The sequence below is a fragment of the Oncorhynchus tshawytscha genome, linkage group LG19 (assembly GCF_018296145.1).
Source record: "Oncorhynchus tshawytscha isolate Ot180627B linkage group LG19, Otsh_v2.0, whole genome shotgun sequence".
NCBI lineage: Eukaryota > Metazoa > Chordata > Actinopteri > Salmoniformes > Salmonidae > Oncorhynchus > Oncorhynchus tshawytscha.
The window spans coordinates 28,596,962-28,720,862 of record NC_056447.1 but is presented as its reverse complement, the minus strand read 5'-3'; the positions used below and the strand labels follow the sequence as shown (position 1 = coordinate 28,720,862).

The 123,901-nt window shown below is 41.8% G+C and overlaps 6 protein-coding genes and 2 long non-coding RNA genes across 16 annotated transcripts; 4 read left to right on the top strand and 4 right to left on the bottom strand.

The window, feature by feature from the left end:
* Nucleotides 1-2,287: 2,287 nt before the first annotated feature.
* Nucleotides 2,288-6,910, bottom strand: isl2a (ISL LIM homeobox 2a). The gene is made up of 6 exons (XM_024379485.2): nt 6,765-6,910; nt 6,187-6,376; nt 5,465-5,724; nt 4,461-4,744; nt 4,114-4,281; nt 2,288-2,997 (listed from the first exon to the last, which is right to left on the bottom strand). The coding sequence occupies exons 1-6, from the start codon at nt 6,820-6,822 to the stop codon at nt 2,881-2,883; spliced, it is 1,077 nt and encodes a 358-aa protein (XP_024235253.1). The 5' UTR covers nt 6,823-6,910; the 3' UTR covers nt 2,288-2,880.
* A 5,974-nt stretch (nt 6,911-12,884) lies between these two features.
* Nucleotides 12,885-22,203, top strand: etfa (electron transfer flavoprotein subunit alpha). Its single transcript, XM_024379484.2, has 12 exons — nt 12,885-13,040; nt 14,848-14,997; nt 15,123-15,204; nt 15,372-15,454; nt 15,704-15,803; nt 16,403-16,513; nt 16,743-16,844; nt 16,948-17,016; nt 17,900-17,982; nt 20,558-20,623; nt 20,746-20,826; nt 21,841-22,203. The coding sequence occupies exons 1-12, from the start codon at nt 13,002-13,004 to the stop codon at nt 21,874-21,876; spliced, it is 1,002 nt and encodes a 333-aa protein (XP_024235252.1). The 5' UTR covers nt 12,885-13,001; the 3' UTR covers nt 21,877-22,203.
* On the bottom strand, nt 22,108-77,528 carry tmem266 (transmembrane protein 266). Its single transcript, XM_024379483.2, has 11 exons — nt 77,031-77,528; nt 75,079-75,178; nt 64,439-64,633; nt 37,040-37,194; nt 34,456-34,529; nt 33,278-33,334; nt 31,466-31,604; nt 30,842-30,957; nt 29,947-30,139; nt 24,013-24,075; nt 22,108-23,909 (listed from the first exon to the last, which is right to left on the bottom strand). Exons 2-11 carry the CDS (start codon nt 75,090-75,092, stop codon nt 23,257-23,259), a joined length of 1,659 nt encoding a protein of 552 aa, XP_024235251.1. The 5' UTR covers nt 75,093-75,178; nt 77,031-77,528; the 3' UTR covers nt 22,108-23,256.
* LOC121840070 lies at nt 44,366-47,967 on the top strand. The gene is made up of 3 exons (XR_006079362.1): nt 44,366-44,551; nt 44,695-44,883; nt 46,918-47,967. It is a non-coding gene; the product is annotated as an uncharacterized LOC121840070 (long non-coding RNA).
* Nucleotides 77,529-81,977: 4,449 nt separating the features above from the next.
* Nucleotides 81,978-84,069, top strand: LOC112218577 (pro-neuregulin-4, membrane-bound isoform). Of its 3 annotated transcripts, none has more exons than XM_024379479.2 (5): nt 81,978-82,093; nt 82,343-82,415; nt 82,534-82,627; nt 82,849-83,001; nt 83,120-84,069. In XM_024379479.2, the coding sequence occupies exons 2-5, from the start codon at nt 82,406-82,408 to the stop codon at nt 83,193-83,195; spliced, it is 333 nt and encodes a 110-aa protein (XP_024235247.1). In that variant the 5' UTR covers nt 81,978-82,093; nt 82,343-82,405; the 3' UTR covers nt 83,196-84,069. The 3 variants fall into 3 exon arrangements, with proteins under 3 accessions (XP_024235247.1, XP_024235250.1, XP_024235248.1); XM_024379482.2 differs by having other exon boundaries at nt 82,021-82,090; XM_024379480.2 differs by having other exon boundaries at nt 82,022-82,122.
* A 760-nt stretch (nt 84,070-84,829) lies between these two features.
* Nucleotides 84,830-89,340, bottom strand: lactb (lactamase, beta). Of its 3 annotated transcripts, none has more exons than XM_024379472.2 (6): nt 89,144-89,340; nt 86,702-86,768; nt 86,376-86,566; nt 85,924-86,230; nt 85,660-85,825; nt 84,830-85,538 (listed from the first exon to the last, which is right to left on the bottom strand). In XM_024379472.2, the coding sequence occupies exons 1-6, from the start codon at nt 89,159-89,161 to the stop codon at nt 85,016-85,018; spliced, it is 1,272 nt and encodes a 423-aa protein (XP_024235240.1). In that variant the 5' UTR covers nt 89,162-89,340; the 3' UTR covers nt 84,830-85,015. The 3 variants fall into 3 exon arrangements, with proteins under 3 accessions (XP_024235240.1, XP_024235237.1, XP_024235238.1); XM_024379469.2 differs by lacking the exon at nt 89,144-89,340 and adding an exon at nt 86,931-87,659; XM_024379470.2 differs by lacking the exon at nt 89,144-89,340 and adding an exon at nt 86,937-87,658.
* Nucleotides 89,341-90,418: 1,078 nt separating this feature from the next.
* On the bottom strand, nt 90,419-103,820 carry LOC112218576 (tropomyosin alpha-1 chain). Of its 5 annotated transcripts, none has more exons than XM_042301537.1 (10): nt 103,590-103,819; nt 103,013-103,138; nt 102,738-102,863; nt 98,772-98,905; nt 98,077-98,194; nt 97,838-97,908; nt 96,974-97,049; nt 96,500-96,562; nt 96,289-96,358; nt 90,419-92,008 (listed from the first exon to the last, which is right to left on the bottom strand). In XM_042301537.1, exons 1-10 carry the CDS (start codon nt 103,701-103,703, stop codon nt 91,926-91,928), a joined length of 981 nt encoding a protein of 326 aa, XP_042157471.1. In that variant the 5' UTR covers nt 103,704-103,819; the 3' UTR covers nt 90,419-91,925. The 5 variants fall into 5 exon arrangements, with proteins under 5 accessions (XP_042157471.1, XP_024235246.1, XP_024235243.1 ...); XM_024379473.2 differs by lacking the exons at nt 90,419-92,008; nt 103,013-103,138 and adding exons at nt 93,993-94,200; nt 95,378-95,456 and having other exon boundaries at nt 103,590-103,817; XM_024379478.2 differs by lacking the exon at nt 102,738-102,863 and having other exon boundaries at nt 103,590-103,820.
* Nucleotides 103,821-113,386: 9,566 nt separating this feature from the next.
* On the top strand, nt 113,387-122,161 carry LOC112219116. Its single transcript, XR_002948687.2, has 3 exons — nt 113,387-113,424; nt 121,307-121,411; nt 121,646-122,161. It is a non-coding gene; the product is annotated as an uncharacterized LOC112219116 (long non-coding RNA).
* Nucleotides 122,162-123,901: the final 1,740 nt, after the last annotated feature.

Below are 123,901 nucleotides of genomic sequence, written 5' to 3'. Positions count from 1 at the left end.
ACTTACCAGTGGATTGTTTTTAGAAACAAACCTTTCATATAAACAATGCACAATGTAATAATCATTTTCAGTGTTTGTATGCAAGCCTGTACAGGGCAGGGTATGTTCTCACAATGTTACCAAGTGTTCATTGTAACTGCTGTTGAGCATTTCTTACATGCCAAGCATCTCTTCAACTTTTATCTAAACTGAAGAGGTCTCTCATACTAAGGGATAGTACATCTGTTAAACTCTCAAAAACATTACTCATGCAGTTTGTATTCTGTGGTAAACGTATGCTCTCAGGCAAAGTTCTGAAATTCACCTGCAAGTGTTACTACGGTCAGTTGCGGACTTACCATTTAGTCAATTGCTTGCGGGCCTCACATCAGGGGGCCTCGTGAATAAAAACATTAGGAACTCAGTCGGGTCTCAATTTACCGTTGGGAGTTAGAATAGTAGAATACTTAAGGTTACAGTTTTCTCATATCATTCACTGACAGTCACTCAATTAGCCCATGTCAGCTAACATTTTATAGTTTGCTAGGTAAGTTGGTCTAGCCAGCGATCTAAACATTGTAATCATGGCTGAATTACTGACAGGGCACGAAGGGCGCATTTTGGGGAACCCCGACCTTCAATCTCTCTTAGGGTCCACAAATGCTTGAGGTGGCTCTGGGCGGGGGGGGCCTCACCACACTGGCATCTGCCTGGGTCTTCCAAATTACTTAATCTGCCCCTGTCTACAGTAGGTTGGGTGCCTACCAGGTGCTTAAAAAGTATACCCCAATTGTATATGCATCAACCTGTAGAGTAGCCTAATTAATTACACAGCATGTTATATGCTTTGAGTCCAGAGTTTAAGACAACTGGTGACTTTAGTATGGGAAATGTGTCCATTAAATTCCAATCATTTGTTATCCGCATGAGGAAATTACAGTAGGCTATCTATTTTCATTCTGCCGCTCATGGCGCATCGGTTGCACAACAGTGGATGAATGATGCTTTTGTTTGGGCTAATGATGTGTATCAGATACATCTAGCCTATTTAGATGGATGATTGTGGGCTGTAGATTTGTAAACTACCTATATAATTATCTGATAAAAGGAAAGCTATTTTCTGTGTGACTCCTTTTTTAAAAACTTTATTCTAGACATTGCCTTTTATACGCGAAATAAATAAATAAAATACGCAAAACATGTCTAAAGTCAATTATGAATGTGTATTAGGCCTAAATAATGTTTAAATTGCGATTAATTTGATTCGGCCTGTATCTCAAACACGCTACATGCTTTGTTTCTAAAATATCTGAGTTTTTATTCACGATGATGAAATATTTCCAGACGAATAATTAGGTGGAGTATAATGGCAGGAAACCTGGATTTATTGGTCAGTAGGCTACTGGATGCATAGCAATTATTGACATAATTGACATAGCAAGATAGAGTATAGACCTAATGGCTTTTTGATTTGATGCCAGACGTCACATAGAGAGGCCTACGATGTTTCTTTCAATTGCTGTTTCATGTCGTGATAAATAGATTAGACTGCTATTGCATCCTCTGTTCAGAAAGTTCATCCTCGACAATAAATTGTTTGATGTCTAGTTGGCTATATGTCAGTCGTAGGCAAGCTTGACGTACTCCATGTCCAGAGGCTATTCCTATCCGGGCTTCCGGCTGAAATTAAAATAAACCCAAGACACTCCAGAAAGCGTTATCAGGGTGAGAGTCCCCTTTAGCACTAACTCCAGCGACAGAGAAGTGGGTTTGTTGTGGTTCCGTTCAATGTATCGTTTGCAGGTGATGCCAAGCATAGATAAAGAGCCGCCTAGCCCTGTCTTCTGTCTAGACTTGTGACTTTACAAGTGAAACTGGAATGATCACATCGCAAATCCATATGTGGAGGCCCATTCAATGAACAATTTGTCCTCGGTAGTGATTAACAGGCCTCAAATGCTTGAATTTGACCCGCTATGATGCTGCTCCTTTATCCATTTTGAATAGCCAATACAATTAAATTGACAAGCCTACAAATTGTTTTGGTCTAACAACCCTAGCCATTTTCGGAAATAGTGTCCTCTAAACTGACATGAAATCATTTCTTTTGAGTGGTTCGAAATAAATTAGAGATTATATTGGCCTATTATAAATCTCAGACGTTTTTCATCCTAAAAGTGACCATTTAAATTAGGCCTAAACCTACCATAAAGTGCTGAAATAGCCGTTTCATAAATACATAAAGTGATTTATTTTGTCAATTGAAATTTCGGTGAATATTTTAATGAATTACTGCAGAGATTTCGCATGCAGTTCATTAAACATGGAACAATTAATATGGGTTTATTAAGATTACCTGTCTTTCCTCACAATAAATAATAACTTACTTTTTCTTAAAAGGCTGAAACAATTTGTATCTCATCCACTTAATTACAATATTTTACAAGACTTGATATTCATAATCTCCAGAAATCATGCACATCTATACAGATATGGGGCTCCATATGATCCCAACCCAGCATAGGAAATTTAGATGAAACTACAATGATGACCGTGTGGCCACTATGGATAACGTTCTGATATGTTCATTATAAATTAGCGGCTCATTATAAAGTGTAGATATAATCCTCACGTATGTCCAACCATGTAGGATCCGAGGCTCAGGCTGCTTTAGTTATAGGCCTTGGTTCGCACACTGGTACCTTGAAATTCATCTGATCCTGAACAATGCTGTGGACAGGTCCATCCGTGAAAAAAAATTGGTATCCTCGTAGACAATTCCAACGACATTGTTCGTTAGATAAGATAAAATCATTTTCCTATCCATGCTGTGAGCTGGCCAGTTCTCATGCAGGACACGCGGGAGCATGCTGGGGTTCGAAGCGACCTGTTGGGCTGGTCTCACGTGTCCACCGGACTCGCTACCATGCTGTTCGGTGTGTCCGGCAACTGCGACGACAGGGAGGTCACATCACTGCCAGAGGAGTTACCCATGGAGCCCGATTCAGAAAAAGACACCTGCGATGAAAACAGGTGTTTAATTAGCGTTGTTTCCTAACCGATATTGCAACAAAAAAATGTTTTGCATAGCCTATTAATATGGACCCTAAAGCCGATGCCACACGAAGCAATCTGGACGCAATGTATGTTGCTCTGTGTGTCTAAGTTGCATTGCATAACAAAACAGAAATCAATCATATTTCATGCAACTGATTGTATGCAATGTCCAGTGAGCAGAACTCATATCGTTCAGTTCCGGACTCCAACCAGTTGCCGTGTCAACACAGCTGTCAGTGTTGCTGAAAACCGAGACAGAAAATACATGCCAAATGGGGAATGTATAAAAAAATTCTAGACATAATGGCTATTCATGGGTTATGTACATGGTCTGGCAGACAATACATGTCATTTCAGAAGTGAACCCAGACCATTCTCCATCCAGTTTCAACTGAAATTGTTCAAAATGTACTGCACTGGCTAGTTAGCTAGCTTAGCTTATCCCTAGCTTGGTTAGCTAGCTAAATTAGCTATATTGTTAAAACATGGTTGGCAAATAGGCAACATTTTGGCTAGTTAGCCAAATTGTACAGATAGCAGTTTGTCTATATCGATGCTGTTATAATTACCAAACAAATAAATGAAACCGTGATGTATGAAAGGATTGGATGTAGCATGCCATTTCAATAGCGTTTGAATTGCTTAGTGTATCAGCAAAGTTGATCTAGAAGATGTCGCTTGCAGCTTGCATTGACTTGCTTAGTTAAATAAAATAAAAATTAAACCACATAAAAAAAGGAATTTACAACATAAAATGCGTCCAAATTGCTTCGTGTGAATCAAAGATTATTTAGGCCTATAATAATATGTATAGCCTATTACAGCCCATAATGTAAATCGATCAGCATTCGAATTTAATGAATAAAAGCATATATTTATTATTTAGAAATGTATTGAGTGAATAAAGCATCAGTGTATAATCTGAATTGAGATTCAGAGATCGAGTGGATGGTGTTCAGCTCCGTGAATAAACATTAATTTATTTAAAAAGGATTGTGTGTGTGTGTGTGTGTGTCTGTGTGTGTCTGTGTGCCTAGTGTGTGCAGCTCGCTTTTTCTTTTTAATGTGGGTGCCTACCAACTGCTGGAAGGCGGGCTGGTCCAGATCACTCTGCAAGGCGAACTCGCTCAGGGCCTTCCATGGGGGCTGGTAAGTCTGCACCTCTACTGGGTTCCCTTGGACCGTGTTGTCGTGTCGAATTGGACTGCCTGCCACCAGAGGCGTACCCGTCAATCCCTGAAGATTCTACAGAGAAAACGAAAATGTATCACAACAAACATCTCAACAGCATCTGGTTGTCTCAACATTTAAAGTGCAATATGCATGCATTGCATTCAACATTTTGGCACGCGCCATTAAATTACACCTTTATTTTTAGAAGACCGAAATGTTTATGTTGAATTGGAATGTCTCAATAAGCTCACCGTTTTATCGCTGTGATGCTGTTGTTGAAGTTGCTTCATGAATATCGATCTCTTCTTGTCTTTACAACGTTTGTTCTGGAACCAAACTCTGATGACCCTTGGGCTAAGACCGGTCATCTCAACCAATTGTTCTTTCATAAGTGCGTCTGGTCTTGGGTTGGCATTGTAACAGGTCCGAAGGGTATGAAGCTGCTTCTCGTTTAATACTGTTCGCACCCGAGTGGTCTTCTCAGACTGCTTGTGGACGTGGTTCCGATGAGGAAGCTGTCGAACAGACACAGGATCTGTGGGACAAATATTCAAAAGGAAATACCTTTGAAAATTGAATTTCCACTGACTGATTCAAATTTAGAAATTAATCGAAAGGAAACATGGCTGATGATAATCTTCTTCTCCCTATTCTGCTAATGATAGGCGAAGGTTGATACATGTCATTTCGTGATAGACCAATTAATAAGATGCTTTGTTAAACTTTTATTAAACCTATAGGCTATATAAGTTTGCATCTCCTTGCAAATAGGCTAGTAACTCCCCCAAAAAATGTATTACATTAAAAGAACATTAATTATTTTTATGTTGTAGAATTAGTCTTGTGTTTTGATCGAGGTCTTCTATTCTCTTCTTTTCTAACTTCACACCTACAAACTCTAAACGTTCAGTAGGCCTGTATTAGGCTAAATTACCACAAATATATCGACCATTGCAGAAAGTCTAAATGTTACCTTATTATTTAAAACAAATAAAGTCTAATAACTTAAACAACTTAATAGATACAAACATCACCCAATAGGCTGTACTTTGTTTAGTCTACCAATGAGTGTAATTTAATAAACTAATAGGCTTAAAAGTTTGAAAACTTGCTCAATAAAAGGACAATTTTACAGACAAGAATCATTATTATTATTATTATCCTAATATTATGTTATATATTTTAGTTGTTATTAACGTTGTTATTAATATTATACTCTCGCGATTATTATTACCACCAATATTATTTTACTGACCTGCAATATGAAGAGACCTGGAGTGAATAATTCCCGGACTGAGGGGACTTCCCGCTGAGGCCTGTTCCATCAGTAAACCATGATCAGCTCGACACAGCAGCTCCTCGTCCCGCAGAGAGAACTCATCCCCCGGCAGGAGATGCCTGCTGCACACCGAGCACCTAAAACACTCCATGTGGTACACGTTGTCACGAGCTCTCATCACTAGATCGCTGCTGCAGAAGCCAATGTTACAGTTTGCACATTTAATCCCAAATAATCTGAAAAGGACATAGGAATATGTCTTAATATGTTATAATGCATGGGCCTATAGCAGGAATGACTTCACGCATCCTTGCCTGGTTTTAATGTCTATGATCCTTGCTGAGTAACTCAAATGTATTTAGCCATCAGCAACAAAAAATCATCAATACAGTTTGGGAATTCATATTGTGCCTACTAGGCCTATATATTACACACGTTTCGTTCCAAGCATAAAACATTAGACTCAAATCATCATAAAAACATACTTACGATAATTTAATTTTTACAAAATAAACCAGAAACCTTGACTAGCCTGTATGCTATTGTCTCTCATATAGATATTTTTTTGCATTCATGTCAACAAGCTTCTCACACAGTTCCACTTTCTTGTACAGTAACTAAATCAAATCACAATTTTGGCATTTGGAAATTCCAAAGCTCTGAAATCATGTTAGTGAGGAAAGTTAGTCAACTCCTACCTTACATAATCTCTTTTGCAGTATGTCTTGCCATCTCGGACGAAGCAAGTGCACGTCTCATCCAGGTACTGACTGCATTCCGCGCACTTCAGACACGCAGCATGCCACTCCAGGTCCGGGGCGACCCGCAGGATGTACTGGTCGTGGATCTGACTCCCACAGCCCACACACATTGCGATTCCAGACTTCTCTGTGGAATGCACATTGTATATTTATGCTACCACCACGTACACCCATGTAATCCCCCTGACATACTCGCTAAATCCCCGCATGTGTTGTGTCTACTCTGTAGTCTGTCAATACATCTTGTCCTGTTCTGTCATCCTTGTCATTTCCAGAATGAAGGGCCGTAGCCTACGCTTAAAACTGATCATAGACCTCTACTAAGATGTATTCATATCACCATTAACACCGATAAAGGCCTTGCTTTCGATTCACTGGGTCGGTTTAACTCTAAACATATGCATAGGATTGTACGTACAATGTTCCAATAGTAGCCCAATATGATTTGATAATTAATCAATCTTAAATGTGCCTGGGTCAAAGTTTAAAAAAGAGAGACACAAATGTTTACTTACTTTTGGAATGATCCCCCATATCACCCAAGAAAGAAGAATTGAATATAATATCCACCATACAGGAGGGATAGTGCAGGCCGATAGCTGAAGAAATGGAGTGGGAGACTGCCCCGTCCCGTTCCAGGCTGACAACTTCTATTCCTCGAGTGAGAGGTGGGAAGAGAGCAATGTCCCACGCGTACAGTGACGTCACATGCAAACCTGGACCTCTGTGCGTTTGGGGAGGGGTAAATTATGCGTAGTCTTTGACTATGAAACAATACTAGATCAACATTGTTTTTGTCCAAGCCAGCGTTTGCTTTTTTGTTTGAAAAGAATGAAAGTGGAAGAAAGTTCTAAAGGTAATTAAAAGCCATTAGAAAATGAAATGTAATTTTGTATTTTTGAAAATACTATTTTTGCATGATAAGACACATTTTATTAAACTAAAAACATTTTATTTTCTAAACATACATTTAATTACACACATATGTTGAGTGGAAAGTGAAACTTTATTGTTATGATTATGCTTCTAAACTTATTATTGTGATAATGAATATGGTGATGACGATGATGATTATTTATAATATTCTTAATATTATTATTTGTATTATTATTATTTTTCCTGGTGATAATACATTATTAAAAAATATGCATTGCAAAAGCATATTGAAAGCCTTGGTTTCAAAGGGTAAGATAAGAATAGAGACCTCATAGAGAACTATGAGAGTGTTCTATGAGTGAGCCCTCTACTGGAAAATGAGCAGAAAGGTCCTTTTGGAGCAGAAAGGTCAATTTTGTTGTTTATGTTTTGAATAACAGCTACATTATTTCATCAATATTATTATGCAGTCAAATTGTGAAAAGCAAACAAAATCCATCCATAATAGTAAATGGCGAAGCTATTTTGACATGCATTTCCTGAACTAACTACTCAAATAAATGTTTCCATTCTGCAATATTGTATAATCCTAATTCAAATTCGATTAGTCATTTTCCGAATATATAAATCAATGAATCTTTAGATACCGTTTTCAGTACGTTTTACGACACGTTTTGAAATGGAAAATCCATCCATTTTTGTGCATGTGCAATAAATAAATACATTATCGCAAAGAAATGCATGATATCAGATTACCTACCGGTTTATTTGTTCAAGATGTCTTTATTCAAAAGGCCATGTGGCAACATCAACCTTCTCCTGAAAATCAAACTGCGACTGTGTCTCGAAACTCACCTTTGACATTGACCCTCACCCCAGATACAAATACAGATACAAATTATTTTAAGTTACAAATCGTAATTAGGATAATGGGATGTCGATGTCGTCCAGAAAACAATGAATCCAAAAAAAAGCTACTTTTTTTTTTATTTGAAGCATTCTTCAAGTTTGATTCCAAAGCTGTTTAAAGAAATAAACATTCAGAATAAAAGTTGCACGAGAAATGGATAGGCTATAAGCAAACGTTAACCAATCATTATGATTGCCCTAATCGAATAAATGCTTTATATTTCAACGCAATTGCATTTATAGACATATAGGCCAGTTAATCACTAAACAAAACTCAAAAATGGAATAGGCTAATATGGAATAAATTGCAATTCAAACCGCAAATCTGTCTAATTTGATTTGGCAATGCATAACTATTGTTTATGAAAATCATAATTTAGTTTTGTGAATGGCTACTTAATCTTTATTTGTTACATGTTCATGCATGACATCCATCCCACTCTGAGACGTTAAAATAAAACGTCTTCATAGGCTGCCTATTTTTTTTTAAATGTATCATTTATTTCGTTGTTCATTTGGCCTAGATAGTTTAAAAGTCTAATTCTTACAATCATTTATACATTTATTCATCACGATCTAGACATGTCCCAAGACTGCAATCAAACAATCAAGACACACAGCTCACTGGGCAGAGACATCAGTTGAAGGTCTAGTTTTGATTTACATTTGCTGAGTTGTCAACTAACGTGACTTCAACGTGAAATCAACAAAACAAATGTCACCATGTCGTTGGATTTAGGTTACAAGTTTGGTGAAAAAAATGCAAATCCAATCAGTTTTCAATGTTGACTCAACTTCATCACGTATATTTATTTGGTTTAAATTATGTGGAAACAACGTTTTTTTAATTTATGTTTTACCATTGGGCATGAAAAATAGCTTACAGTTTAAGATCTAAGATAAGACTAAGCGTTTGCCTGGGTGAAAATGTCTCCCTTATTGCACTTACCCAGTAAACATGTCCACATTGGCACGATGTGGGCTCAATGCGGGCTCAAATATTGGCCCCATGTAGGCTGCCAACATTGGCCTCTGCACCTTTGCTATTTAATAGGAATTTATTTATTTATTGTTTATTTCTGACACTTAATTCAATGCATAAACTGTATAATGTTCAATGGTTTAAGGTATTCAGGAAACATGATATACAGTGCCTTGCGAAAGTATTCGGTCCCCTTGACCTTTTGCCACATTTCAGGCTTCAAACATAAAGATATAAAACTGTATTTTTGTGAAGAATCAACAACAAGTGGGACACAATCATGAAGTGGAACGACATTTATTGGATATTTCAAACTTTTTTAACAAATCAAAAACTGAAAAATTGGGCGTGCAAAATTATTCAGCCCCCTTAAGTTAATACTTTGTAGCGCCACCTTTTGCTGCGATTACAGCCGTAAGTCGCTTGGGGTATGTCTCTATCAGTTTTGCACATCGAGAGACTGAAATTTTTTCCCATTCCTCCTTGCAAAACAGCTCGAGCTCAGTGAGGTTGGATGGAGAGCATTTGTGAACAGCAGTTTTCAGTTCTTTCCACAGATTCTCGATTGGATAAAGGTCTGGACTTTGACTTGGCCATTCTAACACCTGGATATGTTTATTTTTGAACCATTCCATTGTAGATTTTGCTTTATGTTTTGGATCATTGTCTTGTTGGAAGACAAATCTCCGTCCCAGTCTCAGATCTTTTGCAGACTCCATCAGGTTTTCTTCCAGAATGGTCCTGTATTTGGCTCCATCCATCTTCCCATCAATTTTAACCATCTTCCCTGTCCCTGCTGAAGAAAAGCAGGCCCAAACCATGATGCTGCCACCACCATGTTTGACAGTGGGGATGGTGTGTTCAGGGTGATGAGCTGTGTTGCTTTTATGCCACACATAACGTTTTGCATTGTTGCCAAAAAGTTCCATTTTGGTTTCATCTGACCAGAGCACCTTCTTCCACATGTTTGGTGTGTCTCCCAGGTGGCTTGTGGCAAACTTTAAATGACACTTTTTATGGATATCTTTAAGAAATGGCTTTCTTCTTGCCACTCTTCCATAAAGGCCAGATTTGTGCAATATACGACTGATTGTTGTCCTATGGACAGAGTCTCCCACCTCAGCTGTAGATCTCTGCAGTTCATCCAGAGTGATCATGGGCCTCTTGGCTGCATCTCTGATCAGTCTTTTCCTTGTATGAGCTGAAAGTTTAGAGGGACGGCCAGGTCTTGGTAGATTTGCAGTGGTCTGATACTCCTTCCATTTCAATATTATCGCTTGCACAGTGCTCCTTGGGATGTTTAAAGCTTGGGAAATCTTTTTGTATCCAAATCCGGCTTTAAACTTCTTCACAACAGTATCTCGGACCTGCCTGGTGTGTTCCTTGTTCTTCATGATGCTCTCTGCGCTTTTAACGGACCTCTGAGACTATCACAGTGCAGGTGCATTTATACGGAGACTTGATTACACACAGGTGGATTGTATTTATCATCAGTAGTCATTTAGGTCAACATTGGATCATTCAGAGATCCTCACTGAACTTCTGGAGAGAGTTTGCTGCACTGAAAGTAAAGGGGCTGAATAATTTTGCACGCCCAATTTTTCAGTTTTTGATTTGTTAAAAAAGTTTGAAATATCCAATAAATGTTGTTCCACTTCATGATTGTGTCCCACTTGTTGTTAATTCTTCACAAAAAAATACAGTTTTATATCTTTATGTTTGAAGCCTGAAATGTGGCAAAAGGTCGCAAAGTTCAAGGGGGCCGAATACTTTCGCAAGGCACTGTATTGTATCAGAAATACAGCCAAGTTGTTGCTGTCATGCATAGGCCTATAATTTATATACCATAAGTAATAGACCTACATAGTTTCTCATTTGTCACATGCACGTATTTAGGTATTTTTAAAGACTTCATCATTGTACAAGATTAAACAAAACTGGGCATCACACAACAGAACCCTTAAATTGGAAGTTGAATGACGCTCAGTAATGGTTGCAAAACAAGAACTATGTGCAAACCATGGCCCCCAAATATTCTAATGAGCCACCGCCTTCAGCTGGGCTTGGTGTGGGCTAGCCGGTGCTGCAGAGGAGGCTGGTGGGAGGAGCTACAAGAGGACGAGCTCATTGCAATGGCTGGACGGGTATAAATGGAATAGTGTCAAACATATCAAACATATGAAAACCACTTTTGACTCTGTTCCATTTATTCCATTCCAGCCATTACAATGAGCCCATCCTCCTATAGCTCCTCCCACCAGCCTCAACTGCCGTGCTGGGCTTGGTGTGGGTTAGCCTGTGTTGGGCTTGTTGTGGCTGGTGTGGGCTCGGTGTGACCTTGGTGTGGGCTAGCCAGTGCCCAACTTGCCCACTGAATAACCATAGGGGCCAATGGGGTAATGTTTGCTGGGTATGGTCTAGGGCAGGGTTTCCCAAACCTGGTCCTGGGGCCCAAACTGGGTGCACGTTTAGTTTTTTTCCCTAGCACTATCAAAGCTTGATGATGAGTTGGTTATTTAAATAAGCTGTGTAATGCTAGGGCAAAAAAACTAAATGTGTTTGGGAAACCCTGTTCTAGGGCAGCGATGGGCAACTTTGATGGGGATGGGGGCCACAAAAAATCTGAACTCATTATAAGGGTCTGCAGTACCTTGCCCCGAACCAGTTATCACATTTTATTTGGTGTGCATCGCCTTGTCCGGTTCCATGTCGGTCCCTTTACTCTTCTCATAGAACTCAGTAGCCACATTGGCTACTCATTGAAATTAGTATATTTACAGATCTGGATTAAATGGATATGTATAATGATTTTATTGGTGACAATAGAAGGCCTATCTAGTTTTCCCTGGGTTGTGCCGTGGCGGAGATCTTTGTGGGCTATACTTGGCCTTGTCTCATGATGGTAAGTTGGTGGTTGAAGATATCCCTCTAGTGGTGTGGGGGCTGTGCTTTGGCAAAGTGGGTGGGGTTATATCCTTCCTGTTTGGCCCTGTCCGGGGGTGTCATCGGATGGGGCCACAGTGTCTCCTGACCCCTCCTGTCTCAGCCTCCAGTATTTATGAGGCAGTAGTTTATGTGTCGGGGGGCTAGGGTCAGTTTGTTATATCTGGAGTACTTCTCCTGTCTTATCCGGTGTCCTGTGTGAATTTTTAAGTATGCTCTCTCTAATTCTCTCTTTCTTTCTCTCTCTCGGAGGACCTGAGCCCTAGGACCATGCCTCAGGACTACCTGGCATGATGACTCCTTGCTGTCCCCAGTCCACCTGGCCATGCTGCTGCTCCAGTTTCAACTGTTCTGCCTGTGATTATTATTATTTGACCATGCTGGTCATTTATGAATATTTGAACATCTTGGCCATGTTCTGTTATAATCTCCACCCGGCACAGCCAGAAGAGGACTGGCCACCCCACATAGCCTGGTTCCTCTCTAGGTTTCTTCCTAGGTTTTGGCCTTTCTAGGGAGTTTTTCCTAGCCACCGTGCTTCTACACCTGCATTGCTTGCTGTTTGGAGTTTTAGGCTGGGTTTCTGTACAGCACTTTGAAATATCAGCTGATGTAAGAAGGGCTATATAAATAAATTTGATTTGATTTTGTTCACACCCACCTACCCAGTCATCATGGACCCGAAGGCTACAGGGTGACAGGGTCTAGGACGGTCATCACTATCTTCTATAGATACAAAGTCATTTGTACAATTTATCTTCATAAAATGTGATTTTAAACCTAACCCTAACCTCACTAATAACTTTACGCCTAACCCTAACCTTAAATTAAGACCAAAAATAAGCTGTTGAATCTGACTTTGTTGCCATGGAAGCTACTTGTGGAGACCGTGGTCTCTGAAATAAAATTGTATTCTGCTCCCACCTAAAACGGAAGTGATTTTAGTCCATCCCATAGTTTTGTCTCGCGAGAACATTCTACCGCTGTCAGAGTTCGTTCGAAGTAAAGTAGCATTTGGCAACATCGAATAGCAGGGTTCAAGATGCTCAGAGCTGTCAACAAAACACATTTCAAACAGTTGGTAAGTACACGATAGACGCATATGATTATATTATATTAACTAGCTAAGTAACTTGCTATTCATTCGCAATGTGGCAAATGCAAATCAGCACAATGTCGCTGGTGCCTAATAGACAGTTAACGTTAGCTAGCAAGGAAGCTAGCCAGTCAACTGGCTAACTTAGCTTACTCGTTAGCTAGCTGTGCCCAGTGAACGAAATGGCATAGATTTTTTTTTCTATATTCATAAAAATGAAATAAATCGATTGCCACAGTTTGAACATCTGATCATAGTTGATGGCACAGCTAGCGTCCTTAGCTAGCTGAAAATAGCTAGCAGTTAGCTAGCTTACTTATGCAACCTCGTAAACAATCACTTAAGAAACTAACAAAAAATGGCCATGCAATGATTTTAAAGACATTGAAGCACCATTTCAATAACGACAATAATTTAATGTACACTAAATCTATTATACATGTATTGTGCTGTGACGTTGTCTAGACTGCTGTGAATGACCTCTACTCTAGAAACTGTCATTCAGACACAGGTTCAGATAGAGCAGCTGGTACTGTCATGTTTTAGCTTGGTGATAGGCTTGCTACTCCCTGTCAAAGGTTGTATAAGCCCATGTCTAGCTCTGATGTTATGTCAGATTGTTTACAGAAGGGTTTCACAGCTCCCTCCTCCCCTCAGGTGATGTTATGTACTAGTTCACACTTTCTGCTATAACTGACCTCCAATAAATAACCCACTAGATGTTGCTTTCCCCCAAAAGCTACATCTGAACAGAACCAGTAGTATCCTGTATGAACTCAATATTAATGTTGCCTTGCTCTTTATTGGACTACCCAAAATGCTGTCATATTATTCATTGCTATTAATCATGGGTGTTTAAGTTTGATAGGCATTAGAACCATGTAATCAAGGCCGGCTCATCCATTAGGCAGACACATAACACCTCACATAATTCTACCTAAATACAATGAAAACCTCTCTCACCCACTGGCATATGGGCTATTTAGGTGAGCGCTGATGCCGCCCCATGAGGAGCGCTGCCCACTTTGCCAAAGTCAGGGGCGCAAAATATGTATCTTATCCAGCATGCCTCTCCAGGGTGCTGTTGGAGAGACACAGCGCTGCGGCTCTCCACCAACGCTCAAATCATCTAACATAAATCATGTAGCCATAGTAGAAAGTGTACTAGCCTATGTGGTTTTTCTGTAGCTTAGACTGGAGATCTTATTTCTGACAATGTTAAGAGACACTTTTTATTTTTACATAATGCACGTCTCCTATCAAATAGCCTAAATGTCACCCTTTCAAATACAAACGCTCTTCGATTTGAATATGACTTTACCTAAAAACAGGCCAGGTCAAAATAAAATGGACATTATGGAATGAAATTAGCCTACTCACGACTGCTGTCCGGGAGTTTAACTCTGGGCTAAATTGTCATGAATTAGTGATTTCAATTGTACATTCATACATTTTTGACGAGCTGATCATAGCGAAGAAGAAAATACTTCCTCATTTCTCACTGTGTAAACACATCGATTCTCATTACAAATAGGCTCAGAATAACTCCTGGTAAACTTGGGTAGCTGATATGCAGATATTAAATAGCCATAATGATTAGGCCTAGTCTTAGGCCATGGATATGAATCAGACGGTACGACATGGATGGGCATTCATAAAATGGCATTACAGGCCGACACTGTAGGCTACACTATTCTAGTTTTGCGGGATAGGAGGAGGGAAGCAGAATGGCCAGGGCTGAGTGTTATGGTAATGTTATGTCCTATTTACTGAAAATATATTTTCCCCATAGTCTGGTCTCCTCCAGAGGTTTCAAAGCACCTTGGTGGTGGCAGAACACAACAATGACAAGCTGACCCCCATTACGCTGAATGCTATCACTGCAGCCAAGAAACTGGGAGGAGATGTGTCCTGTTTGGTTGCTGGAACAGACTGTACAAAGGTAAGTTAAAATCGTGGGTTTGATCATCAGACTAATAACCTGTTGAAAATGGATGATATCCAGACCTACACTGTTAGTGTTTTTCTTCAAGGGATTGATTTGCTGTATATTTATAATCTGTTCAGGTTGCACAGGAAATCAGCAAAGTCCTGGGTGTGAAGACAGTTTTGATTGCTCAAAATGATGCTTACAAAGGCTCTCTGCCAGGTATGTATATCCACAGTGTGAAGCAGATGCATCCGACAGATTCACTGAAGCTGTAAATGAGTTGGAAGTTTTACTTCTATGTGAAGTTAGTATGTTAAATTTGAGGGTAATTTTCTGTCAATATGCATGTGGTGTTAACTGCAACTTGCATGCATGTCTTTCCATAGAAGCGTTGACTCCACTTATCCTGGCAACCCAGAAGCAGTTCAACTTCACCCATATTTGTGCTGGAGCATCTGCCTTTGGGAAAGTAAGCTTATAACACCTTTATATACATAGCTTCAGTGAGGTCATTTGTTACTCCTCAGCAAGCTGTCTGCCAGCAGATGATTTCATATAATGGATTTAATTTCATAAGGCTAGTGTAAAAAAAACATAGCTGTTATCTGTATGCTGGGTTTTTCAATCATGGTTTCTGGAAGTTATTTGTGGGGTATCTTTGGCTGATTGTTACAGATTGCCTTGTATCCCTGCTTATTTACCATCCTGTCTTTTGTAGAACCTGCTGCCCAGACTGGCTGCCAAGTTGGATGTTGCTCCTATTTCAGACATTATCGAGATCAAATCCCCTGACACCTTTGTCAGAACCATCTATGCTGGTAACTAGCTTTTTGTGAACGTGTTACAGTATATTTGAACTTTTGAAACCTATTGTTTCCCCCCCAAGCCAACCTAAGATGGCGTTCATATTTATTGACCACATTATAAATCACCAATGCAGTTTAGACTGCTTTAGAATTCTTTTGGTACTCTATATGGATATTGTTTGAAATTATTTTGGGAAACCATGTCAATTTCTAACTGCGTTTGGGAGTGCTCTAACAAATTAGTCCAGTAACTCACCACTTCTCCATGTACACAGTACTTACATGTACCATAGAGAACAAGTTTGTTTATAAATCTAAAGCTAAATCAGCTTTTCGGCAATACCAGCTTTGATTAGATCCCAAAAGCCTAATTTTTCAATTGCACTAATGAGCTATGAATAAATCAAAATGATCCACTTCAACCTTTGCTGTTTGTCATGTCCAAATAGGTCTTATGGAAAACTCATGGTGTACCTTGAGCCCAGAAGATATTTTATCTTTTAGACTATTTGTGTGAAATTGATTTTCTATTTTAATTCCCAGTTGTCATCAAAAGAGTTGCATGTGGTAGTTACAAAACTGAACATCACTGTTGTTTGTCTCATTCACAGGAAATGCTCTCAGCACTGTCAAGTCTAATGACAATATCAAGGTTTTCACTGTCAGAGGGACATCCTTTGAGCCCGCTGAGGTGGAGGGAGGCAGTGCTACATCAGAGGAAGGTAGCTCCAGTACTAACCATGCACTGATACACACCCGAAAAGAACACATACAAAAGCCATTGTTCTTGTTTATCATTCTAAACTAAAACAAAACATTTCCTGGCTGGATAACATATTTTTCAGGGTATAGTTAAAAGCAAGGAGACATGAGACAGTTTGTCCTTGAGATGTAGTTTATTTAATATGATCCTCTGATGTTTCCTCATGTGTTGTTGTTTGTTTATTTCAGTTGCTGCGTCCGCTCCTGCTGGGATGTCCGAGTGGCTGGAAGCGTCCTTGACCAAGAGTGACCGTCCAGAGCTGACCAGTGCAAAGGTTGTGGTGTCCGGAGGTGAGAGACACCTAACTTCATGCTATTTGCTTTTACTTGACAAATGAATTGATGTGTATGCCAAATGTTTAAAGAAATCATTACTGTCTTGCCCTTCTTTTAGGAAGGGGCCTGAAGAGTGGAGACAACTTCAAGCTGCTGTATGACCTTGCTGACAAAATGAATGCCGCAGGTAAGTGTGTGATTCGAATGAGTCTTTGAATGTTGACCTGCATATACAAATGCAAGTTCTGCATTTGAATACGTAGCTAGGTCTTCATCCAATTGGTGACAGACTTTCATGCAAATACTCTCGAATCCGCATAAAGAAAACATGTGCATTTTCCCACCAGTGTTGTGTTTCCACCAAATATATTTTTTGTGGATAAAAATCAGTGCGTGATGATGTAGTGCGCACACATTTCATGTACCGAATAAAAATCTGAAGTTTAATATGTTTCCATCGCTTTTCCAATTCTACCGATAGTTTTGTCACAAACTGTTGCATTAAATAGCAAATGTGCCTACTCTGGTCTTAGCACGTGTACTCCAGCCAACAGCTGGCAGATAGTGTTGGTAGGCTGTGCTGCTAGGTTAGTCTACATGAGATTATTATGGATAACATATTATGGATAGAATATTTTTATTTGTCAAATGGCAGTCAAGCATCGATCATCATGTCACCAGAATAAGACCCTCAATATTTATTGGAAAGGAGTATCAAGATCACCATCCTGTGAAGTTCATCATCACTTATTTAATCTATAGCCTAATAAACTGTATGGTTTCCCGAGTCATAGTGGTAGGACCACACACCATATGATTGTTATTATATCAATATTTGCGCATAAAGGCACTGCCATTTCTCACATAATGAATTTTACCGACACAAAAAGATCCCACCATGTCAAACTAACAAATGATCTGTCGGCATTTATACAATTTTCCCGAAATGTCCTGTTACCATCATAGCTGTCGTGATTTTTTTTTTATACGGTATGACTTTACAATAAAAATATTGGTGAAGAAATTTGATTGACAGCAGTAAAGTAGGTTTGAATTGATTCTCCCCACAGTTGGTGCTTCCAGAGCTGCTGTGGATGCTGGATATGTCCCCAATGACATGCAGGTTGGACAGACTGGCAAGATCGTGGCCCCCGTAAGTGACAAACTCTAGATAATTTAACATTCATCCTATTCTTTGATAGGCAATGTTGTGCTCACAATGGTGGATTCTGTATTAATATTGCACAATTATTCAAGATAAACCTTTTGTGGAAACATGGGTGTATACTTACAACAAAATAAATCTGAAAATGCGTAGATATATTTTCTGAGTTACCCAGCCAGTATGGATTATTGTGCAAGTTGCCCGCAGCTTGACAAAGGCCTGTTACTTTAGATGCAAACACAATTCCTTGAATTCAGTGTTCTAAAGATGGATCCCTTAGCCCCTTTTAAAAAGGTTAAATTCCCATTATCCTGTTCAAATGGGATATCCCAGCTGTGATTATCCACACATTTGAAATGTAGTTAATGGCACATTTATGCACCTAAATGATTTAGCTGATCCATTAGAGAGCAGAGCACAGTGCAGTGGGTATCTGCTCAAAGCCACAGACCAGGCCATTCTGCCCAAATTGGATCTTGCTAATGTTTGGACAAGCTTGTCACATTTGGGCTTAAAGCCCATTTATTGTTTTTGTTTTGTTTATGAAACATACTCTGCTATACTATCGCTCGTGCAATGATATGCAATGATGTCTGAGGGGAAAAAACAGTGTTCGTTGTTTGAAGTAACACCATTGTCACAAACGGATGTGGCAGTTTCACCATTACGGATTCCAGCTTTAATGTATTAAATCAAATTTTAATGGCAGTATTTTTATCCTGCTCATATTTGTCAAGTCAGTTATTCATAGTCCTCATGCAAACCATTCAGAGGATTCAAGTATTAAATGGTCATTTGTGATCGCTACCTTCCGGCATTGTTAGGACAGAAGAACAATGTCATATAAGTATCATATAAGTGTTAATGTCTGTCTGACATCTTTTTTATTTGACAAATGTCCCCTTGAATAGCACAACTGTGTTCCTTCTTGTTATGTGTATTTGAATGATCCACTTTTGACAGGAGGAATATTTAGCTAATCAACTATTTGCAGGCTTTAAATAGTAGTTATATCCACTATTGAACTGCTCCAGTTCTAGTTTTTCTGAAATGAAATTTGACATTTAGTGTTTCTGTCAGTATGTATTCATAGCTTTTGCATATTTACAGTGGGGCAAAAAAGTATTTAGTCAGCCACCAATTGTGCAAGTTCTCCCACTTAAAAAGATGAGAGAGGCCTGTAATTTTCATCATAGGTACACTTCAACTATGACAGACAATGAGGGGAAAAAATCTAGAAAATCACATTGTAGGATTTTTAATGAATTTATTTGCAAATTATAATGGAAAATAAGTTGAAGTGTACCTATGATGAAAATTACAGGCCTCTCTCATCTTTTTAAGTGGGAGAACTTGCCCAATTTGTGGCTGACTAAATACTTTTTTGCCCCACTGTATGTATATCAAAGAATCGTCACACTAGCATTCAGTAGCCTAAAGTCTTTATAAGACTGTCTTCACCCTACTGTCCTGACGTTTACAGACAGTGTGCCGCTGTATTGTTTATGTAATCTAAGCTGTGGGGTGTCATGCCTGAGCAACGTTTCAGACGAGTACCACATTCGGATAACAGCTTGGCAACGGAGCAGCCAGGTTGTCATGTTGCGGTCTTTTGTTGTTTTTTATCGGCTAACAATAGCATCACCACAGTTGAACGACTAGCTACCAATACAATCATGTTCCTTGCAGGGAGTTGCTTTCACACCTGAGGGAATGCTGGGTGTGAAATAGTAGGCTGAAACAGTGCTTTATGCTATTTTTAGCAAAACCACTGCAGGTAGCCCTGTCTAGCCTTCTAATTGAAAATGCAAAGCTGCTAGAAGAGCTTAAAGAGACTAACTCTGAGAAGATTCTCCAAATAGGTTAGACATTGGACACTTGCTAGTACCTTTTTTGTTTTAATCTTTTTGTATGTACTCTGATCTTTCCATATAGTGATACTACAACATGTTTTGTGGTCATTCTATCTTTGCAAGGACAGTACACTTGCTGGATAGGACAGTGCCTCTCATGGTGAAATATTGGTCCTCACTTCCAGTCGTTGGCAGACTTGTGTTCATAAATTGATGTTCTGCTCCTCTGAGACTACTCCAATAACATTAAGTAGCACTGAAATATTCATATGGCAGTGCATTACGCTGAAAGCTTCTGATGTGTTTTCCCCATAGGTGAGGTGGATGCTTGGGAGGGTCCTACACTCTGCTACACCCCCCAGCACTCTCCCTCTGAGAGATTACACAGACCTGGTCAGGGTCAGCACTAGGACAGCTCTATACTCTAACCCAGGACTGTCCTGCAATCAGCTGCATCTGTACTAGGGTGCCAATGACGACCTTGGTGGTGTCGTGATGTTTTTCTGGAGATTGATGGAAAGTTATTCAATAAATATTGTAGGCCCACATATTATACTACTGGTATTGAGTCCGTTGCAGGCATTCCTACAGTAAGGTGTCTTACCTGTGTTCAGCAGCCTGAAACAACTGGGACTACATAGATGTGGCGGTGCACCAAGCACTTGTATTATGCTGATACAGCTTGTTTTGTCATCTTGTTGTCTCTGTAGGAGTTGTACATCGCTGTTGGCATCTCTGGAGCTATTCAGCATCTGGCTGGAATGAAGGACAGCAAGGTACAGTACAGTTACCATTCTTACTTGTTTCTTCCCTGTCCCTTTGTACCAGAACGTTCTGTCATGTATACAGAGTAGGCATGCTGCATTATTTATGAAACACATTCTGCTTTGCACTACAGACTATTGTGGCCATCAACAAGGACCCAGAGGCTCCCATCTTCCAGGTGGCTGACTATGGTCTGGTGGCTGATCTGTTCAAGGTGAGATAGTAGGCCGACTGTGTTGGAGGAATATTCACCCATGAGGAAACATTACCAAACACTCTTGCCATGACTGAAACTAACCCAACACTGGGTTAGCTTTCAGCACAGTGCTGACTAGATGATCAGCAAGACACCGGCATTTCAATAACCAAGAAATGACAACAGTGACAATCAGAATATTACATTCACTATTTCCCTGATCAGTGTTGCAAGAACCATTATTATTCCACCTAATGGAAATGTGTTGAATTATTGAGGTGCTGAATTAATCAGAGGTGAGTTGTGGCCAGAGCCTGCTGTTGTGTAGAGATACAACAGCGCTCCTTCAAACCATAAGTTCTCATGTATTATTTTCTCTTCCCTTGTGCCATTACTTTACATCCTCAGCTGCCCTCTAATGTCTGGCTGGCACATATGGCCAGTGTGTCAGAGGTTTGCCATACTCTTGAACAAGAGGGCCCGTGCTTTCGGTGAAAGTGTATTAGCATTTATTTTCATGTGTGTGTAATGTTGTTCATCTTTTATTTACTATGGCGGTGGTGGTGTGTGAGAGGCCCAGGTGTTATGGGGAAACTCCGTAAAAGTGATTGGTAATAATAGCTCGTGGCAGCAGAGTTGTGACCTGCTGGTTATCAGCTTACATGTGATCACTCCTCGGATAACTCATTCAAATGTATGGTCTTTCTCCTTCCTTCAATTGAAAACTGATCTGTGGGACATACTCGACTCGGGCTCTACTGATACCGATAAACTATATGTCATTCAGCAGGCAACCCCGCTCATGTCCCTTTGATCAGTTACTCTCAGAAAATGAAATAGTTTATCAATGACTTGATCTTAAATGGTGTCACCCCAAACTGTGAGATTCAACACTTACATTTATCTAAAAGTTCAACCTTCCATTTCCATGTCGCAAGCACACATTGTGTCTATTGTGTCAACCTTGCTAGATATGCCTGGTTAGGGGGTGCAACCATCTTAAACTACTCTGTTTTGTCTTTGTCTCACTAGGCTGTCCCTGAGATGACTGCAGCATTGAGCAAGTGAGCCAAAATTCAGCTCAGCAGCCATAATACCTTCACTACCTGGGTACCAAGACCACATGGTTACAGCTCTCCTACAATCTCTGCCTTAATGTTTCTGGAGCTACTTTTCTGGGAACACTAATAATGTTATCATCCTCCTTCCTAAATGGAAACAGAACAACACTGTTTATAAACCGGACATGTGTTTTTATGGACCTAGCTATGATAATGCCACAAATAATGTTTTGCTTACCTGGCGTAGGTGATATTTTTGTTCCCTGTTAATGCATATTTTGTAATATGTATTTAACGTAGCGTCAAAATAAAGGCAATCTTCAGGAAGTCTAAACCTGCCTCACTAATGCACTTTTATTAATGTGTAGTCCCCCGAAAGGTCTTGGTATCAATGATAAAACTGACTGTAAATGACTGTTATTTTACCACGTTTGCTTTTAATTGCTTTTACTCTGCACTGAATTCCCTTCATGATCAATTTACAAAATGCCTGTTGACATTTAAGTGCACGGGATTAGATTGCCATGTCTGAAAGCAGATATTTTTAAAGGTCCATGCTATAATACTTTTTCTTCTGACCAACACTTTACATAACATCTTCAATTACAAACCCCTTGAGATTTGGTAGCTGAAACATCCCTCAATCGCTCAATTGTCTGGCTTAAAAATATTTTGTCATATCATTTGAATACAAACTTTAGCATTGATAATGTAGAAAGACAAAGGTAAGAAATAAGCTGAGAACACAGCTCAACACAGTAGAACACAGATCAAATGTACCCTGCATTAGTCCGATCAGAGAGGACTGTACTTAATGTTGAGGTCGAGAGACTCCAGGTTGACTTTCAGTATGGTTTGTTTATAAAATGTCTGATTAGTGTGGCTCATGACATCATAATATGATTGCCAGTTAGTAGTTGTTTTGTGATCAGTCTAGTGTCTCCAATCCCTAAGTAAGTGTATCAGACAAACAAACCACCCAGTTCCACCCACACACACCCAGCCCCATCGCTAAATTATATCACATTCAAAAGCATCAGAGCCAGTCACATTTCTGCTGAGCCCTGCTACCTCAGAGCTTGGGCTAATGCCCTAATGCTGGTTCCTTTTGGTGACTCCATATACTCATTTATAGTGGCACTTCCTGATAGATGTTCAGTGCCTGCTCACTAAGGCATGTTTCCCTGTCCTCAATGGACGATGGGCTGTGCTGGCAGAGCTGCCATTCACAGTTCCAAGGTGCTTTTGGCAATGAGGAAGATGGCTGTATGCTAGTGGAGGATGCCTCTGAGTTCATGTCTTTAGTTTTAGTCAGTGAGTTTCAGGAGGGTATTTGAGGAGTGAGTCAGTGCTGGCTAGGAGATACAGTACCACCTGTAGCCCTTTCCTATGTCTCAGGCAGGCTGCTGATGGGGGCATCTGCCTGAGACAGCATGTACTTCTCCTCCATGAAAGGCTCCCTGGCCTGCAGGTGGATGAGAGGCTTGGTGTGGAAGCCTCTGCGGCTCTCCTTGTTCCTCTTGTTGTAGATGTTGAGCCTGTGCTCCAGCTCAGGGCTGGTCTTGGCGGAGCCAGCAGGGCTGGGCAGTTTGAGGTTGACAGGGTCCAAGCCCTTCTGTCCCAGACAGGAGTCCTCAGACAGGGAGGAGAGCAGCTCCTGCACCACGGCGCTGGGGTGTCCTCTGGGGCCAGGCTGTGTTCCCAAGCCCAGGGCCAGGGGGCTGCAGTAGGGCGGGGGGTAACAGCGCTGGCCGCTGTAGGAGTCTGTGGAGGTGGAGGCCTCACGGACTGTGGAGCTGCAGTCGGTGTTGGAGCCCAGGGTGTGGCTACTAATACTGTGCTGGTGGGCGCTGAAGCTGGAGCGAGAGCGGGACACGGTGGTGTTGGAGGCCTCGCTCACAGAGCTACCCGTCCGCTGCAGACAGCTGGACGCTGCATCCGCACTCACCAGAGACGAGGGCAGCTGGCTGGGGTTATTGGGCAGGTGCACGTCTATGGCTGCAGTGGTGATGACACGAGCTGGGTCTGGGATCCCAACATCTACAAGAATCACAAACAACTTGGACTCAACACATGATCCTGCTGACTGTCCGCAAAGTACACAAACAAACCTGTGAGGGTGTAGACAATTGTTTATTCTTACCACTGCTTGCCTCACTGTAGTACTGGCTGATGTAGTTGTTCATGTCATCTTGAACAACATGATCTGAAAGAAATAAGAAACAAAATAGGTATGTACTTTTTCTCAGAAACAATTAAATGAGTTAGATGTTTGGTACCCTTATCTAATAGAGCTTGTGACAATCTATTCCCATGTTTGTTCTGTAAAGATCTCCCAGAATGCATCAGTCAGATATTCCTGACCAGAAGGTTGAACCCATAGGAAGCAAGGTAAGGAATGTAAAAAGAGGTGAGGTGGTGGGTAGAAGGGCCTGTGGCTGGCATCTCTGACCTGTCACAGTTTACCTCTAAGTGCCATCCCCATTCCCTCAGGACCACTAGACAGATGGGTTTTATTTATGTTTCTTCTTCAAATATTCATTTTAAGACTGTTCCAAGAAGGCAGGGGATGCTCGGACTAAAATGTGGCGTCAGAGACAATCACTCTGCGATTAATAACACATGAGCATGTGAGGACCACTTAAAAGGCTGCAGTCTGACACAGCCTCTCTGTGAAACCTCAGATATATAGCAGAGAGAGGAGCAGGGTGATTTATGTCTTTACTAAAGGAAAGTGCTTTGTTTCTCCTGTCTCCTGCAACTTATGATCTGTCTCCCTTTGAAAGTTTTATGGCTCCTGTATTCATTGGAGTGTTTGTTCAGAATTTTAAAGACTTATGTTTTGATAATATTTCAGTACCCCCATGCAGTCACCCTGCCCTCCTTCTCCTGAGACATGAAAACAAACAGTAGGTTTAGGCGGATGTTCTCCTCATGATTAAATCCGATGGCGGGTTATAGGCGTTGCGGCTTTTAAAGGCAATGAAAAACAATTGGAAATTGCCATTAAAAGGTCCTGAAAAGTCACTCTGAAAAGTACTTTTTCTCTCATGGCTAACTACCAGGAAGTTTGAAGAGACAGGTTGAGTGTGCAGGGAGCTTATATTTAAGAGCTCACCTACACTGACAGCTCTTTGAAACTCCTATGTCAAGCAACTTAGATGCAGTGAGCAACTAATTTGTTGATACACAAAGCAACTCAAAAAACATTGAAATTGCTTCAATGATGCCAATTTGTTTTTTAATACATTTCCGTTTGATATGTCTCTTGTGATGCGGTTCACAGCAGTACTGACGAATGTGTTGTCATGACAACTGTGTCAGAGTTTTGAAAGACCCTCCCCCCTCCTTTGTTCCATGCTGGTTGAAGACCCAGCTAACCAGTAACTAGCTAACACCAGACACAGATGAAGACCTAGCTAACCAGTAACTAGCTAACACCAGACACAGATGAAGACCTAGCTAGCCAGTAACTAGCTAACACCAGACACAGATGAAGACCCAGCGAACCAGTAACTAGCTAACACCAGACACAGATGAAGACCTAGCTAGTCAGTAACTAGCGAACACCAGACACAGATGAAGACCTAGCTAGCCAGTAACTAGCTAACACCAGACACAGATGAAGACCCAGCTAACCAGTAACTAGCGAACACCAGACACAGATGAAGACCTAGCTAGCCAGTAACTAGCTAACACCAGACAGATGAAGACCCAGCTAACCAGTAACTAGCTAACACCAGACACAGATGAAGACCCAGCTAGCCAGTAACTAGCTAACACCAGACACAGATGAAAGGGGAAACATATAAGTATCTTTGCCATAGATCAATATGGTAAAAATAGAATTATATTTGCTGACACCCTACAGTCACATTTTGGCACCAGTAGAGTAGCTATCTAGCTATATAAACCACGCCCCTCTGCAAACACACCTTTCCCATGTTGGTTACTAGGCGGAATTTATTTAAATTAGACAAAATAATATAATTTTACCATTGGTGTATTAAAATGAGATTAAGGTGATGTTACCTTGTCCATGTATCCAAGTGTTTGTCATGGGGAGGGGACCAGTAACTTTATGATCAAACTTTATCAATGTAGAAGCAACAGTCATTAGTCGTCATACTTTGATCTGGTTTCCTTCAAATATCATCACATTTGATGAAAAACATGATTTTGACTGTTCATACATAACCTTTATAAGCAGCAATGCCCATAATCCACGATCGGATTGAATCCTGGCCTAGGTTAGATACAATGGTCATCATACAGAAGTGCGACATCTTTTTAAACCAATCTTTTGGTTCACAGATACACTCCCCTATGTATTTATTTGGACAGTGAAGCTAATTTGGCTCTATGCTCCAGCATTTTGCGACAGTATAGAATGTCACCTTTTATTTGAGGGTGTTTTCATAGATCTGTTTTACCATTTAGAAATGAAAGCACTATGCATCTAGTCCCCCCATTTGAAGGTGTCATAACTATTTGGAAAAATGTATTTATAGTGTATAAAATCTTGTCAACATTTTTGTATTTGTTCCCATATTCCTAGCATACAATGACTACATCCAGCTTGTGACTCTGCAAACTTGTTGGATGCATTTACAGTTTGTTTTGGTGCTGTTTCAGATTATGTTGCGCCCAATAGGAAATAATGTATTGTATCATTTTGGGGTCATTTTATTGTAAAAAGAATTGAATATGTTTCTTAACACTTCTATGTTAATGTGGATGCTACCATGATTACGGATAATAATGAATCAATTGTGATTAATGATGAGTGAGAAATTTACAGACGCATAAATATCATCCCGTTACTGGTAATGGTGAGAGGTTAGCATGATCTTTGTGCATCTGTACCTTTCTCCCTCCTCATTATTCACTATTCATTCATTATTATCCTTAATCATCGTAGCATCCACCATTCTTATTTACAATAAAAGTGACTCCAAAATGACTCAATACATTATTTACCATTCATTTATATTGGGCACAACGTAATCTAAAACACAACCAAAAAACTACAAATACATCCAACAACTTTGTCGAATCACAAGCTTGATGTAGTTATTACGGGCTAGGGATATGGGACCAAATACTACACTTTTGACTAAACACCTTCAATTTTTTTTATTTAACTAGGCAAGTCAGTGAAGAACAAATTCTTATTTACAATGATGGCCTACCCCGGCCAAACCCGGACGACACTGGGCCAATTGTGCGCCTCCCTATGGGACTCCCAATCACGGTCGGATGTGATTCAGCCTAGATTCGAACCAAATCAAATTTTATTAGTCACATGCGCCGAGTACAACAGGTGTAGACCTTACAGTGAAATGTTTACTTACAAGCCCCTAACCAACAATGCAGTTTAAAAAAACATGAATAAGAATTAAAAGTAACAAGTACTTAAAGAGCAGCAGTAAAATAACAATAGCGAGACTATATACATGGGGGTACCGGTATAGAGTCAATGTGTGGGGGCACCGGTTATTTGAGGTAATATGTACATGTAGTTATTAAAGTGACTATGCATAGATAACAGAGAGTAGTAGAAGTGTAAATGAGGGGGTGGAAATGCAAATAGTCTGATTAGCCATTTGATTAGATGTTCAGGAGTCTTATGGTTTGGGGGTAGAAGCTGTTTAGAAGCCTCTTGGACCTAGACTTGGCGCTCCGGTACCACTTGCCGTGCGGTAGCAGAGAGAACAGTCTATGACTAGGGTGGCTGGAGTCTGACAATTTTTCGGGCCATCTTTTGACACCACCTGGTATAGAGGTCCTGGATGGCAGGAAGCTTGGCCCCAGTGATGTACTGGGCCATACGCACTACCCTCTGTAGGGCCTTGCGGTCGGAGGCAGAGCAGTTGCCAAACCAGGCAGTGATGCAACCAGTCAGGATGCTCTCGATGCTGCAGCTGTAGAACCTTATGAGGATCTGAGGACCCATGACAAATCTTTTCAGTCTCCTGCGGGGGAATAGGTTTTGTCGTGCCCTCTTCAAGACTGTCTTGGTGTGCTTGGACAATGTTAATTTGTTTGTGATGTGGACACCAAGGAACTTGAAGCTCTCAACCTGCTTCACTACAGCCCTGTCAATCAAAATGGGGGCGTACTCGGTCCTCCTTTTCCTGTAGTCCACAATCTTCTCCTTTGTCTTGATCACGTTGAGGGAGAGGTTGTTGTTCTGGCATCACACGGCCAGGTCTCTGACCTCCTCCCTATAGGCTGTCTCGTTGTTGTCGGTGATCAAACATGCCACTGTTGTGTCATCGCAAACTTAATGATGGTGTTGGAGTCGTGCCTGGCCATGCAGTTATGAGTGAACAGGGAGTACAAGAGGGGACTGACCACGCACCCCTGAGGGGCCCCTGTTTTGAGGATCAGCATGGCGGATGTGTTGTTACCTACCCTTACCACCTGGGGGCGGCCCGTCAGGAAGTCCAGGATCCAGTTGCAGAAGGAGGTGTTTAGTCCCAGGGTCCTTAGCTTAGTGATGAGCTTTGAGGACACCATGGTGTTGAACGCTGAGCTATAGTCAATGAATAGCATTCTCACACAGGTGTTCCTTTGGTCCAGGTGGGAAAGGCCAGTGTGGAGTGAAATAGACATTGCATCATCTGTGGATCTGTTAGGGCGGTATGCAAATTGGAGTGGGTCTAGAGTTCCTGGGATAATGGTGTTGTGAGCCATGACCAGACTTTCAAAGCACTTCATGGATACAGACATGAGTGCTACTCATGTAGTCTTTTAGGCAGATTACCTTAGTGTGGCTCAGGGACTATGGTGGTCTGCTTAAATCATTTTGGTATTACAGACTTGGACAGGGAGAGGTTGAAAATGTCAGTGAAGACATTTGCCAGTTGGTCAGCGCATGCTTGCAGTACACTTCCTGATAATCCGCCTGGCCCTTTCGGCCTTGTGAATGTTGGCCTTACTCACATCGGCTGCGGAGAGTGTGATCACACAGTCGTCCGGAACAGCTGGTGCTCTCATGCATGGTTCAGTGTTATTTGCCTCGAAGCGAGCATAGAAGTAGTTTAGCTCGTCTGGTAGGCTTGTGTCACAGGGCAGCTCTTGGCTGTGCTTCCCTTTGTAGTCTGTAATGTTTTGCAAGCCCTGCCACATCCAACGAGCATCGGAGCCGGTGTAGTACGATTCAATCTTAGTCCTGTATTGATACTGCCTGTTTGATGGTTTGTCGGAGGGCATAGCAGGATTTCTTATAAGCTTCCGGGTTAGAGTCCCGCTCCTTAAAAGCGGCAGCTCTAGCCTTTAGCTCAGTGCGGATGTTGCCTGTAATCCATGGCTTCTGGTTGGGGCATATATGTACAGTCACTGTGGGGTCGACGTCATCGATGCACTTATTGATGAAGCCAATGACTGAGGAAGAATCCCGGAGCCAATGCCATAGGAAGAATCCCGGAACATATTCCAGTCTGTGCTAGGAAAACACTCCTGTCGCTTAGCATCTGCATCATCCAGGGACTGTAGTGACATCTCTTGCACTAAGATGTAGTGCCTTAGACCGGGAGCCCATTGGGGAGGGGACTAAACACATAAAGTGCTTCACTGTCCAAATAAACATGGAGGGGAGTGCATATTTACATAGAGGATCTTGTCCTCATTCAAACAGCACTCCCATAGCACTGAGGTCTCCGACTCAGAGGTCCCACACTGTAGGCATCCCATCAGGCTGCTGCTCTTGTGGAATTATTTTCCTTGTACAGTACTCTACTATTCTATCCTCCCTGGAATCTGGTGTGGTTTGTTAGATGTCTGTTGTGGTTTCCAGGTGAACGGAGAACTTCTTTTCGACCCAGCCAACCTCTGTTTAACAAACATGACCCAAAGCACAGAGCACTCTGTTCATTCGGCCACTTTGCCTGGAAAATCTGATCTGACTTGGCCAAGGCATCCCTCTATTCCCCTGGCTTCAAGAGGGACCCTCTGTGGTTAGAAACCACAGCCAGCAGGCAATCCCTAGAGATAAAACAATGTCGTAGGGTTCTATCTTGATGAGACAATCTGCAGTGTTCTGATGTAATGCTACAGGATCAGGGTGTGGTACCTCTAGGGGCCGCTGCCTCCCTGGCTTTAGCCTGGCCTCGCTGATCGGGGCCCCCAGGGGCCAGGCCGTCCACCTCCTGGAAGCTGCTGCTCTGCTTGCCCCACACATGGTGGATCTGCATGGCAGCCTCTCGCTCTGCTACCAGGTCCAAGTCCTGCTGAGCCAGGTGGGCCCGCAGCTGCCTGATCTCAAACTAATAGAGAGAGAGCGAGAAAGAGAGAGTGAGAGAAAGAAGGAAAGAGAGCGAGAAAGAAAGACAGAGAGCGAGAGAGAGAGAAAGAAAGAGCGAGAAAGAGAGAGAAAGAAGGGGGGGGGGGCAAAGGGAGAACATACATGTGTTATCCTTGCATACAAACACCTGAATACCCTTTAAGAGCTCTGGCCCTAACGTCCACACACTGTATCTCATCCACTAACTACATTACTGGTAGCTGTTGGCTATATTGCCAAACCCTGACTTGTGTCACACTGACCATTGCACACCTAAATAGATGACATATACGTATGTACATATTACAGATCCCTCTAATGGTTAGAACATAAACCTTTTCCTTCTTGGGTCAACAGGACCCAGCAGGGTTGTACAGCTTTACTATATTACATGGACAAATGTGACTGGATAATTTTCCTGAATGGAAATCACAGGAATGTTGTGAATCATTATGACTGAATACAGAACCTGATAGTATCTCCTATTAAGGATATGTGATCTATTTATGTATTCAAAGGGTCAGTGTGACACAATTCACTGTTTGTCAGATTAAAGGTTTGGTTATTCCACTAATTTGTGTGTGAATTTGAATGTGTCATTTTATCAATTATTTCTGGCACTGTGCTGCCCTCTACTGGTCAATGACAGGTAATGGTAACTAGTTAGACAGGTGTGTGAACATACTGCCTGCTCCTGGCAGATCTGGGTGAGTCTCTCCAGCTGCTCCTCCCTGACAACTTTGGCCTTCTCATACTGCTGGTTCTCCATCTCCATCTCCACCTTCACCTGCAGCACGTAGGCTGGGACAGAACACAGGGCAGACTGTTATAGAGACTGCTTTGTAGGGATAAACAGTCACACTGACATAACTTATTTTTTTAATATCAGTAGTAGGCCACATAAGAGGGATTATGATCAGTAAGAAAAATATGTTTCCTGTCTTAAATCAATCATTGTACGTGTGTGTGCATGTGAAACATGGAACTTCCACAAGAGGGCGTAACAATTAAAAACAGCTTAGAGTCAAGAAACAGGACAACGTGTGTGTATCTGTATCAGATTATGTATGTCTTTGTCATTGTGTTGTAAAGCAAGTATTGATTGTGGTTGGTAATATGCATGGTAAAAAAAAAATCCGTAAAGCTCAGTAAAAAGCCAGTTAGGATAATAACATCCATAAGGGTGGAGCTGCAGAAATATTGTTGTCGCATCTCTGCAACCTGACAGTTAAGGACATGACACAGAGGAGACTGTATTCATCCACCCTCTGCACCCCATACATCTACCCTCAGGCCCTCCCAGCCTCACCATCGATGATCCTCTTGACCCTCCAGATGCGCAGGGTGATGATGAGGCCGATGGCGTCCCAGGGGCTGCTAGGGCCGTTGGCCACCGTTGAGGCCACCATGGGGGCCAGGGACAGGACTATGACTGCACCGTCAAACACCTACACACACAAAGATATTAGCAAGAAGACAATATTTGAATGAAAAAACATGTACAACTATGACAGACAAAATGAGAAGAAAAATCCAGAAAATCACATTGTAGAATCTTTAATGAATTTATTTGCAAATTATGGTGGAAAATAAGTATTTGGTCACCTACAAACAAGCAAGATTTCTGGCTCTCACAGACCTGTAACTTCTTCTTTAAGAGGCTCCTCTGTCCTCCACTTGTTACCTGTATTAATGGCACCTGTTTGAACTTGTTATCAGTATAAAAGACACCTGTCCACAACCTCAAACAGTCACACTCCAAACTCCACTATGGCCAAGACCAAAGAGCTGTCAAAGGACACCAGAAACAAAATTGTAGACCTGCACCAGGCTGGGAAGACTGAATCTGCAATAGGTAAGCAGCTTGGTTTGAAGAAATCAACTGTGGGAGCAATTATTAGGAAATGGAAGACATACAAGACCACTGATAATCTCCCTCGATCTGGGGCTCCACGCAAGATCTCACCCCGTGGGGTCAAAATGACCACAAGAACGGTGAGCAAAAATCCCAGAACCACACGGGGGGACCTAGTGAATGACCTGCAGAGAGCTGGGACCAAAGTAACAAAGCCTACCATCAGTAACACACTACGCCACCAGGGACTCAAATCCTGCAGTGCCAGACGTGTCCCCCTGCTTAAGCCAGTACATGTCCAGGCCCGTCTGAAGTTTCCTAGAGAGCATTTGAATTTGTCATATGGTCAGATGAAACCAAAATATAACTTTTTGGTAAAAACTCAACTCGTCGTGTTTGGAGGACAAAGAATGCTGAGTTGCATCCAAAGAACACCATACCTACTGTGAAGCATGGGGGTGGAAACATCATGCTTTGGGGCTGTTTTTCTGCAAAGGGACCAGGACGACTGATCCGTGTAAAGGAAAGAATGAATGGGGCCATGTATCGTGAGATTTTGAGTTAAAACCTCCTTCCATCAGCAAGGGCATTGAAGATGAATCATGGCTGGGTCTTTCAGCATGACAATAATGATCCCAAACACACCACCCGGGCAACGAAGGAGTGGCTTCGTAAGAAGCATTTCAAGGTCCTGGAGTGGCCTAGCCAGTCTCCAGATCTCGACCCCATAGAAAATCTTTGGAGGGAGTTGAAAGTCCGTGTTGCCCAGTAACAGCCCCAAAACATGACTGCTCTAGAGGAGATCTGCATGGAGGAATGGGCTAAAACACCAGCAACAGTGTGTGAAGACTTACAGAAAACGTTTGACCTCTGTCATTGCCAACAAAGGGTATATAACAAAGTATTGAGAAAAACTTTTGTTATTGACCAAATACTTATTTTCCACCATAATTTGCAAATAAATTCATTAAAAATCCTACAATGTGATTTTCTGGATTTATTTTTCCCATTTTATCTGTCATAGTTGAAGTGTACCTATGATGAAAATTACAGGCCTCTCTCATCTTTTTATGTGGGAGAACTTGCACAATTGGTGGCTGACTAAATACTTTTTTGCCCCACTGTACATATCCAAGTTTCAGAACATTCCCTCCAGGCCTGTGGGTGGTTTCCAGTCTGAGGTCTGACATTTGGAGAATAATATTGCTGTGGAAGTGGTGGGCTGCTCTGAGCCCCACCTCAGGATGGGCCCCCCAGGGAGCTTACCTCCACTTTGTTCTCGATGTAATCCCAGATCCCCAGCACCACAATTCTGAACACCGTCTGAGAGAGCGGGAGGAGGGAGAGTGGGGGAGGGAAAGGGTAAAAAGGATTGGGGAAGAGAACCATAGCAATAGAATACATTTCCGTTAATTGTAAATACACCCCTAAAAATACTAATGTCTCAGCGAAAGTGAATTGCAGTTGTGATTCAGTTCTCTTTCATCTATCCACCGGCAATTCATCAATGACATACTGCCACAGCGGTCAGATTTCCTTCAAACAATTAGAGACACACACTGCACCAGCTGCAGCTGACTCATCAGGGGCTGCAGAAGGCCACTGCACTCCTCTCCTTTCTTTTTACATATTCAGGATTCCACCTGAGCAGAAGCTGTCCTGCCACAGCCAATACTTACATGAATCACTAAGGGTTAGCTTTCATTGATAACTAAAACACATATACACATGGTAGATGGTAGCAGATTGTGGTAAATTGCATCATTCTGGCAACAATGGCTGACACATAAATAACTTGTCATAGAATTCTGCGGCACCCCGCAAGCTGTGCTGCAGTACGCCGCAACTTTTAATGGCAGAACCACTGTACTGTTTCTCAACCAAATAGAGCAGCAGACCGGCGAACAGAGAACTACAAAGATCAACTGCTAGGCCTGAGGAAACGGTAATCAATAGGGTTTATCTGAGGCTCTGGTGCTAGTTAAAAGCTACGGTGCAACAGAAAAGCTCTATCTGCATTTTAGATAAAAGTGATTGTGTTGACTAAACGTAATACATCAAGAGCAATTAACAGTCACAGCAAGTTGTGAATGGAAATAGTATCAGAATGAATGAGATAGAGGAGGCTGTAACGCTGTGAACAAACATTAGGAGCAAATTAAATAGCTGTGTTTACGTTTAACAATATACTGTATGTGATGGACCAATAGAGTACATTGACCAACGCTCTAATAAGTCGATAAGTGTTGATAAAAGAAAGGCCAGGGCTTAATAGGACGTTGTAATCAGAATACATCACTGCACCTCTCAAGCTCACCTTTGTCTCAATCAACTATAGCACACTAGAGCATTAAATCAACCCTCCGCTACATCAGCTTTAAGTGAGCCTGCTGCCACTGTGGTGGTGGTGGTGGTGGTGGTGGGAGGGGGGGGGAGTGGCTCACCTCAGTGAAGAACACAGATAGAATGGCCAGGCTGATCCAGTGGATGATGCTGGCAAACTGGAACGCGTTGTTAACTGTGAAGACAGCACAGCAGAGACACCGTTTCAAGATGACTAGTTTACTCAGGGTTCAGATCATTTGGTAAATCCTGGAGACAGACCCAAGCACAGACACATAGCCCTCTGTAGCTCAGTGTGTAGAGCATGGCCATTGTTAATGCCAGGATAGTGGGTTTGATTCCCAGGACTGCTTATACATAAAATGTATACACACTTGACTGTAGTTTGCTTTGGATAAAATTGTCTGTTAAATGGCATATGCAGTGCATTCGGAAAGTATTCAGACCCCTTGACTTATTCCACATTTTGTTACATACCAGCCTTATTCTAAAATCGATTACAAAGTTTTTTTTCCGTCATCAATCTACACACAATACCCCATAATGATAAAGCAAAAACAGGTTTTTAGACATTTTTGCAAATTGCTCAGTTTGGCCGGGTGGCCAGCTCCAGGAAGAGTCTTTTGATGGTTCCAAACTTCTTCCATTTAAGAATGATGGAGGCCATTGTGTTCCTGGGGACCTTCAATGCTGCAGAAATGTTTATACCCTTCCCCAGATCTGTGCCTCGGCTCCCTGTTTCAGAGCTCTACGGACAATTGCTTCGACCTCATTGCTTGGTTTTTGCTCTGACATGCACTGTCAACTGTGGGACCTTATATAGAAACGTTTGTGCCTTTCCAAATCATGTCCAATCAATTGAATTTACCACAAGTGGACTCCAATCAAGTTGTAGAAACATCTCAAGGAGGATCAATGGAAACAGGATGTACCTGAGCTCAATTTCAAGTCTCTTAGGAAAGGTTCTGAATACTTATGTAAATAAGGTGTTTCTGTTTTTATTTTAATACATTTGCAAAAATGTCAACAACAATTTTTTTTTTCAAATGTCTAAAAACCTATATTTAATCCAATTTCGAATAAGGCTGTAACGTAACAAATTGTGTAAAAAGTCAAGGGGTCTGAATATTTTCCGAATGCACTGTATATATACTGTATATATTATATAGGCAAAGATGTGCATGCACAGGTTTGTCTGACTTCATGCCTATTCATCAGCCTAATTGTGGCCAGCATCGTACAGCATCGTAATCTTCCTCCATCCCTCCCTCTCTCTGTACATTCACCCAGCAGACAGACCATCTCTCTCTCCCCATTTATTTGTCTTACTTTACCTCCCAACCGTTCTGTCTCTTCAATCTGCCTCCAGGAACTTGTTAAGACTTGAAGACGTTAAGATACAGCCATATTGACCTGTAACCCATATCGCCCTAGCATCGTTCATAGAGCTTGTGACACCACAGAGATGGGGACTCCTGACTGTAACCCATGAAAGATGAGGACACCCACCTTCTTCTCCAGAGCAAGATGATGCAGATGAGGTCATCTCTATGTGCTATGGGTCACAGTGGCATTAGACCACCTGTCACTGTTTACTGAGGAATACTAATGATGCTGATATTATAGAGGAGAGGTCACAGCCCCAGGTCCTGGACCTGTCACTGTTTACTGAGGAATACTAATGATGCTGATATTATAGAGGAGAGGTCCCAGCCCCAGGTCCTGGACCTGTTACTGTTTACTGAGGAATACTAATGATGCTGCTATTATGGAGGAGAGGTCACAGCCCCAGTCCCTGGACCTGTCACTGTCACTGTTTACTGAGGAATACTAATGATGCTGATGTTATAGAGGAGAGGTCACAGCCCCAGGTCCTAGACCTGTCACTGTCACTGTTTACTGAGGAATACTAATGATGCTGATATTATAGAGGAGAGGTCACAGCCCCAGGTCCTGGACCTGTCACTTTCACTGTTTACTGTGGAATACTAATGATGCTGATATTATAGAGGAGAGGTCACAGCCCCAGTCCCTGGACCTGTCACTGTCACTGTCACTGTTTACTGAGGACTACTAATGATGCTGATGTTATAGAGGAGAGGTCACAGCCCCAGGTCCTGGACCTGTCACTGTCACTGTTTACTGAGGACTACTAATGATGCTGATATTATAGAGGAGAGGTCACAGCCCCAGGTCCTGGACGTGTCACTGTTTACTGAGGAATACTAATGATGCTGATATTATAGAGGAGAGATCACAGCCCCAGGTCCTGGACCTGTCACTGTTTACTGAGGAATACTAATGATGCTGATATTATAGAGGAGAGGTCACAGCCCCAGGTCCTGGACCTGTCACTGTTTACTGAGGAATACTAATGATGCTGATATTATAGAGGAGAGGTCACAGCCCCAGGTCCTGGACCTGTCACTGTCACTGTGTAATAATAGGTACTGTATTTATTGTACAACAGACCTAGTGCCAACATTAGCCACATTCCTAATAACAGATGTGCATTTTTGTAAATGACAAATTCCAACATAACACAAATTCCACAGCTGTTTTGTGTGTTTTAACTTCACTAAGGGTCGAATCACAATTGAAGATATGTGCAAGTAACTCAAATGTTCATGTATCTATAAGCCGAGATCCAGGTTCTAATACAGAGACAGGTCCAGGTTCACTCACACTGCAGAAGCTTGGTGTCGATGAGCAGCTCCAGACACAGCAGCACGACCACCAGGATGACACAAGCCACCAGGAAACAGTTGAAGCCTGCACTCAGCAGACATACCTGCCATAGGGCTGCCCTCCGCCCACAGCATGGCTTCAGCCAGTTAGACCTGACACCAGAAGGGGGGAGGAATGCAGAAACAAATCTGAATATCATGATATGCAAATCAGAGATGGAAATGTATTTACTTGTATTTACTCTTTGAAACCTCAATGGTGGAGTCGTTGAGAAGTGCTTTCTACCATGTGTTCGACTCCGTTTCAGCCAGCAGAAGGCAGCGTTCCAATCAGGCACAAATACATACAAAACACATCCACACACATTTTTTATTTTTTATTTCACCTTTATTTAACCAGGTAGGCCAGTTGAGAACAAGTTCTCATTTACAACTGCGATCTGCCCAAGATAAAGCAAAGCAGTGCCACACAAACAACAACACAGAGTTACACATGGAATAAACAAACAAACAGTCAATAACACAATAGGGGAAAAATCTACAGTGTATATACATTGTGTGCAAATGAAGTAAGATTAGGGAGGGAAGGCAATAAATAGGCCGTAATGGCGAAGTAATTACAATTTAGCATTTAAACACTGGAGTGATAGATGTGCAGAAGATGAATGTGCAAGTAGAGATACTGGGGTGCAAAGGAGCAATAAATAAATAACAATATGGGGATGAGGTAGTTAGATGAGCAATTTACAGATGGGCTACGTACAGATGCAGTGATCTGTGAGCTGCTCTGACTGCTGATGCTTAACGTTAGAGAGGGAGATATGAGTCTCCAGCTTCAGTGATTTTTGCAATTCATTCCAGTCATTGGCAGCAGAGAACTGGAAGGAAAGGCGGCCAAAGGAGGAATAGGCTTTGGGGGTGACCAGTGAAATATATCTGCTGGAGCATGTGCTACGGGCGAGTGCTGCTATGGTGACCAGTGAGCTGAGAAAAGGCGGAGCTTTACCTAGCAAAGACTATAGATGACCTGGAGCCAGTGGTTTTGGCGAGGAATATGAAGCGAGGGCCAGCCAACGAGAGCATACAGGTCGCAGTGGTGGTGACAAAACGGATGGCACTGTGATAGACTGCATCCAATTTGCTGAGTAGAGTGTTGGAGGCTATTTTATAAACGACATCGTCGAACTCAAGGATCGGTAGGATAGTCAGTTTTACGAGGGTATGTTTGGCAGCATGAGTGAAGGAAGCTTCGTTGCGAAATAGGAAGCAGATTCTAGATTTGATTTTGGATTGGAGATGTTTAATGTGAGTCTGGAACAAGAGTTTACAGTCTAACCAGACACATAGATTTTTGTAATTGTCCACATATTCTAAGTCTGTCACGTTCTGACCTTAGTTCTTTTAGTTATGTCTTTGTTTGAGTATGGTCAGGGCGTGAGTTGGGTGGGTTGTCTATGTTCCTTCTTCTATAATTTGGGATTTCTATGTTTGGCCTGGTATGGTTCTCAATCAGAGGCAGCTGTTTATCGTTGTCCCTGATTGAGAACCATATTTAGGTAGCCTGGTTTCACTTTTGAGTTGTGGGTGATTATTTCCTGTTTAGTGTTTTTGTCATTCACCTTACGGGACTGTTTTGTTGTTGTTTATTGTTTTTGTTCAGTGTTCATTTTGCTTTATTAAATTATGGACACTTACCACGCTGCGCATTGGTCTGACATTTCTTACTCCTCGCCAGAGGAGGACGAAGACGAACGCTACAAAGTCAGAACCATCCAGAGTACTGATGCTGGACAGGTGGGCAGGTGCGGGCAGCTAACGGTTGAAGAGCGTGCATTTAGTTTTACTTCCATTTAAGAGCAGTTGGAGGCCACGGAAGGAGTGTTGTATGGCATTGAGGCTCGTCTGGAGGTTAGTTAACACAGTGTCCAAAGAAGGGCCAGAAGTATACAGAATGGTGTCGTCTGCGTAGAGGTGGATCAGAGAATCACCAGCAGCAAGAGCGACATCATTGATGTATACAGAGAAAAGAGTCGGACTGAGAATTGAACCATGTGGCACCCCCATAGAGACTGCCAGAGGTCCGGACAACAGGCCCTCCGATTTCACACTGAACTCTGTCTGAGAAGTAGTTGGTGAACCAGGCGAGGCAGTCATTTGAGAAACCAAGGCTGTTGAGTCTGCCGATAAGAATGTGGTGATTGACAGAGTTGAAAGCCTTGGCCAGGTCGATGAATACGGCTGCACAGTATTGTCTTTTATCGATGGCGGTTATGATATCGTTTAGGACCTTGAGTGTGGCTGTGGTGCACCCATGACTAGCTCGGAAACCAGATTGCATAGCGGAGAAGGTATGGTGGGATTCGAAATGGTCGGTGATCTGTTTGTTAACTTGGCTTTCAAAGACCTTAGAAAGGCAGGGTAGAATTGATATAGGTCTGTAACAGTTTGGGTCTAGAGTGTCTCCCCCTTTGAAGAGGGGGATGACCGCGGCAGCTTTCCAATCTTTGGGGATCTCAGACGATACGAAAGAGGTTGAACAGGCTAGTAATAGGGGTTGCAACAATTTCAGCAGATAATTTTAGAAAGAGAGGGTCCGGGTTGTCAAGCCCAGCTGATTTGTAGGGGTCCAGATTTTGCAACTCTTTCAGAACATCAGCTATCTGGATTTGGGTGAAGGAGAAATGGGGGAGGTTTGGGCAAGTTGTTGTAGGGTGTGCAGGGCTGTTGACCGGGGTAGGGGTAGCCAGGTGGAAAGCATGGCCAGCCGTAGAAAAATGCTTATTGAAATTCTCAATTATCGTGGATTTATAAGTGGTGACAGTGTTTTCTAGCCTCAGTGCAGTGGGCAGCTGGGAGGAGGTGCTCTTATTCTCCATGGACTTTACAGTGTCCCAGAACTTTGTGGAGATGGTGCTACAGGATGCAAATTTCTGATTGAAAAAGCTAGCCTTTGCTTGCCTAACTGCCTGTGTATATTGGTTCCTAACTTCCCTGAAAAGTTGCATATCGCGGGGGCTATTCTATGCTAATGCAGTACGCCACAGGATGTTTTTGTGCTGGTCAAGGGCAGCCACACATACTACAGATACTACTGATTTGTGACAGGGTTTGTTGGCCAACACAGAGCTTGTGTTTGCCTTGTGGCACCACTCACCACATGGTCATATTTACTCAGCTTTACAAACAAAATGTATTGGCACTTTCGAGAGCCTATGCATTATGTTGCATTATGTTGAAGCTAAAGAACTCTAAACATGATGTTGATGTTCATGATCTCTTTATTTAGAGACATAAAGAGAGATATTACTCAGCCAGATCTCTGTGCTCAGTGTGCCTCATTCCTTTTGGAAGCAGACTCTGTTCTGTTGTGTTGTGTTCCAGCCATCACCATGCTGGCTGTGGAACTGTTTAGCAGAGAGTATTCTCTCTGCTACTCTCTGCTACCGCACAGCAAGCGATACTGGTGCACCAAGTCTGGAACCAACAGGACCCTGAACAGCTTCTACCTCCACGCCATAATACTGCTAAATAGATAGTTAAATAGTTAACCAAATAGCTATCCAGACTATCTGTATTGACCCTTTTTGCACAAATGTTTTTTACTCATCACATTGTTTATTATCTATCCTGTTGCCTAGTCACTTTATTCCTAGTTATATGTACATATCTACTTTATTTACCTTGTACTCCTGTACATCGACTCGGTACTGGTACCCTATGTAGGCTCCAGTGATCCTCCTCCCTGTACATCGCCATGCATTTTCATGTGTGGACATGAGTGGAATTTCCCAGGTGAGCTGGTCGCTTGTCTAGGTACATTGTGTCTGCCTTAAATCCAACCTGTCTCCCCTCTGTGTCCCTCCTACCAGACACTAGGCCTGAGAGAGGCTCCCAGGGATTTACGGTCAATAAATAATGACAGATCTGTGCGAGGCAGACAGGGCTTTACTTCCCTGTCACTACTCTGTCACCTTTCCCAGAGTGAAGAAATACCATGATCAACATCCGTCTCTAAGCACAAGAGAGGCAGAAAGATTCTACTTCCAGGCTTCAGGACAGAGCAGGCAAACAGACAGAGAGGCAGTTATTTTTGAAGCCACCGGGGCTATGCAAAGAGGGGTAGAGAGAGAAAAGAGAGAGAATGGGGAGGGAGAGAGAGGTTGGAGCCAGAGAGAGAGAGAGAGTAAGAGTGTCCCAGTGAGAGGAGCCATTTGCGGCTACAGCTGGACCTCCGGTGGAGGACTAGATATCCTGTCCACCTGGTGCCAAGGTCCGCAGAGGGGCTGGGGGCTGGAGCAGGGCCATGCTGTGTCAATGAGCACTCCCAGGGGCTAACTGGCACACTGCTGCCCACTGCACCCCTGCCAGTCACTCTGAGCCAAAATGTGCCAACATTTTAGGAGCACAACTCTGGAGGTGACAGGGAATTAGAGGAGGATTCCATGTGATAACAGAAAAGACTTTCATTCATTCTATTTATTGGCCAGTAGTTAAAACATTTCTGCCACAGCTATGTGACAGGGTAGCACAATGACAAAGCACTTTTTTTTTAGGAAACACCTCCGTAAAGTTTTGGATTAAAAAGGCTAATTTTAACGTATATGGTTTCATAATTAATTTACAGGTCTCCCTCCAGCAAAGAAGGAAAATGTATTAATTTAATACAATGGTCAAGATAAACCCTATCTGGAAGGAGTGTAAATGGCCACCGACCTCTCGAAGCTCAGAAATTACATTTTGTGGAAATAATTTTAAACCTGGAGCACTGAAGACTTGAATTGAAGTAGTATCAGTGGTAAAACTGGGTGAGAGTGGCTATAGAACAGGCAATACTTCAAGGAGCTCCACACACACACACACACACACACACACACGCACACGCACACACGCACACACACACACACGCACACACACACAGTATTTGCAAGGAGGAAATGAGAGCTGCAGAGGGGTATGGACCAGAAAGGTTTATAAAGGCATCAGGAGTAAGTTGCGGAAGGGAGTGAAAGTGGGAGCGAGGGGAGATTGAACTGTGGTAGACAGAGGAGGAGAAGTAAACTATGGGACTGATCAATACAGCCCAGGAGAGGAGAGTAGGTGAGCTGCTGGACACGACATCAGCTGATTACAGCCCTCACAACAGACAGAGAGGAGCGATGACAGAGTGGACAGAGATATCACTGTGTGTCAGGGAGAAGGTGTGTGACTGATCACACTCAGGCACACTGTTGGTGGCCCTTACTCCTGCTCCGCTCCACAGGCTGGGCTGGGCTTGGCTCAGGCCCCTGCTAGTCTTACTGAAAAGAACCTATCAGAAAAATACTGCTTTCATTTACAGTCAGTCCTAATCGAGCCAAGATTAAAGACAAAGTTAAGGCACCAGGCCTACTCATCCCATCTGCCACCATTGTAGCCTGGTCCCAGATCGGTTTAACTCCTATGGTCATTATCATGCCAAATGTACAATTTATAACTATTTCTTTGGTCGTTGTCATGCCAATTCCTATGCACACTCATATGTGACACGCCAGCGCAATGGGGGTGGATGACGCTAGTTCCTACTTCCCAGTAAGGCCGCTTTTGCAGACATGCCTTCTTAAACATGTAAACCTTCATGTGCCTTAATTACAAACTTGTATGTCAGTTGTAAATGTGAATGTTAAATTAGGAGCCTAGTTTAGCCTGAGCTACTGTACATAGGGAGAAAGACATAATCGCTCCTAGCTAGTCATGATTGGTTGAGATAATGGAGGGCTTAACCATGCTGACGGTTGGCCACGCGTTTCTTTACACGTTTTTTTAAAGAGATGGGTGGGGCTATGGCTTAAGAGGGTGTGAACAATGCTGAATTGGCGTAAACAAAAGAGGAGCTCTCCAGCTCTCAAAATCTTTCAGAGGCATTTTCCCTACTTGTCTCCTAAGTGGGATATTACATTTTTTTTCAATTGCTACTTTTCAATACCGAAGCAACTTTTTCAAAACTCTTCACACAGTCTGCATTACCAACATGCATCTTGGCCAAACAGTTAATCTCAAAATAAGCTCGTTCGACCAGAACACTGGCAACAATTCTCAGTCAGAAAGCATACAGTACATTGTCACCTGGCTTCCATCTCCATTACTCTCTAAAATACAATACATCCACAGTTTTACAGTACTTTACATTATGCATAGCTGTGTATGTACCCTGTTTGGTTATTGAACATACATCTAACCTGGATAGATTGATACCAGAGTTCTTTCACTTGTTCACCATTTCTCTCAAAGGGTACAGTGTACAACTGCTTCATCCTTATTTTATATAGGACTCTGGCCATTGTCGTTGTGCTGACCATATTCACATTTCCAAAAGTGATATTGTCTGCCAGCACTCAAATTTCCCACAAATTGCCCCTCCCTCCTGTGGGAGGCAACCTTTGGATCCTACTGAAAAACACAAAACAATCAATATATTTCAAAATGTCAGTATATGTAAAAATGTGAACATACTATATTGTACTGTAATATGTAGTTAAATTATCATTGAAGGATGTTTTTCTGGAAAATGTGTACTATTGAAACAACTGTTGAACGCTGCAGATTTGGTTGCACCCTTAAACCGGCCTCTCTCAAAGAGAGACCATGATTTACAACATGGTCAATAATTGTGGCCCTTATCTCATCAGAGACCACCGCTCTTGGTCTTCCTCTCCTTTGTCCTCCACGCATTCTCCCTCTCCCTGCCACTCTTCTTTCCATACCAACCTGTCTTCCTTGATCCATGTTTCCAAACAAAATCATTCTGAAGCCGTCCTCTTTTATCTGTTTGGTAACGAGACTAAAAACAGGACACTTGGGTATGCTTTCAGCTGAAATTGCAATCAGCTGTGTTTAGAATGATTACAGTTTTTCTCAATTGCTAAAACACTAAAACCCATTGGCTGAACAAAGTTCTCAGTTGCCTGGACTCATTTAGCTAATTATGCAGTCTGTTGTCAATACCTTAAACCATTTCACATGGTAAAACACAATTTGCAGGTCTCACTTAGACTTTTCAGCAAAACTCTAAACACATTCTCATTCTCAAAACACATTCTGCACTCTAATGCACATGTCATCCATACTGGTAAACACAAGTGGAAACAATCAAATACAAATAGAGAAGACATGTCATTGATTGAACACAACCACTCAAAATTGATTTAACCTGTTTCAAATGATGCGACACAACCAATATAAGCCAGTTCAGAGAGCAAATAGGTTGTTGAAGGTGGGAAGGAGAGAGTCTGAGAATGGATAGAAGAAACAATGTGAGAGGATGAGTGCGTATGCGAGGTGGGCGACAAGGAGGAGGAGGAGGAGGACGAAGAGGAAGACGAAGAGTGGAAATATCTGATGAAATTCGAGCAACAGTTATAGATCATGTTATTGTCCATGGACTGACAATGAGGGAAGCAGGACTTGGAGTGCAACCCAATTTGAGCTGATTTTCTGTGTCCACCATAGTAAGGACATTCAGAGAAGAGAACAGGTACAGGATACTACTGTGTTTTTGTAATTGCAAATTTACTGTACTACACTGTATGCAGCTGTTTCAATAGACATTTGTAAAGTTAATCACTATGTATTGTACTGCATGAATATGTTTTGTAACTGCACAACTACTTTTTGTAGAATTGCAAGGCTGCCACATGCAGAAACGAGTGATACAAGACAACACACACTTCCAGGGAATCGACAGTGAGCATTTCCACTATTGACTGTGTCCTCCATCGTAACAGGATGCGAATGAAACGAGTATACAGAGTACCTTTTGAGCGCAACTCACCAAGGGGGAAAGAACTGTGAGCTCAGTATGTGCAAGTAAGTGTACATTCAGAAACATTTACTGTAATCCAGATAGTATGTGTTAGTACTGTAGACGATGTGAATGACATTACTCTTCAGTACATACAATGTATGTGAATCAGAAGCCTAATTGTACTCTACAGTAGAGGACTGTCTCTGTACGACTTACAAAATCCTACATACAGTATATTGTATTTCTACACAAACAATATTTGACTTGGAATCCTTGGACAGACCCCATGAGTTCATCTTTGTTAGATTGAAGCAGGCTTCAATCTAACAAAGAGGAGAAGGAGAGGCCGAAACATGATTGGACAGCGGGCCATTGTTGAAGTCCCTGGTCAACGAGGTGGCAATGTCACAATCTGTGCTGCTATCAGCAACCATGGTGTTCTACATCCCCATGTTACACTCGGGCAATATAACACCCAGCACCTTCTAAGATGTATTGCCAATCTAAGAGATATTTTATTTGAGCAGCAGGGTCAAGAGCTACATGAGAATCCCATTCCCACCTATGTGATAGTGTGGGACAATGTCAGTTTCCACCGAGCTGCTCAGGTAAGGGAATGGTTTAACATCAATGGGCAGTTTCATCTCCTCTTGGAGATGGAAAGTGTGTGATTGACAACCCTACACCAGAGTAAATCTGCTGCAAGCCATGGATTTAGCCTGCGGTGATATAGGTGAGGAATCATGTCAGGGCTGGATACGGCACACGAGGCTTCTTCCCCCGTTGCCTCAGGAGGGACAATATTGCTTGTGATGTCGACAAAGTGCTCTGGCCTGACCCAGCCCAAAGACAAGAAGAAGCACATTGGTCACATGTTTACTCCTTTGATTTTTGTCCCTTTTAGTATTGTATACTGTAGTACAGTGCATTGCAGGCTGTATACTGTACAATGGACAAATTGTATGGCCCTGAACATTGTGCTTTCCATTTATTAACAGGACTGACTGCTCAATAGATTGACTGGTTGCAGGTTAATATCAACAAAGAACAAGAATGACAGTATCACAGAGACAAAGGACAAGTTTGTGAGATGCAGGGTACAGTACTGTAACAATGGGGGTACAAGGAGGAGGAAAAACAAAATTGCAAAAAGCAGAGTAGTAATTTCTGATCAATTTTGAGCTACTATGATAGAACATGTTTTCATTCATCAAAAGACAATGACGGAAAAATATGAATATTTTTTTAGATTAAAAATGTACTTCTCCCTGAGAATTGTATGTTTTGAACAATGTGTTTTCTATTTCCGGTGTATTGTTAACTGACTGCTTGAGAGTGTAAATCATTTTGATCACTTTGTTTATGATTTGAGAGCAGTGTTTGATTTTGAACACAGGTAAAACTGTTTTGAGACGAATGTTTCATTTTGCGAGATGAGTCAGGTTATGTAAATAGTGCTTGAAGATGAGGTTTTGTGTTGAATGTTTTCAGGAAATGGAGCAAGGTTTCAGATTGTGTTTTAGCAGTTGAGAAACTGTAAATATTCTGCTGAGATTTTCTACATGTTTCAGTCTGGTGACTGCAGAAATGCACGACATTTGCCATCATTCTGTTTTTGAATATGTTTTGGAAACGGTGTGTTAGCATTTCAAAAACGTGCTGCAAACATATAGTTTTGCAGGTGGTGGAGTATGAATGAAAAACGTTCATGGATTTCAGAGAATGTGGTCATTGAATACATTTTGTGTGAAAGCAATGAAAAATGATTCACAGTTTGGGCCACAAACACACTGACTGTGTGAAGAGTTTTGACAATGTGACTTCAGATTTGACCAATGCATGTTAGCAATTGAAAAAAACTGTACATTTATTAACTTTTAAAGCAGCATTTCCCCTCCAATTACAGTGTATGTTACACTGTAAAAAGCATTTAGGATTTTTCAACATAAGCCCCCGTTGGGACGGGATGTCACATACGGAGTTGTCATGACTTTTTGTGCAAAGGCCACCTCTTGGAATGACACCTTGCACTGACAGTGTGTAGCACAGTGAGTCTTCAAACTGTAATGTTTATTCAAATTGTATCTTGTTGGTAGGTTCAGATGTGACGCTCTTGCAGTCCCCATTGGAGGATGATATGGCTACGATAGTAACTCTGGAGAGGACAAACGAAGTGGGGACCATGAAGTGTCTCATCTGAATCATCAACTCAGCCAGAAGCCATGAATCTTCTATCAGCCTGTCAAGTCAAAGATGAGTGTTGGATGTGTGAGGTAAGACACATTTTCTTTTTATTTGCCATGTGTAATGAATACTGTAACAAATCAGATATTTTTATGATCACAAACTGCTCTCCCAACAAGAGTACACTTTTTTTGAGCCATTGGTCATGTTGGCTGTCCTTGGACACGATCGCTGCTCTCAGACATAGTCGCTGTCCTCGGACCTGATGACCAGGGTTTGAGTGCTGACGTTGCCATATAGCCCCTCTGAATTGCTGTTAGACTGCCACATGCAGTGGCTCATTTGGATGTGTTTGATGTCTTGAAGCTTGACTTCCCTACGTTTCTCCTACAACTGGGCCTGGAGCTCGTTTAAAGATTCTAGCAGGGGAGTGCAGCTACACGTCTACTAATGGGGAAGTATGGAGCGATGAGGGAGAAAGGGAACGCCTGCCCAGCCAGCCTAATCAACTCAATAAATGGTGTGACATGTTGCAGCCAGATTGCCCTCACATTTTAATCTGACGCTGAATCTGTCCGCCAACTGCTCTTCAAAGAGAGTCAATGTTTTTTCTGGCCAGCGGTTACAGTTGCTGCACTCGATCATGGTGACAGGGATTCACGTACCGGCAACAACATTAGCATTTAACCCCTCGTAATGTGTTTTTTTTTTTGTTGACATTTTTTACTCTTTTACAACAAGGGTGTGTGCATGTCTTGAATGGGCTGCCTTTTTCACTGTATTCCTTTTCTTGGAAGAGGAAGCATGTTCAAAGTTTTTCTATTTATTTTTACGGAGTGACTTAGGTTAGCACTGTCTACTATATTTTAAGCGTACAGCCTGAGGTTTCAGTATTGCTTTTGTTGTTCAGTCAGAATAGACTTTTCCCACATTTTGTTAAGTTACAGCCTTATTCTAAAATTGATAAATACATCATCCATCTACATACAATACCCCAGAATGACAAAGCAAAAACAGGTTTTGAGAAATGTTTTTCCATTTATTAACAATAAACTGAAATATTACATTTACATAAATATTCAGACCCTTTACTCAGTACTTGTCGAAGCACCTTTGGCAGCGATTACAGCCTCGAGTCTTCTTGGGTATAACGCTACAAGCTTGGCACACCTGTATTTGGGGAGTTTCTCCCATTCTTCTCTGCAGATCCACTCAAGCTCTGCCAGATTGGATGGGAAGTGTGGCTGCACAGCTATTTTCAGGTCTCTCCAGAGATGTTTGACTGAGTACATATCCGAGCTTAGTTGGACCACTCAAGGACATTCATAGACTTATCCTGAAGCCACTCCTGCGTTGTCTTGGCTGTGTACTTAGGGTCGTTGTCCTGTTGGAAGGTAAACCTTCGCCGCAGTCTGAGGTCCTGAGTGCACTGGAGCAGGTTTTCATCAAGGATCTCTGTTCTATGCTCCGTTCATCTTTCCCGCAATCCTGACTAGTCTCCCAGTCCATGATGCTGCTACCATCATGCTTCACTGTAGGGAGGGTGCCAGATTTCATCCAGATGTGATGCTTGGCATTCAGGCCAAAGAGTTCAATCTTGGTTTCATCAGACCAGAGAATCTTGTTTCTCATAGTCTGAGAGTCCTTTAGGTGCCTTTTGGCAAACACCAAGCGGGCTGCCATGTGCCTTTTACTAAGGAGTGGCTTCCATCTGGCCACTCTACCATAAAGGCCTGATCGGTAGAGTGCTGCAGAGATGGCTCTTCTGGAAGGTTCTCCCATCTCCACAGAGGAACTCTGGAGCTTTTTCAGAGTGAGCATCGGATTCTTGCTCATCTCCCTGACCAAGGCCCTTCTCCCCCGATTGCTCAGTTTGGCCAGGCTGCCAGCTCTAGGAGAGTCTGTGGTTCCAAACTTCTTCCATTAAAGAATAATCGAGGCCACTGTGTTCTTAGGGACCTTCATTGCTGTAGAATTGTTTTGGTACCCTTCCCCAGATCTATGCCTCAACACAATCCTGTCTCGGAGCTCTACGGACAATTACTTTGACCTCATGGCTTGGTTTTTGCTTTGACATGTACTGTCAACTGTGGGATCTTATATAGACAGGTGTGTGCCTTTCCAAATCATGTCCAGTCAGTTGAATTTACCACAGGTGGACTCTAATCAAGTTGTAGAAACATCTCAAGGATGATCAATGGAAACAGGATGCACCTGAGCTCAATTTCGAGTCTCATAGCAAATGGTCTAAATTCTTATGTAAATCAGGTATTTCTGTTTTTCATTTTTAATACATTTACAAACATTTCTAAACCTGTTTTCACTTTGTCATTATGGGGTATTCTGTGAACATAGATGAACATATTTTATTAATTTTAGAATAATACTGTAATGTAACAAAATGTGGAAAAAGTCAAGGGGTCTGGATACTTTCTGAATGCACTATATGTAGCAGCTGTCTTCTATTCTGTACTGCCTGTAGTCTCATGGTTATTGATGAGTATGATTGTTGGCCCCGTTGCCACTAACTCAATGTTACTCTTTTCTGATACATTCCCACTGTATGAGGGGCTCCGAGCCCCTCTAGGTAGCACCCACCTGCCTGATGACAACCCCTCCCTGCCTGGCTTGGTGCCTGGCCTGTCCAACCCCAGGCCCCCAGTCCTGCTCTGCCTGTGACCCTGCCCAGTTTCTGGATCTTTGCTGCCCCAATCGTACCTGCTTCTTGTCCAGTCTCCAAGATGTGTCTCCAGTACCAAGATGACATTTACCATGTACAGATGTAGGTTCTTAATTTGATCACACACGCTTTTGTTTCTGAGAATTCCCCTGTACAGTAGGAAATGTAAACTTGTAGTGTAATCGAGTTTTAAAAACGCTTCTAAAGTTTAACATCTCCACTTTCAAACGCCATGACTTGATTTGCCTTAACAAAAAATGTAGCAACCTCTACAAAGATGTCCATTACTTATAATTCAATTTTCTTGTTGCTGCAGGATTATTTACTAGCTGTAGCAAACTGGCTCAAATTAAGATCCTACACCTGTAAGAACTTTAAATGTTAAAACAATTATTTTATTTAGCTTTTCCATCATTGCTAAATGTTTACTATGAGGTACATTGCCTCTTATCTTTTGTGATAACTCACTTTGGTTTACAGGTATTTTAGCTCTGGGCCTATTGTCAGTGAACCTTAAAAGTAACATTTCAAGTAAATTATTAATTGATATATGTTGATAATTTGTGTATTTTCCAGGCACTTGCTCGATTGTCTTTTAAAAGAGATCAGGGAGAATTTTCCTGTTTACTCCATATGGTCTTAAATGAGTTTCTGTTTTTTTGCTTTCCTCTGAAAAACATTAACATTAAATATTGTAACATTAAATAAATACATTATTTCTGTTGTAATTTGTCATTATTGTACTTTTACTAAAGATGACACACATTAGCAGGTTTTTGCAATTGGAGATGTCCAAATGTAACATTGTATTATAATGCTGTGTAATCACCTTCTGGTGTAAAAAACAACAACTTGTAAATGAAACACAACTACATTTTAAGTGAGAAGTAGGCAGGTTTGATGGCAAAAAAAGAAATTGACAAGAGCAGCATTTGGCCTACTTCACCCATGAATGAGGCAACAGTAGACCAACATCCTCACACACTCAGTTTTAGGATTCAATGGAGCTTTTCTTAAGTATGAAAAGGGCTAAATTGGGAGCTCTGAACCGGGTCTGCTGTGCCAAGGTTCTGAAATTGATCAAAGCTCTTGATGTCTCAATTGCACATTTTCACCAGAACCAGTCTGCTCTCTCTGGCAAGGCATTAGGAACCAGACCAATGGCAGCAGTCAACATTACTGTCGATTCCAAAAAGTAAATCAGTTTGAAAATGGCTTGGGCCAGCCTTGTTGTTCTCTCAATTTTAAAACCTGTAAATATATGGTAATGAGGTAGATGTGAGATATTTCTACCAACAGAAGTGATTGTTAAACCTGTCCAAGCCTGTCCAATATTTCTCCCTCTGTTCTAATAACTTCATGGCTCTATGGGTTCTCCATGTAGAAACTCCAACCAATTCACACCAATCTGCTGAACTCAGCATGCATAGGCAGAGGAAAATGGACTAGCACTGTGAGCTTGCAGCTAACTTTAGTTTGGGGAAGTTCTTTCCTTGTCTGCAAAGGCTTCTTGCTGTCTTTTCCTGAAAAACCCACTACCTATCCAAGCACTTAAAAAAGGCATTGCTTTCCAATTGCACTCTATTGTTTTAAAATCATTACAAATGTCAATGTAACAACTGGCGGAATCCCTGAGACCACTGCTGAATCCTCTGTGTCATCATCACAGCCATTAGAATCAGTCCCTGAGAGAGGAAAACCAACAAAGTACTAAATATGCTGAATATGGCTTCTGCTGCTATCACAGGTAATCAATTGTACATCTGAGAGGTTCTGCATTTATTAACAATTCATCACACTAACACCAGGGGAATTGGTAAATACTTTGCAGGGATTTATACAATGAAAAGTCCAAGTCAATTTGGTAGTGTAACGATGTGCGCTGAGAGTCGGGAAGCAAGTTCAGGGAGTGAGTGTTTTAATAAATAAACAACTAAATCCAAAACAAGAACCCCAAACAACGCACAGAAGTGACACTGGAATAGAAACAGCAACAATGACGACTGGGGAAGAAACCAAAGGGAGTGACATATAAAGGGCAGGTAATCAAGGAGGTGATGGAGTCCAGGTGAGTGTCATTATGCCCGTACCGCTGGTGACAGGTGTGCACCATAACGAGCAGCCTGGTGACCTCGAGGCCAGAGAGGGAGCACACGTGACAGGTAGGAATATGTGGGATTTGAAATGTTTATCATCCATCTCTAATTGGACTTCTGTAAATATACAGTAACATGTGACTGCCAGTCATTCTGACACGTGCACCCGTTACAGGAAGCAAGCCTACACTCAATCTTAAACTCCTATGATGCTGAATGTTTTTGAAATGCCACATAACTTGGAGATTCTTTTTGCACACCTGTACCATGACATAGTGAGCTTAGTGCCAAAAGGGATTCAGCCTATTCTTTGCTGAAGAAATAGGCTTTTAATATAAGGTAAATGAAGATGGATCGGCCTACATCTGCAGGGCAGCAGACAGGCTATTTCCAAAGAAAGAGTTTTCACCAGGACACTTGAACTCTCTTGCTCTCAGCCCAAAAAGCAATCTAGCCCTTTGCATGTCTGTGAATATTAACAAACCCTCAAACCAAGGCCTTAAATGTAATCTATTGTGCTACCCGGCATGTGGTACCTGCTGCACAGCCAATTTGATGGAGAGGACTGTTCTTCTGTGTGTTTGACTCCCCTCTACTCTTTTCAGAAATCCATCTACCGATACCAGATAGGTAGAATATGACTCTGGCTTCTGCTGATATACACTGCTCAAAAAAATAAAGGGAACACTAAAATAACACATCCTAGATCTGAATGAATGAAATATTCTTATTAAATACTTTTTTCTTTACATAGTTGAATGTGCTGACAACAAAATCACACAAAAATGATCAATGGAAATCAAATTTATCAACGCATGGAGGTCTGGATTTGGAGTCACACTCAAAATGAAAGTGGAAAACCACACTACAGGCTGATCCAACTTTGATGTAATGTCCTTAAAACAAGTCAAAATGAGGCTCAGTAGTGTGTGTGGCCACCACGTGCCTGTATGACCTCCCTACAACGCCTGGGCATGCTCCTGATGAGGTGGCGGATGGTCTCCTGATGGATCTCCTCCCAGACCTGGACTAAAGCATCCGCCAACTTCTGGACAGTCTGTGGTGCAACGTGGTGTTGGTGGATGGAGCAAGACATGATGTACCTACCAGATGTGCTCAATTGGATTCAGGTCTGGGGAACGGGCGGTCCATAGCATCAATGCCTTCCTCTCGCAGGAAATGCTGACACACTCCAGCCACATGAGGTCTAGCATTGTCTTGCATTAGGAGGAACCCAGGGCCAACCGCACCAGCATATGGTCTCACAAGGGGTCTGAGGATCTCATCTCGGTACATAATGGCAGTCAGGCTACCTCTGGCGAGCACATGGAGGGCTGTGCGGCCCCCCCAAAGAAATGCCACCCCACACCATGACTGACCCACCGCCAAACCGGTCATGCTGGAGGATGTTTGATCATATTACTCCTGTGCTAGCCTCCCTACACTGGCTTCCTGTCAAGGCAAGGGCTGATTTCAAGGTTTTACTGCTAATCTACAAAGCATTACATGGGCTTGCTCCTACCTATCTCTCTGATTTGGTCCTGCCGTACATACCTACACGTACGCTATGATCACAAGACGCAGGCCTCCTAATTGTCCCTAGAATTTCTAAGCAAACAGCTGGAGGCAGGGCTTTCTCCTATAGAGCTCCATTTTTATGGAATGGTCTGCCTACCCATGTGAGAGACGCAAACTCGGTCTCAACCTTTAAGTCTTTACTGAAGACTCATCTCTTTAGTGGGTCATATGATTGAGTGTAGTCTGGCCCAGGAGTGTGAAGGTGAACGGAAAGGCTCTGGAGCAACGAACCGCCCTTGCTGTCTCTGCCTGGCCGGTTCCCCTCTTTCCACTGGGATTCTCTGCCTCTAACCCTATTACAGGGGCTGAGTCACTGGCTTACTAGAGCTCTTTCATACCGTCCCTAGGAGGGGTGCGTCACTTGAGTGGGTTGAGTCACTGATGTGATCTTCCTGTCTGGGTTGGCGCCCCCCCTTGGGTTGTGCCGTGGCGGAGATCTTTGTGGGCTATACTTGGCCTTGTCTCAGGATGGTAAGTTGGTGGTTGAAGATATCCCTCTAGTGGTGTGGGGGCTGTGCTTTGGCAAAGTGGGTGGGGTTATATCCTTCCTGTTTGGCCCTGTCCGGGGGTGTTATCGGTTGGGGCCACAGTGTCTCCTGACCCCTCCTGTCTCAGCCTCTAGTATTTATGCTGCAGTAGTTTATGTGTCGGGGGCTAGGGTCAATTTGTTATATCTGGAGTACTTCTCCTGTCCTATCCGGTGTCCTGTGTGAATTTAAGTATACTCTCTCTAATTCTCTCTTTCTTTCTCTCTCTCTCTCGGAGGAGCTGAGCCCTAGGACCATGCCTCAGGACTACCTGACAAGATGACTCCTGCTGTCCCCAGTCCACCTGGCCGTGCTGCTGCTCCAGTTTCAACTGTTCTGCCTGTGATTATTATTATTTGACCATGCTGGTCATTTATGAACATTTGAACATCTTGGCCATGTTCTGTTATAATCTCCACCTGGCACAGCCAGAAGAGGACTGGCCACCCCACATAGCCTGGTTCCTCTCAAGGTTTCTTCCTAGGTTTTGGCCTTTCTAGGGAATTTTTCCTAGCCACCGTGCTTCTACACCTGCATTGCTTGCTGTTTGGGGTTTAAGGCTGGGTTTCTGTACAGCACTTTGAGATATCAGCTGATGTACAAGGGGCTATATAAATAAATTTGATTTGATGTTGCAGGCAGCAGAACGTTCTCCACGGCGTTTCCAGACTCTGTCACGTCTGTCACATGTGCTCAGTGTGAACCTGCTTTCATCTGTGAAGAACACAGGGCGCCAGTGGTGAATTTGCCAATCTTGGTGTTCTCTGGCAAATGCCAAATGTCCTGCACGGTGTTGGGCTCTAAGCACAACCCCCACCTGTGGACGTCGGGCCCTCATACCACCCTCATGGAGTCTGTTTCTGACTGTTTGAGCAGACACATGCACATTTGTGGCCTGCTGGAGGTCATTTTGCAAGGCTCTGGCAGTGCTCCTCCTGCTCCTCCTTGCACAAAGGCGGAGGTAGCGGTCCTGCTGCTGGGTTATTGCCCTCCTACGGCCTCCTCCACGTCTCCTGATGTACTGGCCTGTCTGCTGGTAGCGCCTCCATGCTCTGGACACTACGCTGACAGACACAGCAAACCTTCTTGCCACAGCTCGCATTGATGTGCCATCCTGGATGAGCTGCACTACCTGAGCCACTTGTGTGGGTTGTAGACTCCGTCTCATGCTACCACTAGAGTGAAATCACCGCCAGCATTCAAAAGTGACCAAAACATCAGCCAGGAAGCATAGGAACTGAGAAGTGGTCTGTGGTCACCACCTGCAGAACCACTCCTTTATTGGGGGTGTCTTGCTAATTGCCTATAATTTCCACCTGTTGTCTATTCCATTTGCACAACAGCATGTGAAATTTATTGTCAATCAGTGTTGCTTCCTCAGTGGACAGTTTGATTTCACAGAAGTGTGATTGACTTGGAGTTACATTGTGTTGTTTAAGTGTTCCCTTTATTTTTTTGAGCAGTGTATATTACTCCTGCCAAGATTCAGTCCAAATTCATTCTGTACTGTATTCTTACATTCTGTGGTGTTCATATCACTTCAATCTTAATTCAACTGTCTGTTGAAATGTACAAGTGAGTGCATCATTAACTGCATCGTTTGTATCATTTTTGCTGAGCAACAGTCATGTCTCAACTGTTACAGGATAAGTAGCCGGAGGACTTGATGCCAGTAGGGCACTCAGAGCAAATTTGTAATCAATCTACCCTGCACTAGTCTGGCCATGTGTAAACTAATCTAATACCACACTTCTCACCATCATTGTATGTATCAGCCCTGTGCTTCTCACTGCAGATCCAGCACACCACAGAGTCAGTCATTCCACCTCCACCCAACATGGAGACCAGTCCACATTCATCAAATGGAGCCATTTCACACTAATCTTTGGCAGGCATCTTTGTGAATGAATGGGATGGTGGGAGCAGGGTGAGAGTCCCTCCTCTCTCGCTCTCCTCCAGTCACAATACCAGGTTGACCCACATGAACCATCTGCCATTGCTGCGGCTCATCACACTGGCCCGTTGAGATCAGTGGCATATGCTGCTGTTCCTACTGCTGGAAGCTTGGGACTATGGGTGGCATGCTGATCTTGACGATGATATACCCAGAGAGGGGTTGTGGGCCTGGGTTGGCAGCTCAGAAAGGAGCCCTGGCCCCACTGGTAGCTCTGGAGTGGTCTGGGGCCTCATTTATAACCGTTGCATGAATTTTACACTAAATAAATGCATGCCCCATTTCTGAAAATAATACGTATTTATAAAAATATTGAGATTTAAAAACTTGGCGCACGCCAAAATCAGACCCGTAGTAAAACTGTGTTAAACTGAATGCGGTCGGATCATCACATAATTGGCATATATATTACTCTTACAGAATTTCCTTGTGTGCGAGGATATTGGAAATTGAATCAAAGCCTTCTAGATGATAACTTGTTTAGAACTAGGACAGAATAATTTATAACTGACTTTTTCAGACATTGCATAGTTACAGCAGATCTCCTTAATGTATAGGACACTTTTAAATGTGCCTTTAGAGGCCATGCAATTCAGTACTATAAAACAAAAGCAATTTAGATCAACAGAGTCCATATTAACAAAGGAAATTGAAGGACTAACAGTAAGGTTAGATAGCAATAAAAACTGTACCATAGAGGCACAGAAAATGCACCAAATTACTTTTCAATCTTCAATATAGAAATGCTACCAAAAACATGTATTGAAACTTGTTACAAATGATGGGTTCACTCATGATTCACCGAATTATATTTTGAAAGAGGAAGTAAAGTACTTCAAGATTATGTTTTCGTTTCAGTCTCCTCCATCTCCACTAACCAAAGTTAATTGTATGGATTTTTTCCCTAATAATAATGTAAAATTAACATCTTTACAGAAAGAGAAATGTGACGGCCAAATTACAGAGTAGGAACTTCTTGATGCAGTTAAAGCTTTTAATGTTGGGAAAACTCCAGGGCTGGATGGCATACCTGTAGAAGTATACCAAACTTTTTTTGATATACTCAGAGGACCATTATTAGCATGTTTTAACCCCTCCTATATAAACAGTAGATTATCGGACACACAACAAGAAGGTCTAATATCATTATTACTGAAACAGGACCCAAGTGGTATATACAGTGCCTTGCGAAAGTATTCGGCCCCCTTGAACTTTGCGACCTTTTGCCACATTTCAGGCTTCAAACATAAAGATATAAAACTGTATTTTTTTTGTGAAGAATCAACAACAAGTGGGACACAATCATGAAGTGGAACGACATTTATTGGATATTTCAAACTTTTTTAACAAATCAAAAACTGAAAAATTGGGCGTGCAAAATTATTCAGCCCCCTTAAGTTAATACTTTGTAGCGCCACCTTTTGCTGCGATTACAGCTGTAAGTCGCTTGGGGTATGTCTCTATCAGTTTTGTACATCGAGAGACTGAAATTTTTTCCCATTCCTCCTTGCAAAACAGCTCGAGCTCAGTGAGGTTGGATGGAGAGCATTTGTGAACAGCAGTTTTCAGTTCTTTCCACAGATTCTCGATTGGATTCAGGTCTGGACTTTGACTTGGCCATTCTAACACCTGGATATGTTTATTTTTGAACCATTCCATTGTAGGTTTTGCTTTATGTTTTGGATCATTGTCTTGTTGGAAGACAAATCTCCGTCCCAGTCTCAGGTCTTTTGCAGACTCCATCAGGTTTTCTTCCAGAATGGTCCTGTATTTGGCTCCATCCATCTTCCCATCAATTTTAACCATCTTCCCTGTCCCTGCTGAAGAAAAGCAGGCCCAAACCATGATGCTGCTACCACCATGTTTGACAGTGGGGATGGTGTGGTCAGGGTGATGACCTGTGTTGCTTTTACGCCAAACATAACGTTTTGCATTGTTGCCAAAAAGGTCCATTTTGGTTTCATCTGACCAGAGCACCTTCTTCCACATGTTTGGTGTGTCTCCCAGGTGGCTTGTGGCAAACTTTAAACAACACTTTTTATGGATATCTTTAAGAAATGGCTTTCTTCTTGCCACTCTTCCATAAAGGCCAGATTTGTGCAATATACGACTGATTGTTGTCCTATGGACAGAGTCTCCCACCTCAGCTGTAGATCTCTGCAGTTCATCCAGAGTGATCATGGGCCTCTTGGCTGCATCTCTGATCAGTCTTCTCCTTGTATGAGCTGAAAGTTCAGAGGGACGGCCAGGTCTTGGTAGATTTGCAGTGGTCTGATACTCCTTCCATTTCAATATTATCGCTTGCACAGTGCTCCTTGGGATGTTTAAAGCTTGGGAAATCTTTTTGTATCCAAATCCGGCTTTAAACTTCTTCACAACAGTATCTCGGACCTGCCTGGTGTGTTCCTTGTTCTTCATGATGCTCTCTGTACTTTTAACGGACCTCTGAGACTATCATAGTGCAGGTGCATTTATACGGAGTCTTGATTACACACAGGTGGATTGTATTTATCATCATTAGTCATTTAGGTCAACATTGGATCATTCAGAGATCCTCACTGAACTTCTGGAGAGAGTTTGCTGCACTGAAAGTAAAGGGGCTGAATAATTTTGCACGCCCAATTTTTCAGTTTTTGATTTGTTAAAAAAGTTTGAAATATCCAATAAATGTCGTTCCACTTCATGATTGTGTCCCACTTGTTGTTGATTCTTCACAAAAAAATACAGTTTTATATCTTTATGTTTGAAGCCTGAAATGTGGCAAAAGGTCGCAAAGTTTAAGGGGGCCGAATACTTTCGCAAGGCACTGTATAAAGATCCAGTCCATTTTAAAAATTGGATGCCTCTTACACTTCAGTGTTGTGATGCAAAAATCCTAGCAAACTGCTTGGCGCATAGAATTTAAAAAGTATTGTCAGATATTATTCACCCTAATCAGACAGGTTTTTTACATGGACGGTACATTGGCAATAATATAAGACAAGTACTGGAAACAATAGAAATCTATGAAAGACACCAGGTCCCCGATAGTTTTCATAGCTGATTTTGAAAAGGCTTTTGATAAAGTATGACTGGAGTTTATATATAAATGCCTAGAATATTTCAATTTTGGGGAATCTCTTATAAAATGAGTTAAAGTTATGTATAGTAACCCTAGGTGTAAAATAGTAAATAATGGCTACATCTCAGAAAGTTTTAAACTATCTAGAGGAGTAAAACAAGGTTGTCCACTATCGGGCATATCTATTTATTATTGCCATCGACATGTTAACTGTTAAAATTATATACAACAGTAATATTAAGGGATTAGAAATCCGTGGCTTAAAAACGAAGGTGCCATTGTAGGCTGATGATTAATCTTTCTTTTAAAACCACAACTAAAATCCTTCCACGGCCTTATAGAGGATCTGGATACTTTTGCTATCCTCTCTGGATTAAAACCAAATTATGACGTGTACTTTTACGTAAGTGTATATTACGTATTGGATCACTAAATTTACCAATTAAATGGTCTGATGGAGATGCGGACATACTCAGTATACAAATCCCAAAAGAAATAAATGATCTCACTTCAATACATTTTTATAGAAAGTTAGCAAAAATAGATAAGATCTTGCTACCATGGAAATGAAAATACATGTCCATTTGTGGAAAAATCACCCTGATTAACTCGCTGATTAACTCTTTAGTCATATCACAGTTTACCTATTTGCTTATGGTTTTGCCTACAACAAAAAAATATAACATTTTACTTGGAATGGAAAGCCAGACAAAATTAAAAGGGCTTATTTATATAACGAATATGAATTCAGAGGGCAGAAATGATTAAATATTAAAGCATTAGACCTCTCACGAAAGGCATCAGTCATACAAAAGTTATACCTCAATCCAAACTGGTTCTCTAGTAAATTGGTAGGAAAGTCTCATCCTATGTTCAAGAATGGCCCTTTTCCCTCTATTCAGATTACACCTGCTCACTTTTGGTTGTTTGAAAAGGAAATAATCTCCAAAATATTGTTATTTTTTAAACAAGCCTTAGAAAGTTGGTTGCAATTTCAGTTTAATCCACCTGGAAAAAAACAGAGCAAATAATACAACAAATATTGTGGTTAAACTCAAATATACTAATTGATTAAAAAAACATATTTTTCGAAGGCATTTCATTAAAAAATTTTTTTTAAATGAATGATATCATAAATAGGACAGGTGGAGTTATGTCACACATGCAGCTAACACAGACATATGGAAATGCCTGCTCTACACAAAATTACAACCAACTAATTGCAGCATCACCACAAAAATGGAAGAGGCAAATAGAAGGGGAAAGAAGTAAGACACTTGTATGTCAGCCCTGCATAAAATAACATAAATGGTTAAAGAAAAGGGTGATAAATAAAAACATATACCAATTTCATTTAAGGACCAAAAAACTGACAGCTGTCCCATTTAAATAGCAAAATAGTTGGGAAGAGAAAAACATTTTATTTTTAATTCACAATCTGTAGAAGCTATGAGAATAGAAAGGTTCAGTACTTTTGTGAAGCATCACAGCACAGTTGAAAAATATATGGCAAATAGAAATCCAAAATGGATGGTGTTGAGAGACAGATGGGAGGGGTTGAATGGAGCTGAAGGGTGGGACTAATAACAAGATAACCAATGTAAAACATACAGGTCTGTAAAATGTATATAGGTTCAGGAATTTTGTGAACTAGCAGTTACAAATAGAAATCAAACTGGATGGACATCAGAAACAGAGGATGGAATAAAAACAAACAAAATGTAACTATTGTAAAATAGATTGTGTCTGTAAAATGTGTATATAAGATGTATAAACTGAAGGTAGAAGCCTAAGTGTTATTGTTTGTTAGTTTACTCCAATTGGGGGAAGGATGGTAGGGTTTGCGGGGAATAATAAAGGTACATTCTAAAAAAAGTATGTATATCTATATTTGGTATGTGTATGTATATATGTGTACATGTATGCATATGTGTGTGTATATACAGTATATGGATATATATATATATATATATATATATATATTTACCAAAAAAGATATGGCAGATTGGAAATGATGCAGACAATTACATTGATGGAAGCAATAATCTTTCTGCAATATTAAGCTGATCCACCCCTAACATTTATTTTTATTTTTAATGTGTTAAACTGTGCACTTGTGAATGAGCATTATAACTCCACCTGGAAAAAACCCACCATTCACCTTTTATGGTGACAAGAATGCTGTATAATTTGGAGCTATTGGAATTTATGTTTATGTTTTTGGAGGTGTTGGCAGAATCTTTTAATCTTTTGCACTAACTTATTCTGTATTATGCAAAGGACTGTGACAGTTTCTGAAAAAAAATGCAATTACTGTGGACCTGTCAGAAGAACATTTTGAATTCCACATTGTTTTGCATCAACCTTCTCCCCCAACCTGAATATGCTGGACTGAATTCTGAAACATTGACTAGGCTAGTGTATTTTTTTTATTACAGTACTTACAGTAGTAGCATACATGTATACTTCAATGTAAAAGGTCAACTGTCTGTCCACATGTTAAATTCGGAGCATTATAAACCGCGCTGTCTATGGGATCGCATACAGCAAAACTTGAAATACCTAGCCTTTTTACAAGGCTACTAGGCCCAAATGAGAGATGTGCATGGTAATTCGTTGTATGGCTACTTCGGGAATATGAACCCATCACGGCCAGAAAAGGTGAGGAATTTATTCTGAAATGTTTATGAAAATAAAATAAATAGGAAATACATTCCTATGTCTAATTACTTTAGATTCCAAAAATAAACACGTATAGATTTTCTCTCTACTCACTAATGGCAAATGGCTGCAACTTGTTATTATGTTTTCCTTTTTTAATGTTTTATGAATAAGTGTCTCATCCTATGCCCCATTCGCACAAAATACTTACTTTCCTGCCTGCAATACCATTTTTAAACCACAAGAAACACTGTGCAAATGTGCATACGCATGGTCTAAAGTCTGCATGGAGGCAAGGATATTCTCCCAGCAAGTTTAGTTTTTCTAAATTCCAACGCATGTACTGTGGTATATTTTGTACATGCGCAAAGTTTAGAAATTACGCTCCTGGACTCGACTGAGTCTTGGTCTGAGGGGTCAACCCACCATATAGGTCACTAAGAGGGCATCACTCTCACAGATTCACCTTAATGCAGCTTCACATCTCTACCAAACGACCATACATAATCCGGTTCCACTCACAAATGGCTAAATAGTCTGTAACAATCTGCCTTTCTATGGTCTATGGTTTGAAAGTCACAACCCTGTGATGATGATTTTCAGAAGCTGAATGTCATAACATGACAAAAGCATACGACAGGTTAATCAGAAGAGTTAAATGAGGTGATGGGAGCGGAAAGCAGCAGGCCACATCACCGTAGTCTCTAGCATGTTCTGGGCAAGAAGGTAGCTCCATCCAGGAGTCTATTAATAAATCCAGAGCTCACCACTGCTCTGAATCTGCTAGTACTGCATGTGCCCCCTGTAGTCCGCAAGAACATCCACCTCCTACATAATCGCCCACGTCTGCTGATAGAAAGCCATGTGCAGCTGCTAGATACAATGCAAAACCTACCACATGCACTCCAAGACTCTATCTTTTCCGTTTCACTGATATACAGAGCCCAACAAAGCCAAGCACTCTTTAAGGGCTCCATTTAGTGTCAATCAGCCTGATTTCAGAAACTTAAAGACCTACAAACTAAATCACACATAACTAACTAACACATAACTAAATCACACATAAAGAAATGTGTTGATGAAGACCCACATTTGATCATGTGGACCAATAATAATCTGTTTGTGTTCATACTTGGTGTTGGGATAGGAAATGTGTTGTGTCAGGTTTAAAATAACGTTTAGTCATTGTCTGGAATGCCAGTCTGGTTTAGTAGAACTGTGAAGCTAATCTTATAAGGACATCTAAGAAGAAAAAAAACGAGGTAGTATGAGGAAAAATGTTCAACATTAGATAATCAGTCCCTGTGTATATGCCAAATATTGACCATGACATAAGACCCTACATTTAGAGAAAGCACTTTATTATTCTTTGGAGAGCTTACTTTTAAATCTATTAAGACAAGGTTGAAAAAATATGAATGGTTAAGGAGTGGCGTAGCAGTCTAAGGCACTGCATCTCAGTGCAAGAGGCGTCACTACACTACTGCAAGAGGCGTCACTAAGGTTACATTTAAAAAGAAGTGTAGGGATAACAACGTACACTCATATTTCAATGACCGTAATGAATGACAATGTGCAATACCAACCTAGCTCTCTGTCATTCCTCTAATGCTACAGACATGAGTCACAGAGTAAACAAGAAACCATGACGTGGCTGCATATTTCTTCTGTTTCCACAAATGATTCCAATGGAGGGAAACATGAGCCCACAGTGAAACTCTGGTGACGAGTAGGCCTTGGAATGCCTGTGGTTTGGAAATCTGGAATTCCAATCTAAAGAGTTCAATGAACATGCCATATCTCCAGCTTCACTGGTACCTCTGCCTTCTCTTATTAGTGTGATGGCGCTACAGGGAAAAAAGGCTTGGAGGGAAATATAATTCCAACCCAGAAAATTTCATCAAAACAAATAGCTATTTAGCCAGGGAATGAACCATAAAAGCCTGACTCCTGAAATCCCTTAGAGATGCAACTTGATATCCCATGACTACCACATCACTGTGTGCTCTATCATGGGATGATAGTGTCATATGGACATGTTCTCCTGAGATGCCCACAGTGATGCCAGTGCTGCCAGCTCCTGCACTCTGTGGCCTGGGTGTGTGGCATGGGACTAGGACCCATCTGTCACCCCTTGCGTCCCACAGAGTCCTGCGCCGGGCCAGGTCCAAGCCGGGCGTGGTGAGGTCAGCTAACAGAGCAGGCCTTGGATGGTGTGGAATGGCGGGCGGATGCTCTAATGAAGCTTTGTTGGTCTACTTTCTCTGCATAGATGAGAGAGCCGCACTACCATTCGCCAATGGCCTGTGAGTCACGCTTCCTGAGAGGACAGGCAGAACAAGAGGGGGTGTGTCCTGTACACACTCAGCCTGCAGCGCAGTGATAGAGCCATGTGAGAAACATGTCCGGCCAGGACAAACAGGGCCCATGGGCATAGACAACACAGCCACCAGCGCCTGACATTTCAGGAACAATATGATGCTTACAAAACTCTCTGTTTTGAGCCAAAAGTGCACGTTGAAGGGAGTAATCTTTTTATAGCAAAGAGAAATGATGTCACTGAGACAAATAGTGTAGGCTCACAGGCATATCAGTTAATGCCTTCACAATGTAAGGATGATACTGAAGTATTTACAGACACATATCCCCATAGGATCCCTCACCATCGGTATGATGAATTTGAATTTGAATTATTCAGTATCATGTCAGGTACCATTATGATGAGCTATTACTAGCATGATAGAGAATGAAGGCAAACATTTTCTCTGTCAAGGTAGAATATGGATAGTGCTTAGTTCTGTGTCAGTTATGCTAATAGTACAATTATCAAACACACAGGGGAGATGTTTTCAGGTACAATCTCTGTGTCCACCTACCCCTCTCTGTTGTCCTCTTCGTCCAGGTTGGAGATGAGCTGGGATCCGGCCAGGGAGATGTCCAGCCCGGCCAGAGGCAGGTCTCTGTATGCAAAGCTGACCACCTGGACCGGAGCGTGACACTGGTTGTCCTCCTCCACCTGCTGGGAGATCACCTCCAGCTCTGAGACTCTGGCCTGGGCCTGGGGAGGGGCCCTGGAGGACACAATGTACGGAACACCATGTACACACTGTAAGTAGCACTTATATATGCAACTAAACAAATTAATATTTTCTCACAATCTCATTGTAACAGAACTTCAGAGTATTTCTCCTATTCAATTAATTTTCAACACTAAAACCCAGGTGTGGGTAGGACCCCATCCTCTCTCCAGCTCAGCCAGTAAAGATGAGAACAGGAATCCCAACCTGCTTGGCACTCTGCACAGCGTAGCCAATGTGAAGACATCAATAACCCCAGAGCTTAGCAAGGGAGGAGGCCATTGATTACAAGCCAGAGAGAACAAAATACATTGTGCTGGAGAGCCTGTAGATAGTTGGGGACTAACAGCCTGGTGATATGTGGAGGTAAATAGTGTACACACTAGGAGGGAGAGAGGGAGGGAGAGAGGGACCTATGAAATGTTAATGTACTGTAGTCAGCCCTGGAGAGGAAAACATCCCCTGCTCTTCACTGACTTATGACTAATTCATACTTAACATACCTGCTTACTTCAAAGGTTGCTTTCTTATCTGCATAGGTACCCACAATCATTTCAGACACAGTGTCTGACAGGGTGGTGTAATAGTACTCTTATAAATCCTTACTAAGTCTATGCATTTCAGTGTACTGATATGATGCTGTAACTAACAATTGGCTACTGGGATGTGTTTGCCTCAGGGAAGAATGCCCCCACATACTACACATGCTTAACATTGAGAGCCAGTGCATTCCAACATTATCTGTACCCTTGCACCTCTCCTTACTAGCCGCAAAACAAAGATGCTATCAGTCATGACAGACACAAACTGTTCACTGCATCAAAATCACATTTCCAAACAATCGTTGGCGAGACTAGGTTCCATTATGTGCAGGGGCCGCTTCAGTGGCTTGTTGCCATCCTGGGGTAGGGGGTGGCTTGGTGCACTTTTGTATACTGCTCCATTCCACCCAACCTGGTCTCAGAGCATTTAGTATTATTCTGAATGTGAATCTGAGGCACTCCCTTCGGTATGATATGTTATGTTTCGTATGGTATGTATTCATTTGTGAATGTCCATCATGCATTCATATGATATGTTACCAATTACAATTCGAATGATATGTAAGAAATTTGCTAAATGTACAACGGATTTGATAAATGTATGATATGTTATGAATTACAATTTGTTGTAGCTAACGTTAGCTAACACTAGCTAGGCTAGGGGTTAGGATTAGGGTGAGAGGCAGGGTTAAGGTTAGGGTTGGGGTTAGGGGAAGGGATAGCTAAAAGGGTTAAGGTTAGGGTTAGGGGAAGGGTTATCGATCATGCTAAATAGTTACAAAGTAGCTAAATAGTAGTAAGTAGTTAAACAGTTGCTAATTAGCTCAAATGCTAAAGTTGTCCGTGATGACATTCGAACTCGTATCCTTTGGATTGCTAGACGTTCACGTTATAAGCCTACCCATTCACCCCGACCAACCACCCTCCATTTGTTTTTTGCCTTAAGTAACATTCTGGCTATATATAACCATACCAAATGCAACATATCATAATATTTTGAGTGTTCCGCATGTACTTTTACTATGTTACGTCTACTCTATGAGACCAGACTGTTCCATCTGGCAGGCAAGTCAAGGGCACCCAGCACACCAAAGGTTAGAAATCTTTTCAAAGACATGCAATATTAGCAAATATAGCAAATATTAGCTTAAACATAGATCTCCCTGAGCATCGAGTGCCCTACCTCCCATAGTCACACCACACAAACTGTACCAGTTTAAAGAACATGGTGCAATGCATATGCTCTAATGTAAGAAGTATCTCACGACAAATATAATGTAGGTAATATAGGAAAATATATCTATATATATATATCTATATATATCTAAGACCATTTCCTTCTGGAATGTAATCATTGCCAAGAATTGACTCCCCTAGAATAAAAGGCATCCATGGCTCTGCCTCCAGTGTATTTACACCACTGGGCCATAAATCACCACATGACAATCAATAGAAATATCAAAATAAAATACCCGGCTGAGACTTGGACCTTTCAAGTCCAACTCATTGAGTCTGATGGAGGACATTTTAAATGCAGCTTGTCAAAAAAAGTAGAGTAAAAGCTTTTGAAATGATGATTCAGAGTATGGATTCAGAGTATGGATTCAGAGTATGGATTCAGAGTATGGATTCAGAGTATTGATGACAAACTTCACCCATGCGTTGGCTGTTTCAATGATTAATAGAGTTGATTACAATTGTCAGAATCTGGAGGTCTGAAAGCGAATGACAGATAGAAGAAAGGCTTTATATACTATACTGACTTACAGTATAACCATGAAAGGCTTTATATACTATACTGACTTACAGTATAACCATGAAAGGCCTCATATACTATACTGACTTACAGTATAACCATGAAAGGCCTCATATACTATACTGACTTACAGTATAACCACGAAAGGCCTCATATACTATACTGACTTACAGTATAACCATGAAAGGCTTTATATACTATACTGACTTACAGTATAACCATGAAAGGCCTCATATACTATACTGACTTACAGTATAACCATGAAAGGACTGGCCTGATAATGTTGATAAAATATGTAAAAGGACATACAATGAGTGTACAAAACATTAGACTGACCAGGTGAATCCAGGTGAAAGCTATGATCCCTTATTGATGTCACCTGTTAAATCCACTTCAATCAGTGTAGATAAAAGGGAGGAGACAGGTTAAAGAATGATTTTTAAGCCTTGAGACAATTGAGACATTGATTGTGTACTGTATGTGTGCCGTTCAGAGGGTAAATGGGCAAGACAAAAGATATACAGGTAAGTGCCTTTGAATTGGGGTATGGTAGTAGGTGCCAGGCGCACCAGTTTGAGGGTGTCAAGAAGTGCAATTCTACTGGGTTTTTCACACTCAACAGTTTCCCATGTGTATCAAGTATGGTCCACCACCAAAAGGACAACCAGCCAATTCGACACAACTGTGGGAAGCATTGGAGTCAACATGGGCCATTGAGGCTGTTCTGAGGGCAAAAGGGGGTGCAACTCAATATTAGGAAGGTGTTCCTAATGTTTTGTACACTGCAAGTATATTACAAGACAGCATACCAAAGACAAGATTAAGTATTGTAAACTATTAGGGGAAAAAATAGTACTCTCAATTTCTTGTCCTCTATATACAGTTGAAGTCGAAAGTTTACATACACCTTAGCCAAATACATTTAAACTCAGTTTTCACAATTCTTGAAATTTAATCCTAGTAAAAATTCCCTGTCTTAGGTCAGTTAGGATCACCACTATTTTAAGAATGTGAAATGCCAGAATAATAGTAAAGAGAATGATTTACTTCAGCTTTGATTTATTTCATCACATTTCCAGTGGGGAATTTTACATACACTCAATTAATATTTGGTAGTATTGTCTTTAAACTGTTTTATTTGGGTCCAATGTTTCGGGTAGCCTTCCACAATAAGTTCCACAATAAGTTGGGTGAATTTTGGCCCGTTCCTCCTGACAGAGCTGGTGTAACTGAGTCAGGTGTGTAGGCCTCCTTGCTCGCACACTCTTGTTCAGTTCTGCCCAAACATTTTCTATAGTATTGAGGTCAGGGCTTTGTGATGGCCACTCCAATACCTTGACCTTGATGTCCTTAAGCCATTTTGCCTCAACTTTGGAAGTATGCTTGGGGTCATTATCCATTTAGAAGACCCATTTGCGACCAAGCTTTAACTTCCTGACTGATGTCTTGAGATGCTGCTTCAATATATCCACATAATATTCCTTCCTCATGTGGCCATCTATTTTGTGAAGTGCACCAGTCCCTCCTGAAATAAAACACCCCCACAACATGATGCTGCCACCCCCTGCTTCACAGTTGGGATGGTGATCTTCGGCTTGCAAGCCTCCCCCTTTTTCCTCCAAACAACGATGGACATTATGGCAGTTCTATTTTTGTTTCATCAGAACAGAGGACATTTCTCCAAAAAGTATGATCTTCGTCCCCATGTGCAGTTGCAAACCGTAGTCTGGCTTTTTTTATGGTGGGTTTTGTAGCAGTGGCTTCTTCCTTGCTGAGCGGCCTTACAGGTTATGTCAATATCTGACTTGTTTTACTGTGGATATAGATACCTTTGTACCTGTTTCCTCCAGCATCTTCACAAGGTCCTTTGCTGTAGCTCTCGATTGATTTGCACTTTTCGCACCAAAGTACGTTCATCTCTAGGAGACAGAACGCGTCTTCTTCCTGAGCGGTGTGGCGGCTGCGTGGTCCCATGGTGTTTACACTTGCGTACTATTGTTTGTACAGATGAACGTGGTACCTTCAGGCATTGGAAATTGCTCCCAAGGATGAATCAGACTTGTGGAGATCTACAATTTTTTTTCTGAGGTCTTGGCTGATTTCTTTTGTTTTTCCCAAGATGTCAAGCAAAGAGGCACTGAGTTTGAAGGAAGGCCTTGAAATACATTCACAGGTACACCTCCAATTGACTCAAATGATGTCAATTAGCCTAACAGAAGCTTCTAAAGCCATGACATCATTTTCTGGAATTTTCCAAGCTGTTTAAAGGCACAGTCAATTTAGTGTATGTAAACTTCTGACCCACTGGAATTGTGATGCAATGAATTATAAGTGAAATAATCTGTCTGTTGGAAATATTAATTGTGTCATGCACAAAGTAGATGTCCTAAACGTCTTGACAAAACTATTTTTTGTAAGCAAGAAATGTGTGGAGTGGTTGAAAAACTAGTTTTAATAATCCCAACCTAAGTGTATGTAAACTTCCGACTTCAACTGTAGGACCTTTCTCTTGCGAACAGATAGTTGGATTCGTAGACTGCATTCTGCTGTAGGAAAAGTGCTCAAAGTACAAACATCCTCGTCCTCTCAAATACTGCTGAACTCAACAGAATATACAATTGAATTAAATCTAGCACCGAATACAGCATTACATGCACATTAAAATGTGGTTTTGTAGAGGTTGTTCAATTTACTGTAGAAATACACACTCTGACATTCAACAAGATAGAGCTATTTAGATAGAGCTAAGCATGAAAGAAATGCAGACTAACGTAACCTTGTGTAACAATGGGTAAATAAAAACTGCAATCCCAATTGAAACATTTTTAAAAATACCTCCCATTTGCTCATACAGTGTTCTCATTATTTCTAGTGCTCTCATTGTAAAATAAAGTAATCCATGTCTGTCATAGAATTACAAAGTGCTGCTTCAGCAAAGCCTCATGTTATGTAGAGGGCATCCGTATCATTGTCATTTTGAGTGCTTACCACCACACTGTTCCAGGCCCACTGTCTACGACTCTGTCACACTGTCTCACCCAATAAGCATGTAAGCCTGGTTGGCTGTTCCTCAATGGAAAGCAATTCAGTGCTCTGATACCATCAGGAAAGCCGCACCGACGTGCCAAACTTAAGCCACATTTCCAGCCACCGCCCCTGACTCCATTGATGATGGCCATTTATACACCAGCACATTTGTAAAATCAGATCTTTTAGGTAATAAGATAATGAAAAATCAATATGCGCATCTTCGCTTTACAAAGTGTGCATGTGTTGGGGGCACTTTCCCCATCTTCATCCTGAATACTGTGAGCGTCAACTTGAGAAGACTGGGGACTTTGTGCCATTGAATGAGCTTGCTTTCAATATAAGGGTTAATATACGATACAGCTAATTCCTCCTGCTCCTGTACCATCCCAGCTATAGGCCACTCTATCAGCAGACATAGAAGATGTGTATATAGAGAGATGAGAAGATATGTATGTACATGGATGTGATGTCAGGCTCAGCAGAAACCTCTGCAACAACATCTGCCAGACCTCCAGCACCAGCTGCTACATAGAGCAGTCAAGCAACAAGCTATAAAAATTACAGCCAATAGTGAGCTATTATATGATTGATGATCATAGACTAATCTAATTTACTGCAATAGGCTTTATAACATACTATTCAATGGATAATACACAGCAAAGAATACTATAATGTGTAACTCAAAGTTCTCTTAAACCAATGTTTTGAGGATCTGTGTGGATTCGAAGGGAATGGAACTCACTGAGCTATTAAACCACAATTAACTGGCTTTAAATCAGAGTGTTGACACTGGTGCTGTATATCTGACTAATGCTGTTGGTTGTAGTAGCCTTGTTGTCTCAGTAAATACCCCATGGGACCTACGGTTTGAAGTGCTGGAAACATATGCCCGCAAAACATGCAAAATGTTATGTAATGTCATGTAACATCATCTGTAGGAGATTTAAACATCCCATTTGTGAGCTAAAAGTGGAAACGGTGACCTACTAATTAGCACATCCTGTTGTAATGAGACAGGATCAAGACATTGTATGACAGAGAGGCTAACTGCACTATGACAGGGGCTCACGTGACCACAGAAGGTAGTTACAGTAAATGTTAGCTGGCCTGTTTTAAACACATATGACTCCACAGGGTGTGTAGTGTACTATATTTGTGTGCTGAATGGAACAAAATGTACAAATAACTCTGAATAGGGCCTGGAGAAAGAAAACAACCTTACTACATATAAAGCACACGCCAACCACTACTGTTACAGAGTACTTGTCATCAAACTAGCATGGATCATCTGCAATGAGAAGAGCCTACAGCTAGTTTATTCAATATGATTTAATACAGAAAATTATATTATTGGCTGACACTCGGAAAGGAAATACAGATCATTCTTTTTGTCAGTAAATGCTCCTCACTGGTTTGCGTCAATCAATATAAAAACTGCCTTTGAATACAATTGGAAAAGAAAATGAATAAATAAAAGCTTCCATAACTTTAACATGTTCAATTCTATACTGAATGCGAAATATATTATAAATCAATTTACTCACAGGGGGGGTTATATCTTGAGTATTAACTACACTAAATTGCCAAAAGTATGTGGACACCTGCTCATTGAGCATTTCATTCCAAAATCATGGGCATTAATATGGAGTTGGTCCCCCCTTTGCTGTCATAACAACCTCCACTCTTCTGGGAGGCTTTCCACTAGATGTTGGAACATTGCTTCAGGGACTTGCTTCCATTCAGCCTCAAGAGCATTAGTGAGGTCGGGCACTGATGTTGGGCGATTAGGCCTGGCTTGCAATTCATCCCAAAGGTGTTTGTTGGGGTCAGGGCTCTGTGCAGGCCAGTCAAGTTCTTCCACACCGATCCATTTCTGTATGGACCTCGCTTTGTGCACTGGGCCATTGTCTTTAAATTTAAAAAAAATTGTACCCCCCTTTTTCTCCCCAATTTCGTGGTATCCAATTGTTAGTAGTTACTATCTTGTCTCATCGCTACGACTCCCGTACGGGCTCGGGAGAGACGAAGGTCGAAAGTCATGCATCCTTCGAAACACAACCCAACCAAGTCACACTGCTTCTTAACACAGCACACATCCAACCCGGAAGCCAGTCGCACCAATGTGTCGGAGGAAACACCGTGCACCTGGCGACCTTGGTTAGCGTGCAATGCGCCTGGCCCGTCACAGGAGTCGCTGGTGCCTGATGAGACAAGGATATCCCTACCGGCCAAACCCTCCCTAACCCGGACGACGCTAGGCCAATTGTGCTTCGCCCCATAGACCTCCCGGTCGCGGCCGGTTGCGACAGAGCCTGGGCGCGAACCCAGAGTTTCTGGTGGCACAGCTAGCGCTGCGATGGGGCCATTATCATGCTGAAACAGGAAAGGGCTTCTCCAAACTGTTGCCACAAAGTTGGAAGCACAAAATCGTCTAGAATGTCATTGTATGCTGTAGCGTTAAGATTTCCCTTTACTGGAACTAAGGGGCCTAGCGTGAACCACGAAAAACAGCCCCAGACCATTCTTCTATCTCCACCAAACTTTACAGTTGGCACTATGCATTGGGGCAGGTAGCATTCTTCTGGCATCCGCCAATCCCATATTCATCGGTTGGACTGCCAGATGGTGAAGCATGATTTATCACTCCAGAGAACGCGTTTCCACTGCTCCAGAGTCCAATGGAGCTTTACACCACCCCAGCCAACGCTTGGCATTCCGCATGGTGATCTTAGGCTAGTGTGCGGCTGCTCGGCTATGAAAACCCATTTCATGAAGCTCTCGACGAACAATTCTTGTGCTGGCTGTTCTTCCAAAGGCAGTTTGGAACTTGGTAGTGTTGCAAGCTCTCGGCAGTCCCGTTCTGTGAGCTTGTGTGGCCTGCCACTTCGCGGCTGAGCCATTGTTGCTTCTAGATGTTTCCACTTCACATACAGTTGACTGGGGAAGCTCTAGCAGGGCAGAAATTTGACAAATTGACATGCTTGAAAGTTGGCATCCTCTTCAGTAAGGCCATTCTACTGACAATATTTGTCTATGGAGATTGCATGGCCGTGTGATCAATGTTATACACCTGTCAGCAAAGGGTGTGGCTGAAATAGACAAATCCACTAATTTGAAGGGGTGTCCACATACTTTTGTATATATAGTGTATTTCTCCATCTCTGACTCACTACTCTTAGTATATGCAGAAATACATCATAGAGAGTTAGAGATTATTTAAAGGACTATTCTATAATTAAAATAACAGTGGGGAAAATATCTCTGCAGACGTGGTCACACCACACAAAGATGTCCCATCTGTCATTTCACCAGGGTGTCGCTGAGGACCGACATCATTAATTCACGCCTTCCTGTTAACCAGAAAACACATCACAAGTCTGTGTGTCGCCCATTGGGCAATATATTGTCCCACTGTGTTTTCTTTTAAACAGGCTCCATTTGGTGAAAATCCTGAACCTCAAGGTCTGCATTGAGCTCAGACTGTGATCTCTGTAGGACTGGCTTTAAACAGAAGATGCAGCTGATTGAACCAATTATGCATTCAACCCCACCTCACCCCCATCTCCCTCCCAACTCACCTTCATCTCCCACCTCACCCCCATCTCCCTCCCAACTCACCTTCATCTCCCACCTCACCCCATCTCCCTCCCAACTCACCTTCATCTCCCACCTCACCCCCATCTCCCTCCCAACTCACCTTCATCTCCCACCTCACCCCATCTCCCTCCCAACTCACCTTCATCTCCCACCTCACCCCCATCTCCCTCCCAACTCACCTTCATCTCCCACCTCACCCCCATCTCCCTCCCAACTCACCTTCATCTCCCACCTCACCCCATCTCCCTCCCAACTCACCTTCATCTCCCACCTCACCCCCATCTCCCTCCCACCTCACCTTCATCTCCCACCTCACCCCCATCTCCCTCCTACCTCACCTTTATCTCCCACCTCATCCCCATCTCCCTCTCACCTCACCCTCATTTCTCTCCCACCTTACCATCATTTCCCTCCCACCTCAGCCTCATTTCTCTCCCACCTCAAGCCCATCTTCCTCCCACCACACCATAATCTCCCTCCCCTTCCTTGGCCATAACCAGGGCTGTCATCAGGCTGCAGAGGATGTCTGGGGGACCACATAGCGACTTATTATTAATAAGAGAAGATGACAAGTGAAAATCTCTCCTGCATGCTAAGAGATGGCAGCAGAGACAGTCTGGTGACTGGTGGTAGTTCTCTTGGAATGCCTAGCAGAGGAGTGCCTGCTCCCCTGCTGTTCCCCTGCTATTCCCCTGCTGTTCCCCTGCTGTTCCCCTGCTGTTCCCCTGCTATTGCCCTGCTGTTCCCCTGCTATTGCCCTGCTGCTCCCCTGCAGTTGCCCTGCTGTTCCCCTGCTATTGCCCTGCTGTTCCCCTGCTATTGCCCTGCTGTTGCCCTGCTATTGCCCTGCTGCTCCCCTGCTGTTGCCCTGCTGTTCCCCTGCTATTGCCCTGCTGTTCCCCTGCTATTGCCCTGCTGTTGCCCTGCTATTGCCCTGCTGCTCCCCTGCTGTTGCCCTGCTGTTCCCCTGCTGTTCCCCTGCTATTGCCCAGCTGTTCCCCCGCTATTGCCCTGCTGTTGCCCTGCTATTGCCCTGCTGTTCCCCTGCTATTGCCCTGCTGTTCCCCTGCTATTGCCCTTCTGTTCCCCTGCTATTGCCCTGCTGTTGCCCTGCTGTTGCCCTGCTATTGCCCTGCTATTGCCCTGCTGCTCCCCTGCTATTGCCCTGCTATTGCCCTGCTGTTGCCCTGCTGTTGCCCTGCTATTGCCCTGCTATTGCCCTGCTGCTCCCCTGCTATTGCCCTGCTGTTCCTCTGCTATTGCCCTGAATTGCCCTGCTGTTCCCCTGCTGCTCCCCTGCTTCTCAGGCTCAAAGTCCTTGGCTGAAAGGGTATGAGGAAATAGACAGGAGCTGTTCTCATAATCAGGCCAGACCATGCTGGGGTTCCCATCACAAAACCTGTGCTAGTAATAGCGGGCAGTCGGGGTACAACGAGCAAAATGCATAAGAACAGGATGAGAGGTTTTGATGTGTTAAACAGATATAAATATCAGTAGTCATGTGTTTTACTTACTGGGGTTTGCTCATGTTGCTGTGTTGTTTCTGTGAATGGACGTCGACACGATTGTTACTCTTGATTTAACCAGAGAATGGAGACTTGGCTCACACCACACCTGTGGAGAAAGGTTAGAAAACAAGGAAGTTAATCACAGTCTCTCCCTAACTCTTCACATTCTGACAACAATGCAGTACACACATCTCATGTATAACTTGTTCATTATACTTTTAACTATTTAACATTTGTTTTGAATGTCATGTTCATGAAATGTTTTATGAATTCACAGAATAGATCGAAAACAATCAATTGATATAAACATGAACATTCTCATGCAGTATAGTTCTGCTATGGGAGTCCTCTGACATATTTAACTCTGCACCAGGGGCTCAGAAACATCACATCACTTGCATAACAAGTAAGGAAGGATGAGAACACTTTATGCAATAGGAAATAGATACATTGAAGAGCTCATTTTACAGTCCATTCCAGCAGCTTTCCAGAGAGTAAACATGAGCGAAGAACAGCCAGGTACATAGGCTTTACCCAGACAGAATCACAAACACATGAGTCTTTGAAAAGGGGTATTACTTCACAGACAGCTACATTCCCCACATTGCAGGTATAAACTGAAGCTCAATTTGCTAGTGCCTCACTTTTGAAAAGTCTGATGAAGTTGTCAGCAGCAATATAAACACATATTAGTAAGCAGTATGGGCTGTAGAGGTCGTTTAACCTGAGCTTCAATCATTTAAATGCCGGGGCGAAGAGGAGAGGTTCATATGTATAGCGTACTATGAAGTCCGTGTAGTGTCTGTCTTACAAACAAAGGCAAAGGGAAAACCTTTAGACACACGAGTTGGGGTGTGGAGTCAGTATTTGAAGCTATAGCAGAACAGAGTAATGTAGTGTAGCACAGCAGATTAGATGTCAGTCAAGATAAATCAATTCAGGTCATTCAAGGACTAGACTGTAATATTGCATCACTGCAATGCCCAAGAAAAAAGACTGCACACAACTGGCACCTATAGAAAATCTGGCCACAGCACAGGCAATAGTGAAGGCTATGCAGTGGAATGGTTGTCCGACCTGTGCAGACAAGACTGAGTGAAATGAAAGTATTTGAGATACTGTATGCAGGATTTCGTATTTTTAAAGAAACCTGTCAATCACAGTTCCTAATGGATGGATGTGGCCATAAGTCATGTGCTGGACTTGACAACCTATCAAACAAGTTAGGTCTTTGAGACAAGCTCTCTGGGACCAGGTAGAATATTGCATAAAATATCCATCAATTCCAAGACTTGAGTAAATACTTACACTGCTGTATACTCATCATCAAGATGAGAGATCCCTATAGCAGGCTGTAGATGAACTGTTTCCATATATCCATGTTGTCTCCAACATAGCTCTTGCATTCCTCCAGACAGACAATAATTACTTGATTTTCTTGGAAATTAAGATATGCAGCCATGCAACCATTTCATATTGTCCAAACCCATCACTTCCCAATAGTCTACTGTCTACATTTTAGTATCCACCTCCTCAGTCAGAACCCAACATGTATCCTACATTTGAAGTTCCCCCAACAAACACATGGTTTCACCTTAAAGACGTGTCAACACTGATCCCTGCTAAACTGATTAAGGCTACTATGTCTCAATTATTTTTCACAAGGCCCTGGACAGCTTTCTACAATGACTATTATTCTGGTTCAAAGCACGTGTAACAACAGAGATATAGGTTGCTACTACACAGTATATACTAAACATAGTACATTATATGTTTTCCTGATAATTTAGCAAAGCCATCAATAGTGCAGCAACGATAAATTACGAATAAGACAATTATGGTGGTCATTAAGACGACAGTAAAAGAAAGGGGGGACGGAATGGATGAAAGAGCAGAAGTCACAGGCAGGAAGTATCAAAATGATTTATCAATATGCTATTCTGACAAAAACAACCTACCTTTTATGCTCTACATTGTTGAAAGTGTGGTCGTGACTCATGCCCTCCTAATGATGATGGTAATGTCTCCCTTGCCGATGATCAGTGTGAGCGGGGCTCGGTTGCTGTGTGTAGGCTGCTGCTATCCTCTTCAGATTTGGATTGGCTAACGACCCGTGCTGCTGCTTAGAATACAGGGCACAACGAAAAAGCCCGATCCTTATTGTAAGCATCATCATTCACGGAGATGCTTTTAAATGTCCTCCACTATCCACATATTCAGTTAAACGTCATATTTCGGAAGGGTGGCATTTTAGTGCCCAAATCTCGCCTGCTCACAGGGTTTCCCTACAATCACGCTAGGGACTCCATGTGCCCAGTAATAGGTTAAGTTAAGGACCAGGAGCTGTCCAGGTGCTGAATTGTGATCCCACGTCATCCACAGAAGCGAGGCAACAAACGATCTCTCACAATGTGAGATGAAAATCCGAAATAACTGACGTCTTTATGGCAGTCATAACGAGGTCTTTCAAGCCCCCCAGAAGCGTCGATGTAAAAACACTCTCGCTTCACTTCACCTCTTCAGAGCTTCATCTGTGTTCCTCGCGATAACATCGCAGTGATAGTAGGACAGCATCCAGTTCCATCACCTTGCTAAATATGAACTGGATGGTAAAAGGCATTCTCAAAGTTTTTCTGATAAAATATAAAACGGATTTTGTCTGAGACAATTGGCTAAACCATGGTGTAAAGAAACAATCAATCACATAACTTTCATAGATCTAGTTTGGGGGGCTATAGGTTTCTCCAATTATGATACTTGACTGACATTGAGGCAATCTTGTATTGAAAAAAAGTAGTAGGCCTATTTAAAGCGGCATTCAGTAGTTGAAACAACAAATAAGTGTTCTTGTCACCCCTGTTTGGGTAAAAAAAGATGATGGATGGAGCTGGAGAAATGTAACCCCTCTCAAATTCATAGACAGAACTATGGATGCAAGGACTGACCATCCATGATATCAACATTATAGTTTGAACCACTTTTACTTTGTTTACAAACATTGGAATTAAAAAACGCATATATGTTGGGTTCTGATGGGGTAAGACAGTTGAACAAAGCTCATGAGGCATTTCTAAGTTACATTCTTCAAGAATCAATGGGTATATATCATTAATTCAGAAGTCCAAAAATGGATGAAGCAACTGCAGATTTCCCTTTAAACATTAGTGAGTATGATTACAAGTGGTAGCACTTATCCCTGACTTTTATATTTGACATAAGTGTATTTTAACATTGAATGTTTGATGTATAAACTGCACGGCAAGATGCAATAGATAGTATAACATACAGTATATACATATGATATGAGTAATGTAAGATATGCAAACATTATTAAAGTGGCATTGTTTAAAGTGACTAGTGAGACTCTATGTAGGCAGCAGCCTCTCTGAGTTAGTGATGGCTGTTTAACAGTCTGATGGCCTTGAGATAGAAGCTGTCTTTCAGTCTCGATCCCAGCTTTGATACACCTGTACTGGCCTTGCCTTCTGGATGGTAGCAGGGTGAACAGGCAGTGGCTCGGGTGGTTGATGTCCTTGATTATCTTTTTGGCCTTCCTGTGACATCAGGTGCTGTAGGTGTCCTGGAGGCCAGGTAGTTTGCCCCCGGTGATGCTTTGTGACGACCGCACCACCCTCTAGAGAGCCTTGCGTTTGAGGGCGGTGCAGTTGCCGTACCAGGCTCTCAATTGTGCATCTGTAAAAGTTTGTCAGGGTTTTAGGTGACAAGCCAAATGTCTTCAGCCTCCCGAGTTTGAAGAGGCGCTGTTACACCTTCTTCACCACACTGTCTGTGTGGGTGGACCATTTCAGTTTGTCTGTGATGTATACGCCGAGGAACTTAACTTTCCACCTCCTCCACTACTGTCCCTTCAATGTGGATAGGGGGTTGCTCCCTCTGTTGTTTCCTGAAGTCCACTATCATCTCCTTAGCTTTGTTGATGTTGAGTGAGAGGTTGATTCCCTGACACCACACTCAGAGTGCCCTCACCTCCTCCCTGTAGGCTGTCTTGTTGTTGTTGGTGATCAAGCCCACTACTGTTGTGCTGTCTGCAAACTTGATGATTGATTTGAAGTCGTGCATTGCCACGTAGTCAGGGGTGAACAGGGAGTACAGGAGTGGGCTGAGCACGCACCCTTGTGGGGCGCCAGTGTTGAGGGTCAGCGAAGTGGAGATGTTGTTTCCTACCTTCACCTGGGGGCGAACCATCAAAAAGTCCAGGACCCAATTGCACAGGGCGGGGATGAGACACAGGGCCTCAGGCTTAATGATGAGTTTGGATGGTACTGTGGTGTTGAATGCTGAGCTGTAGTCAATGAACAGCATTCTTACATAGGTATTCCTCTTGTCCAGATGGGATAGAGCAGTTTGCAATGAGATGGCGATTGCATCGTCTGTAGACCTGTTGGGGCGGTATGCAAACAAAAGTGGGTCTAGGGTGCCAAGTAAGGTGGAAGTGATATGATCCTTGACTAGTCTCTCAAAGCACTTCACGATGACAGAAGTGAGTGCTACGGAGCGATAGTAATTTAGTTCAGTTACCTTTGCCTTCTTGGGTACAGGAACAATGGTGGCCATCTTGAAGCATGTGGGGACAGCAAACTGGGATAGGGAGCAATTGAATATGTCCGTAAACACACCAGCCAGGTGGTCTGCGCATGCTCTCATGACACGGCTAGACATGCCGTCTGGGCCAGTAGCCTTGCTAGAGTTAACACGTTTAAATGTCAACGTCAACAATAAAGAGGTTTTGCGGGTTCTATTTAATGAAGCTGCCAGTTGAGGACTTGTGAGGAGTCTGTTTCTCAAACTAGACACTCTAATGTACTTGTCCTCTTGCTCAGTTGTGCACCGGGGCCTCCCACTCCTCTTTCTATTCTGGTTTGCGCTGTTCTGTGAAAGGAGTAGTACACAGCATTGTACGAGATCTTCAGTTTCTTGGCAATTTCTCGCATGGAATAGCCTTAATTTCTCAGAACAAGAATAGACTGACGAGTTTCAGAAGAAAGGTCTTTGTCTCTGGCCATTTTTAGCCTGTAATCAAACCCACAAATGCTGATGCTCCAGATACTCAACTAGTCTAAGAAGGCCCGTTTTATTGCTTCTTTAATCAGGACAACAGTTTTCAGCTGTGCTAACATAATTGCAAAAGGGTTATCAAATTTGTTATTTTATTTCACTTTTATTTAACCAGGTAGGCCAGTTGAGAACAAGTTCTCATTTACAACTGCGACCTGACCAAGATAAAGCAAAGCAGTGTGACAAAAACAACAACACAGAGTTACACATAAACAAACGTACACTCAATAACACAAAATAAAATAAAAATTGAAAAGTCTATGTACAGTGTGTGCAAATGTAGAAGAGTATGGAGATAGGCAATAAATAGGCCCTAGAAAATAATTACAATTTAGCATTAATACTGGAGTGAGAGATGTGCAGATGATAATGTAGAGATACTGGGGTGCAAAAGTGCAAGAAGGTAAGTAATATTATGGGGATTAGGTAGTTGGTTGTGCTATTTACAGATTGGCTGTACAGTGATCGGTAAACTGCTCTGACAGCTGAGGCTTAAAGTTAGAGAGGGAGATATAAGACTCCAGCTTCAGAGATTTTTGCAATTTGTTCCAGTCATTGGCAGCAGAGAACTGGAAGGAAAGGCGGGCAAAGGAAGTGTTGGCTTTGGGGATGACCAGTGCAATATACCTGCTGGAGTGCGTGCTACGGGTGGGTGTTGCTATGGTGACCAGTTAACTGAGATAAGGCGGGGCTTTACCTAGCAAAGACTTATAGATAACCTGGAGCCAGTGGGTTTGGCGACGGATATGTAGTGAGGGCCAGCCAATGAGAGCATACATAATGATCAATTAGCCTTTTAAAATGATAAACTTGGATTTGCTAACACAACGTGCCATTGGAACACAGGAGTGATGGTTGTTGATAATGGGCCCTGTACGCCTATGTAGATATTACATTAAAAATCAGATGTTTCCAGCTACAACTGTCATTTACAACATTAACAATGTATTTCTCATCAAGTTGATCAAATTTGCTTTTCTTTCAAAAACAAGGACTTTTCTAATTGACCCCAACATTTTGAACGGTAGTCTATATGTATATATATTGTTAATCCATTACTTAGACGTCATGTATTTTGGGGAAATATTGTGAAATTGTTAGATATTACTTGTTAGAAATTACTGCACTGTTGGAGCTAGAAGCACAAGCATTTCACTACACCCACAATAACATCTGCTAAACACGTATATGTGTCCGATACATTTGATTTGAACGGCTAACGGTTTTGAAGAAGTACACAGAACAATGATTACAAGAATGCTGGAAGTGTTGAGGCAGGAGACATGTAATTAAGATGGCCAGAGCAAAGCAAAGTTCCCACGATTCTAGCTATGCCTGTGCTGTTTGTTCCAATTCCCTCTCACCATACCAGTCATTCCATTGCCTCTCACCAAACCCACAGATTGTCTATTTAAAGCCAAGTTGAAGTCACACAGAAAACAAGTGATCCACGCCCAACCTGGATAGATTGTGTGATGCAATGATAATTACTTGGCTTTAACAAACTAATCCATTAATGTATCATTACAGTGAATGCAGACACCTATTGTCTGTTTGAAAGTAAACCACTACTGCACATTTTATTAGTGAAATGTCAAAATTGTAAAATGATCGTAATTTCCAGTGAGGAAGGCTTTGTTTACTTACTCTGTAGTGGGGATATTGTATTCTGAGGCAGTCATTGAAAACGACCCCATTTTACTATATCAGGCATCCTACCAAAATGAATCAGAATCAATAGAGATAATCCTGACATTTAGCATGCCATTTACAATGTGGACAAACAGCTATCACAACATTTCTGGGCTCAATGGAACACGCCCACATTTGTGCTTTTGAAGGCCCAACAAAAAGCAGTTGGCAGAGTTATTTTCAACAGTCTGTCTCTGTGATTCACCTAAGAAACCTGCACTAACCTTACCACAAACTGGGATTTCCTGAGGTGGTAAGGACAGATTCATAACAATACTATTTGTAAGAGAATAACAAACCTCTTTATTATTTTCATACAATGGCGATAAGTCAGTGATACGGTGATATGATTAAGGACGCATAACCAGTTTACTTCTGTTATACCTTGTTTTAGTGCAGAAAGAAAGTACCAAACATGAAGCCTTTTCTCTGATTATCTTGTTGTCTATGTAAATTCATAATTTTGTCTATGTAGATTAGTAATGAGCTGTTACTTTTGTAGGTGGGGATCTTAGAGAACCCTGTCACATTCTTCAGGATAGAAACAAGGAAAATAAACATTCAAATGATGGCAGGTAAAAGAGTTTGGCGAAATAATTTGATCAGGAATGCTATTGAGAATTTCCATATGATGTAACTGTATTTGTTTTATGTGTCTGTTAACCTGAAATGTTTCTATTCTCTCTTTTGTAGACCATGGTGACCCATGCAACGAGTTAGAGGTTTCTTACTGCATGAATGGAGGAAAATGCTTTAAAATTTCATTTATGGATACGCTTACTTGTCTGTAAGTTACTCACTCATCGCTATTCTCTAATGTCTCTAACAGTTTGTCAGCCATGAGCAGGTGTACAGTGTTGCTTGGCAATGGGCTAAGGAAGTTCTGGGAACTTCTGCATGGTTATAGCCTTTGTTTTACTTCAGCTCAGACCAGGCAGACCTACCCTGGCTCTTGGTTCTCAACTGGTGACAGCTTTCTTGAGAATAATGCAGTTCCTTCTCCCTCAGCTGCAGTGAGAACTACAAAGGCAGTCGTTGTGAGCAGTACCAGCTGTTCACCACTGCACATGATGCAGGGGAGACAGGACTGGTCGCTGCTGTGGTCATCATTGTCCTTTTTATTCTAGTCGTGTTGGTAGTAGTAATCTACTACACCTGCAAGTAAGTAACACATTCATTTAGCTTGATTCATGAATCGATAAGTATGCAGGAATGAATGTTGTCAGGTCTGATTCAGTTTCTTCTATGTCTGTGTCATTCCTTGTATTTGTTTTGTTAGGGTATGGAAGGACAAACCAAATAACCAGCAGAAAGGCAGTGAACAACAGTATTGGAGAGTAGAGCCCAGAGTATGAGGCCTGTTGTATATTGTTTTGGTGACATCGGATTGGATAACAAAATGTTTCATGGACGGTGGTACGATATGGTGTGGGTCTGGATGCTGCTGGAGATGTGGCTATGAAGGACCAGGAGGACAGAGGAGACTTATACCCACAAACATTCTGCAGCAAGCGTCAAACGTCAAGCTGTAGCCTGTTTGAGTGGCCATCAAAAACTGACGCTACTGTAGACACAAAGACAGTCAGCCACAACACTTTTTCTCCATACTGTGTGACTGGGTGTAGGACTGACTACAACCTGTTACAGTGGCTGCGTTTAGGCAGCCCAATTCTAATCGTTTTTCACTAACTGGTCTTTTGACCAATAAGAGATCTGAAAAAGATCTGTGAAAAAATCTCATTGTGATTGGTCAAAAGACCAACTAGTGGAAAAAAAATCTGAATTTGGTTGCACGTGTAAACGCAGCCAATGTGTTTCATTCCAATGGCTATTTTCAACTGACACACAATACATGCTTTTAAAGCTGGTGGATGGAATGGCATGGAGTGAAACATGATGCCTTCACTCAAAGGAATACTATGACTGTAAAATGTTTGCTTAGTCTATGCTTTGATTGACAGAAGTCAGTGAGTGTGTCGAAGTTCAATTGTGAATGTGCACTTTCTCTAAGCCTGTGATACCATAGATTAGAGTAGATTGGGGCAATACTTTGAATACTTCATGTAGAATTCACATGCTTTTCTCAATGTATCAATAATGCATCTATTTGTTCAACTTTTATACAAGTCAAACATGAAGTGAGCATTAGTTACAGTAAGCCTCTTGTAATTATTGAATGTTCATGTGTAATATCACAAATCACAATAATAAATCGTACATTACTTGTGATTGCGTATGAGGAAACAAGGTGTTGTCTTCAGTAATCAATGTCAATCAAGACTATTGAAGTGATGTAATTGACCTATAAGTAAGGATGATAATTCCGGCTATAAATACAATCGTTTACATTGGGGTGTTGGCATTCATAAGAGGTTCAATGGGTCTGGACCACAGAGAATTCGGACTTAGTGAGTGGTACATTGTAATCGCCATAGACATTCCCAGTTCCATTTCAGATGTACATTTGATAGCCAACCAACAGATGGTGCCGAGTCCCTCATCTTTAAATGAACTACCAGAAGTCATGTCATCTATTCATGGCCAATTAAGACCACATCAATTCACCACTCTGCCCCTGAGGTGTTTCAAATGGGATGGATAGTAACGAGGCAAACCAGGGTTGGGGTGAATTTCATTTCGATTCAAGCGAGGACCCCAAACATTTGAACAGACATTACACTTAAGACCTAATGAAAACTGCTGACTATGTGGGTAGTTTCAGGTCTCTCAATACCATCATGCTCTTCCCCCGCAATATGACCTACAATTGGTTTGCTGAAGTAGATTAACCATTGAGGTACTTATCAGTATTGAACAGTGTGATTTCAGAAGTCACTGGTTCCTATTTATAGCAAACCAGTACACTGCTGCCACCTAGTGGCGAGATTAGAAGGCTCAGTTCAGCAAAGGTGAGAATGGTTGTCACTTATCTGCATCAAGATTAACAACACTACCAAACTAATGACTTAATATTCAATGCACACCCATGTCGAATATGGTCTTTTATTACTCAACAAAACAGGCTGAAATGTATAAAAAGCAGTATCAAATTCAAATATACAAAAGAGTGCTGCTGATAAATCATTCATCCACTGCCATTAGTAAAGATATTGTAGTGCCTTGACACTTTGCGGTAGTTTTAACCCTCTATATTTGTAAAGAATATGAACTCTTATTAGCCTCTGGCTTTGTCAAACTCGTGGGCGATTTTCAATGCTGTGCTGTTGAGTCCCACAGACTGCATGTTAGTGATGATGGTCACCACTATTCCCTGAGGTAGGGCTGTAGTCAGTCCTTCTGGATGCTGGACTGTCTTGCGGGGCAAAACCAGCAGGACACTGCTGGCCCCCACGGCGCCCCCTGTGTGTGAGACATAATGCCTGCGCCTCCTGCACTGACCATACTTCTGCTCCTTCTCCACCACCAGCCAGCCCTGTGCATACAGCCCATCCTTATCCCAGGAGGCCTCTGTCTTGTCCACAGGGGCCCACAGAGCCTGGGCTGTCTCTGGTTTGAGGAAGCCAGGCAGGAGGTCTGTGCAGTCCTTCAGGTTGGCCACTTGGTAGCTGAAGAGCAGAGCATTCCCAAACAGGAGCAGGTCTCCCACAGTGGAGAGAAAGCCACCTCCTGCCCATTTATAAGAGTTATCCACGTAAGGGCAGTTTACTATGCGTCCTTTCTTATTGAAATGATAAAACCTGCAACAAAAATATACAGTTTGTTTGAAAAAAATACAAATAATCAGAACACAATAACAAAGCTGATCTTAGACCAATTGACCACTGATATGCAGTGAAGCAAAAGGAGATCACTCATTACCTTGAGCGGTTATAGATAATGGGGTCATTCTCATCGGGCACAGTGTTGAGCATGCCCAGTTCCCTGAACATCTTCATCATGTGATCCAGGAAGTGCTGGCCAGCAGCTCTCTCCACCACGGCACTGAGGAGGGTGAAGGCGTGGGTTGAGTACAGGAAGGTGGTGCCTGCAGATGACAAAACACTAGTTTACTTTCACGTAAATTAATTTGAATACACATAGGACTCATTTGATTGACAGCGATAACTCTTCCATAGCTCCTACCAGGTTTGAAAACGAGAGTGTCGTCTTTGAACAGGTCCAAGGCATGAATGACACTTTCAAAGCTGTCTTTCAGGTAGTACTCTTCTTGCTCAAACTCTTTTTTCTTCTGAGCCTGTTTGTTTTCCTTGCTCTTGGTGCTGCTGTCCTCAGTCTTGGGTTTGTTTTTAGACAAGCTCTTTTCCTCTTCACCAGGCAGTTTTAAAGGTCGTTTGGCCTTCTCCCTGTCCTCCCTCACTTTCTTGGCATCTTTCTCGTAGTGCCGTATGCCACTCAGATGAGAGAGAATCAACCGTGGAGTTATTGTCACCTACATGTCAAAGAGAAAAAACATCCTCAAGAACCACACAAAAACAAATATTTTGAAAAATGTAGGGGAAAATAGTGCTTGCGGTGAGAGGATCATGCTCGTTTGGACTGTATCTTTATTCAAACTTCTCAGAAACTCAATTTACATCTTCTCCCTCAAACTGTTTTTGGGGGAACTCAGGGACGTATTTCTGGACAGGGGCGTCGAGGTCAAGCTTCCCCTCCTCCCACAGGCGGGCTGCTGCTGCTGTAGTTAGGGGTTTACTGATGCTGGCGATCCTCAGCACTGTCTCTGGTCCACAGGGCACACGGTTCTCTAAGTCAGCATAGCCAAGTCCTGCAACATGGACATCAGTTAGTTAGGGACCTGCTTGACACAGCAGTATTATGCATTGCAATAATTTGTTAACATATGAGGAGTAAGTGTATTGTGTCTACTACAGTGAACCTAAAGGTACTGCATGGCACCAACCTTCACACCAGACTTGAGAGCCATCCACAGACACACCGACCACCAGCCCTGGAGCCCCAACCTCATCCTGTCACACCAAGCAAGAAAGAGACGATGGACAGAGATATAGACAGAAAATGTATGAACATGTTCTGACATGAGGTTGAGCTGCATGCGTCAACTGAATGTCATGTTATTAAACATTTGATTTCAGGAGAAAAACATTCTGAATGCAAAAAACGTCAAATACCTGTACCTTTATCCGCTGAACAAGGTCTCTGCTAACTTGAATGGCAGCACCATATCTTCCAGTATGTTGGAAGTCCTCTTCACATGAGAGCTCAGCTATGTCAGTGTGATATTTCAATCCCAAAGCTAAAACAATGCCCGCACCTATTCCCCCAATCCAAAACCTTGACCTTGAGTAAAACCGAGAAGTTAGGCGTGAAGGTCCGAAACATTTTCTCTGCTGCTGTTGTAACACGACAAAGGTTTGTTGTTTTGACAGCTGGGGGCACCGAATTAGAGTCAACAAAGAGGAATAGCAGCGCGCGGTCACTGCAGGACAATCTTTACACTTGACACAAAAACGCTTGAATGGCGAGTAAAATAACCGCGACATATTTACTTTTCTGTAGCTTATCGACCGACTGACGTTTGTTTTACTGGAGAAAATCGCTACAATCGAATCGAGTTTGAAACATTTACTGAGTCCCCTGCTTGCGTCAGACAAAATTAATCAATCCCCGATCCAGACAGCACTAGCCAAATTACGAATTGGGAGCTCAGATCAATTTCAAACGCTTATTTTTCTTCTTCGATGAGGTTTTCAACATCCACTAGATGTTGCATTACCGCTACTATACTGGAGTACAACCCCCTTGACCTTTGCTTAAAACATTATTAACCTTTATTTAACTAGGCAAGTCAGTTAAGATCAAATTCTTATTAACATTGCCGGCCTACCGGGGAACAGTGGGTTAACTGCCTTGTTCAGGGGCAGAACGACATTATTTTACCTTGTCAGCTCGAGGATTCAATCCAGCAACCTTTCGGTTACTGACTCAACAATCTAACCACTAGACTACCTACCACCACAAATGTAAAACAAAATAAAAAAGACCCTACCACTACACCCAAAAACACATTTATTTTAAATAAAATTGGAAAAAAATTGAAAATGTAAATATCAATTCAATAAAACCACCACCCTACCCCACTATTTTAATCTATTTAGTCCTACCTCATGTCAACAACTTGAAAGGATGGGACACCACCACTTAACACAACCCGTAACTCTTCTGATGTCAAGTCTGGCACACCCAAATACCTCTCTGCAGCTGCCACCACAAACTACATTTTCTGCGACTTACGTTCCATCCCTGCACTACAGTTCAAAATCATTGCTATGAATGAATGAATTACTTGTTGACCGATCCCTCTGTACTGGTACAGATCTACTGCACACCACTCCTCTCAGGATCCCTCCCTCTTGACCCATCTTCACTACTCTAACCATGGAAACCTCAACCTGCCTCTCTCACACAGGATATTTCTGATCCCCAGCCCCATAGGCACCCCTACAATTAACATATACCACTACTTTTCCCAATGCTAAACATTCCCTTGTCTCATGCCCTTCTGCACACCTTGGACCCTCCCTCCTACACACTGCTGCCACATGCCCATAAGCTTGACACCTGTAACAACGTAATGTATTTAGCACAAAAGCTTGTACAGGACAACTTATATATACTAACATAACTTTGTCGGGAAAAGACATCAAAACTCAAAAGAACAGGCAGTGACTTCTGTTTCACCACTCATGCCACCCTGTTTGCGTTGTACCAAACGACGAGCATCAAACACTGGGAAATTTCCCCTTCAGTTGATCAACTTTTACATGTAATGCTACCCCAGTAATCACTCCTTCAATTGCCCCCTTTTCTTGGGAGCAAAACAATTCACATTTCTTGCCCCAATTCGTTTAAAGTGGAGCGCCTTCTCCCTCTGACCAGCAGAAACAAACAATTATCACCAGACCACTTCTGTTTACCCTCCCCGATTCCACAGCACCAAACTCTGTATTCACCCACCACGAAACCACAAATGGATCCGCCAAAAGGCAAGGGTCCACTTTTTCCCAAAACTTCACTCCTACTGTCACGGACTCATCTTTATCCTGACCCTCGGTGCAAGTTTCGGCTCCGAGAACATCACCACACCTACCACCTCCGATACTTCGACCTCATTCACTTCCATTTCTCCTCCTGTCTTCAACACACTCTGCTTATACTTTCTACCATTCTTCTTTAACAAACAATTTCCCCCGCAATTTTAACCGACTCGAGCACCCCCTCTTCCTCTCTCTCAAACCTCATCTGCCTCTCCTTTTCCCTCCACATTCCAAGTATACTCATTATGACAATACTGGACTTCTCCTGACATACATCTTGTGCTTACCTTCTCAAGGGACGCCATTTAACCGGCTGTCACAATCTCAGTACAATCAGCACGGACCCCTCAAGATGTAGCGCTCAACAGCGCATCCCACTTATAAAGCAGCTGCTTCGTCTTGATGTTCCTCTTCATCGAAAGCTACCGCAACGCTTTTCCAGCTCAAACAAGTGCGCTCTTCCAACTACCATCCACCATCCCTACCCGACTGCCTTCACTCCAGTTCGAGTGGAAAAAAAAAAAAAATCAGTCCCCCCTATTTCAAATGCAACAAATGCACTTCATATATTGCCAATTTGACCAAATTTGTTTTATAGAATGGAATATTTCAGTTGTATCAAATTCATACATTATATTTTTCTATCCAATCAAAATGTTTCTCTTAGTGCCCAAGTAATTGCCCCTAAATCTGCAGCAACAATATGACAGCATACCACAACCAAACCGCAATGACACACCACACACACAGCCATTCACATCATCAATACAATACAGGCATAACTAGCAGTCAGGTCTATAAAATGGCATAAAAGATGTAATGTCCATAAAAAAAGGACCAGTAAGACAGATGGCCCCATGATTGCTTTTTCATTAGTATCCTTTCTTATCCAGATGGTCATCAGTATGAATATAACATCTCTGAGAGATGATACAAATGTAGTAGTAGGCCCATGTCCTTTCTTTGGCTGATAGTCCTCTTACCTTAACTTCAGTTTATCACCCAGTCCCCATGGTGACAAAATACTCTGAGGTTACATGCCAGCACATGTCTCCCGTCGGCACCTAGAGTGTAACAATACCCTCTGTTCTGTATGAGTTTGTTTACATTTTCACCTGGCATACAACTAGTTGTATTATGATGGGTCATTTATAATCCAGTGAATCAGCACATGGCCTATTACAATGCATTTAAATTCAAACTATAAAACCAAGCTTAGTACCAAAATATAGATGCCAAATTACATAGGTAGACTAGACTATTCTTGCATGACCTCTGGAAGTCAAACCAACACCTAGATCAGAATGAGCAGTCAATGTAACAAGGTTGGAAGATGAACAGATTACCATTTGTTCTGGGGGCACACACAAAGCTGAGGGTTAACAAGGTTTATAATGCAGCACTGTATTTAAGGGGTCCACTTAATTCCTCTCAAGATGCCTTAAGACTTCCAATTGATTGTGTTTTGTAGGATCTTTAAAAATAAATAAAAAAAGACACTTTACAATATATAAGAAACTGATTAAGGACAACCAAATAAAAATACTCCACTTTAGAAAATCTCAAACTGTGCAATTTTATTCACAATTTTTTTTTTTTACATTTAAAACATCTAATTTCATAAAACAATAGTGAAACAAAGTGAGGCAGACCCACATGATTCAAATAATATTTCTAGACAATACAAAAATGTTGTTTCGAACCATGGTTTAAACAAAACAAAAAAGAACAGGAATGCATTTAGCAAGAATGTTGCCATAGAGATTTTATAATGAGTTTAAGGATGAAAAGAAAAACAAATATACTTCTGGAGTGTAAGTAGATCCCTTTCTAGCCATGGATTGATATAGGCCAAAAAATTAAACAAAATTAATTTTGGCCTTTCCTAAAATGTCCTAGGGTTGTTCCACAAAAAGGGCTTTTTGTATCCCTCTGATATATTAAGTAGAAATTGTGCACCAATACTGAATTTGAAAAGCAGTTTATATTAAAAGGACGTGCCATTTAATAAACATGGAGAATTCAATAAATCAGATTTTTTTATAGAATAAATACTTGCTAAAGTGCCAAAATCCTCTAGGAAGATTTGACCCCATTTAACCCTAAAATGTCTTTACAGTTCCCATCATTTTGTTTCTTTAAAACTATTCCTTTCGAAAACAATGTATCTAATAGTCAAATCGGAAAACAGAGTGGGTCGAGCATAACATGTCAACTCTGTTACCCATAGATACAGGCTTCAATTACCACTCCCTGTTGCACACAAACTTCTATTCCCCATGTCACAAGGGGATTTAAGATTAGTCTGACCAACCCTGTTACAGTCTGACCAACCCTGTTACAGTCTGACCAACCCTGTTACAGTCTGACCAACCGTTACTTTATTTGACACTTATAGTATTTTTCCCCCGTCTTGAGATGGGAAAACGTTGAACATGAATGTGCTCTTGATGACAGAATGTTTCAATTAGGTGAAATCAAGAAACACTTCTCAAAAAGGCACCGAATTGGTGGAACAACCCCCTAACACAGCACCAATATACATGTGGACAGGCTTATCCAATGTATACTTGAGGAAAGTTTAATACAAAAGTCTTCAAAAACTAAAATCATGTTCTCCTACACTACTAATTCTGTACGTACGTTGAAGTTGAATTAAGTGAAACATTTTTCCACTTTGTCTTTGATTGAAATGTAAGGTATGTGCATAACCAGGGTGAAATGAGTTTGTGCCAGATTCATCCCCTTCAATCTATCAAATGCAGATAAAAATAACCTTCGTAGCAAATGGCACGTAATTTCACCTGATAACTTGTCAAAAATAAACTAAACTCAATGATTACAAAATGCTGACATTATACAATCAGCTGGCAAAAATAGAAGTGTTTCTCATTTTGGGTTTCATGAAGGAAATGCTGTACCTTCCTTGTTGAGTTCCACTGAAAGCAGGATGGTGCAAAAGGAAAAGCATCGGTTTGTGTTCCTCAACATGGGCATGGAATGGAAGGAGGGTTCATGGCATGCGAGGTACAAATACAGAAAGCCCAAACCAGTGTGTAAACCAGGCTTTCACATGTTATTTAGTTCCATTAGAGTCTGGTCCAGCATCTGGTGCATATCGAGGTTCTCTTCTTTAGCATGTGCCAGTTTCTCTGTTAAACACCAAATAAAACAAAAATATTAAAATCCAAGCAAGCAACCCACAACATGCAAAAGCACCCCACAACAGCAGGCCAAGGACCATCAATATTCGAGATGGCTTCGATTATGAATTTTAAAAAAAAAGTACTGTTAGTCAGAGTTACATAATTAGCCATCAAAAGCAAAAACTCTCAGTTAGAGAAAAAAAACAATGCTGTAACTATGCTGTGGCAGTAACCATACATGCAGTACACAGCATTGCCTTCACCATGCTTAAACTAGGGAAATCAACAAGTGGTGCGTATAGTATACTATATTTAAAATGGTATATAAAGGCACATTACAGTACCTAGTTGTAAGAGTATACAGTAAGTATATAGATTAACCCATTACTTTGTAGATCGCTTGTTACGCCAGCAGTAACATCTCCAGCATTATGGGCATCATACAAACACAATACAAGCACGCATCTTTCTTACAGAGCATTATACTGTCACTACGGTACAAAGCTCATGGCTGAAACATTCGCACTATCTAGTCCTCATTCAAGGCCACTCTTAGTTCGTTAGAAAGAAGGCGGTTTTTGTTAAGTTGCTGGTAGAGGCGATCTTTGCAGTCAGAAAGCAAGTAGGAAAACGAGAGAACGAGAAAGAACAGGAAATCAGTGCAGTAACAGACTAGAGCTCAAGTGAAAGCTTCATGTGGGATCACTTCACACCTGATACCTTACCTTGTTTGAAAATGGCATAGATACATACATTCAGTCTACTCTCCACAGAACAGTGTAGTAACTGCAGAAGGGGATGGGTGGAATGCCTCTGAACTTTGTGAATGGAGATATGAACAACATTTCTCTGGGGTGGATAATTGAGTGAAAAAGAGTAACAAATTGCCAGTGGGTTCTCCTCAATGTCTAAATATACCTTCCAGCACCAGCAGGCATGTAATGTACAGATCCTGCTTAAAGTCTTATAGGTGCAACTAAGGCAGTATAGAAGCTGCCAAATTCCAGCCCTGTATGGAGGATCACTACCTGATGTCATAGATGCCCAGGATATTCCACGCACCCATACCACACGGTTCTACATTAAACGCCGACTGTGGGAGAACATATCATTGAGTGGCCTGGACATTCAAAACTCTAGTTGTGAATGAATGAAGTGCTTGGAACACATAAAATGGCTAACAATTTGACTTAATAAATACTGCGAGTTAGGTGCAGTTAACTAAGTGCTAGTGCCTGTGATGCTCGCATTTAATTGAAAACAATGATTCGTGAAAGTGCATATCTATTAATTTATTTCAACAATAAAATGATATTGCAAATTGCAGACTTCATGTCATCAACATCAGCATCTCAATAGTCAATCTTACTACCCTTTCCAACTCACTTTCAACAGGCAAAGGCAGACAGTCCTACATACTGTGCTTCTCTTCACGCCTACTACTTTCCCTACTCGTTCAATAGCAATCCAACATGTGCCACCTCCCTATCAAAACATTACATTAACTATACTGCATTGAGCTAAATGACAGTCGCCTTAGAAGCTACATTTGTTTTAACAGCCGTATGTGCCATGATGCCCCTTAAAAAAAAAACATACCTTCATTAAGGCTGTAAGATAATCACTACTCCCTTAGGTATATACCTATTAAATGAGGGAAAGTTGAATAAGAGCTACAAGTGTGTAGTAGGCCTAATTGCAAGAACTGTTCACTGGACAGTGCACATTTCACATCTCGCCTCTCAAAATGAATGAAAATGTTGATCAACACCAATGGACATTAAAACAGAGGTACTTTCAACTGAACTTGTAAGAATGCCAGCACCATAACATTTGTTTATGGGTTCCTGAGACATTAAAAAAAACAATGACAACATTACTAACATCAGGGCTCCCTAGTTTTATTATTAGAGCCGCTTGAAAATAAATAGAAATGAAAATTAAATTCAGAAGGAACAGAAAAGGATAGAATAAGGAGATAAAGCTTACATAGAAGGAAGAAGGTTTATTTGTATACAACACAGAAAGATTCAGAGGTTCTATACAAGAGATGGGATACAACACTGACAGGATGAGAACATGGGGAGTAAAGGAAAGCATGGACAGAAGGGTTGGGAAACGGAAGAAAGGCCGGGAGAGAGCAGAGCGATGCTGCTCAGCTGGCGGGAGGCGTCTTTGATGAGGTGTAAACAATTTATCTGTGCGGAAGAGAAGAGGTACAGTGAGGTACTGCTATAGGGGGTTGGTTGGAAAACAGACGCGCAGCAACACATCAGCGCTACTGGCGCCACAGCACAAAGGACAGGCTAGAGCCACAATGCCCCACTGGGAGGTATTGCCATGGAGGGATACAGACAGTGTACGACAACTACTGCAGCAACCACCTCAAACACACCAAACCTCTGATCACATGAAAGACCTTTCCAAGGAGTCATGAGGAGCATCAGTTGACCAAACATCTGTCATACATGGTGTTCCACCTCCAGCTTTGACACATCTGATATCTTCTCAGATGCCAAAGGGGCACAGCATAAAACCCAACAAAGACAACTTCCAAAGGCAACCGGACTGTAGATTGTGACAGTTTCCCCTCAACTGTCGTTATGAACAAAAAGGAATTTCAAGGGGGACGCATGGGGCCTTTCTTCCATACAGAAGTAGACCTTGTTAGTAGTAAAAACAAGTGAGCTACACTTGGAAAATGTACAGAACACAAAAGCACACCGACTACATGGAGAAACTCAGTTTAAAGACCCAGAAGAAGGCTCACATTGAAATATTGCATTTCAATAGACACCTCACATGCATTAAGGGCTAACAAAATATTATGAATATTTTGAAATTAAGACATTAATTTGTTGGTCGAACAATGTACATTTAAAATACTATCACAAAATGAATTACGATTACTTTTGTGTAAAAAGTAATACAATATGGTAGTTATTAAAATGGAAGCCCAAATGGGTAAACAAAGAACCTCCATGCTGTATTCTGTTCATACAAAACAAGTCTAGGTTCAAGTACTCTACTGCACTGCTAAAAATGGTAACTGACTTTAATGGAGAGAATGTCCTCACAACCACAAGTCTAAGTGAGAATGGAAACCATTGAGTGAGCTTAAACAATTCCCACAGTTAGCCAGTACTTGCAATATACAACCCACTTTAACTATCCTTTGACGAGGACCTTTAGACTACCTAGTGTATAGAAATAATTAGCTGCTTTTCTAACAGTAACGTGAACCACTTTATCTTGTACGAACAGAAACAGATGGATTTCAGATAGACAGAAGATTGTGATGGCTGGACAATGGGGATGGGAGGTGCAAGGAGGTGATGACAGAGGCACAAGCAGGCAGCGCAGATGGAGAATTACATGGAAGTCATGTCGTTGAGGGCGTTGTCCAGCTCCTCGCTGATTGCCTTGTACTTCAGTTTCTGGGCATACAACTCATCTATTGGGACGTGGGCCAAGTGCACAGACAGGGAGGAGGAGGGGGCAGAGGTGGAGGGGTGTGTGGAAAGGGTGGTGAAGGGCATCCGGGTCATCAGCAAGACCCCAGAGGGAGGTGGGTGAAACAGCCCAGGGAGAGTGACAGAGTGGAAAAGGAAGAGAAAAAAAAAGTTATACCAGAAGAGGATAGAACAGAAATGTGATTGAGGTCGACAAATTCCTCAGCATCATCAAGAAATAGTGAACAGAGTCCTGAACATCTCATGTCAGAGATATCATGACCGACCATATGACTGTTTCTTCAGCCCTTCTAATTACTATGAGAGCCTCCTGATGCATTATTTAACCTACAGACGGAGGATTTACTGTAACAAGCAGTTGTAGGGCAGCATATCCCTTACTGTGACTAAGCTTATTCTCATTAAGCAGATGCAACGTAATTGTTGCAGATCAACCGGCAAAAACAACCCAACCTATGAACAAACGTGAATTTAGAGTGAATAGGATGACCTGTCAAATGTCCCACTACCAAAGTCATTTCCATTCAGATGTGACCCAAAAGTACAGCGACTCAATCAGGGGCACGTGTTGCTCAGAATTTAAATATGATAATGGAAATTGAGAGAGGTAGCAAAGACCAGCACAGATTAGAGTACATTGACGAGGTGTAGCATAGAAGGCAAGAGGGTTTCCTCCTCTTGTTCAAGACATTTTGAAAGAAGCATAGACACTTACCGAATGGCCATGAATGAGACTCACTGACACTATAAAATATAGACCTACTCCAAACAGATCAAAGTACAGTTTTGAAATTAACTGCAAAAAAGTCATACCTTCCAAGTCGTCGATGGTCTTCTCAAGTTTGGCTACTGATCTCTCAGCGAACTCAGCACGAGTCTCAGCCTGTGGTAGAGAGAGACGGGTTCTTAAGAATCAGTCTAAATGTCACACAGTCAGTGATACTGTGGACCGACAGTACCCACAGCACTGGAATAGCCTGGCCTCTGGCCAAAGCCCCCAGATAAAGGGGGTTGTGAAACTTGCCTCCTTCAGCTTGTCAGTGAGGACCTTGATCTCCTCCTCGTACTTGTCCTCCTTCTGTGAGTACTGTGGATCAAAAGAAGCAGACACAGGAGTCATGCATCTACCCAACTGTAACATCTGCACCAGTCTACAGAGACAGACAGCACCTAAAAACCCTCCCACTTTCTTATATATGAAACAAAGACCTTACATCTAATGACTTATCAAACAGTTCTAAAAAATCATAAGCAACAAGGCTTAGATGCAATAGGTTTATCTTCAATTAACAGAACAAATACTGAAAGGTATTTGCCTGACATCTTTAAGTACATTTTACTAATCTTATCCCTCCAATTTCGTAAGGCAGATACTGTATCCAATGACCCAAGTGCTGCTGTAAATGGTTCTTCAGGTTCCTTCCATTCATTCTCCTGCATGGCTCTGGGGGGGTTTGGAAAGCATGCCTGGGTCTGAACACAGCGGCAGACTACCTACCTTCTCAGCCTGGGCCTCCAGTGACTTCAGGTTGTTGGTCACAGTTTTCAACTCTTCCTCAAGCTCAGAGCATTTGCTGTTGTTTTAGAGGGGAGGAAGTGGAGGAGGGTCCAGAGGAAATTGTGCCAAAATGGAGAGGCGTATTGAGACACCGATGACAAGTGGAAGCAGGATGGACAGAGGGAGAGCAGGAGGGGGGAGAAGAAACAAAACAAAATAAATACGAACTAGGGGAATTACAGGAAGGAGACCAAAGTGCCTTAACACAGCAGGAATGCAACAATAAAGGTGGAGAATACAAAGACGCTTTTGATGCCTTTTAGCTTGCAGATTGGCCAAATTAAGAATGCTAATATGGCATGTGAAAGATGTTACTCTTGCACAGTTCCTACCAGGTTAGAGGTGTAAAAGGCTCTAGTTCTAGGATATCCCGAGCATAAGCCCACACATAGGAAGAGAGCAAAGCAGAGCAAGGTGCTAGCAGGAAAGAGGCTTTATTCAGCAGAGTGAATGAACGTGACAAGAAGAAGTCGTACATAAGTCTGTAAAGATAGACCTGACAGAATACTTTGTTAGTCTGCAGTACCTTTGCCTCAGAAGCTGTAAGTGATTTTAAGCTTTGTTCCAAAACTCTTAGCTCGTCCTCCGCTCTTCGAATCCATCTGTTAGTGGATGTTGTGAACAAAAGGCCATTCAAAACATGAAACATGCAAATTAATAGTACATGCAACAACGAGAGTGAGCAACACGTCCAAAATAAAAAGTTAAGTTAACTTTGAGCCAGGCGTGGCATTAAGTAACCTCATCCATGCATGTTAATAATGTGCAGCGTTACTCCTAGGTGACAGTGAAAAAAAATCTTACCCTTCTGAAAGCTCGGCGCGCTCTTCTGTACGTTCCAGATCACTCTCAATGATGACCAGCTTACGGGCAACCTTTAGGTGCAGAACACCAAGGAGTTACACTATACACAAAATGGCTATGTATATACTCCCAATATCTGTGTACATACACCCTATATGACTTAGGGTATGTCAGGGTGGACTTAATCATAGTGTGTGCCATTATGTTATTGTGTGGCCAACAGCAGCTGAGAGACTCACCTCCTCGTATTTGCGGTCAGCCTCCTCAGCGATGTGCTTGGCCTCCTTCAGCTGGATATCCTGCAGCTCCATCTTCTCCTCATCCTTGGAGGCCCTGTTCTCAATGACCTTCATGCCTCTGTGGGGAGGCAGGGGAGAGAAAGGCAGCAGATGTTAGGCTAGGATGAGTCCCATTCACAGGCTCACAGATGCACTGCGCTGTAACTCAATGACTCAAATCAATATCTCTAGGCCAGACTAAACCTGGGTGGGCAGGTACCACTGCAAGCAGCTCTCTGGGAGTGCCGTGGTACACCCACCGCACAGCCACGCTGGCTGGCAGGCTGGCAAACTTTAATATGCCCTTTCAAAGTCAAGGCCTGGGCAGCTGGACAGCTTTTTTAATGGGACTGGGGGGAAAATATTGCACCACTAGATCACTGGAGATGACAGGGCAGGCCCAGACAGGGTCTGATCTAGTCTCAGATGTTCAGGCATTGGGCTGTGCAGCATAGAGGGGTTGTTTATACACCAAACAAAGGAATGGAAACAGAGCCTCATGGCCAATTTATTCAGGATTTCATAGTCACCGCTGAAACAGGTTGTTTGTTGGAACCGGTCAGTGGCACCGCCACCCATGACTTAACTACAGTAAGGGGGCAAGAGAAACTCAGTCTAGTCTATGGTCTAACTCCCTATCCACCATAAATATATACCTCTCGGACTCGTCAGCCGCCTTCTCAGCCTCCTCCAGCTTGGTCAGGGCAGTTGCCAGACGCTCCTGAGCACGATCCAACTCCTCCTCAACCAGCTGGATACGTCTGTTAAGGGAAGCGACATCGGCCTCAGCCTAGGAGAGAAGAGAAGAACTTGGCAGAACCTGCATCGTGGGGTAAAATGCATTGAGAGACAAACATACAGTACAAACATATCAACATAAAGAATACTGGTGAATTTTCCACCTCAGTGTCTTGTGTGTTTTATAGGTGAGAGGTCTGGGTAATGACTATTTAAAATGGTGCCATCTCAATCTGCCAGCCTAATGACAGTGTCACCTGTTGGGGAGAGAAAAGGGCCTTCCTAGGAGGATTCCCCTGTGCTGAGCTGCACTCCACACACTGTAATGACAACAATGCTCCTGGCTGACAGGCTGAATACCTGGCCTCATTATTGGACCCCAGAGGTTACATTAACGAGGACTCATGGTGCACCAAAGTGGTTTACACTGTCAAAGGCCACACACACACTAATGAAGAGTTCCCAGAGGACCATATCTGAAGATTAGATGAAGTTCAGCCTTTCATCCTCTCAAAATGTCTACTTTATTGTTATTTTACTGGTGGTGTGACTAGAACAGAAGGGAATACACTTGATCAATTACCTTACCACTAGTACCAACAATAAGTTATGGAATCACACTATTTAAAAAAACATTTAATAAGAGATTTTATACTGAGGAAGTGTCAAATTCAGCTACAGATATGCTTTTGTGGTAATAAAACAGAACATTTGATAGCAGAAACAATTGATATGGACAGCCACTGCTCTATTCTTTGTTCCTATATGTACCAAAGTCGACTTATTTTGAATCTTTAAAAAAACCACTTCAATCCCTTTTTGACAGCAGCCCATTTGAATTGAATGAAAACTCCCACATACATATTGGCACATTGCAGAAGTGGTCAGAAAGTGAGTTTTTGGACTTGAATGCCAAAACATTCAAGAGATAAAAGGTGCTCAAAGTTGACCTATTTTGAATACCCCACCATACTATGGTTAACCGCTCAGAGGCCTGATCACATACTAACACTAGAGTGGTGCGCAGGGTCCATCTCATGTTGTGAATGGAGATATGGAAACTAGCCAGTGAAATTAAGATGACTATCAGGTCATATAGTGGCTTTTCAAACCCCACCCAAAACATCTTCAAATAAACTAACATGAAGTGACCATGTTGATGTTGGCAATGAACCCGCTTAGCAGCAAATGCATACAGGCTTTATTTCCTGATTCTATAGCTCAGAGGCTGGCCCCCTGTTCTTTAGAACATGCGACAACTATATGTCCTTATAAGGAAACCTAGTTTAAAACGACATTCTGCTATTGATGTTGTTCGTAGCTCTGTTGCAACATTCTTTGACGTTATTTCCTGTTTAAATGGAAAATAGTTTAAATTCTGTGCAGCAATTATGTAAAAAAAAAGGTACAACTTACTTTAGGTTATGTGCACAAAAGTCTAGCATACCCAGGAGAATAATATTGGGGGTGATACAGTACCATTAAACAAACGAATATTTTAATCAAAGAACTGTTTGTGAAAACAATTACCTTTGTACATCATGGCCATCAATTAAAAGAAAATATAAACGGACTATGACATCAGAAACATGGTGGTTACAGTATCATTGAAATCGCGCTCTACCGCCACAGCTAAACACTATGTACACTTGGGGCAATCATCAAATTCGCCTCGAGCTCGTAATCTGTCCGAGTTGGCGAATCATAATCAATGATAATGAGCATGATACATTTAGGTTGTTAGCTAACGCAACGGGATCAAATCAAATGTATTTATATAGCCCTTCTTACATCAGCTGATATCTCAAAGTGCTGTAGAGAAACCCAGCCTAAAACCCCAAACAGCAAGCACTGCAGGTGTAGAAGCACAGATGTCAGAGAAATTCCGCTATGTCAGTGCTGAGTGCATCACCGTGGATTTTTAAAGTCTGTGCTACTCACTCGGATATTAAACATATCAAAAGCAATATATCATTGTTTCACTTTGAGAAATGTTTTTTTGCAGTTATTTTATTATTTATTTTATTTGCTTACGGATTCTCTGGTTCTCCTCTCCAAGCCCAATTCTCTCTGTAGTCTTTCAGCTCGCTCTTCAGCACCGTCTGCCTGCTGTTGCAGGGTTTTTATTTTCCGTTTAACGGCCTCCAGTGATGTTAAACCGGTCATTATTTCAACTTGCAAAGAAAACTACGAGAAAACTAACACTTTCCTTGAAATGGAAACGGAGCGCTACAAACGCCCTGGAAGGTACCTGGAGGGAGGCTGCCCGCGGTACTCGAGTCGTCTGTGAGGAGCTCACACAGCAATAACTGAACGTTAACACCGGAAGTAACCATGCTTTCATAACCTTTAAGGCTACAAACGAAAATATACGGGAAGTATAATTTATTTTTAGTTTCTTGTTTTCGTAATATTATAATGGTTAACCAACATTTGGTCATAATAAAAAGTGTATCTGTGGTAGACGGACTAATGGTAAGGGCACGCCCAGCTACTACAAGCCTTGACTAAGGGACCTTGCACGGGTGTATAGCACCATCTGCTGGTATTATCTAGACAGTACACATGGGATTGAAAAGATATTCAGACTGTATAATTCCTAAAGAGTACCAAGAGGCCTTCTATGCATTTGTAGAATCTTACTCAAGGAGTTCAACAAATTCGTTTTTTCCTGATCTCCTTTCCTTCATTTGCAGTGATATGAAAACGTGGGATAGGTGAATGCCGACCAAGAATGTATAATTTTTACCAGTTTAACTCTTTCATATCAGTGCAGATTTGTATTTATTTAACTAGGCAAATCAGTTAAGAACAAATTAATTATTTACAATGACAGCCTATAGGAAAGGAGATGAGCATAGGGAGTCCCTTTAGTCTATCGAGATGTAGGCTACCCTATAGACACTTTCAATACATGAAAATCAAAAAGCCCCAGAATGCAGCTCCCGGTGTCATGCATGAAGCGACAGTTTTCCTTTTATGGAGCATTTCCCGACTGCAAATTCTTCCCTGCATGAAGCCAAATTATACCGCAGGGAAGCCAAATTACACTCTAGAGTATGAATTTAACTAAATGTACCTCAAAACAACAAAGTACATTAATAATGAGACAAGAATAATCTTGCAAAAATACTAATGATCTAAAAGTGGATTTAATGAGTAAATATCTCATTATTAGAAAATACTTCAGGTTGATGGTAGAATAGTTAGAAAATTAAATTTAAGGGAATCTAATTTACTATAGGCCTAGTCTGTTCTGTTGCAAGAAACAGGCGCAGCCCAAAAAGTAAGCTCTAACTTGACCAATGACCAAATAAAGCAGTGGGCTATATTTATCCGTGCGGTGCACACGCACTCCGCTTGGAGACTGCACGTTTAACAAATTCAGTTTCCACTCGTAAATGTCCACTTTAAGGAGCTGTGGAGAGGAATCTGATTTAGAGTCTTAAATTGACTTTGGGGTCTCATATGTAGGCTATGTGGAGAGATTCAAATACCAGAACACTGAAACACTTTTGTTCTTTATATTGATATGATTTAGGTGACTTGTGATCTTTGACAACAGACACAAAACCATAAAATATATAAAATGACAGTTCAACAATATCTGGCATGACATCATGATTGTTTGTGATTTAAATATTATTCCTTTATTATAATAAGCTACATTCCAGCTGGCCCATAGACATTTAGGGCTGGACAGGTGCATCACACCTAAAAAGTATTCAACCTACATGTGGTAATCTGAGAAAAGACTTTAGACCGAGTGATGAGGCCGAATAAAGGCCTCTCACATAACTGTCATTTTACACATTTTACAGTTTGATGTGAGACTGATGTGGGAAGCAGTGTGCAGGAATGGGGATTTTGTGCCCTTTACTTACGTCCGTGGCTGTCTTCTCAGCCACCTCAAGTTTCTCCTGGGCATCCTTAAGAGACTCGGAGTACTTGTCCAACTCATCCTCTGTTCCCTTCAGCTTCTTCTGCAGAGCTACCAAGTCATCCTCGAGCTGAGGTTTGTTTTAGTGTGGACAGTTTCACAGGGGTGATCAGCGGGAAACAGAGGGCGTGAGCGCGCACAAGGCGCAAGAACGCAGACAGACAGAGAAAGGGAGAAAGAGGAGAGAAGTTAGGGAAAATCATGCGAGCCACAAAATACCTTGGTGGCCACCTCCTCGGCGTTCAGAAACTTTTCCTCGGCGGCTTGGAACTCATCAAGCACTTTATCACGTTCATCTTCGGTGATCCGTAATTTCTTTTCCAATTCACTTATTTCATCCTCTAACTACACATGCAAAGGACATTTTATTTAGTTGAATAGAACATCAAAGTGAATATACTATTGCTTTATGCTGAAAGAAGCATATGTTTTTCAATAGCCTATCCATATTCCCTACAGTAATTCTATATTTCCTACTTATAATTAGCCTACACATATTTTCCTACTTTATAATTAGGCTACATTAATACAACTTCGCCCACCCATCAATCAGTGACATGGACGTAATTAGTAAACACAATTATTCCGATAATTCATACCCAGGTCACTTAGCCTACCCGTCGTGATGTTATTCATAAATATCACTTAAATACTCCTTATTTCGAATGATCCGTAAAAGTGATACATCCACATTGAAGAGGTGATCGATCCACGTTTAGAGACTGCGGCGAACAGTGCCACTGGTATTCAGGTGCCTTTTCTAGAATCATTTAGATGTTCCATATATAATGCCGACCTGTTTGCTCTTGTCCTCTGCTGCCTTCTTGTCTCCCTCGGCTCCCTCAGCTCTGTCCAAGGCATTCTCCTTGTCGAGCTTGAGCATCTGCATCTTCTTCTTGATGGCATCCATGGCTGCTTATTTTTTGTTTGGCTCCACCAAATGTTTCGAAAGAGACCCGAGGAGAGAGACTGTGCGTCTGTGCTTCACTGAACGTTGCGCTGGAGTGCAAGCTCTTCTTGAATGTGCCTTTTCAAATATGTACTGTCGAGAAGGGGAGGGGACTAAATTCCTTCAGACATCCAATACTTTTTTGGAGACGGCATCTCGGGGTCCCTTCCCCTTGCCCTATCTTTCTTTATGGATCTACTCGGTGATTCGCTGCTCTCAGACATTTGACCATTGATATGACTATATATGGGATTTGATAGTTTTGTCTAGAAGGGATACAGCTTTTGTCAAACTTGACTTTTCGTAGCAGGTTTACGAGAACTTGCGCAGCAGGTTATGAGAATTAACTTTATAAGGTTAGTGTAATTAGGTTAAGGTTAGGTAAAGGGTTAATGTTAGCTAAAATGACCAAAAAACTACGTTTGACTTCAAATTTGACAAAAGCTGTATCCCATCTAGGCAAGACCGATTTGATGGGCAGGAGAGCAGCCCCTTCAAGATGTAGGTTCCTATTTCTAAGGTAGTAAATACTACTGTTTGGGAAGGACACTGTCCATCTCAGGAGTATGCTAAATGTGCTGTTTTATAATGCTATTCTACACATTTTGTCAGGATGCTAAGAGAACATGTTGCAGTTTTAAAGCCAATTTCACACCTGTGCCAGCATGTTGGCAGTGGGCTATACTACAGTAAGTACAATGTATTGAGATTTTTTCCCCTTATGTCATTCTGAGATGATTTAGTATTGAAATACTGTTTAATGTTTTTTTGTCCTTTTGTCTCAGGATACTGGACCATAACTGTGCCAGTGCCCAGTGCAATCCATGGATCTGAAATTGTCCTCCTGGGAGGTGTTGTATTAGATCAGGTCAAGTGTACAGTCAGTGAAGAGGTACTGCTGGTGAAAGACTCAGGTCAACCAGCCCCTCGAGGCATTGTTCACAATCTGAGAGGCGTAAGATAGGAAAGAGCTGCCAGATAATGTGTCAAGTAGTCTCCCTGCTAACTCTTTAAGTATTAGTTGGCTGTAGCCAGACAGCCTCCATGGGATACTGAAGTGTGATGGTATTTCAACAGCCCTCTGCTCCCTTTGACAATCTACAGTAGCCATATACTGTAGTTCTAATCAAGGGTGCAACTTTGGTTGTAGAAGTTGGGGGGACATAACATAATTTAAATGATATTTTTTTAATCCAGTCTGTTAAATACTCCAAACAGCCTACCTGATCACACAGAGGCGTCCGCATGGTCCTAAAGCCCCCTATTTTGTATCACATTCCAATGATAAAACTGGGAGGGACAAAAATGCAATTTCAGAATGTGTGTGTGTGTGTGTGGGGTGGGGTGGTGTGGGGTGGGGTGGTGGTGGGGGGGAGTTGCGCTGCTGGTTCTAATGTTAGAGAACTGTCACTGCTGTTCAGACTGTTCAAGATGGATATAAGAAGAGCAATCATAAAACACAATCTACAGGGAACGAGTTACTTAAACTGGACCTGCATGGCCATACAGTACATGACAGGTTTTTAGCAATTGTTTAAGTTTGGAAATTAACCTGAAGAAATATTGATAAATCAATGGATTGATCAGTTTGACTCTCTCTCATATCATCCATCGCATTGAAGCTTAACCATATCAATTGAACAGATAATAATTTGCCACAATTGACAAAAAGTAGAGGCAAGCCATTTGTGAAGCACTCGAAAGGCTAAAGTTGACATTGGTAAAATTAAATGTAATTCAATTGAGTAATCCCTAATTGTTATTAGTGTGTAAATATATAACTTCTTGTAATGTAGACAGGAAGCTGAAAGAAACAGGCTTAGACTGAGGCCTTCTTGAGTCTCTCCTTCTTGTGAGGATATTTTTAGGATTGCCTTCTTCAAGCACCTGCCTTGGTCTGTAAAGTTCAACTAAGTCACTATGCCAAGTGTTCGGGCCAAACCCTATGAGATAAGCCTCTAAAATAATCCAAGTCTTTCGTATGCTGTTCACTTTGAGTTTGGGCTGTTTTTATTATCAGAGCAACTGACATATGTAGGTTGATTGCCATTCATGGGTGTATTGTGTGCGCTGTGGTTGCAGTCAGATATTTACATGGAGGGAGAGAGCATGAATTTGCACATCCCATATAATGTGGTAATGAGTCAAAATCCACTTAGCCTATTGTTTTCTGGCACATTCATTTATTTTCTTTCGCGTGCAGGGTCCGACATTAAAGATGGTACACGGGGCGAGTAAAAACATGTGTCGGGCCAGTGGATCTCGTCTCTCACTGGCCCTTAACTTTTCAGCGCATTTTTGCATTCCAGTTCAACTTTTGCCTGCTCTGTCACAGTCTACCATAGAGCTCCACAGTGAACGCATCATAATACTCAAAACCTAGCGGTCAAACACAGAAATGGTTCCAATTGTTTTTTTCACCGTTCATTTTTCACATGGGGGAATTTAGAACCACTTCAAACAAGGTCTGTTTCATGTAGGCTTTCCTTTGTGTGATGTTTTCATAACCGTGTAAATGTCTTTCAGACAAGGTGCATTTTATCATTATATTTGGCTTTGTTTAATCTCAGATTAAAAAAAGGTAATTAGCATCTAAATTGACATCATGCAAGACTACAAATCCCTGCAAGTTCCAGCACGTCATCTTTTCTGTCAGCTAGCTAGCAGGACATTTCAATTGACTGTTCTATATAATATCTAACAAAAATGTTTTGGTTTATTATGCATTTGGTCTTGTGTCTTGTACATAATACTACCCTAGTAGCAGTCAGATATTTACAATGTTCCATGAATACTAGGCTAGTTCTTTGCCTACATGATATTAGCAACATAGGCAACCTTTATTTGAGCAGATCCTCTTCTCCTTCAGCCAGTTGAGGTCTATATTTAATCCCTATAATTCCTGCCAACTATATGAAAGAGGTGAAATCTATTTAAATTCATGTTGACAGAATTCAGGGCGTCAACTAACTTGTTGACATGTTTTGTTGCAGATTCAAAGCCAGATTAACTGTTGCAGAATGTATCCATAATCAAGAATGAATAAGCATATTTATTTGAAAAGAATGCACCTAGTCACCCATCAATCACAAACACCTGAACTCCAACAATTTAATTGTTTTAAATACATCTAAAATAGTAGAACAAATATAGTAGACAATGCATACATATGCCTTTCAAACATAAAATAACAAACATCTGACTTGAAAGTAAAGATACAATTATTTATTAATCAATGCCACAAACCTGGGACATCGAAGAGCACCATATTTTTCATTATAGGAATTAGACCAACACAAAAAACAAAATGTAAAACAGCATTTTGTGATTGTTGATGGATGTGTTACAAATGGAGAAACAACTGGATGCGTAAGGCAGGTTTAATATGAAGTACTAGCTCCAGCAGGATGAGAAACATACTTAACAGACTCAAAATAAGGAAGCCATGCCTAAACACAGCTATATCAACACCCTTATTGTCCATGTTGCTGCTGTCAGTTGTGAGCAGCACATTTACCACTGCATTCAGTCTGAAACCCAGAATAAGCAGAAGCACAACATTACACAGGTGAAAAAAAGGTAGCAAAAACAGTACACCACAACACGTTTAAATGTGTTACTGAGTCTAGATGTTATCAAATCAGGAGAAGAATAAGTGAATAGAGAAAATGACTGACAGTAAAGTGGGTTTATAGCGATACGATGGAGTTCAAAAGACAATGAGTGATCACAGCATTTCCACAAATTGAGCCTTACACAATACAATTTAAGCATAGAGGACAGCATTTTGTTGACAACATGGTGGTTTACATTATGTCTACTGTGTTTGAATGATGAAAGAATCTTCCCCAGCTGTAGGTCCATTTGAGTGTGTGCGGTCACTTAGACCAGCACATCAACCAGTACTGGGACCAACAGAGACTATAAAGTACAAAATGGAGGGAGTTAACAATCGGTGGTTTAGACTTAATTTAAAGTTGTCACAAATGATAACTAAGCAATACGATGCCACAAACTACAACACATATGAAAGACTGTATCACACAGGCCAGTACAATCACCTATACATGGAAACAGTGGAGATTTGAGCATGTACATTTCGGTGGGGCAAACCCCCCAAAAATGTTTTAAATACATGCCAGCAATAATTGCACTATAACAGTGACAAACGGTGCCTTCAAACTGTTAGGCCCTACATAAAGTAGTCTCAAAAAGCACCATGAAGTGAATCCTTACCACTGCTACACCTGGCTATCAGCAGAGACTTGTCTGGCAGCAAAACAGTTCATTCAGACTCATTTACTGCCTTTAAAAAAAACTAGCTGATATGGCTGACTTGCTTAAACAAATGTGGTTTCTGTCACTTCCTGATCTGTTTCACCTGTCTTTGTGTTTGTGTCCACCCCCCTCCAGGTGTCGCCAATCTTCCCCATCATCGCCAGTGTATTTATACCTGTGTTCTCTGTTTGTCTGTTGCGACTTCATTTGTTTTTGTGATACCAACCAGTGGTTTTTCCCCCTGTTCATGGCTGTTCTAGTTCCTGGTTTCCAGTTTTTCCTGGTTTTGACCTTTCTGCCTGTCCTGAATTTGAGCCTGCCTGCCATTCTGTACCTTGCCACACCACACGGACTATTGACCCCTGCCTGCTCTGATCCTGAGACTGCCTACCGTTCTGGACCTTTTGCACCCTATCTGGATTACTGACTTCTGCCTGCCCTTGACCTGTCATTTTGCCTGCCCCTGTACTAGTAATAAACTTTTGTTACTTCGACACTGTCTGCATCTAGGTCTTACCTGAAACGTGATAGTTTCTACCGACAATTAAGATGTACAAACTATGGCATAAGGGGACGACGAGCGGTTAAGAGGATATCCGTAATTTCAATTAAGACATTATTGAGCGAACTCAGATGGACGTGGTCAATATAGCTATTTGTTCAGCACTTTTGTAATGTACAGCGACAGAATTCAGAACATGGGCCATTCTTTCAGTATTCCTCCTGTACACCAAGTCAGAACCATAGGATAAATAAAGGGGGCATATAAGCAGACAATGAAAGCTCTTACAATATTCGAGGACTGTATGTCTCTAAAACTGGCTATAGGCCACATGTGCACCACCAAGTCAGAACAGTAGACTAAATTATGAGGGGGAAAGGGACCAAATTATTAGGGTGAGGCACATGGGCTACTAACAGCTTACTACACAACATACACTCAGTATTACTTTCTTAGTTTCAGTCAACATATCTAGTTTCCGACTTGGAATTCCGTGTTGGATGACCGTTCAAAATGTATTTTTCTAGTGGGAGCTCATTTCTTTCCGGAGTTCCCAGTTGTCTTGAACTCACTGGCGTCTGAGATTTCCCAGTTTCCAGTTTCCAGTTGTTTTGAATGTGGCAGAAGTCAGGCTGGATTGACAGAATGGCCAATGTTGAATATTTATCCTTTCCAGTTTTGTAAAGATACCCTTAAACCCAGACTTGGATCACACATCCACTCCACTGAATACCAGGCTAGTTATTTATTTGCAATGCTTGCAGCTAGCCACTGATTCCTTCCAAACCACTCATTGATGAATTTGTGATTTCCAACTTGTTGGTGTAATGTTTATGTCCAATGGCCGATGAGCACCGATACGTTTTATTTATAATTTCTCTTATTTTTTTATCTTCATATGACAAGGATTGAAAAAGATTTGCCAGTAGATTGTCGACTTGATTCATGATGATGACTGCTAGTTTGCTAGCTAAGATTTTGAAAGTATGATGTTGACATGATCAGTCCAATAAAAGCAACGGTAGATAAAACGTGATTTGACTTTTTATCTGTGGCCAATGACCTTTAGCTTTCTTGAATGCACACTTCCAATGTAACTCTATGGCAGTACCCAATTGGCTTGAATTTTGGAGCTCTACTCATAGATTTTGCGGTGACATAGTGTCCCCATGAGTGCTGGAACACTGAGCCAATAGTTTCCCCATGAGTGCCAGAACACTGAGCCAATCACGGCGCAACTAGAGAATTTTAACAACCTCTACGCTACGTATTTTCCGCTGGCTGCCCCACCACCACCACAGAAAGGACTGAGCTAGGCTGAAACACCTACATTTTGGAGCTGCCTTACTCAAGAAAGCAAAAATGAGACCATGTTTGTATGCTGCTTTATTTGCTCAATTATTATTATTTTTTACATTGTTTGCAAACTGATTTGTGACACATTCCAAAATAACATGCAAAACATGCATGTTTAAAAAAAAAAATCTCAGCGAAACAGGTGGGTCTGAAAATGCCCTGAATGACAGGTTGCCACTGCATAGAAAGTAACCTAAAGGCTCATATAGTACCAATCAATACGGCTCACCTGACAGACAGTGCAGGTGTGGATCAGTGCTGCCTTGGCTGCAGTCTTCTGGTCTGCAGCAGCCCCCCAACAAATACTAATTGAGTGTATGTAAAACTCTGACCCACTGGGAATGTGATAAAAGAAATAAAAGCTGAAATAAATCATTTTTTTCTACTATTATTCTGACATTTCACATTCTTAAAATAAAGTGGTGATCCTAACTGACCTTTATACAGGGAATTTTTACTAGGATTAAATGTCAGGAATTGTGAAAAACTGAGTTTAAATGTTTTTGGCTAAGGTGTATGTAAACTTCCGACTTCGACTGTAGTTAGTCATTGTGGAGGTCATGGGCTGCCTTTGACTGACAGGTAGTATTAAGATGTTATGATGTTCCTGCAGGGCTAAGCCAGCCCATGCTGCAGCAGAGAACGTTTTGCACAATAATAACTGGCATAGGAAATATTATCTGCAGATTTGTCTACAACTTCCTTTTTTTCACTCTGACTCAGAATGGCGATGTTGGAAAACAAATATGGTTTAGAGGTCAGGGTTCAGTTCAACTTTCATCCTTTCAACTTTTCACCATGCTGGGAATATGCCACAATCGTTTGTATTCATTAGAATAACTCGTACTCATAGATATACTGTACACTACAGCTGCAACATATACAACATATACCTAAATTCTTACCAGACAGTGCAAGGCTGTCATAGCAAAGTTTTGTTGAATTGTACTGTATAGATTCATTTTAATATTGCATGAGCTTGTTCTTCAGTTGTCCCTATAGTATTTTCAGTGTGGAGCATGCTGAATTTGCAACAGTATTCTGGAAATGAAAATAAGCTCTATTATGAAGTTTTCTTTTTGAGTTGAGACAATATACCTCCAAATCATATTTCCATATTGATATTTTAGGTGCTTTAAACAATAGATGTAATAGATGAAAGATGTCATTCTTAGAATGGTCAGAGTAGGAAAGGTCTTATTGTAGTTTTGGTAAACATAGGTTTCCCTTATCAAATCGACACATGAATATGAATATGATTTTGTAACGCAAGTTTCAGAATGTAGAGAGTAGTCCGAGTTTTGTTTGGCTTAGTGTGTCAACCATGTTTCAGTCCTGATAGCTCTTTACAGCTACAGAACCCAACATTTCCCTGACACTGGAAAAAAATCTTGAAGTGGTATAATTATGCGTTTACTTGGAATCCAATAATTAAAATACCTCTTGATAACTACTGTGTAATTCAATGCTTTTGTGAGGGATCAGAGCATATTTTGAAAATGAATGTGTTTATGTAGGCTAAACCTACAATTTTATTGAGAAAAATAATCAACCTCATGCAAATTGTAACATTTGAAATAATAAAGTGTTCTCCATAAAAAATGATTTATAAATCATCAAGGCACTATAAATAGTTTCAGACAGAGTGCATTGAGTTAACTTTCATGGTCATTTACCACCACTCTCTCCCCTGGCTCCCATCATGTCACCCTCTGTCAAACTAAGGTTGTGTTATTTCTATTATGTGAGAGAGTTGACACTTGGCTTTGTCTGAGCCCAGTACAACATAGCAGCATGCCTGGCATGCATGGAGATCACAGTGGATCAGCGGGGGATCCTCACACTTTACCAGTGCTTTAGGGAGTCTGTACTATGGCTGTACTACTCCAACCAAGTGATACCTGGTGAAGAACTCATTCCTTTGGCTTGCCTTATATTGTGTCAGGCAGCATGTAAGATAATTCACAATGACAGTTCCTCTAGAGATTAGTTTATACTACTCTTTTAGGTTGTGATTACAGACATGATCAGATCCAGACCAGTCGAATGAGACACAAATCCGAAATGACATAGGAAGAGTATTACAGACGGGTTGAATCATGAGAATAATGTCTGTTTGACTGTTACCACAGCCAGGTCTGTTTCAGCGTTAATAATAAAGATGGTAGTGAGGGTCTATCAGGTTTGCTGATCTCTTACAGTAAGGGTCCCCTGTGTGTATGATATGTCCAATTACCCTCCTTGGCTGCATAGGGAGGGGCTGAGCTGAGCTGCACTGGACTGTTGTATAAGAGCTTGTTAGCTGAACGTGAGAGCCCATGGGAGAGAAGTGATGGGACTTTGTCATGGCTGAAAATACTCTTGCGTCACACGTGCGACAGATAGTAGATTGATAGATTGAATCCCGAGCTGTCAAGGTAAAAAAAACAAAAAAACAGTCGTTCTGCCCCTGAACATGGCAGTTAACCCACTGTTCCTAGGTCGTCATTGTAAATAAAAATGTGTTCTTAACTGACTTTCTTAGTTAAATAAAGGTTACATTTGAAAATAATAAAATATAATCACTCGGCCTCATAGCCTCACAGGAAGTGGGCTCCAAACGTCACAGTGTGCCATAATAACAGATTGACACCTCTGTTGGGAAAGTAAATATACTGTAGATACATTAAGTAGCATATCCCACACAACTTTATATATGCATAGGAAGAAAATTGAATAAAATCATTACGTGCCTGCCAAGCCTACAAACAATTAAGTTTACTCTTGTCATGCTTGCATTGGTTTACATCTGGGAAGCAGTCCTCTGGGCCAGAGGTTGAAGATAAGGCACCAGCCAGAGCCAGTAGCTGAAAAGGCTAGGCAAGGACTTCATGAGTACAGTGTTACCTATGAATATTACATCATTATTTCACCAGTGGTAAGGGACTTGCTTGTTTGGGCGTGATTTTTTTGTAAGTCACCCTTTGTATACCTGTGCTGTCTCCTGTCTGGACAAAATCACATCTACCATTTGACACACAAAAAAGTGGTCCCTCGTGTGAACCCAAGTCAGTCAGTCAGTCAGTCAGTCAGTCAGTCAGTCAGTCAGTCAGTCAGTCAGTCAGTCAGTCAGTCAGTCAAACAGACAAGAATGTTACTGAGAGCAATGGCCTATTCTGGATGGTACTCTACAGTTGGTTGAGAACCCACTATACACCCAGTCAGTCTGTGTCTCTGAGGAGTGCAGTGTTAGAAGGTTCCTTGTAAAATACTATTTGAGGATTCAGACATGGTTCAGATATATATAGAGCCCCCTGGATCGCTGTGGCCGCTCCCTAAGGATTACAGTGCCATGCATGGGCATACATTTAGCACAGCAAATATGGAGAGAGTATGTTGGGGGGGGGGGCGTAAACCTACCCTCCTGTAACCTAAGTGCCATGGCCTATTAATGCCCTGGTGTCATAGGGTCCCGGGTCTCTCTGCACGTTATGTTCCACTGAGTTACTGATATCACACACTAAATTAGCATAGACATCTAGCCACAGCCAATGCCTTCACGACCAGGTACAGTACATTTTCACTTTCTTAACTAAGAAATTAGAGACTCAGGGGTGGGGGAGGTCACCTTTCAGCTAGAGGTGCCCCACTAAAACTGCACAGAATTCCACCTTTTGCTATATGAGGTTTATTTTGATAGAGAGGGACTTTCACTGCTCAAACTGTGTCTTGCCTGGGTAAGTCTTGTGTGGGCCAGGAATGGGGCACCCTCTTTGTCCTCACTGGAGTTCCTGTCTGCCACTGAAGAACATTTCCAAGTAGCACAAACCATCAAGGCTAACCTCAAAGTCAACAACATTATTTTTTGTCTTAGGTTGATCTGTGTACCAAACTCAGTTGACATATTTCAGCTTGTAAGGTTGAAGTTCATATCCTGTTTTAGGGCTGACTCTGTGCTGAGATACAAATCAATCTGCCACAGTTGAAATAAAGAAACATGTATTTTTATTTTCTGTTTTAATTCAAACTCATATGTTGTCTAGAGTAAGTAATGAGCCTACAACTAACCTCCAATACACTTCAAACAGACACAGAGAGCCCAGCTAGCACTTAAGGAACTAGACAACATTTTTTGGTATTTCATTACTTGAACAGAATTTTCCTAAAAGTTCAAACATGGTTACATTTAATTTCAATGTCGGTAATGTTCTAGGAGTGTTCTCCAACTGGTTTGACATTGGGAATGTTCTGAAATAGTTCAGAGAATGTTAAGAAATATAATTATTCTGTGGAAATTTCAGTACTTCAGCATAACATTTCCTACAGATTTCCTCATGGTTCTATTTAAAGTCATGTTCTCAAATTGTTCCGAGAATGTTAAGAAAATCTTTCATAAAAACCACAAGAAAACTTTAGTAATGCTCAGAGAACGTTCTAAGAATTTTATTTAAAAAAAATATACAATAGGTTCTCAGCATCATTTAAAAAAAATAAACTCTCTATCCTTTACTTCAGGGGTAGATAACCCTGTTTTTGATTTGCCCAACCTGGAAGACCAGGTGCTTTGAATTTAGGCAATCAATGAACTGACAAATTAGCTGTTGGTCAAGTGTGGTGCACTCCAGGAAAATGGTTGCCTGCCCCTACTCTATCTTGTTAAGTTTGTTCAGGTGTCTTGGCCGAGCCCACTAATTTGCCACACCTGATCTTAATGATTACTTGTTTCCTTTGAAAAGGGGTTTCTTTGAATAGGCTAAAATGAACAGCTTTGTATGAGTAAAAAAACATTGCATGCTAGTTCCATCCAGGTGGCACAGTGGACTAATTCCATGGATGGAGAACAGAACATCACAAACTCAGCAACAAAAAAAGAAAGGTCCATTTGTGAGGACCCTGTCTTTCAAAGAGAATTAGTAAAAATCCAAATAACTTCACAGATCTTCATTGTAAAGGGTTTAAACACTGTTTCCCAAGCTTGTTCAATGAACCATAACCAATTAATGAACATGCACCTGTGGAATGGTTAAGACACTAATAGCTTACAGACTGTAGGGAATTAAGGTCACAGTTATGAAAAACTAGGACACTAAAGAGACCTTTCTACTGACTCTGAAAAACACCAAAAGAAAGATGTCCAGGGTCCCTGCTCATCTGTGTGAACGTGCCTTAGGCATGCTGTAAGGAGGCATGAGGACTGCAGATGTGTCCAGGGCAATAAATTGCAATGTCCGTACTGTGAGACACCTAAGACAACACTACAGGGAGACAGGACGGACAGCTGATTGTCCTCGCAGTGGCAGACCACATGTAACAACACCTGCACAGGATCGGTACATCCGAATATCACACCTGCGGGGAAGGTACAGGATGGCAACAACAACTGCCCAAGTTACACATTGAACGCACAATCCCTCCATCAGTGCTCAGACTGTCCGCAATAGGCTGAGAGAGGCTGGACTGAAGACTTGTAGGCCTGTTGTAAAGCAGATCTTCACCAGACATCACCGGCAACATCGTCGCCTAAGGGCACAAACCCACTGTCCCTGGACCAGACAGGACTGGCACAAAGTGCTCTTCACTGAACAGTCGCGGTTTTGTCTCAACAGAGGTGATTGTTGGATTCGCGTTTATTGTCAAAGAAATTAGTGTTACACCGAGGCCTGGAATCTGGAGCGGGATCAATTTGGAGGTGGAGGGTCCATCATGGTCTGGGGCGGTGTGTCACAGCATCTTCGGATTGAGCTTGTTGTCATTGCAGACAATCTCAACACTGTGCGTTACAGGGAAGACATCCTCCTCCCTCGTGTGGTACCATTCCTGCAGGCTCCTCCTGACATGACCCTCTAGCATGACAATGCCACCAGCCATACTGCTCGTTCTGTGCGTGATTTCCTGCAAGACAGGAATGTCAGTGTTCTGCCATGGCCAGCGAAGAGCCCGGATCTCAATCCCATTGAGAACGTCTGGGACCTGTTTGATCGGAGGGTGAAGGATAGGAACATTCCCCCCAGAAATGTCCGGGAACTTGCAGGTGCCTTGGTGGAAGAGGGGGGTAACATCTCACAACAAGAACTGGCAAATCTGGTGCAATCCATGAGGAGGAGATGCACTGCAGTACTTAATGCCGCTGGTGGCCACACCAGACACTGACTGTTACTTTTGATTTTGACCCCACACCTTTGTTCAGGAACACATTATTCCATTTCTGTTAGTCACATGTCTGTGGAACTTGTTCAGTTTCTGTCTCAGTTGTTGAATCTTGTTATGTTCATACAAATATTTACACATGTTAAGTTTGCTGAAAATAAATGCAATTGACAGTGAGAGGACATTACTTTTTTTGCTGAGTTTAGGTTTGAATCTCACTGACACCGTGTCACAAAAAAATGTATGTGCTTGTGTGATTAATGCTCAAGCAAATTCATTTCCATGTGTGCTATCTGTGTTTGGAGTTCAAAACAGTTAACTTAAACTAGCAGTGTTCTGAGAACATTCTGAGAACTTTAGTGAAACTTTCAGGGAACCATAGCAAAACATTCTCAGAACTTCCCTGCAACCTACAAATGTATGTTCCGATAACAGGTGAAATGTTCACTTCAGAACATTCCGTTTTACCGGTCAGGAAACTTATGGCTTTGTTCCCAGGGCCAGTGGTAAACCAAAAACGTACATTCCCACAGCTTCCAAGGAACAAAATGTGCTAACTGGGAGTATATGGAAAGAGAACATGAACTTGAGGTAAAGAAACCCATGTGAAGAATGTCCTTTTTTCTGCTCCAAAACGACCACTGCGGGTGGTAGCCATAATGATGGAATATTTGTGGGCTAGCCAGGACTCCTCCCAAAGCGTTTGTTTGTGTTCTCCCTCCACATCTGGGAAGACACACAGGGAAGAATGTCAGGCATATCTGATGCAGCTCTGTCATGAAGAGGGGGAAATAAATGAGGGGGGGGAACCATGATTAATTTCTAAGTCATAGGGGGTGCTAATACAACAATTTAACCCAAATACAAAATAGAAGTTCTACAAGCCTAAAAGTTTTTTAATATCAATATCAGCCCTATCGATACATTTTGAAACACTAACTTGGGCTTGCTTATGGCAGATATTCATGTGACCCGTTCAAATTAGTAAAAAAAATAGAACTTGGGGGTCATTGTATTTTGCACTTTGACTGTGCTTGTTTGCACATACCAATGGGGAAGCCAACAAGGAGGAGGAGAAAGTAAATGACTGTTTACTGGCAGCTTGAATTTCTCCAAGTTTCAGATAAGAGATTCCTTACCAGCATCATCAGGGCCGTGTCCTGGTCAGGAATTCTCCCTCCATGGATCAGAGGATGTTGAAAGCTACTGATATGGGGGAGATCTTTACAAGTCGTTGAACTGAAACCCACTGTTCATTGAGTGGTCTTGTGTTGACAATTTCACGTTCTGAGTGGTTGACCCCCTTACGAATATCTTCACACTCCAAGTTTTGCATTTACGCAGTTAGTAGCCTAGCATCTTGTTGCCTAAATTATTTAGCCCCTAATGTCACAAGGTCAGAACTTTCCGTGTCTACACACACAGAGATACTTCCATACGTGTCCATATATGGAGTCTCTTGTGCTGTAGCCTCTGTGTGTGAATTGGAGGGCTCGGTTGGAGAGCCTTTTTGTGAGGTCTAAGTCCTACTTGATATTTATTTCCATTCCACAGAGCTATAAAACCCTTCGGTATGCACTTACAAATGAGCCACTGTTCTTCTCCAATACTCTCCTCCTTGTGTAATAACCTACTGGAACAGAGAGAGACAGATGAAAAAGCAACGTAAAGGGGAAACAAATCTTAGAATAGGAATAAGGGTTTGTTATGGAATACTTACTGAACCACTTTTCTGACAATATTCTATGCTGTACATACATATATGATACAAATGTATTATTGCACAGTTAACCTGGAATAATGGCAATCTATTGTCACATTGAGCAGTATGGCCAGTACATACTGTACATAGATGGGCTATGCCAATCTGATCAGCTCTCAAATTAAAATCTGGGCCAGTTTGTATTACTGTGTGCATCATCTCCCCAAAATGTGAAATTTCCTTTTGCATTATTAAATAACATTTCTAAAATTAAATCCACCAGTAGGGGTTTTAAACTAGATTTTGTGAATGAACTCCAAACCCCAAAATTACTTTTAAAGTTAAAGTAAAACGGTAATTTGGAGCTTGCGTGGGAGTCTATGACAATGATACATTCCAGTGTGGTTTTGAGTGACTGGTGAAAGGCTGACAGAGTGTTCATACTACAACCTGACCCAGCAGTCTCCCTACAGTAAGGAATTCTACAGGAACCCTCAACTCTATAGTAACTGTCTGCTGCTCATACCAAAGCATGGCTGTGACCCTGTCTGTGTTGGTTCAGATGCTGTGACTGTGTTCCCGTCACATTTAGACTTCCCCATCAGGTAGAGCAGATGGGAAAAGTAATCAAACAACTGTCTGAATGCATAGATGTGAGAATCAATAGACATCCAGTGGTGGTGGTGTGGTCTGAGTGAACCCTGCCCTGAGGCCACACTGTTAGAGATAACAGCATATGATTATTGTCATCATCTCCTGCGGATGCTGAGAGGAACATTCATATCACGAGTCACATTAAAGAAACTGGGAAAGGGCGTAAAACTCTTGGAGCTTGCTATCCCAGGATCCCACTCCCTCAACCAGCCCTGTCTCTGGTTTAGTCTCTGCAACCAGAGCTGCTGGGTGAACAGTACACCGGAAGAATGGACAGCCAAGCTCTCAGAGTAATAGAGAGTAGAGTTTAGCCACATCGATTAATCACTCTGGTTCAACACAGTTTAAACCCTCATGAAAAATGGCATCAGTCAAGAGAGTATCCAGAGTAACTGTTTATTCAGCTTTTATACATGGAGGGAAAGCAATGGAATTGAGAGAAAAAAGTAGCCCTGCCAGGACGTTTGTGTGCAGCCAATTTGGGCTCTCATCTAGTGTGCACTGCAAAGTTTCCAGAAGGGGAAGGGACGGAGGGATGAGTGTTACATTTCATTTGAGACAGCTTAAATCCCTGGGGACACTGCGGCTCGGTTTCAGTCTGCAGCAGCACAGTTTGAGACAGAGCTCTCCGACTGCTCACCATCATGTGTCTGTATCAGATACCAGCTGAACTATCCCACCTCATGTTAGTGTCCAACAAGCTTTCTCTACCCTTAACCTTGTTCTGAACACCTCCAACAAAAAAGGGCATGTGGTTTGGTAAGAAGAATGCACCTCTCCCCACAGGTGTGATTACTACCTCTTAGGGTTTAGAGTTTGAGGAAGTCACCTCATACAAGTACTTGGGAGTATGGCTAGACAGTACACTGTCCTTCTATCAGCACATATCAAAGCTGCAGGCTAAAGTTAAATCTAGACTTGGTTTCCTCTATCGTAATTGCTCCTCTTTCACCCCAGCTGCCAAACTAACCCTGATTTAGATGACCATCCTACCCATCCTAGATTACGGAGATGTAATTTATAGATCGGCAGGTAAGGGTGCTCTCGAGCGGCTAGATGTTCTTTACCATTCGACCATCAGATTTCCCACCAATTTTCCTTATAGGACACATCACTGCACTCTATATACTCTTCTGTAAACTGGTCATCTCTGTAAACCTCTGTATAGGCCTCACTCTCCCCTTATCTGAGATATCTACTGCATCCTCCACATACAACACCTATTCTGCCAGTCACATACTGTTAAAGGTCCCCAAAGCACACACATCCCTGGGTCACTCGTCTTTTCAGTTCGCTGCAGCTAGTGACTGGAACGAGCTGCAACAAACACTCAAACTGGACAGTTTTATCTCAATCTCTTCATTCAAAGACTCAATTATGGACACTCTTACTGACAGTTGTGGCTGCTTTGCGTGATGTATTGTTGTCTCTAACTTCTTGCCCTTTGTGCTGTTGTCTGTGCCCAATAACGTTTGTACCCTGTTTTGTGCTGCTACCATGTTGTGCTCCTGCCATGTTGTGTTGCTACCATGTTGTTGTCATATTATGTTGCTGTCATGCAGTGTTGTCATGTGTTGCTGCCATGCTATGTTGTTGTCTTAGTTCTTTCTTTATGTAGTGTTGTGCTCTCTCTCTGGTCGTGATGTGTGTTTTGTCCTATATTTTTATTTAATTTATTTTTATTTTTAATCCCATTCCACGTCCCATGCAGGAGGCATTTTGCCTTTTGGCAGGCCGTCATTGTAAATAAGAATTTGTTCTTAACTGACTTGCCTAGTTAAATAAAGGTTCATTTAAAAAAATCAGGTTTGGTATTAGGCTCAGTATGGGTTGGCTGTTATAGGCGCTATTATTTATTTGAGACCAGCTGCAGCAGATACATTTACATTACCTCCTTAGTTTTTAGAGGTGTCCAAAATTAGCCCCTGAAGGTTTGAGCTTCATAGCTTTGGCCCAATATAGCTCAGCTCTTCCTGCCCTGCTGACTCAGAAATGCTGTCTCTTTCTTACACTCCTCCTCTAAAGGAGCTGCCGTGCCTAAGACGAAGAGAGGCATCCATTACCGTCACAGAGCAGGGGACTGGGTGCTGCTAAAGGTGGCTACACGGTTTACGTGCGTAGATCTATGCGCAGGCCTTTTAGTGGGTGGACTTTTTTTTGTTGAGCAGCTGACTCTTTTCGTTGCGTTCCAGCCAGAGAGGAAGTCCACCTTGTGTAGTGTTTATCCACTAGGGGGCTTGGGGAGCCAGAGTAGCTTACCAAGCAAGAGGGGTCGAGGCACTCTTTTTAACTAGCTAGCGACGACATTTGAACTTCCGGATCCGGTGCTATATGCCTGTTTACAAATACTAGCTAGCTAGCAAGCTACATGTTAGGCTAGGCTGGTGTTCTATCTTTTACGACGCTACATTTTAGCCACAGAAACAGAAGCAAACATGTATGTCTATGAACTACAATTGCTGGTGTTTGAACAGCAAGAGCTTGAACTGCTCTTACTACTAAGGAGGAGAAGAAAAAAAACTACAGAAAATGGCGAGCTCGTCCACTGAACACTACAAGAGGGGACAATGGGGGAATACTCATCTCTTGTCCAACCTATGCGAAGCATCGACTAGGAAAGACATTTTAAATACTTTCTTCAGCGGCTTGCCCCTCACATCTCGCAGGAAAGAACTCACAGCTTGCCTGTAATTGCTACAGGAAAGCTGTCTGTGACCCTTCGGTTTTTGGCGAGTGGCAGCACGCAGCAAAGTTATAAGCTAGGAATCTCGAGAATTTGTGCCATCGTCATGAAATTGTGCCAAGCTATCTGGCATGTCCTGAAGAGGGATTTTATTGCTTATCCCTCTGTGGAAAAATGGGCTTCACCATGATTGACGTAGGCACATAGTCAGGAAGGAGATGCAGGAATCTTCTCATGAAGCAATTTCTGCTCCTAATTCATAGCAGGCCAGCTGCCGCTACCAAGGCCAGAGTGCTTGCCCAAACACCGAGCCCACATGTCTTTGTGGGAGACGAGGCTGATGGTAAACCTGATGCGACCATATCCAGGTAAGATACTCTAAAAACATGTGACTATACATATGATGTGAAAATTATACCTATATAGACATTGTAATTATATATCTCACATAAAAGTGATCTGGCATCCCAGTAAGAGGATGGGGGCCTAAGGCCAAAGCTTAGGCTACACAGTTGTTACAGGACACATTTGATAGCCATCATTTTCCTGTTCAATACTAATGGAAACACTTATTTTATTCTGGTCTGGACAACACCAAGCAGATCTACAACTACCACCACTCAAGAGCCAGAAGAATTTCAGAGCTCTGCTTTGGGATCCTTCCTGCAAGATGGAGGATCCTGGGAGAAGCCCTTGAGGTTGCCCCAGAGAAACCTGAGACCATTATGAAGGTCTGTGTGGCCATCTATAATTCAATTTCCACTACAAACACTGACAACAGAGTCATCAACCCCACGTTTGTTGTCCACTCCACACCCACCGGGGACCTGCATCCAGAAGAGTGGAGACAGGTGGTACAAGTGGACACTAGTTTTCTGGACCCAAAAAACATTTCGGCAGACAGGGCAACCAGAGTTGCAATATACGTGCGCAAAAACCTCAAGGACTACTTCCTCACACCAGCTGGCCAAGTGTCTTTCCAGGATGCTGCCATGACACGTGGCACCTTACAGTAAATTCTGGAGTATGGTTTAGAAAACATGTACACATACAGTGCATTGGGAAATTATTCATACCCCTGCACTTTTTCACATTTTGTTATGTTACAGCCTTATTCTAAAACGGATTACATTTTTTTTTAAATGTAAAAATTCTCATCAATCGACACAATACCCCATAATGACAAAGTGAAAACATACTTTTAGAAATGTTTGCAAGTGTATAAAACTTTTAAAACAGAAATACCTTATTTACATACAGTTGAAGTCAGAAGTTTACATACACCTTAGCCAAATACATTTAAATTAACTTTTTCACAATTCCTGACATTTAATCCAAGTAAAAAATCCCTGTTTTAGGTCAGTTAGGATCACCACTTTATTTTAAGAATGTGAAATATCAGAATAATAGTAGAGAATTATTTATTTAAGTTTTTATTTATTTCATCACTTTCCCGGTGGGTCAGAAGTTGACATGAACTCAATTAGTATTTGGTAGCATTGCCTTTAAATGGTTTAACTTGGGTCAAACATTTCAGGTAGCCTTCCACAAGCTTCCCACAATAAGTTGGGTGAATTTTGGCCCATTCCTCCTGACAGAGCTTGTGTAACTGAGTCAGGTTTGTAGGCCTCCTTGCTCACACACGCTTTTTCAGGTTCTGCCCACACATTTTCTATAGGGTTGAGGTCAGGGCTTTGTGATGGCCACTTCAATACCTTGACTTTGTCCTTAAGCCATTTTGTCACAACTTTGGAAGTATGCTTGGGGTCATTGTCCATTTGGAAGACGCATTTGCGACCAAACTAACTTCCTGACTGATGTCTTGAGATGTTGCTTCAATATATCCACATAATTTTCCTCCCTCATGATACCATCTATTTTGTGAAATGCACCAGTCCCTCCTGCAGCAAAGCACCCCCCACAACATGATACTGCCACCCCCATGCTTCAAGGTTGGGATGGTGTTCTTCGGCTTACAAGCATCCCCCTTTTCCCTCCAAACATAACGAAGGTAATTTTGGCCAAACAGTTCTATTTTTGTTTCATCAGACCAGAGGACATTTCTACAAAAAGTACGATCTTTGTCCCCATGTGCAGTTGCAAACCGTAGTCTGGCGTTTTTATGGCGGTTTGGAGCAATGGCTTCTTCCTTGCTGAGCAGCCTTTCAGGTCATGTCGATATAGGACTTGTTTTTACTGTGGATAAAGATACGTCTGTACCTGTTTCTTCCAGCATCTTCGCAAGGGCCCTTGCTGTTGTTCTGGGATTGATTTGCACTTTTCGCATCAAAGTACGTTCATCTCTAGGAGACAGAACGCGGCTCCTTCCTGAGCAGTATGACAGCTGCGTGGTTCCATGGTGTTTATACTTGCGTACTGTTGTTTATACAGATGAACATTGTACCTTCAGGCATTTGGAAATTGCTCCCAAGGATGAACCAGACTTGTGGAGATCTACAATGTTTTTTCTGAGGTCTTGGCTGATTTCTTTTGATTTTCCCATGATGTCAAGCAAAGAGGCACTGAGTTTGAAGGTATGCCTTGAAATACATCCACAGGTACACCTCCAATTGACTGTCAATTAGCCTATCAGAATTGTCTAAAGCCATTTTCTAGAATTTTCCAAGCTGTTTAAAGGCACAGTCAACTTAGTGTATGTAAACTACTGACCCACTGGAATTGTGATACAGTGAATTATAAGTGAAATAATCTGTCTGTAAACAATTGTTGGAAAAATTCCTTTGTGTCATACACAAAGTAGATGTCCTAACCGACTTGCCAAAACTATAGTTTGTTAAAAAGGCATTTGTGGAGTGGTTGAAAAACACGTTTTAATGACTCCAACCTAGGTGTATGTA

What these genes read in the sequence shown, in the direction of transcription:
- isl2a (XM_024379485.2), bottom strand. Translation starts at nt 6,822, where the DNA reads ATGGTGGATATTATATTCAATTCTTCTTTCTTGGGTGATATGGGGGAT. An exon ending in TATGGGGGATCATTCCAAAA is followed by an intron (nt 6,377 to 6,764) that starts GTAAGTAAACAT and finishes TGCATTCCACAG; the next exon opens with AGAAGTCTGGAATCGCAATG. An exon ending in AGCCCGCCTTCCAGCAGTTG is followed by an intron (nt 2,998 to 4,113) that starts GTAGGCACCCAC and finishes TTTTCATCGCAG; the next exon opens with GTGTCTTTTTCTGAATCGGG.
- etfa (XM_024379484.2), top strand. Translation starts at nt 13,002, where the DNA reads ATGCTCAGAGCTGTCAACAAAACACATTTCAAACAGTTG. An exon ending in CTGGAACAGACTGTACAAAG is followed by an intron (nt 14,998 to 15,122) that starts GTAAGTTAAAAT and finishes TAATCTGTTCAG; the next exon opens with GTTGCACAGGAAATCAGCAA. An exon ending in TGACAAAATGAATGCCGCAG is followed by an intron (nt 17,017 to 17,899) that starts GTAAGTGTGTGA and finishes TTCTCCCCACAG; the next exon opens with TTGGTGCTTCCAGAGCTGCT.
- tmem266 (XM_024379483.2), bottom strand. An exon ending in CGACACCAAGCTTCTGCAGT is followed by an intron (nt 34,530 to 37,039) that starts GTGAGTGAACCT and finishes CTGTCTTCACAG; the next exon opens with TTAACAACGCGTTCCAGTTT. An exon ending in CTACAGTGAGGCAAGCAGTG is followed by an intron (nt 23,910 to 24,012) that starts GTAAGAATAAAC and finishes TGATTCTTGTAG; the next exon opens with ATGTTGGGATCCCAGACCCA.
- LOC112218577 (XM_024379479.2), top strand. An exon ending in ATGGATACGCTTACTTGTCT is followed by an intron (nt 82,628 to 82,848) that starts GTAAGTTACTCA and finishes CTTCTCCCTCAG; the next exon opens with CTGCAGTGAGAACTACAAAG. An exon ending in GTAATCTACTACACCTGCAA is followed by an intron (nt 83,002 to 83,119) that starts GTAAGTAACACA and finishes TTGTTTTGTTAG; the next exon opens with GGTATGGAAGGACAAACCAA.
- lactb (XM_024379469.2), bottom strand. Translation starts at nt 87,302, where the DNA reads ATGTCGCGGTTATTTTACTCGCCATTCAAGCGTTTTTGTGTCAAGTGT. An exon ending in TTCAGCGGATAAAGGTACAG is followed by an intron (nt 86,769 to 86,930) that starts GTATTTGACGTT and finishes TTGGTGTGACAG; the next exon opens with GATGAGGTTGGGGCTCCAGG. An exon ending in ATTATCTATAACCGCTCAAG is followed by an intron (nt 85,539 to 85,659) that starts GTAATGAGTGAT and finishes TTTTTGTTGCAG; the next exon opens with GTTTTATCATTTCAATAAGA.
- LOC112218576 (XM_042301537.1), bottom strand. Translation starts at nt 103,703, where the DNA reads ATGGATGCCATCAAGAAGAAGATGCAGATGCTCAAGCTCGACAAGGAG. An exon ending in CTGAGAAGACAGCCACGGAC is followed by an intron (nt 98,906 to 102,737) that starts GTAAGTAAAGGG and finishes CTTCTCTCCTAG; the next exon opens with GCTGAGGCCGATGTCGCTTC. An exon ending in GCGGCTGACGAGTCCGAGAG is followed by an intron (nt 98,195 to 98,771) that starts GTATATATTTAT and finishes GCCTCCCCACAG; the next exon opens with AGGCATGAAGGTCATTGAGA.